Raw genomic sequence first — 144,179 nt, forward strand, 5'->3', positions numbered from 1 at the left:
CTTTAGAAAATTGGGTATTGGTATATAACATTACCTAGTGAAGTTAAAAGGTCTTTTAGCAGAATCCCAAAACATGGAGAGCATGTCGAGTCTAGCATGATGGCTAACAGGAAGAGTGTTTGTCTTTAGAGAAATGGACCTATGTCAATGAAACACCTAATATAAGCTAGGTTATTTATAAATGCCCTAATTTAACCTTCCCATGAGAAGAGGGAACAACATTCAGAGATTAGGTAATTTTTTGCAAGACTGCACACATTGTGACAGGGCCAGGGGATTTTTATATTTGCATTTTATTACGGCATTGTATATTTAAGAAATATTAACCACTTGAAGATAATAAATTACTTAAAATATTGTAAGGTACATAATTTTTCTACTATACTATGTCACTTCTAAGAAATTTATTTAACAAAAATGAAGTGTAGGTAACACAAAAAGCATTTACAAATGGATTTAAAATGTGTTTAAATACTTACATGTAAATATAGTTAGGCTTAATCAATATCTCTACTGTGAAATCTGATTATGAAGAGGACAGTGAGTAGAGGCTGAAGGAACTGATAATTAAATCTGGTCCCTCTGCTTAATTTTACTCTGAATCACATTTGTGTTGAAAATAGCCTCTTCGGATGCTTAGCAAATAGTAGTAATACTGTTTTATGTGGAACAGAGAGATGAAGCTAGGTTTCTAGTGGCATGTTAAAAATTCAAGCTAAATTCAAGGTAGAAGTAAATATAAGGAATAATTAGGTGTGCAATTTTTATGGGGTAAAAGGAAATCCTATCTTCTGCAGACTCAAAAGCATCGAATACTTCTAATAATAATAAATTTTTTTTACCTTTGCTTGGACACTTCCAGTGATGGAAAAATCATTAACTCCTAATGATTTCTGGAGCTTTTGAAAAATTATAAAGTGGTACTTTATTATCATAGATTGAAATTTGCCTTGCCATATCAGCCGTGTAATGGTCCTTATTCTGCGCTCTGGCTTTATGTAGGATAAAGATATTTTTAAGAATAAAGCCTTACAAATGACTCTACTTCAGAAATGAGAAGACAGCCATTATGTCCCTCCTAGGCCTTTTGTTATGCGCATCTTCCAGTTTCCTCAGTATTCTCTTTAGATATGACTTAGGAAGCTAAGGTTTTATCCTTAGTCCAAAATGCTGAGAAAAATAGGTAAGTCAAAGTTGGAAAGGATGCCCCACTTTAACATTCGAAAATCTTCTTTTCGATGATATCCAGTTTACAAACACTTCTAGGATAATGGATTTTGTTGTTCATTGACAATGTCATTGCAAATGTAGAGAGAATCTGGATTCCTAATAGTGACATACAAGTCAACTAATATTCAAATTTTAGATCTATATTATTTAGAGTGAACTGAAAAAAATTACACAAAACTTTAGATAAAAAAGGGAAATCTGGAAATAACTTTTTGAGCAGAGGAGTATCATGACTTGCATTTTTAAAAACTGAGATAAAATTCATGCAATAATGGGACAGCATGTTGTATTTGAAGAATATTAGCCACTTGAAAACAATAAATTACTTAAAACATTCAAAATAAAAACAAACATATCTTTCTGTTAAGAGGGGAAATAATTAACTCAAAGACAGCCCATTTTTCATGCACTGTTGCATATGGTAATTAAAACTCCATCTTAAAATAAATGTTCAGTATGTAACAGATTTAAAGGTAGCTTTGAAACATTCTGGCTGCCCCAAATCTTTATTTTTATACATAAGAAGATGAAACTATTTATATCATTCCCTCATGTAATGTTTTCTCATTCAGATGTATAATTTTGAAGAATAAAAGTTTAATTTAAAATAGTTTTCTCATAATAAATTAGTATCAAGAGGCCTGACTCTAAAAAGAATCAAGCAGACTCAGCAATTTGTGGACATCATACCACCCTTGAAATTTGAAGCATTTCTTCCAAAATGTTTGAAGAACTCATGCATTATCATCTAAATTATCTTCATTATGCACTAGGAAACAGTTTGGCCTGGAAGAAAAAGGCATTTAAGTTTTAATATTAAATTATGTGGTGAAAATGTCACTTAGGCCAAAAATAAATGCAAATTACAAAAACATTACATTTCAAGAAACACATACAAATTAGAGATGAGCTCTGATTCACAGTAAAGATTGGTTTTTCTCAGCTAGGGCCTTCAATTATTGTTTAAAGGAACTAACACTTTTGGTATAAAGCCAGTTTTATTTCGTCTTCTCTAAGAAAGATGTCAAAACATTTTTGTGGTATGTTACGGCCTTTCAGGCCTAGAAATGAAAACTAAGATGAATCTCAAAAAGAACAAAAAATTGGTTTTGCTATATAGAAGTTTAACTGAAGTATTTTAGCACATGTCAACTGGTTATCATATGCTTTTTGACTATGCAATAATTTGAATTTTCAAGATAGGAACTTATGACAATTATGACCTTGTGAATTTTGACATTTTCAAGAAGTCATTTAAATGAGAGAAAACTGTACAATAAACATGGAAATGACTAGCTGTTTAAAAATTACTGTAAATCTTGAATTCTTATGATAAAGAGACATGTCACTAAAATCTTGTCGCAGTATTTACACAACTGGTTGGATTTAAACTTTCAATTAATGCACATATAACTGATAAGCATCTAACTGCCATTACCAGTTTTTATGCATATTAACTGAAGAAGAAATCTAGATCAGCAGAAATATTACCCAATATAACTGAGATAAAAGCATTTTTGCTGTTTTATATTTATATATAAATATAAGGATTCAGCTTTCCTCCTGTTCTGCTAACAAATACTCCTATTGTAGTAACACGGTTTCTGCCCTAGAACATTGGATATTATAGGAAAAAGTAAATGAATGACCTCGATACACAGGGATTATCCCAAGATTTAATGGGACTTCATCAAAAAGATTTTATTCTACTTACTACTTGTACACAGGAGATTGCACATATGCAATGTATAATTTCAGGCTAAACATTTACATCAAAACTTAAAAACTGTCTTTTCCCTCTTTCAAATATGTAACTAAAATATACACTTAGGTCTGGTGAATACATACATACATATGATTACTATTTGTTGTGCTTTATTAATGTTTTACATTCCTGCTCCTAACATCAAAAGAAAACAACACTACAGGTAAGTTCAATAAAGTTGCCTTTTGTAATTTTTTTGATTTAAATTTCTTTCCAAAGATACGGCAGTGATTTTATCCATGATTCACAGAGTAGCACAGTCTTATGTACTTAAAGGTCAATGCTTTAAGTATATATCTTTTAGCTCTGATGACAGTCTCAAGACTGACTTCAAATCAAGAAAAGGGAATCAACACCTTAAAGAGCTGAAAAGAGGCCTGGAAGTAATCAAATTCAACTTTTTATTTAAAAAGGCAGTCCTGTCAATTAATTGTCAGTCTCTGCTTGCACATTGACTGAATCTTTACTTCATGAAGCAGCTAGTACTGTGTAGTGCCTTAATATAGAAAAAATGTTTCAACTACTCCCTATTGGTTTGAGACTTGCTCTGTTCCGATTCTTCCTGTATTTGCTGACAACCGTCATGCCTCCCCTTAGCTATTCCTTAGCTGTCTCTTCTCCAAGTCCTACATCTCAATTCTAAGATGCATGTTCTTTCCTCACATAATAGATACATTTTGTAATTGGTGGCTTGTCATAGTGTGAACTTTTTCTTAGTGGTACATAAAATGGTGTACCTTACCACAATTGATGGCAATTAGATTTGCTGTAATACAGTAATTATCTCACTTTAATACTTCTTCAGTGAGCCATAGGAACATTAAGACATTCAACTCCTTACCTTATGTACAGAACACTGTCCAGCCAGTCTTTCCTAGGTTATGTTCTATGAAGTTAAATCTAATGTCTTACAAAGCAACTTTTTTGAAAATCTTGAGTTACTTAAGACTGCACTGAAATCTTATTTGTCCTAATTCTGCTCTAGTGACAAGCATGAGCTTAATTGCTTTTCATTGACAGCTCTTGAATTTGATACTTGAAGACAGATACCATGTTTCCAAAATTTTATTTCTGTTGTTTTGTATATTTAAAATTTACTCTAAAATGGGAATACTAAAATCCACCTCACGATGCTATTCTTCAGACAAGACACAACAATGTATATAAAACCACAGCATTTGCTGGGCAGCTAGAAGGCATGATACATCTCTCTCCCCGTCTGCCTTTCCCAGGCATGGCAGCTTTTATAATACGGCATTAAAACAGAACATGACATTTCAGATGCATGATTACTTCCAATACAGTGGGCTTCCTATTTTTTTCTGAATGCTATACTTTTCTTAATGTGACTAAAGATTACATTCATACTTTTGGCAACAGGATCACAATTCTTATTGATCAATATATGAACCACCCAAATGTTATATTCCACCATCCTTTATTAACAACCAAAGTGCAAAACCAAGTCATTTTCTTGATTGAATGTATCCTATTTGATTCAACACACCAAACTACTGGGTTAGATTTAGGTCCTAATTTTGACCTTCAATGTGTTTATTTGCTTCATCTTCCAGATCTGTCATGTATTCATGGTATACTCTAAGTCACTGGTAATGCCAGTGGCAAGAAGACAGCCTTGTGACCTGCCATTAGGATACAGCTTTTACAAAGTAAAGACATCTCAATGCCTGGCTTAGCTCATTCTCCAAAAACTATCTTAGTGGAACCTAGTTAGTAGGTATTTCTAGATCTTCTTTATTAACTACATAGACAAACCATGGTTAACACTATACAGTCCTGTTTACACACACACACACACACACACACACACACACACACACACATTTAGGTTTTCAGCAACTTTTTGCAAAATTGAGCTATTAAATCTAAGTTAAATGAAATGAGTCCTCCTTTACAGCCATGCTCAGATGCCACATATTTTATGAGCAATGGATATAACAAAGTGGAAGATCTATGGCTTGTGAATAGAAGATGACTCATCAACTAGAGAGGCTGGAGAGTGGAAAAATTTGAAATATTTAAAATTTATTAAAAATGCTTAAAAAGATTCTTGTGAAAATGAATTTATAGCAAAACATAATTGAGTAAATTATCTCAAAGCCCAATGCTTTATACACTTTATTTTCAAACTGAAATACCAACTTTTATCAATCAACTAGTATTTATCAAGCACCTGCTATGTCCCAATTTCAATGTCAAAAAGAAACAGACTAGTTAAGTGGCTGGCTTTATATATACTTTAAGAATTTAGATCAACTTTCAGTTCTTAAAATGTATTATATCTAAAGAAAACTATTTGTGTAGTGAAGTCTCTGAAAATAGAGCTTTAGCATATAAATTATAGTACCACCCAAAGAATTATATATGAAACCAAATAAAGGATTTCCCTTTGAAATTAAATAGCTTTTATTCCCAGAAAGTCAATCATGGTTTAATCTAAAAAAATTTAACATAGTGTACACATCTATTTCACTAGCTATATAGAGGGAAATTAACAGAATTAAAGCTTTGAAAGAAAATGTGAAATATAATTGAGGGTTGTCAATCTCTGTACATGTATAACCACAAGTTATAAAATCAAGGACTATTATAATTGTGTTATATTTTAAAAGTTTAAAGTAGTGTTTTAAATATTTTAAATAGAGTGACTTGTATTTTGAAGTCCATAGCATGGTAATTTCTGATATTAACAAGTTCTAAAAAGCTGATTAACATGCAAGAGTTTCTTCATCTTGATGATTCAGGATAAAAAGAACTCACAAAAATGGAAAAGTGTGCATTTAAAACTCTGTATATGGTAGTTAACAAAAAAAGAGAAAAAAATTAAGAGCCAAGATAACAAACCACTTGATATGAGTTATCTTATTTTTCTGAGTTTGTTCATCAGTACCAGCCATGATCATGCTTCATCTGAGACTTCAATCTATATTGTTGTTTATATTTATTGGAATAAAGATCCACTTTCATTTCACACTTGTTTTTTGTGGTTAGGTAGGAAAAGTTACATTTTATTTTACAAAGTGAATTACTAGAAAAAAAATGTAATCTTTTTTTTAGAATGATTTCTATGATTTGATTCTGGTTTATGTCAAGTAAGGTATAGTGTTCTCTGAGGGTTTTTGCACAATAGATAAAATAATTACATAGTGCTATCTTTCCTACTGAGGAGATGCTTTGGTTTAATTCTGAAAGATAGGAAATGCTGGTTTTTTTAAAATGTCAGTTTCTCATATCTCAAAATGCATAGAAAAACATAAATTTTAAGCCACTTTATATTCCTGATACACAAGCACAGCAATGTCATAAATGCTTCATTTTCAAATGATCTGGTTAATGTCAACAGACTTTTACTCTTCATAGAAAAATAGGTTAAAAATGCATTGCCTTTTTTTCTACTCTCTAGTTCTGCTGTGGTAGCTTCAATCTTCAGATTTTTAAAATACAGGATTTGTATTAAGATGGGAAAAGAATCCGTCAATTTGTAAATATGAGATATCTAGGCTAGCAAGCTAAAGAAGTCTACCCATTCCCATCTTACGGCTTACCTTAATTTGCACATTACTTCTTAAAGATAAATCTCAAAGGTCTATCAAGAAATTTTTCCTAAATTTTTCACAGAAGTACTACGGTTGGGTTCGAAGAGTATTCAGGATGTTTTATTTCTAATGCTGCCACAATCCATTTAAAAAATATTTTCTCTGATTAATACTGTCTATGTTTTTAACCTGTGAGTGAAATGATTCACTATATTTCCATTATATTACTTGTTGGAAGCTAGAAAAGACATTTGAGTCACACCATTCAGTTTGATATTTGTAAAACTTCAGTAGTTTTCTGTATTTTTCATGTTAAAGAAGTAACTTCACAATTTCAAATTAAAGCCAACACTGCAGTGAGGAGAGCTTTTCTACTTTATTACAAAGAGAAGAAGCCTTTATGTGGTCAGAAAATACAAGATTGATCTTTTTTTCTCTTCCTATGAAACGCTGCTGTTCAAACAGCCAGAGTGAATTGTCTCAGTTCACTTCTTTAAGTCCCATCACATTCACTTGGGTATGGATGTCCTTGGCTGCTGAAAATCTGGCCCTTTTAGTGCACAAGGCGACAAAGTCCCCTGACCAGCAGTTCCAGAATGTCCCATTTTCATATATTGCATCCATGCACACCTCCTAAAAATGAGGTACAGCAGGGCAAACATTTTCCAAAATAGATGTCATATATATAATATATACACATTCGTACATACATACCTTTATTCATGTGATGTCCAAAAATTTAAAAAAAATGTACACATTTATTACAAAATTGTAACAAAGACTGGACAGTGTTTTGCTCATTCTGGAAAGATGAAGCTCAGTAATAACACAACCCTGGAAAACCATCCAGAGATTGTGGCAATATCTTTCTTCTAAACAGTCAGATATTCTTGCATTAAGCTTGGCGAAACTGCCTTTCAAAAACAGAAGGGGAAGTAAAATGAAGGAAGCAGACCTTGCTCATCTTTCCAAATGAAATACGAGAAGGATCTTCACATAAAAATGCACAAACATTTGTTATTTTATTACCAATAGTGCTACAATGAACAATGCAAATTTTGTGGTCTAATTGTGTTGAGTCTTTTGTAGGTTTTTCTTTTTACATTTTAGAAACTATATGGTAAACTTCTGTCAGTGTATTTGCTTGTCTTTACAGACTCAAGTCTGTCTGCTGGCAAAAAAGGAAATAAATGAAAAAAATTCAGACCCTGCTCAAACTAGAGAAAAACAAATTACAAATTTAGTTGTTGGGCAGCACATAATTAGTAAGGCAGGACCTCAAATGGTGACCCTTTGCTTAAGCCAATTGCCAGATCCTCAAGGAATTAAAACCAGGGTGCCTGAGCCACATCAGTTCTGCAGTTATGTTGAGTATTGTGCTGAGACAGCCATACCCCAAGAAAAGGGAAGTCTTTTTTTTTTTTAGAAGGCTTGCTGAGCAGGGTTGTAGTTGAAGGTGGATGGCAGGTGAGGCCGTTCTTCTAATTTGTCATATTCCAGATGGAACTCCTATAAAAACAAATTTGAGAATTTAGATGATATCTTTCCCTTTTCATCTCAAATTACTGTCAAAATATATTTTAATATACAAATAAAATACCCAATATATATGAATCAACATCAACACAAATATGCCAACTTTTTCCTCTACATAAACTACAGCTTGAAAAAAAATAATGTGCTGTAGTTTCTAACTGATGAGTACAAAAGTACAGATTTTCTGTGTGTAACTGAAGAGACTAATGAACATTTGACACTGAAATGTTGTGTATTGTTTTTAACTTAAAAAAAGAGAGGGCAATTACTGTATCTCTAAATCACTGGAAATTACAGGATATTTAAAATAAACCCTTCAATTAAGTATAAAAACCTAAAAATTTATTTTGTCTATGAAAAAAGTTTAGAAATAATTTTCCAATTTGTGGTTTATTATATTTACATTAAAAAAAAGCAAACACATAAAGTTATTCTAACCTTATTAAAATCTGGGGAAAGCAATGAACTTAAAACTCAGGCATCAACAGACTTGCCATTTCACAAACTGAAAACTCTGACTCAAAGGTAAATTGACTGCCACCTAAAACTACACAATAGTTCTACTGTAGCAACATTTGAAGACTAGAACTAGATAGCAGCTCATTTTAATCAAACTTTCAAAATGCTATATTAACTTCATGAGTCTTAAAATTTAAGAATGGTGAAATAATTTCTTCATGATACTTCCCACCTAAGATCAACAATAGAAATGCAGAATATAACGATGTATATTAGAAAAAAATGCAAACAACAAAAAATACCTCTGCAGGAAGCCCAAAAAGCAAGAGGCTCTAAAAGCCTCTTATCAATTCTATAATCTGAATTAGCACAAATTATTGCACAATCCAACTTAAAGAATTATGAAGCTTAATAGGCATTATATATTAAAGATTGAGCCAACAAGTGACATTAGCAAATGTGGTTAATATATTTTACCTTATCTGTCTGGTTTCAAACTGATTCCATGATGGATATTCCATTATTAAATTAAAATGAAAACCTATAGGCTATAATGGTGAAATTTTAAGATGGAATACCAAGTATTTAAAATTTAAAGATATTAAATTTAAACAAATTTAAAGATATTACAGACCTATCAGGCAGAGTTTATTGAAAGCCTAATATGTGACAAATTAGAGATACAGCTAATTTTATTCTAATCTTTGTAATAATTTTATAAAGCAGATATCATTATTTTCATTTTGTACCTGAAAAAAATGTGGCTTACAAGTAACCTGGCCAAGTCATATAGTGAGTGCAACACCTAGGATTAGGATCCAGACCCATATGACAAAAAAACCTGTGTCTTTTGTAGTGTAACACATCGTTTTTAATATTTTTAGTCCAAGATCCAAAACAGATTCATTTACTTCATTACATGGCAATCCAGAAATGCTGAAAAAATTCAGTCCCCTTCTCTCTTGGTATAAAGAAAAAGGAAAAAAAAACAAATCAGTCCCCTGACAAGTTTACAAAGAAGGTACACCATGGCGACTTTCACCTGAAAAGGTTGACTTCATGTGACTGGTACAGTAACTAAGGCACAGAGGTTATTTACTTATCAGTAAAAATTAGCAAACAGCAGAATCACCACCATAACCACAACATCCTGCCCTAATGCACTGTGTAGCCACTATTCTCCCTCTCCCCAGCCCTAGCTAGGAATTAAAGTAATTTTATTGCTTGGTTCAAGTTGAGTATCTGAATTTGTGAAGAAGAAAATATATTCTTATCATTCCTCTGAAATTAAAATGGGTATTTTTATTTTCAAAATGTGTAGTCACAGGGAAAAAAGTCTATTTGTAATTTTGACAAAATGAGAAGTTCCACTGAATAAGTTAACTAAAATTTTTCACATTGGTGAACTACATTGTATTACTAGGAATTCAAACTAGATTAACTTTATCAGTGTACATTTTTTCCCCTAGAAAAATATCAGTTTAAACCTAAGAAGCATAAATAACTTCGATAAAATTTTAAAAATCTTCACTCTATCAGAGATTTGGAAATTATATAGATCAAATTTTGCCTTCCATGTTTTTCAATCTTGTTTTCCACATATTTTTATTCTTTTAAAAATATATAAAGGTTGCTTTAATTTGATTACTGGTAACACCACTTACATGTTTATGTTATATATACACACATACTACATACATGCATATCCTTGTACATTCTGTAGAAGCAAGTCTCTTCTCTGTATACTACTAGCTACAACTTGGAATAGAGCTAAGCCCCTAGCGGGTATGTAATTAACATATGATAAATTAATAAACATAAGCTCTCTTTGTTTCAGGAACAGAACACTTAATTTTTCTAATATCAAATAATATATTAGAGAGGGTGTATTTATGTATTTGCTTGTAGCGGAAAAAAATGATTTCTAAATTACAACATAATGACTGCAAAGGCTAGAAAGAGTTCCAAATAATTTTTAGGCAACGTTTTAATACCTTAGTTCTTCTATTAATAAAATTAGGCTATGTATTCTCCAAAGGTTACTTGTTCAATTCAAGCAAAACTGAATGCAATGTTTTTATATAATCAAATAGTATCACAAAAAAACTGATGTAATCACAGATCTAGTTATGTACAGAAACATACACAATAGATATGTTTTCTCAAATTATCAAGAAATGTCAGCTTTCTCTTAACTACATGTTGAGTATCTCTTATATGAGGTCCCTGGGAATGAAAGTGTTTCAAATTTTGGAATATTTACATATATAAAATGAGATGGGGATGGGACCCAAGTCTAAACATGAAATTCACTTACGTTTTATATATACCTTATCCACATAGCCTAATGTAATTTTATTTGTGCATAAATAATGAGGTTTGTGTACACTGTACACTGAACCATCAGAAAGCAAAGGTGTCAGGTACAGAATTTTCTACTTGTGACACCACATTGGTGTTCACGAGTTACAGATTTTAAAGTATTCAGGTTTTAGATTTTTAAATTAGAATGCTCAATCTGTATAGTAAATCCATACTAACTTAAATTTTAGGAAGTAGCAAACTATCTTAAATACAGTTATTAGAAATAATCTTTGAAGTACATGTTACTAAAGTATAAAAGCTTACTAATATGTAACAGAGAAATTAATGAAAAATCACATTTACATCAGATTGTGACATAAAAAATCTTAACGGTTAGAAATCCTAATAGATCCATGAGGTCAAATTAGGCCAAAAAAATTCTTAAATTCTAAGTCTTTGAGAAAGCTACTGATAATAAGGCAGCCTCTATCACCTAAAAATTCACTGTGGAAGAAATTACTTTAAAAATTTTATGCATGAAGATTGTAAATACTATCTGAATCACTGGAAATTTAAAATTAGTTGAATATGAGTAATTCTAGCAAAAAGACACAGGACAACATGGCTTGCTAAGAAGGTATGAGTATCTAAAAGGAAAGAATAAGCAAAATATAATGTTAAATTTAAAAAAACTAGCGATAGGATCTGGTTTTGTCACCTAGGCTGTAGTATAGTGATGCAATCACAGATCACTGCAACCTGAACTCCTGGTCTCAAACAATCCTCCCACTTCAGCCTCCCAAGTAGCTAGGACTACAGGAGCACACCACCACACCTGGCTATGTTTCTCTCTCTCTCTCTTTTTTTTCTTTGGTAGAGACAGTCTTGCTATGTTGCCCAGGCTGGCCTTGAACTCCTGGTCTCAAGTGAGTGAACTCTTGGTCTAAAGTGGTTCAAGTGGCCTTGAACTCCTGCCTCATCCTCTCAAAGTGCTGGGATTATGGGCATAAGCCACAGTCTTTAACGTATATATTATTGATTTATAGGAAATTCTATAAATAAATAATGGATTGGATTCTAGAACTCAGGGTCACAAAATTTTTAGGAGGTAAGAAATACTTCTGGTTTAGATTATCTGATCCCATATTTAATATTACAATTATCTGAAAATAGTAAGTGGTTTCTGGGAAAAATGCTCATACAAAATATTATGAATGGACACATAATATTATGAAAGGACTCCAGGATTATGATGTAGACCAGTTCAGTACCTTTCAACAACACCATAACAATCAGCTATTATTTAAAATATTAAACTGTAGGCTTCTTACAATGAGTTGAGGTTATTTAAAATATGTTCTTTAATATATATTCTTTAACTGTGAACAGTAAGGCACACCCACTTTACAAATGGGGACTCAAGTTAACTTGGGACATGACATATTACTAGATTTTCTATAATTTAATGAAGGCTGTTAATAAACATACTTATGAACAGGTCCCAGATTTCTTAATTCCTAATCAATATTCTGGGAAAGCACTTAACAAACACATCCTTTAGAAATTTTTTTGAATAATTTATTCTGTGAATATAATGCAACTTCAAAGTTTTAAGTGCATGAATTTATATTTTAATATAACCAGGAGTGGGCTGCTTATTAATATCTTATTAATACCATCAATTCTGCCTATTTTCATTACTATGAAAATAATTTTAAAGCGTGTCAGTCAGTGCAAGGACCAACAAACTGTTATCTTGAAAGGGATCTGAGGGAGTAACTTAATGATGTTATCTCTCAAATTTTTCATGTCACAGTTAAAAAGTTTAAAGATAAAGACAAAAGCTTAATTGTAAATGAGATAGCTAAAACTGAGCTAAATTATGGTTTATATATATGTTAAATATGTAAATCCATATTTAGAAAGACACAATTTTCTTTAAAATGGCATTTACTTACTTGACTGAGGAATTGCTTTTGCTGGAAATTAAAGGGATCCTACATTAGTGTTTACATTGTTTCTGAATATTGAACTTTATGAGGAGAACTTAATCCTGGAAAGCTGATTTTCTCACCTAAGTTGATTTCCTCACACATAAATCTAACAAAAATTTAACTAAAATTATGTAGCTATTTATTGCAAATATCCACCCCTCTTTACATATGTAAGTTTGGAATAATTTACAATAATATTGAGCAAAAGTATTCAAATTGAATGGAGAAAACTTCAGTTATTTCCTAATAAAATTTTTTCTTCCTCCAAAGATTTTTTTTTTTGGTATCCTGTAGCATCACAGGTTCTTTAATTATGGACCAGGACCACTGTCATCACTGGTGTCACTTAGGAGCTTGTTAGAAATGCAATTTCTCAGGCCCCACCCACAGACTCACTAAATCATAAACAGAGGTATGGTCCAGAAATCTGTGTTTTAACATGTTTTTGAAGTAATTCTAATGCAAGCTATAGTTTGAGAACCAGTGACCTAACCTAATAAACAATCAGCTCTAATTTTTTTATCCTTGCAAAAATAGTAGTAAGCTATAATGATGACAATAAAAACAATAGCAGTAAACTACTACAACTACCACCATATATCAAATACCCAACAAGTGCCAAGTACCACAGTGTGTGTGTGTGTGTGTGTGTGTGTGTGTGTGTGTGAGAAATCTAATTTAATCTTCATAAAAAGTTAGAGGAAAATCTCATCTTGATTTTATAAAAGAAGAAACAGGCATGAAAAAGAAAATTGTAGAAGGTCAAAGCATAAATAACAGCAACAGGAATTAAATTCAAATCCATGATACAAAGGCTATAGCTTTTTACTATAGACTATACTATATATCTTAAAGAGCAGGTAACATATACAATGTCTCAGGTACTCTTTTTAATTAATGTGATTATTTAACTAAAGGTTAACTCATAAATATGCCTTTTGAAAACATGATATTCACATAAATTGGAACTGTTAAAATAACTCAAATACAAAATACTGTATGTGGACCTGGTCTGAGAAGTAATGACATTTATCATTGAGAAACAACTAAAAAAAATAAGATTTAATTTCTTATGTGGATCTTATTTTGGTGTTGTCTGTTAGGGGTCATCTGTTTTTATTTCCTTTTTTGAGTTTTACATGAAATCTTGGGATGTGTAATTTTTTGTGATAAATATCTGGTAAGTATTTTACCTTGTCTTCTCAAAATGTTTTACCTTTTTTAAAATTATTATTTTAGTAAAGCAGATTCAAAACTATAAACAAGGAAAAAAACAAATCAACAGCTAAAAAGCTGTCCAAATAACTAATTGTCAGAAACATTTTTCTTCTGTTTAAATTTATTTAAAAGAAATTTAACTCTTTAATTTTTAATCCTAAGGATCACTGATGGAAAATGTTTCAGAAAAATCACAAAGTTGTGAAATCGGGTAATGTGGGTTATATTCTCTACTAGGCAGACTAAATAAACACAAGGTACTAAAAACGTGAAGTTCACATTGACACTGATGAAATTTTTGCACATGGGACAGTTAAAAGGCTTTTAAGTAAGGAAAAGTTGCAAAACCAAAATAAAATAACATTTTTCCATAGCCTATTTCTCCCCAATATTTAGCAAATAGTCATAGAAATAGTCATGGTTTTGTAATTTTCTTTCTTAAAATGACTTGCAAATAAGCATTGAGATGTATTTCCTGCAATTAGCTTAAGTGTAAAAAGCCTGTTTATACACTGCTTTTAGGAAAATCTCATCCTTGCTTAGTTACAAAAATATAAAAATATATGACTGGGGTTGCAAGAAAATATCTTTATTTTACAATGCAGTAGACACAAAAAATATTTCAAACGTTACCAAGGCTTGTGTAAAATTACATAATTTCTTAACAAATCCAATAATGTAACTATCAGTGAAATGAACTGTTTTGGGACACCAAGAAGATGGAACGAAAGAATTGGCAAATAGAACTGGATGCAATGGTATGTATAAACAGATAAAAGAGGACATTTATTTTTTCAAGTCTAGATTTATACATTTGCACATGGAAAAAAATATACCTTAGCTACTTTCCTCCAGTTAAGACAGTCAAAGAAGTAATATGTTCCCCTCTCATAGGTATTGGTTTTCATTGTTGGCTCCATGCCGGGTGCCCTGGTAATCCATACTCGTTCTTCTTTGTGGTATCTCCAATCACGGTTAAAACTTCAATTTTTAAAAGAAAAGATAATTAACTTTTTCCTGTGGCTTACATCAAACAAGTCCTACATTTTATAAAGCTTTCCTCAGGAAAAAAAAAAATTACACATAAAATATACGAATATGAATGCTTCCTACTCATTTATAACTTATTAAAATACAACCCTATTGAAATATAGAAAAATTAATTCTTAACTTGTCCAGAAGGCACACTAATTATATATACATCTTTATTAACTAAAGAAACTTTTTACACAAACAAGGATTTTAAAAGTTTTATAAGCAATGTAATAAAAACACAGGCAGGCCAAATAAAGACACAATGTATCACAAAAACTTCACTAAGGTCCTTTCTTGTTCTTCTTAACATTCAAAAGAAATTGAGGTATCTCCAACTATTTGCATTATTTGATAAGGAACTAAGTACAAAGTCTAACTATGTAAATTCCACATAATTTTGTAAGTATCATGAAAATAGACTATTTTAAAAAATTATACTGAATATATTACTGTATTTTTTATTCAAATTTCATTGATTCTAAATTCTCAAAAGCTAAGAGGAAATCCATTACAATTCACACATGAATCAATGAGAATTTGCACTACTTGTAAACTGAGGAAGTAACATCCAGAAGAGGTCATGTCCCACAAAATAAACCTCCATGTAAAGAAATGCTTTCCTACCAACATAACGAGGTAGTTTTTAAGACATAAGTAAGATATAATAACAGAACTGCCAGTGATAGATGAATGAGTGACTGAATGAATTTCTTTACTAATAAACAATTAAAAGGAACAGGTAATAATCTCTATTCTCACAAAAATGAAGGGAAAACTCCTCTCAGTTGTGAAGCAAAACAATTCATTATCAACATAGTGACTTTTATACTTTGATCCAAAGCCATTTATACAAATGCTATTAGGAATGCTATCTGAGAAAAGGTCTCCCAATCATAAGGTCGTAATTACTAATAATATACTCTATAGTAAACATGTTAAAGAGTATTGTCTATTGACAACAAAATATGTTACCAATTGTACATCTGAGTAATGATAGAAAACTTATTTTTAGAGCATCAGGTAAATACAGATCTGCTCAGGGAAAAAGTATCAATGAGCCAGTTTCTTTACATTAATATTTGTTTAAATTGGCCAATAGGCTGCTGATAATGAAAATGTGGACCTTATTTAATCAGCACTTCAAAACATACAACAAATATGCACAGTGCCTTACCTATAAGTAATGTTTATAAAATGATGAAATTCAGTATCTATTAATATATATAGTCTTGAATTAGATCATATAATTCACATATTTACAAAAATTAGATTCACCAAATCCATGAGTTAAGTCAATTCTGTCTTGTTATAAATCTGGCATTCATTCATTAATTATTTTTAGAGAAAGGGTCTTGCACTGTCAGCCAGGCTAGAGTGCAATGGCATAATCATAGCTCACTGTAATCTCAAACTCCTGGGCTCAAGCAATCCTGTTGTAGCTTCCCAAGTAGCTAGGACTATGTAAGTGTGTGCCACCACACCTAGCTAATATTTTTCCTTATTTTTTGTAGAGATGTAGTATTGCTATACTGCCCAGGCTGTCCCTAACTTCTGGGCTCAAGTGATCTGTCCACCTCAGCCTCCCAAAGTGCTGGGATTACAAGTGTGAGCCACTGTACTCAGCTTCAGCATTAAGTTTGAAATTCTTTTTATGTATATAGATTATGAAGCTATGGTAAGATATAGTTTTAATCTAAATTAAGTTCACTTTCATAAATGTAAAAATAAATTTCTTGATGGAGAAATAGTTCCACTTAAAGATAGTCATCATCACTTAAAGAAAGATGTTTTCATAGTCAAGATCTACTATAATACAAAAGTGATTAAAATATCTTGAACATACAGCTCCACTGCAGCTAAAAGTTGTAATACGTCTCCTCCATTCATGTAATAGAGATAGAAGAGAAGGTCTTCACCATATCGGCCAAGTTTTATTGCAGCCAGCTGAAAAAGAAAAATAACTTATTCTGAAATATAAAACAAATCTGCAAATCCTAACATATAGTTGCTACTACTAAAGTATAAATGGAGAGATAAACAGAAACTCCCCACTTTGCAGAAGATAACAATTATTACATGATTATACAGATAGGCAGTTATGATTCTAAAAGAGAATTTCCTCATTTAAATGACTCAAGTCATTTAAACAATTATTTCTGGTGCATCTATTTGATATGCTGATTGGAAAAAAAGCTAATTAAAAACTTCCAAGCAAGATCAAATGTTAACTGTATCACTACAAGGATTTAATACCCAATGGGGCAACAATACTAACAATAACATTGTGCTCAGAGATCTAGGACTTGTATTCAAGTCCTGGTTTTATTACTCATTAATATGACCATGTCCTAGAATTTAACATTTATTAGCTATACTTGTCAAATGTGGACAATGACACCTATGAGGGTTATTAAGAAAATAAATGAAATGAGTGAAAGAACATGAAAACACCTTGTAGAGTGTCAAATATTATTAAAAATGTTAACTGAATCTATATCTGTGACAGTGATTGACAAGTCAGTTAGTTGTATGTTTTCAGCAAATCACAGATGGTGAATACAAAAATCACAGAGATGGCTTTTTAGTTTGTTTAAATAGATGCCTGAAACATGACTACTTTACATTTCTCTGCACAAGGTAGAAACATAACTGCCTACCAAACTAAAGCATAGGTGAGGCTCAATAGTCTGAAATTTTAACATCAAAATAAACCTTAAAAGTGTCCCAAAACAACATTTTTATCTTGTTATTTGATCCTATATCTAAATATTTATTTGGTTATTATACATTCTCTGAATGTAATTTTTCTTTCCATTAATGTTATCCCTATTCAGGCAGCAGCCCCAATGTGACAGATTCTCCTAAATTAGTATTTCTCAAATTGGCATAAGAAAAGGTCTGGAACACTTAGGTAATTGGAGTAAAAGAGCTCTATAGTGGAGGTGGGAGCAAATCACACAATCCACAAATAGAAAATAGGAGACCTCTCCTTACTTCTTGCCTCCCATCTACTCAAGTATTAAAAGACATTGAGAAAGGTATCCCTTTACTTGCCTGTCCACAACATCAACATCCACTTGACCACAGAACTGTAAGGCACACTCAGAATGCTGTCATACATATACACATACATATATATTTATATACAAATATATAACTAAAATATATTTCACTAAATTATGTTGTCTTCCAAGGCTAAAATTTAGATATCATTGTGCATTTTTTTGTAATAGAAACAAACTCTCAGTTCTTCTAAAGCAAAAAGTGCCACCATTTTTTTCTTAGATTGAAAAAAGAGATTAAGCTGTAATCTGTTGTTAACAATTACTTTAGAATTAGAATTTTAAGTAATTTAAAAAATGGAAATGAAAAACTACAGAGAAAAATCAAAGGTCATAAACAGTTTTTAAAGATACAGATCATCTCATTAAAATCACTGTATCTGTAATACTTGTAAAGAAAATCTTTTTACTGGTAAGGTCATAAAATAAGATTATCATAAGGAAATTTATCAAATGTTCCAAGCTAGCTTATTCCCATCAACTGCCGTTATGGTTGTAACCTGTTGTTAAATATAAGAATTTTCATTTTTTTTTTTAACCAGTCCTAACACTTGTCATTTAACAAGTTAACATGGACATATGAAAGCATATTCCTGAGGCCATTACTAATTATTTCAAAAACAGAATGCTGTTTGAACTGAAAAACGTGAAAAATAGATAAATTCATGCTGGCTGAGTAGAATAATAAACTACACTCACCTTATCCCTAATGTGAATGTTCGTTAAGTACTCAGATGGAACATGGAAGTCTAGATAATAAAATGAAAAAAGCCTTATTAACTGATTCTCAGTTGTAAATATGTTTTCAAAAGGTCTAAACACAAATAGACTCTCCTACCTATGTCTTGAGGTCGACAAGGTGAAGATGCCCAGGGTGATGCAAATTTGGGGTAGAGATTTCTGAATAAAGGGGAAAAGAAAACATTTTGAAATCCAAAGCAAAAATAAAAACAGATTTCTAATTTTAATTCAGGAAAATCAGGAAAAACAAAGAGTCCAAATGTAAAATGAGCATCTTTACTTCTAATTCCCTTACTTGGGTTTACTGACTTAGACAGAAGCAAATGGAGAAAGGGAGAAAGAGGAGAGAGGGGAGAGGAGAGGGTGGTGGTGGGGAGACAGGGAGGAAGGGAGGGAAGAGGAGGGAAGGAGGGAGGGAGGGGGAAGGGGAGGGGGAGGGGGAGAAAGAGAGAAAGAGAAATGATAGGACTCTTTCCCTCAGTATTCTTGCAATAGAGTATAAATAACACAACATATCACAATATACAAAACATATGATTAAATATTTTCTACTTTTACTTGACTTCAACTCAAGATGCTTTAAATTCTTCAATACCATGCCCCCAAATTAAATTACTTTCCCATTTATTTATGCAGCAAGAAAAACAAGGAGTATTGGCAAAAGTTTAAATTCATCAAATATTTACTGAGTGTCTATTACAAGCCTGGCACAGTTCTAGGTGCTTCATATACATTAGTGAACACAGATCACTGACAACATGAAACTTTCTGGTTGAGGATGATGGACTGGAGGGAGGCAGACAAAAACAATGAACAGAATAAATAAGTAAACAATGGCCTATGTTAGAGCAGAACTGGGAGGGGAGACTGGATGTATAATTATTAAATAGGGTGGGCAGGTAGGTTTCATTAAGCCGGATCTGAAGATTTAAAGGATATGAGGGAGAGAGTCATATTAATTATCTGGCAGAAGACTCTTCTAGTCAGAGGGAACTGCTAGAGCAACTAAGGAAGGGACGTGGCTAACATGTCTGAGGTACAACAAGGTGGCCAGTGAAGCTGGAATACAGTGAACAAAAGGAAAAGCTGTTGAGGTGGGGTTGGGGGACAGACAATAATCATGTAAGACCTTGTAGGCCTGTAAAAATTTGGGGTTTCTGGCCAGGTGCAGTGGCTCGCATCTGTAATTCCAGCACTTTGGGAGGCCAAGGCAGGCAGATCACTTGAGGTGAGGAGTTTGAGACCAGCCTGGCCAACATGGTGAAACCCCATCTCTAACAAAAATACAAAAATTAGCCGTGCGTGGTGGCGTACGCCTGTAATCCCAGCTACCCAGGAGGCTGAGGCAGGAGAATTGCTTGGACTTGGGAGGCAGAGGTTATAGTGATCCAAGATTGCACCATTGCACTACACCCTAGGCAACAAGAGTGAGAATTTGTCTCAAAAAAACAAAAAAAAAAGATTTGGGGATTTTAATCATAATGAAACCACAAACTCTTACTGGGTATTGAGCAGAGGAGTAAGTTATCAAAAAAGGATTGTCTTGGCTGCTATATGAAGAGACTGTATGGGAAGGGGTATAAGAATAATCAGGGACATCCAGTGACTGGCTAATGGAGTATTCAGGTAAGAGAGAATGATTCAAACAAGTGTGGTAGCAGTTAAAAGTAGTGAGCTAGCTTGGCGCAGTGGCTCACGCCTGTAATCCCAGCACTTTGGGAGGCCAAGGCCGGCAGATCATGAAGTCAAGAGATCGGGACCATCCTGGCCATGGTGAAACCGTCTCTACTAAAAATACAAAAATTAGCCGGGCATGGTGGCACGCACCTGTGGTGCCAGCTACTAGGGAGGCCGAGGCAGAAGAAGAGCTTGAACCCAGGAGGCGGAGGTTGCAATGAGCCGACATTGCGCCACTGCACTCCAGCCTGGCGACAGAGCAAGACTCCGTCTCAAAAAAAAAAAGTAGTCAGCTTTGATCAGATTCTTATATATTTTGGGAAAAGACTATTATGAGGTATAAAAGAAAGAGGAGTTAAGAATAATGTCAAGCTTCTGGAACTACAGAGTTACCACTGACAGATTGGAAAGGCTGTAGACAGAACAGGTTGGGACATGATCATTCAAGAAATATTTAATTGAGGCCGGGCGCGGTGGCTCAAGCCTGTAATCCCAGCACTTTGGGAGGCCGAGGCGGGTGGATCACGAGGTCAAGAGATCGAGACCATCCTGGTCAACATGGTGAAACCCCGTCTCTACTAATACAAAAAATTAGCTGGGCATGGTGGCGCGTGCCTGTAATCCCAGCTACTCAGGAGGCTGAGGCAGGAGAATTGCCTGAACCCAGGAGGCGGAGGTTGCGGTGAGCCGAGATCGCGCCATTGCACTCCAGCCTGGGTAACAAGAGCGAAACTCCGTCTCAAAAAAAAAAAAAAAAAAAGAAATATTTAATTGGCAATTGAATGTAGAAATCTCAAACTCAGAAGTATGGAATGGAAATCTATGTTTGGGATTCCTCAATATATATGGTATTTAAAAATATAAGACTAGAAAAGATCATCAAGGATGTAAATGTAGAGAAGAGGAATAACACAAAGACGGCAAGAAGAAAAGGAAAAGGTACCAGCAAAGGAAACTGAAAAAGACCAACCAGTGAGGATCAGGTAAGAATGGTGCTCTCAAATTCAAGTACAAGTGAGGATCAGGTAAGAATGGTGCTCTCAAATTCAAGTACAAGAATGTGTATCAAGGAGCAAGAGATCCTCCAAGTGACCACTGAATTTAATAGCATGGAAGCTATTTGGTAACCTTGATAAAAGTTGCTTTAATGAAGTGGCAGGGACAAAATCCTGACTGAAATGGGCTTACCAGAGAATGGAAGAAGACCACAATTGGGGAAATGGAGATGACTCTTTGAAAAGTTTTGCTTCAAAGAGAAATCAAGAAACAGGAAAGTAACTTACAGAGGAGGTTGGATCAAAGGAAGATTTTCTTTTAAGATGGGAGAAGAAACAGTGTTATTTCTATGTTGATGAAAATGACCCGACAGTGTGAAAATCTGTTAGAGTCATGTTCCTGAGTTTTCAACAGATGTTTTAAGTAGAACACATGGGTCAATTACGGTAATAGGGTGGAAAACAAGAATAACGTAGATGCAGATGGCTGTAGGTAGTTAGATTTGGTGGTTGGACTGTGCTAAATGTGCTCTTCTGATTGCTTCCATCTTTCTTAGTACAGTAAAAGTGAAAAGCAAGGTCATCATTTGATAGTAAGAACAAGGAGAAAAAGTATTAGGAGGTGCAGAAGTATACAATAGTTGCATAAGAGAGCAAAAGAGTAAATGGACTAAGGATGCAAGGTGTAATAACCCCTGGTATAATTAAGAGCCTACTTTTCACGTTCCTGGGCATGAATATAAAGAAAGACCAGGCAGTAACGTCATGTGTTTTTCTCTAGCAGGACTCCGTAACTACACAATGGGATACACACACCAGGAATGAAATAGGCATTAACAACCAGTATTGTAGATTTTGCCATCCAAGTATAACAACATGAGAAAATGCCAAAGTAGCTATGGGATATGTAAATGAATAACTATGACTGACCACAGAATTTCTTGGGTAAGAAGGGAGTTGATCACAGGGGAAGAGAGAGAGGGATATGGAAGAACAGTTAAAACACAGAAGAATTCACAGATTGAAGGTCCCAATGGAGTCAAATGATTATAAAAGTCACAGTACTAGAAGAAGAGAAATAGAAAATAGAAAGTGGAAGTTAGAAAGCACAAGAGGACAGATTTTAAAATTGAGAGATTACAGTTACTAATAATGACTAGGCCAAAAGGATAACTAAAGGAGTTGCTGAAGTATACTACAAGACAAAAATTTCTGGAGGAAAGAAATTCAAAGAGCTGAGATTTTAGGACACACACACACACACACACACACACACACACACACACACACATAAACTGCCAAATTAGAAAAGGAATACTGCAGAGTGACAGTGACCTAAGAGCTAATACGAGAGGGAATGACCCAGAGAATCAGCAGATTACAATGAGTAGCAGTAGGTGAGATAACTTGATGATACGATATTACAAACTGGAAGTCTGGGCCGGGCATGGTGGCTCACACCCGTAATCCCAGCACTTCGGGAGGCCAAGGCAGGCGGATCATGAAGTCAAGACATTGAGACCATCCTGGCCAACATGGTGAAACCCCGTCTCTACTAAAAATTAAAAAAAAATTAGCCGGGTGTGGTGGTGCGTGCCTATAGTCCCAGCTACTCTGGACGCTTGAGGCAGGAGAATTGCTTGAAACCAGAAAACCCAAGTTGCAGTGAGCCGGAATTGCACCACTGCACTCCAGCCTGGTGATAGAGTGTGACTCTGTCTCCAAAACAAAACAAAACAAAACAAAACTGGAAGTCAGAAGGGAGGTATTATATACAGACATGGAAATACGGAAAAAAACTTACTCAGGAGAATTCAGATTGAGGCCTAATGTTGTTAAGTCACTTCCTAATGCAAGATGTACCATTCCTGGGTCTGTCTCTGCTGCCCTGATAAACGTTAACAGGCCAATCATTCCAAATTGGTCCGTCACCATCCCTTGAGGAATGTTAGTAACCCGACCTAGGAAGGAAAAACATAGTTGCTTTTATTTTCGAGGAAAATTAAAAAAAATAAAGCATTCTATATCTCTGACATATTTCTAGAGTCCCACCATCAGGTAACACCTGGATCCCTTTTTTCTGCTGGTTATTATTTTGTGTTGTTGAACTTTTATCTCCAGGGAATTTAGGTCCATCTGTACTTGAAGTTGTCTTGCCAGATGTATTCAAATTCTAGCATGAAAAGAATTAAAAAATGACATTAAAATTTGTTAAGTATACAAATTCAAATTCATATATTAATACCTTGCTATTCATTCTTTATTACATTTAAATCCATAGTAAATTATTACCTGTTTTTCAAGTTCTATAGAAAATTGTTTCCATCATTGTTCCATAGTATACAAATAAATCCTATATCATCCACATTTGAGTATTTAAAGAAAAAGAAACCAAGGGAAAATGTTCTTATTTATCTCAGATCTTCAGTCACAGAAAAAAAAAAAATTCTATCTCCTTCTCAGGTCTTTATGCTTTGGGATACACTTGAAGTTATACTCCTCAATGCTTTCATGTAAAAGATAAACTAAATATAGTACATTACCTAAAATCACCAAAGCTACCTCCAAGATAAGTTAGAATATATAAGCTTTAAAACTTTACACTTATTTTAATTCTTACCAATCTTCTTTATCAATTATTTTAATAATATATAAACTCCCATCACACACACAGAAAAGCTATTTTCAGTGAAATGTGGAAGAAATAAACATATCTGTTAAGTCAGAAAGAAGAAGCTGAGTTCGTTGAATCAACACAGGTATAAAAATGTGTATAAATTCTTCAAGGAGAAAACTTACTCAAGAAAAACACAGCTCCTTAGAAGGCTATATTATCAAACTTCATGGGATCCAGCTGACAGGGACTACAATAAAAGTCTAAATTAACTCTGAGAAGTTCAACAGAAATTTGCAAACCTATATGAAATAGGAAAAAAATAGGCTATCTTCTAAGTTATAAAGCTTTTCCACATTCTTCAGAAGTTAGATTATTACAGATATCAAGATAAAACAGTTGTGTAATAGTATTTAGTAAGTAACTGTTAATATAAGAGAAATCTGAAGGGAAAAACTACATCACTCACATACACAATTCTCAGTTACTTACAGATTTACTGTCATCATTACTTGATGTTGGATCTTTATAGCTGGAGCCTGGTAATGCTGGAAAATCTTCATTGTGTATTGAGAAATCCTGGGATTGTTCATTTGCTGGTTTTGTTACCATTCCAACTATGTAATGAAAATAATCCGGAGAATTGCAATTGATATTTATGATATTTTGCTACAGATTATAAAGTTAACTTCCCTCATGTTAAGACACCAAAAGGTTTTTTTTTTTTTAAATGCTATGAAAGCATATTTCAAAAATTAGTATCCAGGGTAACAATGAAGAACTAAATTTTCATTTACTGATTAATAAGTCAACATACAAAATAATACAAGGGAAATCAATTGTAATCCTGTAAATCTAATGTCATACATAGGTGCTTAAAAATATAATTTGATATTGGAATAATTGTTAACAATTTTGGTTTAAAAGCTCATTTTATTTAAATATTTGACTAGATATTATAAATACCAAGTTAACTGTCAAATACAAATGAACAAAATAAAATTTACAAGAATATGTCAGTATTCTACTAGAAAGTGACTTACAGAGTGAGCAAATTGCAATCAATTATAAAACAACTCCATATTATTTCAGATTTTCTTGGACTCCATGTTATAGATGTAAAACATGCAAGAACTGGGAAATAATCCTCCCACTATACTTGGCATTAGTCAGGCCCTTATTGGAGAACAATATCCAGTTTTGGGCTCCACAATTCAAGAACGATATGGAGAAACTAGAGATGGTCCAAGGAGAGCAACGGGAATGATTAAAGGGATGAAAAAATGGACCTATGAGGAAAGGTTAAAAACATTAGAGTCTGAACTGAGAATCAAGTAGCTAGGTACTCAACTTCCAGGGCAGATCATTTTTTGTTATTTTGGAGACACTAATTTGGAAACTTTCGAATATAAACAATAAATTTTTCCCTTCTTCATATATTGTTATTTGTATTCCTATGTGAATGGCACAGAAATCATTCTTGGTTGAAAATGTGATCAAATATTAATTCTATCTTAGAATAACTGATAAACTGATTCTTCTAAATTCACTGTTTCGTTACAGGTCTCTATCAGGTTTTCCCAAATGAAAAAAATGTATGTGTTAAAAATAGTATAGCTACATTGCTGTCACAGAATTTTCATGTCTAAATTGTTATACTGTTATTGCATATGTTTCCCTCCTTTATTTCTGTTTATCCTTGATTAGCCAAATCTCTCATCTATTAGAGACGGCGAAAAGGGTGATGAAGAATATTAATGGAGACCAAGAGTTTGCATAAGCTATACATGACCCGTGAGAAATGGTTTTCAAAAGGGGCAATTTTTTTTCCCCAGAAGACGTCTATCAATGTCTGAAAATATTGTTGTCTGTCACAATAGGGGTTGTGGGGGGTGGAAACAGAGGGTGCTACTGGCATCTTGTAGGCTGAGGCCAGGAATGGTACTTAACATGTTATGTAAACACAATAGCCCCCCGACATCTACTCTCTACAAAGAATTACCTGGCCCAAATGTCAATAGTGTGGAGGCTGAGAAACCCTGGTTCAGAAAAACATCTTCAATGTACAGTCAGTCATTATTAATCACCAGGAATATATTCTTTTGAAAAATGTGTGATCAATTAACAAGAGAAAAGGCAGACCACAAAATAAATCACTTAAGGTAAACTAAGACAGGGATAACAGAAGAAAATAACTTCTGAATACCAATGAGGAGTTCCTCTTGGGTTTCTGTACAAAGTTTTCCCATTTAACTTTGCTACCATGGTATTCTGGGAAGAAAAATCACTTTTAATATATCAATTCTGAAAAAAATTACACTAACCTGATTAGAAAATGCAAACATATATGTGTACACATACAAGTATATGTATATGTACATGTAAATGCATGTGTGTGGACATACACAATGGAAACTTCCCACTGGCCATCATTAAAAGCTTAATTACCATAAGGAGCTCTTCCAGCCAAGGGGTTTATTAATGGAGTTGGGTTACCACTTCCTTCCCTTCTGTTTCGGTCTGCTAATGCTGGGAAATCTGAAAGGTCCAATCCTGTCACATTTTCACTTCCATCTAAATAATAAGAAAGAACATTGGTTATTGATTCTACAAATATTTTTTAAGAGATTATAAAAACCAACTATAATATAATTCAAAATGACTGTGCCTTCTTCCTATATAATGCACGGCACTGTACTAGGTGTATGTTGGTGCTCAAAAGACAGTTGCAGATTGAATTCATGTCAAAGAATTTCATGAAGAATTTAGCAAAGCAATATGCAATCAGCATAAGAAAAACCCCAAATCCTACAGATATAACAAAGAGAATAAAAAGCATGTATTTCCCCAGTGGAATATGGTAACCTAAAATTATAGCTTGTTAGCTAACAAGAGGGCAATTGTTACTGTGTAACTGGTCTTTTCATTATGCTCTGATGGAAGTTGTATCTAGAATGCATGAAGCTTCAGTTACACACAAATGGTAACAATGACAGTACCTCCTGCAAATGGCCAGAAAGATAGCTAAGGCATAGGCAGTGAAGCAGAAGCCCTGAGGACTTCCACTTGTACGTGATTGCTTTCATATATGAACGTGTGTGTTTTGAGGGTGGGGTACAAGTAGGGTGGCAGTAGGGTTCATTCTCATATACAGTAAATGGGTAGGAAATATAGAAATATGATACAAAGCCCAGAAGTTTATATTACCTATTACACAGTAGGCGCTCAATAAATATATACAAAATAAATAAAATGTATTTTAGTTCATTTTAATTAAAACAATCAGCTGGCTTCCTTTATAAATTAAAATTTAACCCAACTTGTCTACTTTGTCTATTTTAATCAGCTCAGTTTCTTAACATTTTAGTATTCTTATAACCTTGCATTCTTAATTTATGAAGAAAACTTTCTACCTTCTTTTTAGCCTGCACTATAGCTTTTCTTTAATTTTTGTTTCACCATTTTCAATTTATTTTGCCATTTCCCAATTAATTTTTAGTTTTCTCCAAATTTTACAATGGAAAGAATCTCAAACAGCAACTGTTATCTCAAGATTACTTCGCTGACAGAAAAACAACAGACACCATTAATCTATTAACATTCAAAGACAGGTGACAATTTCAAATTACAAGGGTAAAGGATAAATTATTCTTTCCTACTGTTTACAAAAACTGCAGTTTATAAATTTGTTTCTACAGTTTAAGAATTTTGAAAAAAAAACCACTTAATGACAAGAGAAGTAAAAAAATTATATCCTGTTTCTATATAATTTCTTAAATTCTTTGATTATAAATCAATTATACATTTTGAATATATATTAACTTTTAATACAAATCTTTAGGTCCTCCAAGATGGAATTTTCCTAGCATAAAATATGCTTAGTGAAAATAGAATTTAAAAAATAATTCTCAAGTCTTAAAGCACTGTTTAAAACCATAATGCAGAATATAAGATGGCACTGGCAGACATCTTTACCGTTACTTTGTGTCACATTTAGGAAAAAAACTGCAATTAAATTATGATATGCAGATGCAACCTGATTTCAAAGACTTTAAAGTATGAAGAAATGTACCTTTTAGAAACAATGGAATATAATATTTCATACTGTATCTTGAACACAAGCTACCATATACAAATGCTAAAATTTTATATACAAATCCTAAAATTTGGTTTATCAAAGCTTTTAATCTTCTGTGATTAATCTATGCTGCTGAGCATACATTAACATTTAGAAATTAAAAGCTCATAGCTACAAATGACATTTCCTTATTAAATCTTCTCTCGCCTGTACATACGCTCCATTTCAGTGAGCATTCTTTTACCTTCCACTTCCTTTATATTTAATTCTCTCCCAATAATGCTGTTCATTTTTTGCTCCTATGATCATAACATCCTTTATTTCCTTTGTCAGGAAAGGGTCTGTAGGGTGGAGAGGGTAAAACCTAAAGCAAAATAGCAACAAAGCTTCCTGTTCTCGTCTATCTGAAGCAGTTGATAAAAGAAATAAACCAAAAGACTGCAGGAATTGTTTTACTATCAAAACCAAAGTTGGTTTTCCACGTAACTAAATTTTATACATAAAACTGGACCAGTAATTCATAAAGGTTAAGTGCCAAAACTAGTATTATTAAAACTAAGAAAAAATACAAGTGATCCATACAGTTTTAAAGGTTCTCTTCAATCTGAATCTCTATAGCCAGAATGTCATACCACCCAACCTAGTCTAAGCTATAGTTCTCACAGTGGCAGGACTGAGGATAGTAAAAGCTTTGAAGCAAAAGATTTTGAGGTATAAATACGAACTAAGTTAATGTGCAGGCTCTCTCTAGGTGTTAAGGAAATAATCCTGATGTTATAACAGAAATCACTGTTATCATGCCAAGTAAAAATATATATATTTACATATCTCTCAACTATTCACTTTATTAAATCCTATTCCTATTTCTCACTGAATTAAAATCTACCATCTAACACAATAAAAAATCCTACAGTATTTAAAGACCAGTATGTTGAATTGCTTTATATTTCACAAATCTATCATATTTTTTGTAGGGTACTAGCTCCAGAATAAGCTTACCTGTTCCATTAAAAATGTTACTTGATAAGGAGTTATTCATTCCAAATGCCTGATTCCTGTTCATTCCAAATCCAGACATACTGGGTACATAGAAAATAGTTTTAGATATACAGTAAGAACACTAACTTTCAGATGAAGAAAAACAAAAATGTATATTTTTGGTCTCCTCATATAAAATAACAATGTTTCAAAACCAACACTAATATTATTTTTCTGAGTCTATTTTCTTTACTTGAAAACTTCTCTAAAGTCCTTCCGTGAACAAATGAGAACCAGAACATTTTAAGCAAATTAGTTAAAAAACAAAAACTCAAGAATTTATATATGAACCTTGAGAAAAACAGATTCAGAGCACCATTTTGTGTACTTGAAAAGCCAACTTACTGGATAGTTGAATTACCTAACCTGAAAAATATGCAGGTTAGTGTTAAGATTGTTCTTGCTAAATAGTTGTTTTTCTTCTTTACTGGTAAAGATTGAAACTGTTGCTTTTCATAATAGATCTTCTCTCATATAGTGTCCTTCTTTCCTAACTAGAATATAAAATCCTCATGGACAGAGGAGTTTATGTCATACTCCTTCCACGTCAAAGTCCTCTCTGTGTCCTCTGCCCTTTAGTGTTCAGGAAGACATAATAGATACTCAATAAATACGTAGTTAACCTGAATTGAATGGTGCTTTTTAAAATTGAATTCACTGTTCAAAAATACATCATTTTTATCTAAAGTTTACCTTTCATACACTTAAATGAAAACACAGTCTATGCTGTCCCAAATTTTGAATTTAACGCACAACTGTATTTTGCAAATAGTTACAAATGCCTGCCTTCCTTTTCTGTACAAGACTAAGCATGTGAAGAAAAAAAAAAACAAATAAGCTGAACTTAGAGCAAGGCCAAATAATTAAGAGTGTCAATAGGAATAGTTAATGTAGATTCTACAATGAAACCACATGTTTTTGATGTCAAATATTCTTCCAACAAAAGGCACTTAGTGTATCACCGTTATAAGCGGGGTTAATCTGTTTGAAGATGACAGGGTTTTTTGGGTTTTGACTAAATCTATAAAACTATAGCAAAACAATTTTTTGATAAAACACGCAGCTGACAAAACAACAAAACACTCTAGAGAAGAGCCAGAAAGTCAATGGAAATTTTTGTTTAATAGCATATTAGAATTGCTGATGCTATTACAGGTACCATGAAACATGGAATAAGTGCTCAGAGATGAAAACATTTTATAATAAATACAATTTGTCAATAGTAGAAATAAGCAGGGTTTTAGAGATCCATGTTACATTGACAATTTAAGCAAAGTATATTTTAGTAACAAACTGTGAAAAATATGGAAAGGTAAAAATTGATATATACATTCAATGCCCAGTATTATGAGAATGTACAAAGATATGATAAAGATAAAAGGTTAGAAAGTTATCAAGGAGATGAGAATTTTGATAACCTTTCACTTTGATAACCCTTCACCAATAACTTTAAATTTAAAAGAGCAATAAAATTATAAATATCTAAATAAAATAAAAAACTGGAGTTTATGGAATAAAGATTAAACAGTGAATGTGCTAAACCTATTTTAATTCAGATTTTACTAGACAGAAGAAAATGAATCAAATAGGTATGATGGTAACAACTAGATCAAGGTCATTTTTGTCCCTACATTTCTCCATTTAAAAATATATATGTATACATGTAGGCAATTAAGCTTAAATACTACTTTTGCAAGAAAGTCTTATATTTCAGACATAATTCTCACACAAACAGCTTGAAAAAATCCTAAAAAAAAATAAGTAACTCTTCTTATTTGCAAAGTATATGCAACAGACAGTGCAAAAAGAACTGAAAAAGTACAAAAACCCATCCTTTTGTTTTGAATCCCTAAACATCACACTGTTTTCAAATACGATATATGTGATCTTAAAAGTCTTTGGTTGGTAAGTCTCCAAAGCACAAAACCAAATCTTACTTAAGAAGGTATTCAAAGTATAACTGAAGCAAAGTAGTAATAGTCAAACACATCTCCAGTTCTATTCATAAGCCTAGAACTCTTACCACACAGGTAATCAACTCATTTTATAAAGAAAGAACATATCAACTAAACTTTGCCTGGTGGCAATCCAAGAACAATCCTTTTCTAACAACAACAACAACAAAAAGTTTTAATGTGCTTTCCAAAATCAAACTGATTTTCAAGAAAACGTTATCACTTTGTGATGGGTAATCTTTGGACATAAATGCATGATGAAACACACTTATTAGAGAGAAGCCACACCTCAAGAACAAAGTGAAAATATGAAAAGGCAAATCTGAGGATACTCAGAAAGACAATTATACACATTATCAATAAACATCTTACCTGTTCACAGTAAAAGGCTGTCGAGAAGGCTGCTGCTTTGGCATACATATTATGCTTGGCGAGCTTCTGTTGGGGCTACCTAACCCTGAACTGCTCATGCTATTTGTCCTGCTAGGAATTCCAATGCCCTGACCAACCTGGGAGTGGTTCATCATATTCCTAGGATTCATAGGCAAAATACCCCTGAAAAAGAAGTCCATTATACTAAATAAGCTCTCTATAATCACTCATTAAAATTCTCTAAAAATAATCAATTGGTCCTATCCTTAGAATCTCAAACATGCTTTCAAATTGCAGTTCTAATTTTTATTAATTCTTTAGTCATTCTAGCTCTTTGAAAAGAAAAATCAAAGTAAACAAACAAGAAAGGGCAAATTATAGTGCAACTGATATAAGGTGGTATGTAAGATGAGAGAACCACTGGTGTGACTATGACATAAAATATAAATGTATTTCACACACATATTTAGCATAATTTCATTTCAAAGGCATATCATTCTATCCTCTGCATACTAAATGCATAGTCTATGTCACTTGTTTTACTTTATGGTCATTAGAGCAATAGATGTGTGATGAGGCAGCAATGATCACAAATATCTGGTGAGGAATTTTAAATTGCACATATTCCTTTGAGGAAGATGGCTGCCTTTTGAAAAAGCTCCCCAGGAAGTGATTGACCCTTGATATCCACCCCACTGACAACCAGTATACAAGCTGTAGTATAAAAACCACGTGTACTATACTTAACAATTTGCACAGAAATAAAATGAACATAGGTATTTTCTTCCTCAGTGAAAGGCACTGAACCAGAAAATCAAATAATTAATTACCTTATTAAAAAATTAAAAGTTTGCTTACTCTACCAAGACACATTTTGGAAAATATTCTGGTCCATCAATAAATACCTGCTTGGAGATGGAGGCGTGTGAAGTGACATTGTTGGTACCCCTGTTGTTGGCGTGACGTGGCTCGGTAACTGAGTGCCTTGTGATAAGCTGCGATTTAACTGAGGGGTATTGTTGCTCATCCCCCTCATTGGAAGGCCTAGTGCACCTAATAAAAAAATTCAGAAGAAGGAAATTCATTGCCATCAGGAATGAAATTGTTATCCATCTTCTGGAGTTGGCAGTTTAAGACACTTTTAATGACCTAGCATAATACACAAATTCTAAATGGATATATTCGATTCATTCCAAATAAGCTCTGATTTTAACAAAAAATATGTTCTGGTCTGAAATTTAATATTATGAATAGATATTTCTTTCATATTCCTATATTTTTCATATTTTGATTTCATTATAAAGTATGTCAATGACTAACAAATAAGTTACAATATTAAGAATGGATATTATCTAAAATTTCTTAAAGGCCTATTTGCACATAGGCCTATTTACATTTTTATATAAAAGAGGCCATTATGAAATTTTGCAATCATGTGTTTTTATCTCTTTATTCATAACTGATGTATACAGAAAGATATTTAACCCCGCTTTGCTGAAGTAGCTTTAATTTTATATGATCCTTTAAAAACACATTTTAGAAAAAGCCACTTTACTATTTATACATATTTCTCAACATTACTATTTTTACAAACCCAACAAAATGCCAGCAACGGTTAAAAAAACTCAAACTGACATAGCTATAAAAGACAAAATTTTAAAACATTTAAAAAGATGTCAAAATATAATGGCTGTATTTATCTAGTACCCCTGGAGCCAGATTCAGGGATGGACTATACATTATAATAGGTTTATTTATTTTTTTTTAAAGACTACTGACAGTTTTACCATTCAGATACAAAACAAAACAAAAATAACCACTTTGGATAAACTTATTTTTAAAATGTGTATTTCCTTTTTATTCAGATCATAGGAAATACATTTAATAATCGACAATTATTATAAATAGCTAATGTTCTATAAGTTTATTTTTTCTCCTTTTATGCTTCAAAGTCAAGAAGTACAGCTATCACTTTTGCTGTCATATCTGTCTACGAATGCCTCCTTTCCTACATCTTCCTGACCCATGCTTTTTAGAGCTTTCTATTTCTAGTCTGCTTCATCAACCAAACTTATTCTGAACTGGAGATTAAATAAAATTGATACGATAGAGTGAGAGCTAATCAGCAAATAGACGACTTCAGTGCTAGGGATTTAAGGTGATTTTTATCTTTTGGCATAATAATGTTTCACCTTCTAACTTAGGGATAGCAGTGGTTAGCAAAGATCTCACTGATCGTTATCTTGAATTTGACAGCCTGTATCTCAGCTTGTAGCCTAACTGCCTCTCCACGGAATGAATCCAATCAATCTAATTCAATATAGCTAATATATTTTATATATATACTTTTCACTCAGCTTCCATGAAGACCCAAGCTTGGTTGTGCATTTCTGTAAGATACTTGAAGGGAACTGGCCTAGATTACATGTACACTGTTATGTATGTCTATAGTCGCTCTAAGTTTTGTGACTATGAGAATACCACTACCTGTAGCCACTTTCTCTGAATCTGGGACAAAATAATGCAGAATAAGAAATTAAAAATCAGCCTGCTTAAGATTTCTTCAGAAGAAATCGGTCTTTTCCCTCCCTAAAGCACACCATTTTTCTTTGAAGCTTTCTAGGTGTATTCATAATAAGCCACCAAGATGATACTTTTTACATTATTCATTCAACAAACATTTAATGAATGCCTAGTATATAACAAGCACTGTGCTAGCTGCTGGGAATAGAGCAGTGAACACAACAGAAAAGGCCCCTACCCTGAGGGAGCTTACATCCATCCTACTCCCTAAACATGCTGTACTGAAGTCAGCTCGAGCTGCAATTTTCCTCAGGAATGTGTTCCCCACAGTTATTGAACACCAAGATACATCATACAATTTTAGAGCTGGACGGGATCTTAAAGATCACCTAGTTCAATGTTCCCATTTTACAGACAGGTAAGGAACCTGAGCCTGATGAGTTAACTGAGTTCTCCATGGCAACACAAAGAACTAGGACTAGAATTTAGATCCCTTAGCTTCTAATGTTCTTTAATAGCAGCGCTACTGGAGCCCAACACAACTCTCTCAACTCTCGATTAGCACCCCTATGAGTCAATACTAATTGCAACACCTCTAATGTATTTCCCCCCTGCTTTCTTTTTCCCTTTTGAATATGTCTCCCTCAACCTTTTTGCTAATGTTCATGTCTTGCTCGCTTCCCTCCATTTTCCTTCTCTCTCATCTTCATACCTATCAGTTTTCTTTCTTCTTGTTTTCCTTTTCCTTTACTTTTTCACCCTCTCTATACATTCACCACCATAAACATACACTTTCTAAAAATCTAGTGCCCTTCTGGACACCTTTTAATAATTGTTAAGCCCTACAAAAGGCTCACTGAAATCTGACTTCTTCAAGTCTCCATATACATGTGTTATTCTATGCTGTATCATACAAATTTATAATTTCAGAAATATTTTAGAGATTGGAAGTTATCTGAACACTGGCAAAAAAAAAAAAAAACAAAACTGGAGAAGAAAACAAGAATGGTAAGGCTATTTGGTCAATTACGGATTGGCATCCTTGAACTATTTATATTGCTAAAACTGGACAGACACTGTATGGAATAAAGTAACTTACTTTCTATGTTTAATTTTAGTTTTCTAAAATTAATCTTCACAAAAACAGCTAATAAATTCAAAAAGTCTAAGTATCATTTTGTTGAAGTAGTATAAAAAGATCCAAAAAGAGTACATCAAATTGGATCATCAACCCCTGAATACTTAATAACTCAGTACTTTTTAATTTATTTTAAAAATTAAAACATAAAGAATTAATGGCACTGGATACGTAAATATAAAGATTTGTTTTTAGGAAACTAAATATACTAAGTCATCAACTTTGAGATGCTTGAGTCAAACTATCACAACTAAACAGGGTCAGGGAAAAAAATCGAATGTCTCATTCATATAATTAGAAACAATCACAAAAAGCATCTCTAAAATATTATGCCAAGAATAAAACATACAGCTGAAGAAAAGGAAAAAAAAAGAAAAATGGAAAGAACTCAAAGAGTTTTTCTTGGCATAAAAAAACTAAAACAGGTAAAAATGTAAATATGTATAAATGAGTTTGTGTATGAGCAGGTGACTGGGAGGACAGTAAAATTAAAATTTCTTGGGCATTTATCAACAAAGTAGATAATACTTCATCTCACTTCCTTCTTATAGTCATTTTATAAAGAAAGTTATCCCCTTTTTACAGACAAAGAATAAAAAAAATTTTTTTAAAGTTTAAAAGGTTATAATTCTGAGTCAAATTTATCTTTCAATCTAACAATTGATAGTAATGAATACAATATTAGGAAGACTATATCAACACATTCTAAATAGTTTCCTACCTCTTATCTGGCAGGGTGCTAAACAGTCAAATAAAACAAATTCTTTATTGATAATTTTTTCAGAAACACTTAAATATGATCTAAGAAATTATTCCATTATTTCCACTGCACAAACTGATTAAGAGCATATCCCTTCAACACTTACGGTAAAATATGTCATCCTTGATTAATCTTTTACTAGAGATAAACAATATTAATGTTATATGAAAAAATAAAATCATAGCAACCAAATCCCTGAACACTCATACTTAAATGAAATCCCCTAAAATCTTTATGGGGGCAGGAGAGAGTAGTCCTTAACTGATGTCTTAAAGTGTCCCCTTTTCCATCTGCAAAGTAGCCAGCTTCTTCTAGAAACTTATTGGCATGCCCACACTAAAAAGGACAGCAGTTCTAAATGGTGCTTTATCTCAATGGCTTCTTACCTTCAACTTGTCTTGCATTTACCTGGCTAATCATCTCTATAAAATTATTTCCTTATGCAATTTCCTTCATTAAATTCAAACGATTTTAGAATAGAAAAGACACCAGAGATTACTCAAGTAGGTTACAGATAAAGAACTCACACTAAGGCATTAAGTGACTTGTTCAAGATCACAAGTAATGAGGCATAAAGATAATGACGAAATTTCTTGACTCCTGTTTCAATGCCTTTTTGCAACCAATATCATTTTCCACTTTTTAATGGTAGTTAATAATGTATGCATCATTCAGGGAACTTTAATGTCTGGGTCTCCTTTCAATTGTGATTGTGATTTTGGGCAATCATGGCAGTGGCATTTTTAAAATTCCACAGGTGTATCTACGGGTGCAGTCAGGGTTGAGAACCACTGTTCTATAGTATTAAAATTCTGTCAAGACCCAAAGATGTTTTCTAACCTTAACTGAAATTTTACTGTTTACATACTACATATCTGATTTATAATCTTCTTTCTTCTTTCCCTATTCCTTTCCTCAAATCTGTCCTTTACTACTCATATCTATCTCCTTACTAAGAATACTTTCACTCCTCTTGTTCTAGAAATACAAAAGACTACTAAAAAATAAATAAATAAGTGCTATGACCAAGGTGTTTACATGCAGGAGATATCAAGTGTTTGAGTGCTTGTAGGAGGGACCACACTAACTCAGACTTAGGAACAGAGTGGGGTCTGGGACCAGAAAAAGTTTCCTGGAGGAGACAGAAGATAGTATATGAATTAAACCCGAAGTATGTGACTTAGCCAGGTATTTGGTGATGGCAGTTGTGGGGAGTCAAGTGGGTATAAATATTACAATAGTTCAGTCTGAGAGAATCACAAGATGTATGAAAATGAGGACAAGTTATATACCTGGAGGAAGAACAGGCTTTGCCTTCTCGATGCTAAGAAAGTACAAGAAAAGAAATATGGATGGAGCTAAGTGGCTTCAACACCTATGAGAAGTTGCTGCTGTGCTTGAATAAGCTGAGACTGGCTGGATCTTTAGAGGAGTGCCACAGAATCTTTATCTGTGGAACTGCTGTGTGGATCTCCCAAGTACACTCTACTTTTCCTCAATCTAAATTTCTGTTCTAAATTAGTGGCACTCATTCACAAAGGTTTGCAGGTCTGAAACCTTAGAAATCATTCTTGATCTCTTTCTTTCACTCCTACATCATCAAGTCCCATTAGCTCTATCTACAAATATCCCAAATCTGACCACTTCTCAACACCTCTAGTAGTCCAAGTCATCCTATTATTTTTTGCCTGGATTTCTGCAGTAGTAGTAACATTCTCTCTCTCTCTCCATAAAAACAGGAAATGTATTATTTGCCATATTCTTATTTGTATCTTGGAATAATACCTCATTCATTGTAGGCATCCAAAAAATACATAATTATTAGAATGAATAAATTCTATCACAATGTCTTAGTTCAATAGACTCTTGGCATCTGTGGATTTAACAATGGTAGTTTCTACCATGTACAATGGCTTTCTAGGGTCATGGCATTCAGGTTTAAAAGAAACTGATGTTTTCAGCTCATGTTTACATGGTTTCTCTTACAAAGTAATATAATACTGGCTCTACTACTTACTATTCTGTGTAACCTTGAGCAAATTCCTTAACCTCTACAGAGCTGTTGAGAAGGTTAAATGAGTTAATTCACATAAATACTTAAAATACCATCCGACATACAGTAAATACTCAATTCTCAATAAATATTAGCTGTGTGTGTGCGTGCGCGCGCGTGTGTGTGTGTGAGACGTAACTATGCAAAGAAAGCCAACAGGTGATACCAAAAGTGAAGATAAAATGAGATAGTCTAATGAAGTGATGGTTTTCACCAGAAAACAGATGTTTTATGAAGGAAAATATTATTCTATAGCTGTGTTCTTGAACTTGGAAGGTAGCAATGATTTGAGATAAATCTCTCAGAAATGTCAAGATTGTACTTATTGCTGAAATTAATGAACAGCCTAACAGGTTTCCCGCCCTGATAAAGTATGCTATTCCTAAATCTATCCCATGCTGTGGATGTTATTCCCATTGCTAAAACAACTTTACTCACAGTCTGTTCAATGCTAATCTCAAATATAATCTCATCAGAAAAGTCTTTTCTTGATCATTTTCCAAGATAGGTGATTACTCCTGCCTTTGACATACCCAAATAGTCTACAGGCGTACCATCCTGAATGTGCCCTATTTCAAATGAAATATCCAAATAACCCTGAACTTCTTACTCTACTATGTAGTAGAATCACTTGTGTACTTATCCTATTAGATTATATGAGACTGCACCTTGTTCATCATGCATTCAACATTTACTGAGTGCTTGTCATGTGCAGAGTACTGAGGATACAAAGGCAATGAAGACATGCAATAAATAATGCAGCAACACCATAGCAGTAGGTACACTATGCAGAGATGGCATAAATGAGGATGATCTCTTCTATCACACCACACATCTGCAGTATCTAGCATGGCACAACACGTACAGTAGGGACCCAGTAAGTATTTGTCAACTTTAATTCCTACTTTTTGAAGCTTTTCCATACCATTATAGCTTACTTTTTTGTTGTTGTTGTTGTTCTCCCTAAGGAGAATGGCATAGACAGATTTTGCTCCCTAAAAGTCTGTCTACACCATTCACCACATGGTATCTTTTAATCTATGTTAGCATCATAGGCTGTTATTTAATATTTCACATATAAACATAACCTATCTTCCACAACTATAAAACACATGTTCAAGAGAGCAAGAAAGCCCAAAGCACTCTGTACTTATTACCAAGCATTCAGTATCTTTTCAATGGTCCTACAATTTCCTAAAGCAACCAAAATGTCATATGCCTATTTACATAGCAGATAGCATCACTTCTGAACCACCCCACATGTGCTCTGATTCTCTATGAAGCAAGCAGACTTCACATAGGTGTTCTTAAAACAGGAGGCCAAAGAAATGTCTGTTGGAAGAATGAGACTATGTCATTGTTCTCAAGCTAGGAGTCCAGAGCGTAGAAAGATAGATTTAGTTCCTCTTCCAACTAGATGCCTGGGTTCTCTGGGAATTCAGATACAAATTTGTATAATGAATTCACCCAGATATTTAGCTAAGCCATGTGTCTGTAAGATAATATGCACATAGAAAGCACTATGTAGAAATGAGTTTCCTTTTTCTCCAATTTTGCAAGGCCCTAGATCCTGTTGGTAAGTAAGAAAAGGTAACTGCAACTATCAACGACTTAATTCCAATGCATTGACTATCCAGGAGAAGTTAATTCCTTGTTTCCTGTTCATTCTAATCTAGGAGACAGCTTCCGGGAGTTCATGGGTCTTTAAGCCTATAAGGTATACAGTAAGTCCTGACTTAATACCACTGATCATTCTTAGAAACCGTGATTTTAGGCAAAACAACAAGCAGCAGGTCCTTGAATAGTGTTGTTTCATTCAACATCATTCCATTGTAATGTTGATGAGAACAAAAAAAATTGGTTTTGTCATATGTAGTTTTGCTTCAAGTCGCAGTTTGAAAAACTTACAGTTAAGTGAGGACTTAACGTACCTAAAAGCTTATGCATACACTCAAAACAAATAGGAAACAGTATACAACTTGAATACAAGAGTATGTTCACTGGTTCCTATAGTTATCATTCCATGCACAGTATTCACATGAACTCTTGGATGAAAAGTTCCTTACGTATTTGGATACAATCACACTATACTAGAACCAAAGACCATGTAAGTCTCTGCTCCAGCATTTTCTGGCTACCTCATGGCGCTGCATAATCACTTCCACCCAAATCTAGGCAAATCTAAGTTTAAGCAGTTCTGTATCTATTCCAAGAGGAATTCCCTTTCTTGTTTAATCTTGGTGAGTCTTACTTCTAGAGAAGGTACTTTTCCTTTTGTATCTCTTCCACCCTTAACCTTTCTAACCACCAAGAACACACAACAGACAGCAGATCTCACACTTTAATGGCACAAATTACAATTTAACTTTGCCAACTGAATAGAGTTAATAGTGGGACTCAATGCACTTGGGAAACAAAAGAAATTTTAGTTACACCAATCTCAATGTGCAATTACCAATAAGTTGCTGTAAGAATAATATCTCTAATCTACACCCACCTACTAATTCCTTTTCTCTCCATCCTTCATCCAAGTCAGTCCCTTAAGTTTTACCATTCTGACTTAAATTAATAAAACCTTTAACCTCAAGCCCCACATGGTAGCTTGTGTTCTGCTGTCTTAAAAGGTGTTTGTTCAGACTATCTACCAGCCAAATGGCCTATTTGGCCTCTTGGGTCTTTTCTAATAGACGGAAATTGGCAACCCAGACTCTTTCTTTTTCCCACTAGCTATAGCTTCTAGATCTATATCTTGGAAAGAAATAATTACACCCTGAACTGAAACATTTCAGTTTCAGGTGATCTAAGGTTCAATTTTTCTGTACTCTATCTAACACATAAAATGTCATTTTAAAAGAGTAAGCCATACATTCAAAATGTTGCTTCAGCAATGTTATAGGAATATAGCTATTTAATACACTGAACTCCAATAGAAAATGTCTGCCATACCTGGCTTCTTTTGAAATGAATAAGTTCCTTAAAAATTCTTTTACTAATGAAAATAAATTTGCTCATGTATTAATCTTTGTATATCCCTAAAAACAAAAGCATAAATGTCTAGCATACCAATGATATAACTGTATTTCAAACCTTACCCATTCCATATCTAGCCCAGTTACAATTTCACATTTGTAGGTTAAAAAAATTAGACCAGAATTTTTAAAAGTACAGATAGCTGATTGTAACTATAATAATTGCCATTATCCTTTACAAAATAACCTTAGATTCTCAAATACAATTTTTCTCCAATCCATATCTACTTTCTGTTGTGATAAATGGTGGTCTTCCAAAAGATAAAATAAGTTCTTTGCAGCTGCTCTAAAAAAATAAAAGATAGCTTTAAAATAGCTAGATACTTCTATAGTAAGGGTTACCAGAAGGGTGAAAGCCATACTAAAACACAGGGCAACCAGAACAAACTACTAGCTAACAATAGTCCTTCAACAACTAGGATAAATATTTGTAGATAAACAACTTTTTTTTTTTTTTTTTTTTTTTTTTGAGACGGAGTTTCGCAATCTTGTTACCCAGGCTGGAGTGCAATGGCGCGATCTTGGCTCACCGCAACCTCTGCCTCCTGGGTTCAGGCAATTCTCCTGCCTCAGCCTCCTGATAAACAACATTTTTTAATGTGGTAAGCTTTGAAAATATGTTTCTTGGTTTCATTAGAGAAACTGTTAATGTAGAGTTAATAACTTTTATCTATGAATTCTATATTAACAAAATTGTGTTCCATAGCAAAAGAGAAAAGCCACAAAGGAGAGACAGAAAAAAGTAAATGGAAACCATGGTTGTATATAAAATAAGTTTCATCCTCCCACTTCAAATCAATTTGAAGAGTAAAGTGGTATGACAAACTATTCTGATACCTATCAAAACTTTGCTTTTCATTATACTGGGAGAGTTCCAAATCAAATTATTGATTTTTATTTGAAACTGGTTAAGATAGTCATCAGATGTCTTCTTCAGCTATTCAATTATCCTATAATGTTTGATGGAAATTTACACTTTTAATTCCCTTCTATTAACAGAGATGACATTAATGGAAATGGGAAATCAACAGATCTGACATTAACAGAGACGATAAAATCATTCTAATATGTAACAATTTGGAAAATTAATTTGAGAAAATATGAAGATATTTTATAGTTTAATTTTATAAAAATTTTATGTGATAATAGCTGACATTTATTGAGCACTTACTATGCACTAGGCTCTGTGCTAAGCGCTTTAAAAGTATTACAACACTTTAAAAAAACAGAAGCTTGCAAAATGGAAAAAGCATTGAACTGTGAGTCAAAAACCTAGTTTCTATATCCAGACTGAGCTAAAGCAAAAGAACATATATTTAAGAAATATTTGTGAAACAAAGAACATTTTACAAACCACTAAGTAATGAGCTTACTTAGTAAATAGGCACGCGTGCACGCACGCAGGCACGCGCACATGCACGCATGCACGCACACACGCACGCATACACACACACACACACACACACACAGAGTAGCCAACCAAATAAACCAAAAAAAGCTTTTAACTTCCTTTAATTAAAAATACAGAGAATATCTATTTTTAGTTTGTTTAGCAAATTCTTCTTCAAAAATACTGCAAAAAAGAAATAGATATAAAAGATGTTGAAATACATTTCAATCTATGCTGTATCCAAGTAATAGCAATCTTAGGATCAATAAGATCTGAAATTATGAGGTTTTGCTGTGTAAGTAAAATAAAATTCTGAAAATTAAACATCTTTCCTTTTAAATCATACAACAAACCCGCAAAGGAAGCACTGGTTGCTCTTTATTATGTAATTACTTATTTTTCTATTTAAATAAAGTATCCCAGAATAAATACAAAATTCTTACTTTGTTGCCCGTATAAACTTGCCCCAAACTGAGACAGCTGACCTGATGTAGATGGTGATGACAGCATCTAGAAACAAATTAATTATATTAGAGCATAAAGAAAACAGGTATTGCAATTATAGGCTACAAATCTGTAAATCATACCATCAAAGTGAAAATCTTAACTTGTTTTTCTCATTCTTCAGAAAAATGTAAAATAAACATTTTATAATAGATTCAGTGTTTCTTAAGAGAATATCACAATTGGATAAAACCAAACTGTGTGAATGAAATTAATTTTTAATACTGTAAGTTTTATAAAAGTCACACTAACTTGAACTATAGCAGCACTACTATTTCACTTAAGAAACTAAAATTATATAGACATGGTATATAATTTATATATTTGTTAATGATAGGAACTTCATGGCACTTGTACAATGCCTTTGAATTTACTTTATCAATGTTTGTTTCCTTGTAGATGTAAATTTGAAGATATATCACAGAACACACATTCATTTTATATATCCTCGTAGAAATGAATGTAGCAGTGCTATATACTCAAAGTAAATACTTAAGCTGAGTAAGTGAAAATATCTGTGTGTGTGCGTATTTGTCTATTTCCTGTCTTATATTAGACAGCATTCAAAACATCTTATATAAGACATAAGCCATGTCATAAAGGCGCTTACAATCTAGTGGGGAAAGAGAACAAATTATACAATTCATTGTATTTTAAAGTGTAGTGTGGTAAATGCTCTAAAGGAAACATGAAATGTCACTGGAGGAAATTAAGCTACACAAAGGTATCAGGAATACTTTTATAGAGTGGTAACATTTAGGTCCATACAATGAGGGGGTCTTCCTTTAAGAATATGCAGTTAAGTGTAATAAAATTTAATCATGTAATAAAAAAAACACCTGTACCCCCAAAACTACTGAAATTTTTAACGAATTTAACAAAAATAAAAAATTGAATAAAAAAAAATCTGTTATCCAGTTGTTAAGAAAAATAAAGGTTTGTAATATGATTAGAAAACATAAACAGTGGTGACAGGATAACTATGAAAGGAGATAACGTTCACCTCTATTAGGAGATGAAGCTCATCCCTGTTTGGGCATAGAAGAATGGGAAATAAATGTCATAGAAGAATGGCTACCACTATAGCAATAAAAAGAAAAATACTATTAAGCAAGAATGTGACAATCAAAATGGGCTTTGGGAAGATAATTCTAAGAGCAGAAATGGGATATGCTGAGATACTAAACAACAGCAGCAGAAGTAAGACTATACATGGAGGCATTCTGGTGGTAGAAGTAAGTTATTTTATGTCCTGTTGACTAGTTGGGGTGTAATAGGAAAAGGAGGTGAATGGAGACTCACAAAAGAGAGAACTATCAGAGGCTGCTCTGTGGGTTCCAGGGATGCAAAATCATGCTGACACTGACCACAGATAGAAAAATCAAGAAGTGAAACATGTATTTTTTTGTTTGTTTTTTTTCTGTTTTCTTACCCTGTCTTGCGGTGCTGAGAGGTGAAACACTTAAATGATAGAGGTTTTACAATATACATTTCATACTATTTTCATGTCAAAATTCTAAGTTGTTTTAATTATATAATTATACTAAAGTTCACAAAATTTTTTATACAACTGTAGTTTTAAACCAATGATAAACACTAGACACTCCTGAGGTAGGGCTGAGTTATACACCACTCTAAAATTAAAAAAAAAAAACAGTAATAAAACAGTAGTGATTTTTCTAAAAAAGCATCAAACCTTACAAATATTCCCTCTCAAATCCAGAGGATGTACAACCTAGACAATTAAACATTCTTATTTATTTTTTAATTGTACTTTAGGTTCTGGGGTACATGTGCAGATCATGCAGGATTGTTGCATAGGTACATACATGGCAAGGTGGTTTGCTGCCTCCATCCCCCCATCATCTATATCTGGCATTTCTCCCCATGTTATCCCTCCCTACCCCCGCTGTCCCTTCCCACTCCCCCAGCAACAGATCCCAGTGTGTGATGCTCCCCTCCCTGTGTCCATGTGTTCTCATTGTTCATAAACATTCTTTATCTATACAATTAAACTACATATTCTTTCTCGAGTATAACCCAACGGATCAAAAGATTCCTGATAAGCTCTTTCCTTAGGTACAACAGATTACTCTTACTGCATTAACTGGAAATATTTTGTAAGTATATTAGAAGTTCATTTGCAAATTTCAAGAACAAGAATATATAATAAAGCTTTAGTTGATGACAGAAGGTAAAAGGTTTATGGCACATGTATACCTATGTAACTAATTTGCACATTCTGCACATGTATCCCGGAACTCAAATTAAAAAAAAAAAATTAAAATTAAAAAAAATTAAGAATTAAAAAAAAAAAAGAAAGTATTATCCTTTTTCTTTTTTGAGACGGAGTCTCACTCTTTCGCCAGGATGGAGTGAGGTGGTGCGATCTCGGCTCACTGCAACCTCCGCCTCCCTGGTTCAAGCGATTCTCCTGCCTCAGCCTCCCAAGTAGCTAGGACTACAGGGGTGCGCCACTGCGCCCAGCTAATTTTTGTATTTGTAGTAGAGATGAGGCTTCACGATGTTGGCCAGGATGGTCTCAATCTCTTGACCTCATGATCCACCTGCCTCAGCCTACCAAAGTGCTGGAATTACAAACAACGACCACCGCGCCCAGCCGTTTTGTCCTTTTTAGTAAGTTTTCTTTTATGATTATGTAGTGGCCTTCTTTATTCCAAATAATGCTTGATTTACAATCTGGTTTTCCTAATATTAATACAAATCAACCATCAAAAATAAAAAAAGGAGGTAAAGGGTTTATATAAAATTCTTAAGAATCATGATTTTCTGTCATTATAAACTATAAATTAAAATGTATAGTTGTTTCTAAAGGCTGCAAATATAAGATGTTGTCCAACATAAATGCATGACTTAGAACAATCCATAATGTGAACACTGTCAAACGAAACACTTAAAACTTTTCTTCCTCAGGTATTTATGTTTACTGAAATAACTCCAGACAACACATATTTTAGTCTACTTTCTAACACTAATTATACATTCATGAGTTACAGGTATGCCTGGGTATCTGCCCTCTCAGAATGGCAGGAGGAAGTAAGTAAAGAGGGGAGGCAGAGCATGAAGGTAGAAGTAGCGGGTCCCTAGATCAATTACTTGAGACTGAGAGTAGTAGGGTGATTCACTCACCATAGTGTGTAATATTAAATATAATTTTCTCTATGTGCCACTACATGAAGTTGTTTAGTAAACACAGCTTTACAGGAATATAAAAGTAGTTTAATGTTAAATTTAAGTTTATAACCTTCAACACATTTATGTAAAATAAGCATCAGCTATACAGACATATGTTAAAATACTGCCTCAAAATGTGTCAAAAATGAAAATATCTTATTTATTATAAAGTATATCCCGAATAATTTGTACTTTTAAATTCTGAAGGCAATATTTCATGAAATAAACTAGTGCTAAAAATGGATTTAACACACAGTGAAGAAATGTAAATGTCACAGAAATGCTTTTTATGAGTATAGAAAATGCACAAGAAATATACTCTGACAACAGTAACTACTGTTAACAGAAAACAAAATTCATATCTTTTTAAATTCTGAAAATTAATAATATAAAGGTAAATTTCTTAGAAAAATATAAAACTTCAGATCAAGAAACACATTACAGTAGGGGATGCAGCATAAGTAGAAAGAGCCTAGCTTTGGAGTCAGAAATAATCTGGGTCTGAATCCTAGTCCTGCCACTTACCCGAACAGCCAATACTCGGTTTCTTTCCTATAAAATGAAAATAACTACCTTCCTCATAATGTTGAAGTGAAGGTTAAATGAAATAAGATATGGCATATAGTATGTGCTCAATAAATGGTAGCAGTAGCTGCTAATAATCTGATGTTCCCCTCACAGTTGCAGAACCCTCATTAACAGGAGTGAGAGCGGGCATTCAGACTCTGGAAAATTTATTAAATAATATCTTTAATTTAAACAATTTTTTGCCCAAGGGACTAAAGAAAGAAGTTTATCTTCACAAATTCCAGGTAAAATAAGATGTAGAACTTGCGTTCTTAAGAGTGGCAAAAGGTAGAAAAAAGATTAATAGAATGCTGAAAACAACAAGTTACAGTCTAAAATAATCAGGTCTTCCACATCTCTCAGAAATCTACAATACACACTGCAGTCAAACAACAAAAATAAAAACCAGGAAGCAAGAAGCAGAAAGAGTAATGTGGTTCTGGTTATTTCCCTAACCCACTACAAAGCTCCTTTATCATTTAACATACAGAATGTCAAAGGAATCCACAAATTACTGCAAGGAAATACAACAAAAAATTTTGTTAAATAAAACTTCCCTGACCACAACAGCAATTAAAAAAATGATATTTAAGTTTTAAAATATTATTTTAAAAATCATACTATAATATACTCTGAGTTATAACATAATTCCTAGCACTGTGTTATTATTCCAGGACAAAAACTACAAATGAATTATGACTTTTAACTGTATCATATCTACAAAGAGAAAGAGACAAAGTAAAAGGAAGAAAGCATATGCATGCACACACATAGAGTTCCAGATCCAGACAGAAGGTAAGGAACCTTTAAAATTGGATAACGGATGACTTAAAAAAAGAAACTAATGAAATCTAACAGACACAAAAAAAGAAAGAATATGAAAAGGTAATACATTAAAAAAAGAACAAAAGGGGAAAGGGGAAAGAGGCAAAAGGGAGGAGGCAGGCAGAAAAATAAAACAGTCATAAGTCACAGTACCTGCTATCTTACAAATCAGATAACTGACAATATGTGTTTACTAGGTATTTCAAATAATTTTCATTAAAATATTCTTACACTTACATAAGGAACATTTGGAAAATACTGTAATACTCAATGTAGTTAATTCCTTAGTATTAAACACTTGAGACTCAAATTTTTATTAAAAAAAAGTATGGCATTGTATTATATTGTCTGAACGTCAGGTTACAGCTGAAGTACAAATTTACGGAAAGACATGACTGACTCAAGGAATGTTTACATTTTAAAGGTTTTTAATATTCATTGCTAACCTGTTTTCTACAGTCTGTCTTAATTATACTTCTAAGCAGTCACTTCAGTGCCATCCTCACAAATACCGGCTATTCCATTGCTAACCTGTTTTCTACAGTCTGTCTTAATTATACTTCTAAGCAGTCACTTCAGTGCCCTCCTCACAAATACCGGCTATTCTCCCACTTAAAAAAAAAAAAAATCCTTCATGAGCCATGTACTATTGTTCCTATTTTACAGATGAGAAAACTGAGACACACAGAGATTGATATCCTAAGACACACAGCTACAAATCAGGTAGCTGAGATAAAAACTCAGTGGTAGGATTTCCAGGGCCTACATTCTGAATCACCAAAAACTAATAAAAGAGTTTTTACATGGCAGTTTATTATAAAAATAAATACACAAAGTACTCCATACGTCAGTAAAAACCAATATGAAAAATGCAATGAAAATGGCAACTGCAAAACCCTATTAAAAGGCATAAAGAACAAGATTAAAGAGAGAAATATCCTTCTGAAAAACCATCTATATTGATATTAATGTGCAACAATCAAAACCCATTTTTGTTTTTTTGTTTTTTTTTCTTAAAAAAAAAGGATGAGGAAGAGTCTCACCCAAGATATTAAAATGGTCTACAGAGCTATTGCAATTCAATTATGATGTAGTTCTGACACAGAATCAGTACAGTAAGCAGAACAAGAGTTCAGAAATAGGCCCCAGAATGTATGAGACACCAGTACGTAGAATAAAGGGATATTTTAATTAGCCATAAATGAATGATCTAACCCAGGGGTGGGCAAATTATTGCCTACAGAACGAATCCAACACACTGCCTATTTTTGTAAGGTACATAAACTAAGAGCAGATTTTACATTACAGATGGTTATATAAAGACCTATTACACATAATAGGTTTTGGTTTTATGTATATCCTTGATTTTGTTTCTTGGTCGACAAAGCATAAAATAGTTACTATCTGGTTCTTTAAGGGACAGTTTTCTGGCCCATGATTTAAAGTATAAATGGTGTTGGGGCAAGTGGATAACCTTGTAGGAAAAAAACGTATTTGGAACCCTACCATTGACAGGTCAAACCAAAACACATTTCCAATGGACATAAATTATAGGTGAAGAACAAAACATAAAAATACTATAAGAAAGTAATTGAGAAATGTCTTCCTAAGTATGACCTCAAAAACAGAAGCCATTTAAAAGTAAGACTGATGGATCACATTTAATAAAAATGATAAATATATGTAAACTACAAATACTATGAAGTAAATTAAAGGTGAAAAACCGGGAAAATATTTGTAACGAATGACAAGAGGTTATTATCCTCAATATATGGAGAATGCAAACAAGACTTAAGATACCAAAAGGCACAAAAAAGGTACACAAAAGAAGAACTACAAATGACCAACAACTATGTGGAAAAGACACATCACACTGCGTATGTGTGTGTGAAATTAACAATGTTATACTATATGTACATGAAAACAATAAGCTTGTCTATTAGCAAAGACTTGCTGGTATTCTTATTCGCATGGAGAGTGGTGATTAGAGTAAAAACTGGTAAAAACTCTTTGATGGAAAATACGCCTGTCTGACACACTTCAAGTGTATTTTCAAAAATTTGTATAATTTCCCTGTGCTATTTCGTGATTTTAAAAAACAGCAACAGCAGCCAATTTATGACATAGCTAATATATTATTACTCCCCTTTTTTACAGAAAAGGAAATTGAAACTTGGAAAAGTTGTTGCTCACAGGCAAAATCAGGATCCAAACAGACATTTGTATTGCTTTGAAGTCCAAGTTCTTAATTCCTATGCCATATGATGTTCTTAATTATGTTTTTTTAAAAAACATGTTGTGGCACAAACTATTCTGTTACTTCTGTGACAACTAACTAGATTAGAATGGTGGCAAACACATGTGAGTATGTAAGTATATATATTAATTCTGATTTCAAAATTTAGACAAATAGTATTTCTACTTTTGAGAAGACATATATCTCTTTGTCATTCGTTCTCTTTATATACTTTATTTTAGATTTCAGTCTGAGAACTTCCTATCTTCCTAATTAGAATAAATGCATTTCATCAGTAATAAGTATTTTATTAACATTTTCCAAGCAAAGTTAACTTTCATTATATAATTATACCAACACGCAAAAGTTGTAGTTTTTTGTTTTGGCAGCGATACTACCAAAAATACATCCCAAATTCTTTATTTACAAGGTCAACACTTAAAATAGAAACCTAAGTAAAGAATAATTCAATTTTAAGTTACACTACATAGCACATAGCTAAAAGGGCAGAAAGATAACAGAATATTACATGACATTATTCCATAAGCTATTAAATTACACACTAATTCAACAAAGCCACAAAAGACATTAGTTGAAAAAAGCCCAACAATGCCATTAATTGTTTCCAAAATGACACAAAAACATCAAAATAAAAATAAAAAATAAAAATACTAAAACAGAAAAACAAAAGTCCTAAATAAAACCTAGTAGGTTAAGCCAATTTGGGAAATTTTGCAAAGACAAAGGAAGTGATTTACTAATGATCAAAGAAAAATGAGGGCATTTATTACATATCCTAGAACTTTATAAATGCTTCAAACATCAGTAAAAATCTCATTAGGTTAATAACTAGAGTAGATTGTTTTATACATAAGGAGATTAGGCATAGAAAGTTTATAAAGATGTGAAAGGTAAAAGTTGGGCAGATGTACAAAGTATAAGAAGGCACCTGATGTGACTACAGTGTATAGTGTTTAATTTAAAGTAGCTTAATAGAATTTTAATAATTATATTCATTTGAAAATAGTTTATAAATTTGCTAATTGTGACTTGGTCGCATTCTAAATCCTTTTATCCCAAATGAAATTATTGAACTATTAGCCTTCCAAAGCATTAAATTCGTATCTCTATATCATCCATCACATTTTGAATACAGTTCTTCCAAGTTTTTCCTATTGTATGATCCCTACGGCTGAACGGAGGACAAATACACCTGAGGTCTAGAATTACAGCTAGATGACACAGTAAGCATAAAGTTTTATTGTAGCTTGCCATTAGATCTTCAAGTCTGCATGAATCTGCTTTCTATTCTATATCTGCATTTCTTTTAATATCAAACAAGTTATTTCCCATATTGAACAAACAAAATATCAATGATCTAGAAGTTATACCATGTTTACTCCATGTCTTTGAGTACTTCTACCAAAGTATTACTGTAACCCAATTTGAGAATCACGGGATATTTATTTTCCCCATTAGAATATAAGTTCATTGTCTTTATATCCCAAGGGACTAGCACTGTGCCTAAAACACAGTCACCCAACCAGACTATTCTGCACTTGATATGCTGTTTTTCAGGAACCCAGACACAGACTTACACTGCTGAAAAAATACAATGTAACTGATTAACTTACATCTTTTTCTGACCGATGTGGAAACATAGAAGACTGGTTGTAGTACATGTTTTCGTCATGGTAGTCACTGTCGACCCCCTCTACAAACTTCTTTCTTGAAGCACCAAACATGCTGTTTGTCACCTAAACAAAAATATTACTTTTATCAAGAGTACTATTTTGGAAAATGTTCAGTTTTACCTTACTCCTATGTGGAAAATAGAACATGAAGGGAACACTGCTAAGATACAGAAATTGATCAACTAACGGCTAATGGGGCATGTGATAAAGTTATAAATCTGATTATAACAATAAAGTGTTAGATGTTTATTTCCAGGCCCTAAAAGTAGGAGAATCACATAAAGCCTATCTTAATAATTCCACTTCCTTTTAAAAAACTAAGTATCACTCTTCAAAAATGGCCATCCCAAATATAATTTTCCCATACACAGATTTTTAAAAAATTAAGTTTAGGTTTAATTTTTCAAAATCTTTACATGTATCTTCCATATTTGTGTATTTGTCATCACCTTATTTTCTCAGTTATCTGTTTTCCCAAGCATTCATCTTTCCTTACAATTTAAGTTTACTGAAATACACCATTTTTTTGAATCAGTGTACAGTGGCATACTAAAATTTTATCTCAAGCAAGTACCCACGCACATAACAGGAGCACAATTTTTCATTGATCATACTGGTGTAAAGTTATATTTCAATGATACAACCTGCTTATTCGTTTGCTTTTCCAGTCTTTATAACATCCAATACTAGCAATTTTGAGTCCACATCAACATAAATTGCTGTCCCTTGTTATCTGGTGGTGAAATGGTTCCAGGATCTCTTCCCTCATTCGTGAATAAAGAAAAATCCACGGATGCTCAATTTTCTCACATAAAATGATATACTATTTGCATATAACCTACACACATTCTTTCATATACTTTATCTCTAGATTACTTATGACATCAAATACAATGTAAATGCTATATAAATAATCATCATATTGTTCAGGAAATAATTACAATAATTACAAGAAAAAACAGTCTGTACATGTTTAGTACAGACACAACCATCCAATACTTTTCCCCAAATATTTTCAGTCTGTGGCTGGTTGACCCACAGACGTAGAACCCGTGGGTAGGAATGGCCAACTGTAATTATTGAAATCTGTTCTAATTTTTATTTGTAATTATTTTAAAAATGTGACCTCTATAAAATTACCAAAACTATTAACTGACTAAAGTTATTTAAGGTCAATGTGCCTTTCTCCTAACAGTACTTTGAAAATCAAAGTAAAGCAAATGTCAGTGAGAGGAGAGACTGTAAAGACTTGAATCCAAGGTGACTGTCTTTTCACAAGTACATTTTTGGAGAAAACTCATCTCAAATTTGGTATCTGTCTTGTACATTCATTATGACTAAGAATATTTTCTCCCATTGTAAATAAGTGAACAATTTCCATGTCTCATTTCAAAAAATGCTATGGTCACTATTATATATCAGTAGACATGATTAACTATGTTGCAGACTTTAAAGGCCAAGCTTTATGTGTGGCTCTGTTGAAAGCACCCATGCTGTTTAAGTTTTGTTATACATTTTAAGTTCCCTGTTAAATACATAAGAAACTTAACTATTTGACTTTCCTAATGAGGTCTAAAAACCTATTCAGTCAGGTATAAATAAAGTCTAAAGAAAGCCTAACTATTACTTTGCTATATGGTTTTCAGTGAGTAATCGCTTGAGGTGTGAAATATTCAAAGATATTTTTTAAGGGTCTAAGAATTTATTAGAACATAGGTACTTAATCATTTTTGGGAAGCAGACCCCTGGCGAATCTCAGAATGTTATTCTGTAACTCTAAAGGCTATTTCAGGATCCCACATGCCTATCCACCAGCTCCCTAACTAGTCCTTATTAGGGAGAAAATAATGTTTTTTAGTGAGTAATTTCAAAAAGGAAACAGTGGCAAAAAAGTCAATTTATAGCTTGCAAATTAAGATTCAATACACATAAGATTTTAGAAGGTTTTTTTGTGAAAGTTAAAGATACATTTAATTATCTTTACATAACTTTCTCTACTAAGCTCTAATTCTAAGAATAAACATGGAAAACGCACAAAAGTACATAATTCAATAAAGTTTCAGGTGAATACCAAGGCATCTCTCATCAAATTTTATACACATAAATAAGCTCAAATGGATACAAAGTAAACTCTTCTTTTGACAATGTTTGTATAATACTTATCAAGATCAATTATAGACTCCTAGAATTCTAATTGTATAGAATTAAAACTTTTATGCTTACTACCTTGTAAAAAGATTTGGTTTGAAGGCAAAAGAAAATGAAGAAATGTTCCCTTTCCATCAATACCAGATTGTCTCGAGAGTCTCTCTCTCTCTCTCTCTCTCTCTCTCTCTCTCTCTCTCTTTCTCTGTGTGTGTGTGTGTGTGTGTGTGAAAGAAAACATGGCACATTTCATTTGTTTTGTGTGCTTCAACACAGAATTACGTATCAGTGACAATACTAATTATTCTTACATGACTTCAGCAAATAATTTAAAAAAAAAACCAACACCACAAAAACAGAGTTGTGGGGGAGGGAAGGAGGGAGAGAGAGAGAAATGAGAGTGTTTTACTCTCCCCCACGAATGGAAGCTCCCATCCAGAGATGGGTGCTGGGATGAGACAAAGAATTCTAATCCATGACAAAATCACAAGATAAAAAGACAACACAAGTTTTTCATAAAGCTAGATTTACTTAATTTTAAAGTGCCTATCCTTTATTCTTCTACATAGAATGATGGAACAGGGTAGAAGTATTTTAAAATAATCAGGGAGGGTAAAACTGGGATGAAAACAAGCAGAGAAGTAACTAACCAGGCAAATGCCTGAAGGAAAAGCATTCAGTTCAGAGGGTCAGTAAGCCCCTCACTGGTGTGGCTCAAGCAGCATCAACTTAGTGGCGAAGGGTAGGAACTGATATCAGAGAGACTGTTGGGGCTAGACTATATAGTACCTTGTAAGCCTGAGAGAATCTGGATTTTATTGTTAGATGGGAAATCCTGAGAGAGGATTTAGGGGAAGCTTAAGAGTAACTTAATTTGGCCTATTTTTAAAAAAAATGACCTACCTACTCCATGAGGAATGGGCTAAAGAGGGTATAAAAATGGAAGCAGGAAAATGCATTAGGAGGCCAGGGATAGATAATGATGGCCTAATAGGTGGTGAGAAGCAGTTGGATAAAAGATATACTCTGAGGAAGAACTAGTATGAATGGATAGACGGATAGATGACATGAAAGGGTTAAACTATATACATCTTTCTCCTGGAAGAGAAGTTAGGGTATATAAAAATCAATTTCTATAAATTTCAAAGAGGATATGTCAACATTACATTGAAATTACTAGTTATAACGTATGCTAAAAAGTCAATCTGTTAAACAAAAATTTTTAAAAACGACAGTCATGTGCTGCATAATGACATTTCAGTCAATGATGGACCATACATACAACTGTGGTCCCATAAGATTATAAGCAAGCTGAAAAATTCCTATTGCCTAGTGATGTCTTGATAGACTTAAGCAAATATATGAGTATGTATCTTAGTTTTTAACAAAACAAAAACATTTAAAAAGTAAAAAAAATAAAAAATTTCAAACAAAAACCTGAGTATGAATATAAAGGAAGAAAATATTTTGTATGGCTGTACATCTTTAAGTCAAATGTTAAGAGCCTAAAAGATTTCAAAAAATTAAAAATGTTATAAAGTAAAAATGTTACAGTAAGCTAAGATTTATTATTCAAGAATGAAAATTTTTAAATAAATTTAGTGTAGCCTAAGTGTACAGTGCTTCTGATGACCACAGTAGTATACTGTAATGTCCTAGGCCTTCACATTCACATACCACTTACTCACTGAATTACCCAGAACAACTTCCTTTTCCATAAGTGCCACTTACGATAAATGCCCTATGTAGGTGTAAGCTTTTTTAAAAAAGCGTTCTATATCTTATTTTTACTGTACCCTTGCTGTGTTTAGGTATGTTTAGATACACAAACACCAATGGGTTACAAGGACCTACAGAATTCATATAGTAATATGCTGTACAGGTTTGCTGCCTAGGAGCAAGAGGCTGTATCATCCAGGTTTGTGTAAGTAAGGTCCGTGTGGTTCATAAAACAAAATTGCCTGATGCATTTCACAGAATGTACTCCCATTTTTAAGTGACATACGGCTACAGTTTAAAATTGAATCAGACTTCATCTTAAATTAGATATATGGCATTAGAACCTTTGGTGTGTACAATTTGTCAGGTTTTTTTAAGTAAACAAGTCAAGGGCTTGTATCTACTTTGTTAAGTGACCACCTTTTTGCTTGACCCTCACATCAGACTTTTTAAGAACAAGAAGCATCACAAATTGAAATTTTACCAAGAAAGAATATGTGTATGTAGCAAAAGCAATGTTTCTTAAACCTTTTTTGAACACGGACCTAAAACATTTAATCAAGACATTTAATCTTTCCTTTGATTTCATAAGAACTAAGCAGCATATTCTAAAAAGTACACAGAAGTCAGGCATGGTGGCTCACATCTGGAATCCCAGTACTTTGGGAGGCTGAGGCAGGTGGATCACTTGAGGTCAGGAGCTCAAGACCAGCCTGGCCAACATGGTGAAACCCTGTCTCTACTAAAAATTAAAAAAAAAAAAAAAAAAAATTAGCCAAGCATTGTGGTATGAACCTATAATCCCAGCTACTTAGGAGGCTGAGGTGGAAGAATTGCTTGAACCCAAGGAGGTGAAGGTTGCAGTGAGCCAAGATCATCCTGCGACTGCACTCCATGCTGGCCAACCCCGTGAGACTCTGTCTTTAAAACAAAACAAAACAAAATAAAATAAAATAAAAACAGAGATAAGTAAGCTAATCCTTTTTACCAAACCGAATCCCAAAAAGAACCGAACTTGGAATATAACAGAGAAAGAATTAAACTGGAAGACGTAATGGAGGCATTTAGGTTGGCTGAATTTTCTCAGTATATTCCTCCTTCATTATTTAGTTTGGACTAGCTATGAATTCCTAAGGAATGACATTCTCAACATTTAAGTACAGTATTTTAAAGCCAAATGTAGTAAATGAGAATAATCACAGAAATTTACAAAAAAACCTCAAACTTCAGATAATCTAACCAACAACTTCAGAGAAGACGAGTAAAGTGGTCCCTGACTCAGGCAAGATGAGTGGCAATTAGGGAACCGACGAAATAAGAGACAAAGCCTGGAGTTACATAGAGATACAGATCAAGATTCCTGAGATAATCACTTAAACATGACTTTGCAGCACCAATTATCTTAGAACCCAACATAAACCTTATGTTTCTGCTTCATTTTGGCTATTCACAGTTGTTACTGTTCATGGTAATCTCTGAAAAATGTCACTTTAACTCTGAAAAATGTTGTCTGTAACCTTTGTAATCTTCAACAATTAAAATTTAAGCTGATCAAACCAACCCTATATATTTATTGAAATTATTTATATCATTAATATCTTTTCATCTCTACTGTCATTTCTTATTATGGTTTGGCTCTCTGTCTGCACCCAAATCTCACCTTGAATTGAAATAATCACCATGTGTTGTGGGGGGAACCGGGGGGAGGTGACTGAATCATGGGGGCAGGTTTTTCCTGTGCTATTCTTGTGATAGTGAATAAGTCTCATGAGATCTGATGGTTTTATACAGAGGAGTTGCCCTGCATACGTTCACTCTTGCCTGCTGCCATATAAGATGTGACTATGTTACAAGGCTACAGTAATCAAAACAGCATGGTACTGGTACCAAAACAGAGATATAGACCAATGGAATACAACAGAGGCCTTGGAGGCCACACTACACATCTACAACCATCTGATTTTTGATAAACCTCACAAAAACAAGCAATGGGGAAAGGTTGTCTGTTTAATAAATGGTGTTGGGAAAACTGGCTAGCCATGTGCAGAAAGCAGAAACTAGACCTCTTCCTGACACCTTACACTAAAATTAACTCCAGATGGATTAAATACTTAAACATAAGACCTAACACCATAAAAACCCTAGAAGAAAACCTAGGCAAAACCATTCAGGACATAGGCATAGGCAAGGACTTCATGACTAAAACACCGAAAGCATTGGAAATAAAAGCCAAAATAGACAAATGGGACCTAATCAAACTCCACAGCTTCTGCACAGCAAAAGAAACAATCATTAGAGTGAACCAGCAAACAACAAAATGGGAAACATTTTTTGCAATCTACCCATCTGACAAAGGGCTAATATCCAAAATCTACAAAGAACTAAAACAGATATACAAGAAAAAAACACACAAGCCCATTCAAAAGTGGGCAAAGGATAGAACAGACACTTTACAAAAGAAGACATACATGAGGCCAACAAACATATGAAAAAATGTTCATCATCACTGGTCATTAGAGAAATGCAAATCAAAACTACATTGAGATACCATCTCACGCCAGTTAGAATGGCAATCATTAAAAAATCTGGAGACAACAGATGCTGGAGAGGATGTAGAGAAATAGGAACACTTTTACACTGTTGGTGGGAGTGTAAATTAGTTCAACCATTGTGGAAGACAGTGTGGCGATTACTCAAGGACCTAGAAATAGAAATTCCATTTGACCCAGCAATCTCATTACTGGATATATATTCAAAGGATTATAAATCGTTCTTTTATAAGAACACATGCAAATGAATGTTCACTGCAGCACAGTTTACAATAGCAAAGACCTGGAACCAACCCAAATGCCCATCGATGATAGACTGGACAAGGAAAATGTGGCACATATACACCATGGAATACTATGCAGCCATAAAAAAAGGTAAGTTCATGTCCTTTGTAGGGACATGGATGAACCTGGAAACCATTATTCTCAGCAAACTGACACAAGAACAGAAAATCAAACACAGCATGTTCTCACTAACAGGCGGGTGTTGAACAATGAGAACACATGGATACAGGGAGGGGAGCATCACACACTGGGGTCTGTTGGGGGGAACCAGGGAAGGGATAATGGGGGGTGGGGAGTTGGGGACGGATGACATGGGGAGAAGTGTCAGATACAGGTGATGGGGAGGAAGGCAGCAAATCACATTGCCATGTATGTACCTATGCAACAATTTGCATGTTCTTCACATGTACCCCCAAACCTAAAACACAATGTGTGTGTGTGTGTGTGTGTGTGTGTATAAAATAAATAAACAAATAAAAAAGATGTGACTTTGCTCCTCATTCACCTTCTGCCACGATTGTGAGCCCTCCCCAGCCATGTGGAACTGAGTCAACTAAACCTCTTTCCTTTATAAATTACCCAGTCTTGGGTATGTCTTTATTAGCAGCATGAGAACAGACTAATACACAACAACAAGCTACTCCAATAACCTCCAAACAGGTCTTTATTAATGTATTCTTCCCCTCAATTCTACTCTCCCACATCAAAGTTATTTTTTAAAGTAAAAATTTCTTATCTTCATGGACTTGTTGATAAAAATTCCTCAACAGCACTCCCAAATCAATAAGGCTTATAAGACCTTTTGTAACCTCTGACCTCTCTCTGTAAGTCCCCTGACACCACCAAACTCTTGCCACACCTTCAGTTACTCAGAACACAAGTTGCTTTCCATGTTAGGGCTGTTGAGTATGCTGATACGCTACTTAAAATGCCCTTTCTCCCATTCTTTGAAACTTTCACACTAAGTTAGGACTCTTGTTTATACAGTCACTGAAAACACTTTATCATAACTACAACTATAAAATAACAAATTGTTATTACTGGCCACTTACTATGTGCCAGGCAATATTCTAAATGCTTTAAAATTTATTTATGTAAATATCAAGATAATGCTATAAAGTAAGAACAATTAACTATCCCTATTTTGTAGTTAAGGCCAGAGAAGTTAGGTAACTTGCCCAAGGTTATGTAACTGATAAATGCAGAGATGGGTTTTGAACCCAGACAATTTGCTAGAGTTCCCCCTTTTAACAATGATAATACATTGACTCTCAAACATACAACTAATAATGTGTGTTTTATTCTTGAACTTGTAAAGGGAAAAGCAGTAAGGGGCAAATAAAAAGCCAGTTGGAGGAGGAAGGTCCTTATGTTGTGAACAATGGTAAGTAGGGTATACCACAATTTGAATATTTATGTGTGTCAAAAAGATCACTTTAGCACAAGAACAAGAATGGACTGACTATAGACATGTGAAATAAAAGCCAGTCTCTGTAAGACTAATCACATGTATTTTACGGAAAGTTGCATTAAGTTGAGAATGAAGTTATGCTTAAAATAAATACTATTATACCAACTAAAAATTATTATCTGCCAGCAGCTCGTGCCTGTAATCCCAGCACTTTGGGAGGCTAAGGTGAGTGGATCACCTGAGGACAGGCATTTGAGACTAGCCTGGCCAACATGGCGAAACCCCATCTCCACTAAATCACAAATTTAGAAACCTCACATCTACTAAATACAAAAATTAGCTGAGTGTGGTGGTGCACACCTGTAGTCTCACCTTCTTGGAGGCTGAGACAGGAGAATCGCTTGAACCTGAGAGGCGAAGGTTGCAGTGAGCCAGGATCACGCCACTTCACTCCAGCCTGTGCGACAGAGGCTGGAGTGAAGGTGTCTCAAAAAATAAAAAATCCAAGTTCCCATGGGTTTTCTACAAAGTACTAACTAAGTCAGTACTTTGGTTTCCATGTTCCCAAAGTACTAACATTTTTAGGTACTTAAGTATAGAACACAATTTTACCCTTCAAGGAATTAGGATAATAATAACTAAACTCTTAATTTCATTTTAACAGTTGGTTCTAATGTAGACATTATAGCACTACATATGTAGAACACATATAGAACTTCTGTTAAAAACCAATCCCTAGTAGTAACTTTTTATTGTAGATTCTCTAATATGCAGAGGAGTTTTACTGCTAGTATGTTGATACAGGTGTCACATAATAAAATCATTGTCTCATTTACTGCTTCACACTGAGTACCAAATTTTCACTCCAGGCTACAAGAGTTTGTACTCAGCTTGCATTATACAAGATGAAAAGTGCTAACTGAAAGTTATACAGTACCTGAGAAGGGGGAAAAAGTGTTCCTTTCTCAGGCACTGTTTTCCTAATGGAGATTTGAGTAATTTACAATTTGAATTCTTAATTTTTCTCCCAATTCCACATTCAGTGTCAACAAACACTTAATGTACAAATATGCACAAGTTCTTGTCTATAAAATTGGCAGAAACTTAATAAAAATCACAGTCAAATGCCATTAACACTTATCTGCCTTATATCAAGGTTAGTCAATCAACATCTGAAAACAATGATGAGGAGTCCTAATACCTGAAGATAATCTAGTGTTTTTATAATTGCTCTTTAGATGGAAAACATGATAGCTAAAAATCTCAAAGATTGCCCAAATTCTATGGAAGCAGAATATTTGTATATCAAATACTATATTGTTACAACCTGGAAATATTTGTTAACAAAGATTATTTTTGTTTTAGTATTATTTTTTGCAATAGGATTTTAAACTGCTTATCCTGCTTCGCAACTATTATAATTCTAATTTTATTTAATTCTTGAAAAAAAAGGTGGCGGGAGCTTAATTAAAAGGCATCTACACTGTACAAAACAATTCTAGCTTCTCAAAGAACAAAGACATTAATACCTGAAAATCTTTACCAAAAAAACTCTCTCTTCATGTCAGAAACAAATTTAAGTCTTCCTAGTTGTAGAATACTATGGTTTCATATTTTTAACATGATATATGTATAATGAAAAGTTCATGAATCTGCTTAGGATGGATCTAAAAAAAGTGAATATTTAGATAAATTTTAAAGTTTAGAATTACAAATCATCAAATCAATAGCATGGAAATAAATAAAAGCAACTCATTTCATAGCTTTAGCCAATGCAGAATGCCCATAAATAAGCAATAAAAGCCTTAATGGATACCAAAGATAGTTAACATGTAGAAACACACACACAAAAATCTATGACTGATTGGAAACAGGCTTTAGGAGAAAACTAGGGACCTATACAAACATTTCCACAATCATTATTTTGGAGAGTAGATAAATATCCTAGCAGAGTCCTTTCCAAGGTTTATAGAAATATTTAGCATATTTCTGTGTATTTGGTGGTGGTGGCGGGGCTCATCCAATAAAACAACATGGCCTATATCTAAGAGAAAGATGGGGAGGAAGGGTGTGTGTGTGTGCGCGCGCATGTGTGTTGGTGAGGGGAAGGGAGAATGAAAAACACATCACTCTTTCCTAATCCAAAAACCAAAATCTGGTGTCTGAAGCTGCTGTATTCAGATAATATTCCCAAAAGCCATGTACGTTATCCCTTAATATACACCCCCAAGGTCTACAAATTCTCTAGAGGGTGTTACCAAAATACGACAAATGCCTCCACAAGTTTGACTCTGATCCAGGGAGAATATGTTCTTCATGCTTCAACATGAACAAACAGATTTTGTGGTTTTTTAGAACCTTAAAATGTGCTGCACCAATATGCTTTAGATAGATTCACATTTGAATTATCAATGAACAAGCTTTAAAAGGTAAGTGCATCATCCTAAAACCAAAATTCTAATTATTCAAAAAGTGCTAATTCACAGGAAAAAAGTCCACATAAACCAAACTAAAGAACTAAATATAATTAGTATCTCTTCAGTAAGAAGTTAGAGTCAAGAACTCACACAATGGAGCCTAAAATTAAAGTAGTACTTTATCCTTAAATATTAGGATGTAAAAACTATAAAACAGAAATGGAAGGACACATAACAGTAGAAAATCTCTACATTGAGAATACAAAACAGACCCTCTTGCATAAAGAAAATATTCTAATGAGAATATTTTAAACAAATCCTTAAAAGAGGGTGGGCAAAGATGGGTCTAATAAAGAGGCAATTAGGAAGGGAATATAAATATATATTGAAAAAAATGGGATCTACTTTGCTGAGGGAGATGTGCTTTTATAGAGTTCCCAGTAATCTAAAAAAAAACTCATGAAGAAAGGGGAGATAAACTGCTGGGAAGTCGGTATTTTGAAGACCTGTTTTAAGACCTGAAATGCCAAATACACTAGTGCCCCAATCTCTTTTTAAGCCTCAAATACTTTCTCTGAAGAAATTTAGCAACATGGGCCATCTTAAGAGTCTGCTTTTTTGGGGTTTAATGTGAATGTCTTGTATGTGCAAAAATCTATTAATCAGATGAATATAAATTACATGGGATAGATATAGGAGAACTAAAGATACAAGTTTTGGAGACTTTCTGAGAAGAGGCTCAAAAGGAAGTCAGGTAGTGAAGACCCAGAGCTACATCACTACAAAATTAAATCTGTAATATTTAGATCATGATTTTATGTGCAAGGCAGACAAGGGGAAAATGCCAGGAGTGTTGGCATCTCTCTCTCCTCTCTCTCTCTCACACACACACACATGCACGCACATGCACACAGGACACAGGATCTGATCAATTAATTCATTTGTTCAACAAATACTTGCTGAATTATATACCAGATATCATACCTTCACTGCTTCTATACTTATTTTTGTTAACTTCAAACCTAGAAATTGGTAGAAATGTTCTAGTCCTCCTGTCAAGACTTCAAAGAAAAAGATGTTTAAAGTTTCCGTTCCTGTAAAAATTAAAACATAGCTACCTGCCTAATACCTCAGGAAAAAACAGCACGTCTAAAGCTAGTGGAAGAAAACTAAAACTTGCCTCCTTCTGAGACCAAGTTACATATGGCAAAGTTATAGTATATGGACTTATGCCTTCCCCAACTTTATTTTTAGCTTCTTTTTTGAACATGGGTTTTCATGGGTTTTCTGGACCTGCTATATACACTGTGGAAATATAAAGTTTTAAAAAATTTCAGAAACTTCTTTTGCATTATAATATTAATAGTTTATTGAGTTTAAGGTTTTTTCCTATTTCACATCTAATAAGAATTAAAATTATTTCTTCAACACTATATTTTTATTTAATAATTTGAGTTTTATGAGAAAAATAATTCATAAGAAACATATTTCTAAACTAACAAAATGACTCATTGATAAAATGGCCCAACATCCACCCTCAAAATACTGATGACAGTACTATTTTCCCCCAGCTTTCCCCACCACATACTTACCTGTGCAACTTCTTTCAACATTTGCTACTCTGGGGATTGGAAAGCTCAGAGCTGGAGGCTGAAGTGAAGAAGGAAAGGTTGGAGGGTGAACCATGGCACCAGCCCCACACTAGGCACTCCCCTGAGATATTACAACAGGGTTGACACCACAGCTCTGAAGTTCAAACTCCAGCAAACAATAAGAAAGGAGTCCAACCAGAACATGAGAAACGATGGGATTCTTCTGCTCTTTGAAAAATAAGGAAATCATGCTATAAAGATCTGAATGTCCAGTTTCAACATTATAACTCCCTGTCCACCTCTTCATTATTCCCCAAATCCAGAATTATCTTTCAGACTAATTCAAAGTACTAACTTAAAAAAAAAGCAGTGCTCATTATAAACTTGCACACTTTCCCAGAAAATGCAAAGACAGAGCTTACCCAGCCATCATGAAAACATGTAAGACAGCATGTTCAAATAATTTGTGCCTATCCGCTTCTTGTCCACTCTCTTGCTCTCTCGAGTACTCAGCATTAAATCTAAGGCTCTCATACACATTAATACCATCAACAAGCAGAATTAAAGTTCTACTATATGGATGTACTTCAAATTCCTAAAGGTGGACCAATGAACCTTTAAAAACTAAACATAACTGATATAAGTTCATTCCTTGGGAAAAGTGAATTTCTTAACTGTTCCAGGCTGATAAAAACAAATAAGGACCCCTCCGTTAGAAAAACCTGAGATTTCAATCAAACGAGATGATAAAGAGAAAAATTTTAAGATTTTAAAACAAAACAATCTGAATAAAGGATTTAAATAAGATATGAAATCTATTTACTTTTACAAAAATGTGACTCCTTACTTGAAAATATAAAAAGTGAGTTATTATTCAGAGAAAAAATAGACTCTTATAAATACTAAAATAAAAAATACAGAAGCTTAAGACATTCATCTATTCAATAGCATAAACAGATTATTATTGAAGGTGACAAATTATTTTAAAACCTTTACATTTTAAAAATATAAAGAGGTATCAGAATTCTACTTTATGTTACAGAAACTAATTAAAAATCAAAAGTATTCCTTTAGCAAAGGAAGATATGATCTTTAAAATGCTTCTAAACATCTCACCATGTACACTAATTCAATAATCATTGAGTGAGCATCTACTGCACACAGTGCTATGATGTTAAATAATACATTTTACAATGTTATATACTTTATCCTCTTGGTTCAGAATAAAAAAAATCAGAAATCAAAGGGAATAGAAGTGAAACACATTTACAATGGACTCCTGCACCATTACCAAGGCCTCCAAGGCCTTCATGATCGTACTTTGTTCTCTCTCATCTCCTCTGTTAGCATTCTTCCCTCACTTCATGTACTCCTGCCATACTGGCCTCCTTGCTGTTCCTCAAACACATCGGACATACTCCTGTCTCCAGGCCCTTGTATTTCTTATCCTCCAGGTATGCTCTTCCTCTAGACATCCAGATGGCTTCCTACTTCACCTACTTCAGGTATGGAGTCATCTCAGTAAGGAATTCCTTGTCTATTTAAAATTACAATACTTTGTCCTCCAATCCCTTATATGTAATTTTACATTTCCTTAGTCTTCTCCGATCTGAGACTTAAACCAGTCTTTCCTCATCTTTCACAATATTGATGTTATATCATACACATTGCAGAATGTCCCACAATTTGGGTTTGTCAGATGTTTTCTCATAATTAGGCTGAAGTTATGCATTCTAAAGGCCACATCACCAGAGTTAATGTAGTCTTCTCAAGTGCCTCATATGAGACGCATATATTCCAATATGAGTGCATATGATGTTAATATGTCTTACTACAGGTGAAGTTAACCTTGATCATGGTTAAAGTGGTACATCTCCAAGTTTTCTCCACTGTAAACTACTAGTTTTCTCTTCTTAAATAAGAAATTTTTTGGAGAATTACTGTGAGAACATACAAATACCTCTCTGTCATTACATTTCTGTCCACACATTGTAGCATTCACCCATGAATATTGCTTGCAGTACCCATACTGTGGTGTTTTAATAGTAATTTTCTATTTTCCTTCTCTATTTAATGGAAATGCTTTAACAAAGCAAACCAATCATCTTTTAAGGATTTCATGCTTAACTACCAACACAGTGTCAAAGACTTTACATAAATCGACCCAAGTGATTCAGGTAGAAGGTGAAGACTATGGCTCAAACTAAAGGCTCTTCACTCTGCCAAGGACGTTTGTTTTAGCTTTATCACAGTCCCTTTAAGTGCCTTGGTAGAAAAGAATAGGTGAAAAATTTGTGCCCTTAGCATTTCTGGCCCTAATAAGGGTCTTTTCTATTTCTGTGAAAACATCTTCTATTTTCATTAGCACATTTATGATGTTCTTTAATTTACTGATTCAGATAAAACAACACAGAGATAATATACTATTTTATGCTTTACAAGACAGATTTTTTAAAGTGAGAAATGTCAATTAGTAAAATTTTTACTTCACAGCTGAGGAAATGAATGACCACTCTATCTATGGGCCTACTGGATTCTAGGGAATCTTAAGGGAATCAGGAACTTCAAGGGAAACAGTTCAACTTTTGCTTTAAGTTAAATTCAATTAGCGCTACGACAATTCTAGATAAGAACTGGAATTCATTTACTGACCAGTACTGTTTTACATTTCTTTCTAAACAAACTTAAGCGCTGAGAAAAGGTCTGAGATTTGTTTATACTGCACACCATTTAGTATTTTAAACAGCAGAAAGACAGCATTCAAATGCTGTCTGAATACTGACACAAAAACTTCTTCTCTTTATCAGGAATGGTTTTCATTCATCTTCTCAACCAAAATACAATTTTTAAAAATGAAATAAGGGTGCAGTAGCTCCAATACCTATAATCCCAGTATCTTGAGAGGCTGAGGAGGGAGGATCATTTGAAACCAGGAATTTAAGACAAGCCTGGACAACATAGTGAGACCTTGTCTAAAAATTTAATATGAAAAAATTTTTAAAAAATGAAACCTTAAAGACTTTCACTTCCAACCAAGATAGAGTAGTGGTAGTATTAGTTGTGGCAGTAACCCACCTAAAACAACTTGAAAATGGACAGAATATATTAAACAATGGATTTTAGACAGAGGATATCAGGCCGTGCAGGAGAATAATCCTTGAGACAAGAGAAACAATCAATGAGGACACAACAACTACCCTTGCTTATAAGCCTGAAAAACTTTTCAATCTGCAGTAAGGGAGAGGGATTCCAGGTTGGTGGAGCTCAGCAATCTTTGTGAATTGAGGAAGTAGAGGAGAGAGTCTGGGTAATTAAAGGCAGCCAGAATGAATAGACTAGGGTACTAGATGAGAGAGAGTGGCACAGAGAAAGAGCTCTGGAGATGTGCAGAGGGTCCCTCTGAATCTTCGGCTAAGTACTGACTATCACATGCATGTAAAAAAACTACCAGAACTTAAAAGAAAAAAAGAAGAAAAGGAGCCACCTGAAATAAAAAGAGAAAACAATCCCCAGGGCTCAGACAGGGCTGGGTAACATTTATGTTCTTACTACCCAGAGTAGAAAAACATAATTCACATAATTTAAAAAAGAACTGCTTAAGTAGTTGGAGGAAAATTAACCCTAAACTAAAGGTTACTCTGGTTCTGTTAAACAAGACCTTAAAAAAAAAGGGACGTCTCAAAAGGATCAAATGGCTTCTGTTATAAGTAACTTAACTGCAACCACGAGAAATCTAAAGAATATTAACAGAAATAAAAATATTACATAGCACTCAACAATATAAAGTTTCCAAAGATTGGCATCCAAGCAAAAATCACTAGCCATGCAAAGAAGCAGTAAAAGAGAACAGATAATGGGGAAGAAAAAAAAAAAACACTGAACAGAAAGTTTCTATTAGTAAAAATGAGTAACAGAATTAGTAGATAATGATACTCAAAGAGTTATAATTACATTTTATAGGTAAAAGAAGTCAGAGTAATTGGCATCCTGAAGAAAAGATTAGCAAACTTAAAAACACAGAAATAAAAATGATCCTAACTAAAACATGGTAAGGAAAAAAAAGAAAAAAAAATGAACAAAGCATCAGTAAGCTATGGGACAACTCCAGGCAATGCAATATACATCTAATTGGAGTCCCCAAAGGACAGTGAAGACAGAAAATAAATTCAAATAAATAATGGATGAAAAAAATTCCTAAATTTGTATAAACATACAAATTCAAGAAGCTCAACAAATTCCAAGCATAAGACTCATGAAAAAAATTAAACCAACATAGACCATAATCCAGCTTTGTAAAATAAGTAACAAATATAAAAATCTTAGTATTAGCCAGAGAGAAAAAGGTACATTATATACAAAAGACTAAAGATAAGAATGACAGTAGACTTTTTTAGAAGAAGATAGTGAAGCACCTTTTAAACAATTCTAAAAGCAAAAAACCTATCAACTTTGAAATTCACACTCAGTGAAAATTTATTTGAAAATAAAGGTGAAATAAAGACTTTTCAAACAAACCTAAAAGAATTCATCACTACCAGAAAAAAAAAATTTAATCCTTCAGGTAGAAGAAAAATAATATGAAAAAACAAGAGAAGGAAGAAAAAAGGGAAGAGAAGTGAGCAAGAAAATAAAGAAAGCAGGGCAAGGGAGGGAATAAAAAAAGGAAAGGGAGAGAAGAAAGGGATAACAAGTAAAAAGAGAAAGGAAAAGATGGGAAGAAAGGAACCAACAAACCTATTCAATTATGCATAAAAGGCAAAAATAACATTACCACCACCCCTAAAATTCCCATGAACAATGAGAAAATATAACAGAAGTCTAAGCAGAAAACGTTTCCCTTAGGAAGATTTCAAGTTGAGATCTAAAGAATTAAAATAGATGTTGTTTGGTAGTGCAACAGACTACTAAGAACCCAAAATGCTCCACTCAATAACAACTAAAATTGCTCCATAAAATACTAACTTAACCAATCAACAAAACTTACTACATGCCAGACATTATTCTCAGGTGAGGATATAGCAATGAACAAAGCAAACACTAACAGAGGTTACATTTTTAAGTGTACAGCTGAACCTGGAAGGGAGAAAGGGAAATTCAGCACCCTTAAACAAGAGTAAAAGCTAGAATTCCAGAGAAGGCACAAGCCTGTATCTCCAAATGAGAAGCCATTTAAAAAATCTTTTTATAAATTAGGTACCTTAAAAGGCTACACCATAACTGTAATAATTCCTTTGCAAAGAGGACAGCAAAAAATCTTGCTGTTCCTGGTATTTATGGTAAGCAAAAAATGAAGGAATGCTCTTAAAATTTGTAGCCACAAATGAGCATGAATTCACATTACCTGTGTGGACTACGACCTCAAGTTAATATTTTGTTATTGGTTCTGGATTAATAGTACCTTAGACGCTTAGCAAAAACAAGTGAAAATCACCTTGGGAGAAATGTCCCCTTCTACTTAGTCCTCAAAGAATTCCCAGAGTTCTAAGAAACATGAAATGATAGCTTAATACACACACAAGGCACAGTAAATGAGAACCAGCAGAAACAAAAACATTAGTATAATCTGTGCCAATTTCCAATTGTTGGATTTATCACATGCTAAACACAAAAATGAATAAAATAATTAAAAAAATAAGATATATTGGAATCTAGATCTAAACAAAGGGATAAATGATTATATGGATACATAAGATATACATAATAAGATTAACAAACGATCTAATGGAGAGAAAGCAATACACCTCCCAATTTGGTTAATATGCATTTTGTTCAAACACATAAACAAATAATTGTATATATGGGCCACATTCTTGAACCAAAATGGAATTACATGAGAAATCAGCAACAAAAAGATAACTAGACAAACCTGGTAAGTTAATTACCTGGAAAATTAAAAAATAAGATTAAAGAACAGTGTAACAAACCCTAAGAAGTGAAAAAAGGCATTAAAGAGCACTGATGAATAAAAAACAAAATTAAATTTTAGAAATAAATTAAAAAGGCTATAATTTGACTCCTAGTAAAATTGACAAATCACTAGTTAAGTCTGACCAAATAAGGGGAAAAGGCACACAGTAAACAACCTTAAGAAGAAAAAAGATGCTACAGAGGAAAAAATTATATAAGGTAGCATTATGAACAGTTTCTTTACCCTGATAAAGTATATCAATCTATTTTTAAAATCCTGTATCAAACATTATTTAATGACAATAACTTCAAAATTGGTGACAATTTCAAAACTGTCATTTCCAAATGATGTGTTTACTTATATGAACCCCCCAAAAGTCTACAGATAAATTATAAAAATTAACGAGTTTAGCAACTTTGATACAAAAATGTATTTTAAAAGTCAACTATATTTCAATGACACCTAAAACTAAAAATATTTTTTAAAATTTACAACTAAGAGAAGCAACAAAAGTACTTAGTCATAAATCAGACTGAAGTCCCTGATGAAAAAAATAGAAAACTTTGAGAGAAAATACATTAAGAACTCAATATATAAATTCAGGGTTAGGAAGAATACCAGAAACTTATCAATTTTTCTCCAAAGAAAATTAAAGTCAATGCAGTTCCACTTAAAAACTCAATACTTTTTTGTCATTGTTGGAGGACAGCATTTTCATGAACATTCTAAATTTGTCATAGAGCAAAAGGCCAAGTCAAGACTCTTATGAAGAAAAAGTCTGACAGACAAACATAAAGATTTAACACAAAGCTTTAGTATTTAAGAAAACATGGTATTGGTACAGGCATAAAGACATCTAAGTAACAGAGGCATAAAGAACCCATGCATATAAAGAAACTTTTAGTTGAGAAGGGTAGAACAAATTTGTGCACAATGCAAATATGATAATTTAGGTGCAGGGAAAAGGAGTGTACTCCTAACACAATGTACAAAAATCAATTTCAGGTAGATTAAATATGGAAGACGAAACAAAAAATCTTTTTTAAAAGGCTATGAGGAATAAATATATCTCAAACACAATCTCAATAGATGGCAAAAAATTTTAATTATGAAATTATCAAATGTCAGATGAAGATAAGGACTGCTGATGGGGCTCAAAATTGGTATAAACACTCCCAAACATATTTCTAGAAGACCTCTTATGAATTTAATCTTCCCGAATTTTTAGAATACTGCTTTGTTGCCGGGCGCCGTGGCTCACGCCTGTAATCCCAGCACTTTGGGAGGCTGAAGTGGGTGGATCACGAGGTCAAGAGATCGAGACCATCCCGGTCAACATGGTGAAACCCCGTCTTTACTAAATAATATAAAAAATGAGCTGGGCACGGTGGCACGTGCCTGTAATCCCAGCTACTCAGGAGGCTGAGGCAGGAGAATTGCCTGAACCCAGGAGGCGGAGGTTGCGGTGAGCCGAGATCGCGCCATTGCACTCCAGCCTGGGCAACAAGAGCGAAACTCCGTCTCAAAAAAAAAAAAAAAAAAAAGAATACTGCTTTGTTCAGATAAACTTCTCTAACTTCATAAAGTTCTATTATTTTCTTTGAGATGGAGTCTTGCTCTGTCGCCAGGCTGGGGGTACAGTGGTGCAATCTCGGCTCACTGCAACCTCCACCTTCTGGGTTCAAGCAATTTTTCTGCCTCAGCCTCTTGAGTAGCTGGGACCACAGGCGCATGCCACCACGCCCAGCTAATTTTTGTATTTTTAGTAGAGACGGGGTTTCACCATGTTGGCCAGGACGGTCTCGATAACTTGATCTCGTGATCCGCCTGCCTCGGCCTCTCAAAGTGCTGGGATTACAGGGTGAGCCACCACACCTGGCCTCTCTTCTGTTATTTTCAGGTAGTGTTTGAAAATATGATGGCTCATTTACTGAGATTTCCTGGTTCTGCTCCCCTCTCCCATGTTTCTGTTGTCCCCTTCCTGCTCAATTTTAATTCCTCTCCTCAGTGGAATCCTAGAAGGACACACTGGTGGGTCACTCTCAGGAGGTCACAGAGCTAAGCTGCTCCAATCACTTTAGCCTTACCCTGGATCCCTTACACTCACCTTATGAAGTAGACGAAATCTATCCCAATTTCAAACTGGCTAATTGTACTTACCAGTGAATATCTGTTGACTACTCTGGGTACTTCTACTGGGGGGTCTATCAGACATCCCAATGTGTCTCTTTTTTATGCATAAAAACTGGTAACTGTTAAGTCTTTTTCTTAGTTCTCACCTGCTTATATTTTTGGGTTCATGGGGACACTCTGTCAACAAGTTTGTTATAAATGTTTTCACGAGTTTTAGTTTTGCCGTCTAGCTGATTCGATTTTTATATAGAAATTCAGAAAGATTACAAAAAAACAAAACAAAAACTAACCTGCCACCATCAGTGCTATTATCCTAGACTCCAAGCAAGACCTAAGGTTATATGTTAAAAGATAACTTTGCTTGCGTCTGTATTTTCTCTGATTCACAGAAATATCTGCATTAATGTTTTATTTTTTGATTTAATGAGTACACATTTCATATTTGTAAGACAAACCTCTTAAACATAAAGTATTTTTCTGAAAGAGAACACTTCGTATTTCATATGTAAAGTCTAGGGCATAAGTTGCCAAAAGGAAGACCAGAGAGAACACACAGGGGTGCCACTAGATATTTTATATCTTCTTAGGAAATACAGCACTATCTATTGGATAATCATGTGAATGCTTTGGACCTAATTACTTACTTAGCAGAGTTTCTTTTGGCCCAACGGCACTATGAAAAAATTACCAATTCACTAAGGGTGCTATAAACCAGTGTCTTGGTGAAACTTATCTTTTTGGAAAACAAATGTCACCTTATTTGACCATTTCGGATGTTAATAAAAGAAGTATCAGAATGTATAATGAATTCAAAAAAAGATTAACACTTAGCATCACACATAGCAATGAGCCAACCAATGAGGAACTTGGGAATTCATTAAACTTGATTTGACTGGTTGGCCTGAGAAAGAGGACAAAGAAGCCAAAAATGCCAAAAACAAAAGGTCAAATTTTATTTTAAAAAATTTAGATTAGGCCAGGCACAGTGGCTCATGCCTGTAATCCCAAAACTTTGGGGAGGTTAAGGTAGGCAGATCACCTGAGGTCAGAAGTTCGAGAATGTTGTGGCCAAAATGGTGAAATCCTGTCTCTACCAAAAAATAGAAAAATTAGCTGGATGTAGTGGTGCACATAGGTAGTTATAACTACTTGGGAGGCTGAGACACAAAAATTGCTTGAATCCGGGTGGCAGACGTTGCAGTGAGTGGAGATGATGCCACTGCACTCGAGCCTGCGCGACACAGTGAGACCCTGTCTCAAAAAAAAAAAAATTAGATGATGCAGTCAAAATGATTTCAGCTGCTGATCACAAGATCATGATATGAACAGAACTTTCACAATCAAAAACGAAATTAAAACAGCTTAAATAAACCCCGGCCTGGTTCTCGGGCTATTCCTTCATGGAAAAAAAAAAAAAAAAAAAAATTAAATTATAAGAGCAATTTCATCTTAAGCAGCTGTATAAATGCAAGTAAAGGGCACATAAAAAGTAGTTCATGTGAGTATTTTCTACCCCTTTACTTTATCTCTGGCTAGTGATAACATGTCACAGCCACCTGGTTTCAAGACTTTCAAGAGCAAAGAAGAGAAAATTGAACCAAGTCATTGGATTCAGGCTTTTTTTTTTTTAACTCATTCTTTCATTAGATCACTCTTATTCATCTTCACCCAAAACCAAGCAGCAATAACTGAAAACTCTATTTTTCTTCTCTGGGCACCAGATCTGACAAATCTTCAATTGTTAAGTATTAATTTAATAAAATTCTATCTATCAATCCATCAATTGATTGACCAGTTGACCAACTGACTGACAGGGTCTCGCTCTGACACACAGTCTGGAGTGCAGTGGTATGACGACAGCTCACTGCTTCCTCAAACTCTGGGGCTCAAGCCATTTCCCACCTCAGCCTCTCCAGTAGCTAGGACTACAGGTGCATTATCACTACACGCAGCTATTATTTTACTTTACTAAGTGTTTTTTACATTCGTTATGTATCTTTAACATACCACATATCATAGATTCTAAGATGCTCTGGTGCTGGTACTGTTTGTCACAACTGTGACTCTAAGTCATCATCATCAGCTATAAGATGCATCCTGACTTCAGAGAGATAAAAATGTTAAATAATGTGCTACTTATATACACTTAAATGCTTACTTACAATTTTATTGCAGTATAAAAGAAAAATTATGATCTGTATACAGTACATACTAAATGGAAATATACTTACTGATTCATTTGTTTCTGTTTATATTAAGTAGCTTGTATTTTAAATACTTTGTATTATGCAGAAATCCTTGGTGAATTGTAAAGTAGGTGCTGAGTGCTTTAGCTAATTCTAGGAAATTGTTTAGGGTCTTGAGTGGGTGGAAATTCATTGTGATTCTTCCTAATAAATAAAATAAAATAAGGGGTACCACTTTCCAAAAAATTGCCACATATACATAAAAAAGATGTATCTCAATATATTGAAACATATATGTAATAAAATTATAAAAATATAAAAAATGAAACAAAATAAAAACTACTGATTACTTCTGGGGCAGAGGGCAGAGGAAAGAATGGGAAACAGAAACAACTCCATTAAGTACAACACAGAAAAATCCACATTTGTTAAAAACAAAGACAATGAATCACATCTACACTATATAGTCACGAGGAAAGATCTGAAAAGGTACACAACAACCTGTTAAGAGTAAAGCTGTCAAAGCAAACTTTCACATTGTATTTTATACTCCATATTTTTCTTCAACGTTTTTGTAATGAGCATTTGTGATTTTTAAAGTTAATAAAAAGGAAGTAAGATAGTTAATGTTGGGGAAGGAAATGGCAATACAATCACTGTTAAAGTTCTCTGACATACTATATTCCACAAAAATACAATGATTTAGACTATGAGTCATTCTTCAGAAACATATGGACTAGGATGCATTACATCCAGTTTGTAGCTAATCAGTTGAATTAGCTAGCATATGATGTGACCAATGACCTCATACTGCAAAGTCCATTCAAAGTAACAACTAAAAATCTTGCAAATACCTCTATTTTCTCATACCACTTACACTGGTATGTTACCCAGTACACTTTCCATTTCTTCCTTTCCCTTCTTTCACTCTTTTGTTTAATTTTATTGGAACAACATGCATTGAACACCTATCTTCATACCAGGCAACACGCTAGGTATTGGTAGTACCAAAATAAATAGATACAGTCCCAGTTTTCAAGAAGCTTATTAGATACAGCAGTACTATCTAATACGATTTTTTGCAATGTTGGAAATGTTCTGTATTTGCACTGTTTGGTATAGTAGCCATTAGCAGCCTGTAGCCACTGAGCATTTGAAATGTAGCTAATGTGACCAACGAACTTTTATTTAACTTAAATGAGTTTAAACTTAGATGAGTTTAAATTTAAATAGCTAATTGTGACTAGTGCCTATGGCATTGGACAACACAAGTCTACAGGAAGACAAGGACAAATAAACACAACTACAATGTATTATGGTAAACACTAAACTAGAAGGAGAAAGGCTATGACAGAAAGGGAAAGGACAATTGAGCCCACCATAGGGCTCCAGTATCTGGAAAAACTGATACTTAATTCTTCAATCACATGAAGAAAGGTGAGGCATTACATAAAAATAACCAAAATAAGTAAACCCTCTGGGTGTAAAACTGCATGGTAGGGAGATTAAAAGCAGTTTTGTATTACTAAATGGGAAAATCTACTACAAAGAGTAACAGGAGAGATACTGGAAAGGTAAATGTATGTAAGGAGGCCAGAATGTGAAAAGACTACACGTAATATTTAGAAGCTTGAATACACAAAAAAGGGAAAGCCATTGATTAGTTAAACTGGTAATTAAGAGGTTTACATTTGTGCATGTTCATCGGTAGGGTAAGTCAGCCTAAATTAGAGGAAGATAAGAAAATGCTTAGAAAATCTGAAGTTGCATTTCCTTGAAAAAAGCTTGACAATCCAAAAATGAATCATGAGCCAGATAAATTTTTTTTATCTGAAATAATATGCCCGTCTATCTCTGCAAATAAACTTCAATTACTATATTCGAATTCCAAATACCTCACTGGGCTTAAATTTATCTTAAGAAAGTAAACACACAAAGCACATACCACCATAAAAATCAATACTTCAAACCATGCCCATTTAGAAGTCACTATCTTTAGCACAGAGCTGAGGGAAGGCACCTTCCTAAACTAAATTCCTAAGGCTTTAATCAGGTCTGTAAGGAGATGACACCTGGAAAAATGTTACAAAAATTCTTGTTAAACTCTGGAATAGTAGCCTATTAACAAGATGTTCAAATAAATATAAAACATTAAGTGCCCCCCCAAAAGCAAAAGCCTTCAAGAATAAATGAAAATGGTTATAAGCTTAGACACAAAGAAATTCTACTTTATCCATGAAAAATAAATTTCCTCCAAAATAGAATTTTTAAAAATCCAAAATAATTTTGATCAATTCAGAACATTTAAGTCCTCTCTTCTAGCTATTTTGAAATATACAATACCTTGTTAACTACAGTCACTCTACTCTGCTATGGAAAATTAGAATTTATCCCTCTCTGTCCCTTTTCTCTTTGTTTTTACTTAGTGATGCTAAATGCATATTGAAGTATCCTCAGAAACAGCTGTTTAAATCTAGATTGTAAAATTATTTTATTTTAAAATCCTGCTCTGAGAAGTGCACGTATATAGAAAGAGAATTTTCTGTTTGGTATGATGACGACTACAGTAAGAATATAAAAACTCTTAGTACTACCAGTACAAATACAAATGGTACTTTAGTGATGAACATTCCTTTGAATTTCCCATACATTCTTTTATACACATTCTATACATGTAACAAAATACCACATATACCTCATAAATATGTACAATTACATATCAATTAATGAAGAGAGAAAAGGGAAAATATTTTGAGGCAGCAAAACCCTAACCAAAAATGTGTTTTCTAGGTATGCTCAAAAACCCGGATTATTTATAAATAATGTGACTGGAACAATGGAGTACTTTTAGTGTAGAATGAGCAAGAATAAGCAAATCTCTTCATGTACAAAACATAATTCTGCTTTCTTTCTTAAGTATAAATTTTGGAATTCTACATTAATATGGTTCCATGAAACAAATTAACTATAGTGTGTAACCACATAAAAATTCTACATTCACACTTTACAAATTGGATTATGAGCACTGAAAAGCCACATTAACACAGAAACACAAAATTCTTAAAATAATTTGGTAGAACCTACCAAAAGATGCAGAAGTCCAAGTGTGACCAATTAAAATCTTATAAGTCAAGGTAATTGGAAGTGGTTGGGAGGCAGGAGCCACTGACCAACATAGCCTGCTAATTATTTGTACCTGAGTACTTGAGTACAAATAATTAGCAGGCTATATTGGTCAAGTCTATGAGGACAGCTCAGAAGAAAGGTTACAGAGAAAACTGATTTAGCATAGCCTCAGTTTTTTTCTGGCTTATTAAAATCATAAAGATCTGGCAAGAAATTTTAGATACCAAGTTAGGAGAAACTCTAGAAAGGTTAAATATGACATTATTTTTAATTAGGAACAGTGCCTACACCAGAACCCAGATCTTATAATCAAAGGCTCTCTGTTGTACTATACACCAAAAAGACTTAATTTACAATTTGCTCCACCGCACACTTTTCCAATTTGAGGGAAGAAAAGATTACTGGGCTAAAACAAATGGTTAGCAGATAAACAGTTAGTTAACCAAAGCTGCTACTATCACACCAGTTGCCTTTGAAACCTAGAGGAAATTAACCGATGAGCAAAAGGGAGTGTGGGAGGTTGGGAGGTTGGACGCGTATCTATGCAAGAAGCCTAAAAGTTTATTTCTACTCAAGCTTTAAAGTATTCTGTATTCTGGATCACTAAATAAATAAAAAATATTTCGTTTAAAAAGTTAAATTCAAATACGTTTGTCTTCTTTAAGTCACTGCTTAATAGCACAATCTTTAAAATTCAACTTCTTTTTGAAGCTCAGAAATAGAAATGTTGTATTTCAACTATTCTTTCAGCATTCCTACACAATGATTAAGGAATGGATATTATTAACCACCTTATTTAATGAGAAAACAAGAATCCAGCATTTTAAGGACAGCAAACTATTAACAAATTCAGTACAATTTGGGTCTCTGAGCACCCTAGGTTTCTCATTTCTATTTTTTCTATACTCTATTCAATTTTGTCTACATTTCTGTATATATACTTTGTTATCCAAAACACAGCACAAGACTTCAGGTTTAGTCTTCCAGGAATAATACACATAAATGCAATCAATGCTTTTGATTTTACCAGCTCTTAATCCAGCCATGAAATCATAAATTGCTTATCATATAATCTAAGTTTTGACAAATATCTCAGAAAACCTGATTTGACACTAAAGTAGTATGTATTATGAATATGCTTTATTTTGAAAAGTGTTCCCAACTATTTCAACTATCAAATGCAGTACATAATTTAAAATTATAAACCCAAATTTTCAAATTGAAGTATATCCAATTTGCTGGTTCCAATTACATATAACACATTTAAACAGTTTCAATGTAGCTATAAGACTAATAGAGAAAAAAAGAAAAAAGACTGGTCTTACCTGGTAGTTTCTTTTCTCAGATAATGTATGTCCATCAGTCCTCACCATAGAGTCGTGTCCTTTCCTCACAGTACCGGAGGCAATCAAATAGAACTGTCACTCAAGGGTCGTGTCACAGGAAGGACCGCCCACCAGTTCTCCCTCTAGAGTGGAATTATCCAAAAGCCATCAAAATTACTAACATGTAAATATATCAACAGCAGCAAAAATATTCAATATGATACACAGAAAACAAAAAAAACAAAAAGTAATTGTTCTATACTCTAACCAGTCTTCCTCTTAACCATTTTCCTGGGCTAGATTGGCAGACATACTTTATTTGCAACAGAAATTATTAAATATGAAAAATTCTTCCTTCCCACTTCTACTTTCTTCAATTAAGACTGTCTGCCAGACATCACATACAAGGGAGAAATTTACAGTGAATAAAAATAAAGTGGACAAAAAAGTTTACCCCTTCCACAAGTGACACATTTTTTCTTTCACATGAATCTTCTGCAGTTATCTCAAAAATATAAAATTCAGATTCAATCATTTAACCACAAATCCTTCCCCTCCAAATGTTTAGATGGTGATACATAGAAATATAAGTTATTCACACAGCTTCTGATTCATTCTGTGCAGGTTTATTCCCATGCAACAAAATGGAAATGCAACATATATTCTTAACATGATTAAGAGACGCAAACCTAACTCAATATTCAATTAAACTTTACTCCAAAAAGAAGAGCAAAAAATGTTAACTTCATTGATGCTTTTGTCTTTCAGTCCTCCAATTTCATGCATACTCCAATAGAAAATTCCATTTTTTACACTGGGGAAAAAATAACGGGGCTCATTTCTTAAACTGCAGAGAGAGAAATTTAAGTCCAAAATGACTAGTTGCTATGCACCCGAGGTACCACCTCCCACCCCCGACCAAAAAAAAAAAACCACTGAAGCTGAGGAGACAGTCACAAGAAATACTATCTTTAAAATGAATATTGAAAATGAGAGTTCAAATATTCAAAAGTGGGTCTACAAAGAATTTGTAAGTATACATTTTTGTAAGTATACATTTTCAATACAGGTATCTCTTACCTAAATTTTGTTAAACATTGCCCCTAGGAAGTAGTATGTATACCTACTGAACTAATAATCTCGCTAGCCACTAAAGATTATATTCAAATTCAGAGCAATTATTTAATGTCAACAAACATTTTGTGAGGAGATAACATCTAATCTATAATTTGTAAGGAGAGTGAATCAGTATTATTAAAACCAACAAACACACATGTACACACATATATGGAGTACCTCTAAAAAGCAAACTTTTTACACGGGCAGAACATGTTTTTCTTTTAAAAAAATAAAAAAATTAGTATTACTAAATTTAAGTTTTAAAAAGAACTTACAAGACAAAAACCTATCTTCCGGCTCCTCTTTTATGTTTTATCACAAAGGTAGCGGGAGCTGTATTTTTATTTGTGTGATTACCTTACAGTGTACATTTAGCTGAAATACTTCAAGATGTCAGGCTCTGTGACAAACCTGTAATTATTCATTACCAAATTTGTAAGTACCTTTGGAATTAAGTATTTCTCTTTCAAAAATAACACACAGGAGTAAAGTTTTTAAAGCATACTTACTGCTATAAATGTAATCTTTATCATTTAGCAAGCAATGAGGTTATTCATAAGGAAAAGTTACCAAGTGAATTGGATATTCAGGAATAGTTAAATGATGTGCATTTGGCTCCAGCTCAAATTTTCATGATTATCACAAAAAGAGAGCTAGATTATTTTATTATGCATCCCCTAAATATTAACCCTGTTTCAATATTAGTGTTGTATAATATTAAATTTTAAAGTACTACTTGCCTTATTACATTAATACATACATGGTGACTCTGAATTTAGTGGATAATAACGCAAAATTTCAGTTCAGTACTTACAGAATAAAATGTTTTCCTTCTTACATAATATTTAGGGTCTATGAATTACCTTCCAATTATATTAATTTCAGCAAAAGAATGTCAGAAATCTATAATCACATAAGGTAATTTTCAATACCCTAATGCTGTATACATCTTTAACACAACCTAATTATACACAAAAGATAATAAGGACTGAATTTTATATGCTAAGTAATACCATAACAATACATATTCATATTTAATCTGTAAAAACTTACCAGATAAAAGTTCACTTTAAAGAATTATGGATTTTTGTATAAAGGCAAAATCTATTTATTATTTGTTTGTTTGTCCTTCTGGGGATAACTGGAAATATTTCATGGCCTGGAATTTCAATCCATAGCCACTATAGACTCTAATCAATATGGGAGCTAATATTCTATACTGAACTAAGAATCATTATCTCCTTTTAATAAACAAAAGAGAAAAATGACTTAAGGCACTATATTTTCTTCCAAATAAACATGAAAAGTTAACATTTGTCACCACTATCTTCATTGTATTATATTAAATAAAAATATTCAGTGATAAATTGTTGATAATCTTCATATTGGAAATGAAAAGATGTACAATAAGTCAAAGACAGACACAGTATGTGAAAAGGAACAAGCACGAGAGACAGCATGCACTCTAGGCGCCAAAATTTATTAAGGTTTATACACTGTTTTCCCACTAAGTCTGACAAATATTCAAGAATTCAGAAAAGACAAATATTTGCAAAACTACAATGAAATTTTCTATAAGGCAAGGATGTCTTTCAAGATGAAAAAAGAGGCTATGTTTACCTTTCTACCTTAAATAACCAGAAAATTACATAAAATATATGAAACAAAGGTTTCCAGACATCAGACAACAATCGTCTCAGGACAGAGATCATCAAGAAAAAGGAACAAATATAGTGCACCCAGCTAGCTCACTGCCTGTAGAGTTTTGAGGCTGAAGCACAAGGAGGGGAAACTGGAACTAATTTTTTTATTTGATGAGAACTATAAACAGATCCAAATTCAACAACCTCGAAAGAGAATAACAACAAAAAAACCACATGATCATAACATTTCAGAGTAAAATTGCTGTAAAACGGCAATAAACAAGAATCTTGCTGCAGGGGGAAAAATACAGAGGAACAAAGGTAGGAATGACATCAGACTTCTCATCAGAAACAATGCAAATCAGGAGAGTGGTTCCATATATGTAAATTATAGAAAAGAAAAAGAAAACTATCAACAAAGAATTCTAAGCCCAGCTAAAATATCTTTCAAAAATGAAGATTAAGTACAGCCATATTAGAAGAAAGTCAGGCAGTTTCTTATAAAGGTAAACACAAGCTTACCATACAACTCAGCAACTACGCCTCTCACTATTTACCACTATGGATTGAAAACAGGTTCACACCAAAACCAGTACATGTATGAATAAGTACTTCATTCCAGTGAAGATGTGATGTCCTTTAGTAGGTGAATGGATAAACAGATTATCTACACAACAGAATAGTATCAACAACAAAAAGGAACAAGCTGTTAATTCATGCAAGATGGATGAATCTTAAGTGCATTTTTGCTACAGGAAAGAAACCAGACCCCAAAGGCCACACGCTGAACAATTCCATTAATAGGACATTATGGAAAACGCAAAATCACAAAGACAAAAAATAGATCAATTACTTCTCTCTGGCCCTAGTTTCCTAAGCTGTAAAATAAAATGACTTAGATGAATCTTTAAAAATGCATGTAGATTAACTTTTCCTTTATTTAAACTTTTTAACAAACTTTTCCCATGAGTTTTCCCCTCATTCCACTTCATTACTTAACAGTATTTAAACAATGCCTAAATATTTTGGAGGGTAAAAATATTATCTAAAATATCTGTAATCTGGTAGTCATTACTACACTCAAAGTTAAAACATGAATTTGGTCAGGTTAAGACAGCTCAACCAGCTGAACAGGCTTTTTTTTTTTTTTTTTTAAACAAAAGACATTATATTCTAGGGTGGCTATTAATTAGGACAAACTATAAGACGTGACCAATTTCACTGGAGCTCAATAATATGTGCAGTAAATGCATTTAGCTACTATCTTTAAAATCAAGATTCCTCAAATTCTAGAACTATATCAAGCAATGTTTTCTTAATAGGTAGACTGCAGTCACAAAAATATTTCCTTGCCCTTAAGAACTAACTTTTTGTTTTATCACATGGATGTTTTAAAAATTGTGAGTTGATAGGCAAATGAAATAAAAATAAATAAAACTCAAGAATTTCAGTGAAATAAAAATAAAACTCAGGAATATCATACTTGGTCTGGGAAAACTGCCATATTAACTTAAAAACAATATCTCTGAGTATTTAGTAATATAGGTTTCACAAATCTGCAATTAACATGTAAAATGAAAAGTTGCCTATATCTACAAAGAAAAACAAATACAACTTAACAATATTCTATTGAAATAAATTTGCTCTCTGGATGTCATAATTTAATGTTTTGTAACAATGTTGTATGTGTCTTCCATTTTCTATAGTGGTACTACCTTTAATACAACTGTATAGTTTTCTTATCCATACTCCAAGGAGGATTCTAGGCATCTGATACACAGAATTTACTGTAAGTAGAAAATCAGGTCTATCTAAAATGCCCACCATCTCAAGACACAGAAATTTTCTTCTACTGAGGCTTAAAAGTCTTAAATGAAGTGAATAACATAAAGGAATCCTACTGAACTTAAACAACAGAAGTTCAAAAATTTCTGAACCATAGGTTTGAAAATTAAAAGCTCTTCATTTGATTTGAGCTTAAATAAAATTTGGGTCTGAAATACAGACACTAGGGGTTCTTTCTAGTCTTCTTGCTGCCTGAAATGTACATATATTTACACAAGTTGCTTAGCTTCTGTGAAAATTAATTTCCTCATATTGTAAATGAAAATAATGTATCTGCATGGTCTAGTTCATGGTTTAGAGAAAAAGCAGCCAGTGAGGGAGATGAAAACCAACGAGAGTATGGCAGACATCCTAAAAGTTAACTGAAATAAGTGGTTCAAAGAAAAATGTAATAAACTGTTTCAAAATGCTGCTGATTTAAAAAAAAATGAGAAACAATCTTTGGATTTAGCAGCATGGAGATCACCTATCTGGTAATCTTCACAAGAATAATTTTGGTTAAACAGTAGAAATAAATGCATTAACTAGACTGGATTCACAAGAGAACAGGAAGAGAGAAACTGGAGACAAAGTACAGACATCATTTTCAAGATGTTTTGCCATAAAAGTGAAAACTGGGAATAGCTGAAAAAAATATAGCATTGAGAAAAGTTTTTTTTTTTTAATGACAGGAAAAATTATGCACAGAGGGAAATGCTGATGATACAAGATGGAGAGAGAGAAATTACTGGAGTGATGACTTTGAGCAGATGTGGATGGCATTAATAAGAAAGAGTGACCTTAGATAGGCACAAAGATATATCATCAATAGGAACATAAAAAAGTAAGGTAGTAAATAGGAATAGATTCAGGCAGGCCATAGTAATACAAGCTATGGAAGTTCTCATTCAGTTGCTTCTGTTTTCTTAGTAAAATAAGAAATGAGGTTGTCAGGTGAGCATTAAGAATATGGGAGGAAATGTTACAGGTCTGAGGAGGGAGGAAAAGGTCTTCTAAGAAAGGGAGAGTGAAGGGATTAGAGGAACGACAGTAGGTAGAATTGCCAACTAGCACTAAGGACCCATGAGAGGTTGGTGTTCTCCAGTCACACACAATTACAGAGATACAGGAACAGTATAGGTAGAAGTAGACTTTAACCAAAACTCGTCAGTATTAAGAAGCATGAGAGAAACAAGGGAACTAAGAGTATAAGCAATATAGTGATTATTTATGATAGGTAAGAAAAGGTATCTCAGTAAGTACTAGCCATATTGCCTTTTTTCGTGTTTCTCAAACACATCCAGTCAGTTCTCAATTTAGGGCCTTTACATTTGCTACTCCTTTTCAGTGATCTTACCCCAAATCTCCAAATGTCAAACTGATTCTTGACATTAACACGTCTGCTTGACTATCTCTTTTCAGAAAGGCCTTCAATGAACACCCAACTGTCTGAATTTTGATCTCATTTGTTTTCTGTCTGAGTTCCTTAAGCAGAAGAATCTTGTCTATTAAGCTTATCACTGTTATCACAATTACCTACAATAAGTGACACATAACAGATAGATTTTTTTTTCCAGTAGTGGCTATAAGCAAGTAACAGATAGATTTTACTGAAGAAATGAACCACACAAAAAAATACCAAATCCTTCACTAACTTTAATTTTATGAAAACATCATTTTCCTTACAAGGACTGCAGCAGAAGCATCTTGTCTAGTTCAAAAAAGACTAGCAACCAAAAGGTTAATTTTAAAAGTTGGTTCCTGCCAAATCAAATACTTTTAAAACATAAATGTACATTTATTTCCCTTTGATAGTGTGATGTAGAACAAGCTTTTTCTTTGAGTGTAGGATTAGTAATTAACTTTTCACATTATCTTTTTTTGTATAATGCACATCTATAATGCATCAGATGTCCAGTTTCAATTCTGTTTAAAGTTGAACAAGACCTTAAAGACAATGAAATAGCAAAATCTCTCTGAAATTTTACAAATATTTTCCAGTTTTTAAACAGTTGTCTCACCACAGCAAACACTCCTGGTTGACCCTCTAAAAGTTCTTCTATCTGAGACCACCACAGTTGTCCAAATATTAAAACTTTCCCACATTGGTTCAAGGGTAAATGCTGGTTGGGCAAGGTGGCTCCTGCCTGTAATCCCAGCAGGCTAGGAGGCCAAGGCAGGTGGATCACTTGAGGCCAGGAGTTCAAGACCAGCCTGGCCAACATGGCAAGACCCCATCTCTATTAAAAATACAAAAATTAGCCAGGCATGGTGGGGCAGGGGGCACCTGTAATCCCAGCTGCTCAGGCAGGAGAATCGCTTGAACCCAGAGGCAGAGGCTGCAGTGGGCCAAGATGGTGCCACTACACTCCAGCCTGGGCGACAGAGATCCTGTCTCAAAAAAAAAAAAAAAAAAAAAGACGACTCATTTATGAAAGGGCATTTGAACCAATACTGGCTAGTGAGACATAAGGGAAAAACTGATGGTAGGATTTTAGGAAAGGAGGAAAAAACAGTCCCTCTTTCCCCAATAGGTGTTGTTTTATCATAATAGCACAATTAGAGCACTATATCCAGCTTATAACCATAAAGAAAGTTAGCCTGTGGACAAGCTGACACTCACAATAGCAGAACAAATAGAAAGAATCTAACCCTGGTATTAATTATTAAACCACTGCATTAACTAACCATACAAAAGCTTCCATTCCTCCAGATAAGTGAGAAAATAGTTTTCCATACTGTTTAGTCACTTGAACCAAAAGCTTCCTAAACTTCTGGGCTTATCCACACTTAATCCTTTAGCAATCTATAAAGAACTTTATATAATGTCCTTCCAAAGCATTTACCATGCTTTTCCTTAAAACAACAGTTCTGTTTTTCTATGCTCCTATTTTATTCGCTTAGATCAAATTTAAAGTAAAAATTACGTTAACACTGGCATAAAAACGGATTCTTGTTAGGCATATAACTAACCTGGTGTAGAAAAGGGTACAAGGGTAAACCAAGTAGTTTACTAGGCTTAGAATACTCAGGACTATAAGAATCTAAAATAATGGTTTGTTTAAAAGAGCAGGTCAGTTAAATGTAGGTTTAAGAAATGTAGGTTTAAAAATATGTTACAAACATATTTTTGTATACATTGTCTTTATGTAACACATGGACATGAGGAGGAGGAAGGCAGCTAAAAAGCCCTATAAAAACTTAAGACTTACATTTCTAGGAAAGACATTAAAATTAGAGTAAACCTAGACTCAAAGAAGGAGTATGAGTCTACTCTAAGACAGTGGTACCATACTATTAGTATAATGAACTTTTACCTCAGTATATGTTGTTTCACTGCTAATGAATTGAGAGTATTTGAAAAACTGTGCAATTCAAAATTTTCAGGCAGTGCAGACAAAGGTATTGTTTGCTTTATTTATCTAAACACCAAGTTCCACCTTATCATGTGTTATACTAAGGATAACTATAGCAGCTTGTCATTTATAGGGGATATAATATTCCTTATTAAGAAATACTAAGTAACTAAACAAATTATTTCACAAAGAAATTTACCAGATTTTGAAACTAGTATTAAATAATAAAATGGTCAAAAATCATTGATATTAATAATCAGAGACTCTTCCAACTTCCTTCCAAAAATACTGAGCCCTACTATATGCCATGTAGTAAATAACTCTGTGTTTGCCAATTGTTCTCTACGGATTTATAAAGCACTAATTACAATTAACACAAGGTCACAAATGGAATTAATATTCAAACCTTTATTAGCAATACTTTTTCACTAAGGAATGTATTTCATATGTGTTACACATAACTTATGTTCACCTAATATATAGTAGGCACTAAGCTAAATGTCTCCTGGGCTGGAAAAGACAGAATTCTTAACCAGGTTCTATAATCTTCAGTCTTTTGACTGAATGCAAAGGGTACGTGAACTTGGCTGGGGTAAAAAAGTTAGATCTTTATTTTACAAACCTCTAAATGAAAATTAGGATTTCCTCAATTTAAAATGTGGCTAACAAGCCATAGAGGTACTAGAGGCACTTATGATGATTTTTGTTATCACTAGAAGCCATAGATATTCTCATATCACTTTAGTTGCTTCAAATCTCAAATTATCATTTATACTCATTACAAGTCTAAAAGTTATTAATACCATATACCACTAGACTTCGTGTTGATATGCCTGTCACTGAATTTGTTTAGTCAATATTTTTATAACAGTACTCCAATATTACTAGTGCCCTCATAAGCATATGTATTTAATTTTGCACATGTAAAACACTATTGAGAAGGGGTCCACATTCTTCATCAGAGAGCCAAAAAGGTTCATGGAACAAAAAATATTAACAACCTCTGGATGAGAATATCACAGCATAAACAAGGTTGCTCGCAGACATTAACTTAGCACAGTACTGTAAAGCGTCAAAAAAAAAAAAAGCCTCAGAGCAAAATTAATTCAGTTGAAACACCCTGTTTCAGAGATACATTGTGGTCTGATAGTCATAACCTTGTTCAAGGTCTCACACATACAGCTCATTAGTGACAGAGAGAGAGAAAACAGAATCCAGAATTTCTGATTCACAACCCAAGGCTAAATCAACTTTGATGTGACTTGGCTATAAGAAAGCAAGACAGGGCAAAGACACTGAAAATACATGCCCAAAAGTCATTAGGGAAAGACATAAATTATACAGGAAAAAAAGCTAGTTTGAAAAAGAAAATGATGGGTGAGATGTTAAAGCATTTTGAAAATATATGTTGCAGCATAAAATGCCAACTCAAATGTTTAAAAAGACTAGTCTGAAAACAAATAGGTATGATTCTTTTTGCATACTGGACATATATAAATATTCCAAATGCCATTAAAAATTATTGTTTCTGCCACATTTCTTGAAACATGGACTTATTATTTTGTTTTCCCACTACGTAGAAATAGGGGTACAGTAAAAATTTTACTTCTGGCTGGGTGTGGTGGCTCACCCAACACTTTGAGAGGCAAAGGTAGGAAAATCACTTGAGCCCACGAGTTTGAGATCGGCCCAGGCAACAAAGCAAGACCCAGTCACTACAAAAAAAAAAAAAAAAAAAAAAAAATTTTAAATAAGCTGAGTGTGGTGGCACACGCACCCTGTAGTCCCAGCTACTGGCGAGGCAAAGGTGGGAGGATCACTTGAGCCCAGGAGTTCAAGGCTGCAGTGAGCTCTGACTGCACCACTGCACTTCAGCCTGGGCAAAAGAGCAAGATCCTGTCTCAGAAAATAATAAATAAATAAAACTTCCCTCCTAATCCTTTGATAAGAAAAACAACCGCATAGGCACAATAGTAAATATCAAATGGCAGTGGGTATCAATGTTAAAGAGACAAGAGAAAGTAGCAGACTATGGCAAACCAGAAGGTCCACGGACCATCTAAAGAAGGTACTTGCTGCTACTCTAGCTAATTGCTACCATGAAAACTGTCCACCCAGAATTCTATATGGATCAAAAGCATCCTTCAAAAATGAAGGTGAAATAAAAATGCTTTCAAATGAAAGAAACTAAGAGAATTCGTTGCTAGCAGACCTGCTATAAAGAAAGGAAGATTCTTTGGACAAAATGAAAATAATACCAGTAGAAAACTTAGAATTTTATGAATGAAAGGGGAAAAAATGGAAAATATATGTGTACACATGATAGACTTGCAGTTAGCAAACTTTTTTTTATAAAGGTAGTAAATACTTTGTAAAGGGCCAGATAGAACATATTTCAAGTTTCGTGAACCTAACAGTCTCCATTGTAACGAATCAATTCTGCATTATAATGCAAAAGCAGCCAGAGACAATATATAACAAGTGTGGCTGTATTCCAATTAAACTTTATTTACAAAAAGCAGATGTCAGGCTAGACTTGGCCTGCAGCCATAGTTTACAATCCCTGTGATAGACTATTCTCTTCCTCTTAAATCCTTTAAAATATCCATGATAGTTTAAAGCAAGTGATGTCACTGTGTGAAGAGTATCTGAAGTATACAAATGTAATACATATGACAACTACAACATAAAAGGGGATGAGTAAAGGGAACTACATGCTGAAAAGGTTTCCACATTCCACTTGAAGTGATATAAGCGCAGTGGATGAGTTGTGTAGTCAAAAAAGATGTGTTCAAGACTTAACCCCCAGGACCTCTGAATTTCACCTTATTTGGCAACAGAGTCATTGCCAATCTCACCAAATTAACAGGAAGTCATACTGGATTTACGAAGGCCCTAAATCCAATGACTTGTGTCTTCAGAAAAGAAAGGAATGGTTTACATATAGAAACACAGAAAAGCAGTGGGAAGAGAAAGAAAATCATGTGAAAACAGAGACAGAGACTGGAGTGATGCAGGTATAAGCCAAGGAACGTAAAGATCGCTGGGAACCACCAAAACTAAAAGGAAGGATTCTTCCCTACACTCTTCAAAGGGTTCATGGCCCTGATGATACACGTTCAGATTTGGGGCTTCCAACCTCCAGAACCATGAGAGAATACATTTCTGGTATTTTAAGCCACAGAGTTTGTGGCAATTTACTATAGGAGCCCTAGGAAACTAACATAATAAATTCTGAAAAATTAAGAATGTGCATTGTAATCCCTAATCTCTAAAAAACTACACAAAGAAATGTACTAAAAAACTCAACAAATGAAATGCAATATTAAAAGTAGTCACATAATCCAAAAGATGATAGGAAAGAAGAATCAATCACATGAATGAAAAAGCAAATGGAACAAATAGAAAATTTTAAAAAGCAAATGGTTCACCTAAATTCACATAAATCAATAATTACATTAGATGTAGATAGTACAAAAGAATGAGACTGTCAAAATGGTTTTTTAAAAAAAAAAGATCATATGCTGTCTACAGGAAACACACTTTAAACAGAACAAGTAAACAGGTGAAAAAAGATATACCATGCAAAAAGTAAACAAAGAGAAGCTGGAGTGGCTACCTTAATATCAGAATAAGTACACTTCAGAGCAATAAAAAATATTACCAGGGCTAAAATATGTATATTAAATAATGATTAAGAGGCCAATTCACCAGGAATAACACCCCTTAAATGTGCATGCACTTACAACAGAGCTTCAAGTTAAAAATACCAAAAACTGATCAGCTAAAAGGAGAAACTGACAGTTCCAGCACTACATTTGGAAATTTCAATACTCCTTTCAGTAATTATAAAGCAAGTAAACAAAAGTCAGAAAGGATACAGAAAAACAGAACACCATCATTAACCAACTGGATCTAATTGACACTTATAGACTACAACATCACAACAGTAGATACAAATTCCTAAAAGGGGAAAATGAAACATTCATCAAATTAGTCGCATCTTCTTAAAAGAACTGAATTCGTACAAATGATGTTCTCTGACTATAAGTAATTACACTAGAAATTGACATGAGAAACTGGAAAATACCTCCAAATACATAAAAATTAAACTGTGCATATCTAAGTAATCCACGGTCATAGAGGTATTAAAAGTGAAATTTAGAAATATTTTGAACTGATTGAAAATAAAATAAAACATACAATTTATAGGATGTAGCTAAATCAGTACTCAAGGGGAAATTTATAAGTACTCAAGTGCTTATCTTTGAAAAGATCTCAAGTCAATCATCTAAGCTTATACCTCAAAAACCCTTAAAAAAGGCACAAAACAAACCAAAAGTAAACTAACATAATAATAAAGATGAGAGGAAAAAACACAGAAACTGAAAAAAACTAAAGAAAACAGAAAATCTAATTTTTAATAGGAAAATCACCAAAACTGCTGCACCTCTAAGGCAGACTGGCAAAGAAAAAAGTCAGAACTACCAATATCAGGAATAACAGAGAAAATACAGAACCCATAGGTATTAAAAGGATAACAATGCCAGAACAACTCTATAAAAATTAATTTGGCAACTTAGATGAAGTGCACCTACTACTCAAAAACGTCAAACTACTAAAACTTACTCAGAAAAAAACCCAGAAAACCTGAAAAGTCTTAATACCTACATAAAAAAATGAATTCACAGTTGAAAAGAAAGAAAGAAAGAAAAAAACCCTCCAGGTCAGGTAGTTCTACTAGTGAACTCTACCAAAATATTTAAAGAAGAAATAATACCAAATTGACATAATGTTTTCCAGAAAATAGGACACAAAATACTTAAGTCATTTTCGAGGCATTACTGGCACCAAAACTAAAAACAAGACAATAACAAACAAACAAAAAATTAAAGACCAATATTCCTCATAAACATAAAGGCAAAAATTCTCAACAAAATACTAGCAAATCAAATTCAATAAAATACCCAAAGATCTCTGAGCAAGTATGGTTTATCCAGAGAAAATAAGACTGACTCAATTGTTAAAATTCAATCAATAATTGGAGAAAATTACTTGAAAAGAAAAAAACAAAACAAAACAAAAAAACTCAGTGCTCTGGGAGTGTTCCAAGGGAATACAGCAAATGAAAAGCTATTTTATTTTAAATGATCTACTAAATCTCAATAAAAACAGCAAGAATCTAGAGTACCTGAACCACACTGGCCCTTTCTTCTTTCTGCCAGCTAAGCATAATGAAACTTCTACTCCTGGCAAATGGAGTCAAGAAGACAGGGCTCTCTGTCACTGCCTAGCTTCCAGTCAAGGGTTTAGAGTATCTCTCCAGGACAGATAGGCCAACAGAATTTCTTATACTCAACTCCCTCACTTTCTGCCACCAGCCTCAAAAGATAGGCAGAAGCTCTACCCTAAATATGAATAGAATGTTTAGGCCTAGAATACTGGGGGCCCATTTGCCTTCAACCCATCTCACTCATAAGACAGAGGTTACACACAGGGATAGGCAAGCCAAAAAGACTAGAGGCTACCACTCTGCCCAGTGGTGGCTAAGAGATTCTGCTGCAGAGAAGCAGTAGACCTAAGAGCAGAGAACTCTAAGAGCCTCCCAAAAAGAAAAAACTATTTGGAACAGAGTGTAGAGAAGTTCAAGCCTAAGGGTACCCTAAAAAATATGGAGATTCGGCAGTAAGTAACTAAAAGGAAGCCTACTGGTAGCTCTAAGACAAGAACAAGTTAAACACAGGCCAGCTAGTCTACCAAAGAGAACTGGGAAGAGAGACAGCTAGGAAGAGATTTCCTGGGTTCAAAACAAACACTGAAGATTAGGCTAAAAACTGCATCCACAAAGGGGCCAAAATTTAATTTGCTCTGACTGTAAAGCAACGTATGCTCCAGAGAACTGTTAATAACAAAAGAACAGTCACCAGCAGTTAATAAAGGCTATCACGTCTGGGTGTGACACCAACAGAAGCAGAGATTTTAACAGCTATATATAAGTGAAAGAGACAATTGGAAACAACTCTACTAAAATCACTGTCATCCCAGGATAACTGTGCCCATGTCCAAGGCTGTACCCTCTCATGTGTGACATTAGGCACACTGCAAGAAATATAAAACTTCATTGAAATAGCCCAGCCAAGGCATTAAACAAGCAAACAATAACCACAAGGAGAGGAAGTGTCCAGAGACGCTGCAATGTCCAGCCTCCTGTATGCAAATTATGACATGCAAATAAACAGAATTAATTCATACACAGGGTAAAAAAGCAGTTAACAGAAACTGCCTGTATAAGAGCCAACATGTTATGTTAGACTTAATAAAGACCTCAAAGCAGTTATTAAAAATATGTTCAATAATTTAAGGAAACTACGATCAAAGAAGTAAAGAAAGGTATGATGACAATGTCTTATCTTTAAAAAAGAGATAAAAAAAGATATTATGTAGCTGACAAGTAAAATGACTGAACTGAAAAAGTCACAAGAGGGACTCGACTGTGTATCTGAACAAGGAGAACAAGGAGAATGCAAATTTGATGACAGACTGATAGGGTTATGCAATTCAGAGAAAAATTAATAAGGAAATGTGAACAAAGCATCAGGAAAAAATGTGTAGGACACTATTAAGTGAATCAACATATGTGTAACAGGAATATGAAGAAAAGAGAAAGAGAAAGGAACAGAAAAATACTTCAGGAAATAATGGCCAAAAACCTCTGAAATTGAAGAAAAACACTAGTCTATATACATCCAAGAAGCTCAATTAACACCAAGTAGGGAAAGCAAAGGGATTCATGCCCAGAAACATCATAGTACAAAATGTTGGATGCCAATGACAAAGAGAGACTCTTGAAAGCAGAAAGTGCCTTGTCACAACTAACTTCTCATCAGAAATAATGGTAGCCAGAAAGATGTGGGAAGACATATTCAAAATGATGAAAGAAAAAACCGTCAATAAGGAATTCGAGACCAGCCCAGCCAACATGGTGAAACTCTGTCTCTACTAAAATTACAAAACTTAGCCGGGCATGGTGGCAGGCACCTGTAATCCCAGCTACTCCAGAGGCTGGGGCAGGAGAATTGCTTGAAGCTGGGAGGTGGAGGTTGCAGTGAGCCAAGATCACACCACTGCACTCCAGCCTGGGTGACAGAGCAAGACTCTGTCACAAAAAAAAAAAAAAAAAAAAAAAAAAGAACAGAACTCTATGAGTGAGATTTCTGTATCTAGCTGGAATTAAGTTAGGACAAACCCAAAGTAGCTTCTAATAAGGTAAGATGTGTACAGTAAGCAGTAGGGCAGTCACAAAAAAAAAAAAAAAAGAAGAAGAAGAAATAATATGGTGAAAATGTCATTAAAGGAATTAAATTAAAATGTTATACTACAAGAAAGTCATCTAACATGAAAGACAGCAGTAAAGAAAGACTAGAAGAACAAAAAAGACATGAAACATAGAAAATGAAACAAAATGTCAGACATATATTCAACTATATAATTAACAACATTAAATATAAATGATTAAATAATCCAACAGAAAGGCAGAGACTGACAAACTACAAAAAAAAAAAAAAAATCCAACAATCTACTATAGGAAATACACTTTAAAAATGCAAATGTAACATCAGACAAAATAAACTTTTAAAAACTATTAAAGATGAAGAGAAAAAAAGTAGTATGATAAATGGGCCAATCATCAGAGAAATATATCAATTATAAACACATGAACCTAACAAGAGAGCCCCAAAATAAATGAAGCAAAACCTTATAGAACTGAAGAAAGAAACACCCAATTCAACAACAGTAGTTGGGAGACTTTAATACCCCATTTCAATAATGGATGCAACAACTAGATATAAAATCAGTCAACAGGAGACTTGAAAATATAAAACTAGATCTAACAGACATCTGTTCTCTAAGATGCTGGGTCATAAACAAGCCTTAATAAATTTAAAAGGACTGAAATAATACAAAGTATGTTCTCTAGTCACAATGGAATGAAATTAGAAATAATGACAAAATAAAATCTGTGAAGTTCACAAGTACACAGAAAATAACACTCTTCTAAATAAGCAGTGGATAAAAGAAAAAAAGTCACAAGTCAAACTAGAAAATACTCTGGGAGAAATAAATTAAAAAATACAAGATACCAAAACTTATATGATATACTGAAAGCAGTGCTTGCAGGGAAATTTACAGCTGTAAATGCCTACATTTTTAAAAAAGATCTCAAACCAACAGCCTAATCTTCCACCTTAAAAAACTAGAAAAAGGACCAGGTGAGGTGGATCACACCTGTAACCATCTAGTCCTCTGGGAGGACTAGATGGGTGGATCTCCTGAGATCAGGAGTTTGAGACCACCCTGGCCAATATGGTAAAATCCAGTCTCTACTAAAAATACAAAAATTAGCTGGGCATGGTGGTGCACGCCTGTGGTCCCAGCCACCTGGAGGCTGAGGCAGGAGAATCACTTGAACTTGGGAGGCGGAGGTTACAGTGAGCTGAGATTGTGGCACTGCACTCCAGGCTGGGCAACAGAGAGAGACTCAACTCAAAAAGAAATCTAGAAAAAGATAAGTAAACTAAACCAAAAGACAACAATAAAAATAATAAAGATGAGAGCCAATATAAGTGAACTAGAGAACAGAAAAATGAGAAATACTTTTTAAAGTTTATTATCTAAAAAGATAAACAGATTGACAAACTTTGAGCTAAACTGACCAAGAAAAGAAAAAAAAAAAGAAAAAGAAAACGCAAAGTACTAAGAACAGGAATAAAACAGAGTACATTATTACCAATTTTGTAGGGTAGGCACAGCAAGGATTGAAGGAATAATGAGAGCTGAATACTAACAAATTAAATAACTAAAGGAAAGGGACAAATTCTTACAAAGTCACCGACTCCCCAAGTTGACTTAGGATGAAACAGACAATCCGAATAGACCTATAACAAGTGAAGAGACTGTATTAGTAATTTAAAAACTTCCCATAAAAAAAAAAAAATCTCAAGTCCAGACAGCTTCACTGGTGAATTGTACCAATTATAAGAAAAATTGTTATCAATTCTTCACAAACTCTTCCAACAGAGAGAAGAGTTTTGGAACCTGGAACATTTCCTAACTCATTTTACAACACCATTATTATCCAGATAACATCATCAAAGAAATCTGAAGAAATGAAAACTACAGACTTATATATCTTATGAAAATAGACACGAAAATCCCCAACAAATACTAGAAAACAAAATACAGCAAAATAGGGATTATACAACATGACCAGTTGGATTTACCCCAGAAATTCTAAAACTGTTCAACATCTAAAAACAAAACAGTGTAATACAACATATTAGAAGAAACAACCACATGATCATCTCAAAAGATGCACCAAAAAAAGCATCTGAAAAACATCTAACAGCCCTTTATAATAAAAGCACTCACAAACTAGAAATAGAAGGGAACATCCTCAAACTGATAAAAGGTATCCATGGGAAAAAAAGAGAAGGAAAAAAAAAACCACAGGTAATATACTTAATAGTGAAAGTCTAAACGCTTTCCTTATAAGATCAGGGATAATACAAGGTTGTCCACTAAACAGAACTGTCATTTCTATTCAACATGGTACTGAAGATTCTAGCCATCAAATTAGGCAAAAAAATTAAAATAGAATGTATCCAGACTGGAAAAGAAGAAGTGAAACTACCTCTAACTGCAGATTACATGATCTCATATATAAGAAAATCCTAAAGCAGCCACTAAAATGAAGCAAAAACTGACAAAGAGAGAAATATCAATAACAGTAGTTGGGAGACTTTAATACTCCATGTCAATAATGAATGCAACAACTAGATACAAGGTAAGCTAACCGGAGACTTGAAAATATAAAACAGATTACATAGCAGTTCAATACTTGTTAAGATTTTATTAATAGATATGTTTTACAAAAATTAAGTAAAGTTGAACAAGGTTGCAGGGTACAAAATCAATACGCAAAAATTAATTGCATTTCCATACAAAAACAATGAACAACCCAAAAATGAAATTAAGAAAATTTTTCTTAATTTCGTTTCTGAAGCATCCAAGAGAATAAAATACTTGAGTAAGTTTAACAAAAGAAATACAAAACATACCATAAAAACTACATAACATTCTTAAAAGAAAATTAAAGTCGGCCAGGCGTAGTGGCTTACGCTTGTAATTCCGGAACTCTGGAAGGCCAAGGCAGGCAGATCACAAGGTCAGGAGATTGAGACCATTCTGGCCAACATGGTGAAACCCTGTCTCTACTAAAAATACAAAAATTATCTGGGTGTAGTGGCACATGCCTGTAGTCCCAGGTACTCAGGAGGCTGAGGCAGGAGAATCCCTTGAACCTAGGAGGCGGAGGTTGCAGTGAGCTGGGATCACACCACTGCACTCCAGCCTGGGCAACAGGGCAAGACTCCATCTCAAAGAAAAAAAATTCTATTCAGGTTCTCAATTGATAAAAAAATAATAATAATTAATTAAATAACTATATAAATAGACATCCCAAATTCATAGATAAGAAGGCTTAAGATGGTAATACTCCCCAAACTGACCTGTTTCAACACAATTCTATCAAAATTCCACATGGCTTCTTTGGAGAAATTAGCAAGCTAATTCTAAAATTCATATGGAAATTCATGGAGCACATACTCGAAAAAGAAGAACAGAGTTAGAGGATTCTCAAAAATTCCTGTTTTCAAAATTGCAGACTGTAATCAAGGCATACTGGCATAAGGATAAACTTATCAATCAATGAAACAGAATGGAGAGTCCAGAAATGAAGCTTCACATATACAGTCAGTCATTTTAGAGAAGAGTACTAAGATAAATGAACAGAGAAACAGTCTTTTTGACAAATACTGAGTTCTAAATCATGCACATTTTTCACATAATCTATACATAAATTTAAGTCTAGCAACATACAAAATCTAGGAGAGGTTTTAGCATCCTCATAATAAAGAAAAGCAGCAAAACTGTGGGGGAAGAGGATATTTATTATCATTCAATAAACATGTTTCAGGTACCAGTTAGAAAAGCACTAGCCAATAAAACAATATCCAACAGAAGTGAACAACTGATACACGTAAAAGTCATAAAATTATGCTGAGCAAAAAGACCACACAAAACAATGTGGTACCTACAAATCCATTTGTTCAAACCTCTAGATAAAAATCTCAAATATACTGACAGAAAGCAGATCTGTGGTTGCCTGGGCCATCACTGGGGTCTGTCTGGAATCAGTGAACTTCAGGGGTGATGGGAATGTTCTGTATCTGAATGATGGTGATAGTTAAACGGGTGTAAAAATTTGTGAAAACTCATCTAAAGAGAACATTTAAATAGGTGCCTTGTATTATATGTAAACTTCCTTGACAAAGTTGATTTAAAAATAAGAATGGTATTAGTTCCTGTGGATATTAAAAAATAATGAGCCCTGCATGAAAACTCACCCTAGATCCACACAAAAACTAGGCCCAGTCTGAATTTCACTGTAAAAGTGAAAGTCTCTGGAAGTATGCTTGAACAAGAACAGTACAATGAAAAAATCAGGAGGTTCTGAAGTCAAAGACCTGACTTCGGATCTTAATTACCAGCTTACATGACCTTGAAGAAGTTAATTACCAGTTATATGGTAGAACCTTATTTTCTTAACTGTAAAATGGGGGGAAAAATCAACTAACCTCGTGTAACAACTGTGAAGAAACTTTTTCACTGTAAGTTTATCCAGTTTAAACTTCTTGGAGATCAACTTTGATATGGTACTTCTGTATGTTAACCCTGTCTCATATTTTTGTGATATTATTTACTTTTTTACCCCAGGAAGTATGAAATAATGCTTGGGAAGGGACCAGAGACAGGGCTGTAACATATTACTCTTATTTTGTCTTTATTCTTACTAGTAAGAATGAAAAACATAAACAGAAAACATGTGAAAATAGAAGTGAATATAAAAGAATTCCTCTTCAGAAAAGTAAAAAAATATGTTTTTTAAATTATCAGTTTATAACTTTGAAATTTACAACTTTTTCTTGACACAATCATACTCAGTATCAGTGACAGTAAATTATAAAGCACGCAATTAACACAGAGCTGGAGAAGAATGTAAACTGGCAAAGCTTTGCTATAAGAAAAAAAGCAACTGAATATTAAAAGTTTTGGAAGATAACCTTCCATACATCCAACATATTTATATTTGTTAGGCCCTGTATGAGGTTTCAAATATACATTAATGAACAATACTGAACTTGTCCCTACTCACGATCTAATAGTGGTGGAATGAAAGACAGAATTTTTTAGCATAATAGCTAATTACAATACATGCTAGGGGAGAAGAGTCTACTTAAGACAAGGGTATTGGGGAAAGACGCTCTGAGAGTATCCTGTATACTATCAGCTGTGCTAAATGCTATACATATATTGTCATTTACTCCTTCTAACCCCTGAGGTAAGTATCACTATGATACCTATTCTTACAGAGAGAATACTAAGGCTTGAAAAGTAATTTGACTAAGGACACAGCAACTGGATAAGCATTGGAGCCGCTTACCTCCAAAATTCACATACTCTGAAATGACTGTACTTATAGATACAAATTTCTTCTAAAGAAATAAATGTACAAACAAATCAGGTACAAGAATGTTCATCACAGTGCTATTTATAAAAGTTAAAAAGTCAAAAATAAAATGTTCAATCATAAACAATCACTAAATCAGTTATGCTTTGGCCATTAAGAATCCTGTTTTGGATAAATATATGGCACTGGAAAATGCTTTTGGTGTCAGGTTTTTTTTTGTTTTCAATACAGGCTACAAATTAGCAAGTATACTTCAATTTCTTCATCACAAAAATGCAAACTTTCATGGATGTCCCTTGAGTGGCTTTTCCCCCCTCTTTATTACACTTTCCTGCATTTACACATCCCTCTATATTACCTTAATAATCAGAAAAATGAGAGACTGTAGAGCTTACAAACACACACATACAAAGGAAACAACGAAGTTTGCCTCAGTTAACAACAATTCTCTAGGTTGTAGGCTTGGAACTGGTTTTTATTTTCTTCTTTCACTAATTTATCTTTTCCACCTTTTCTATAATAAGCATATGCTATTACTACTTTTTTACCACAAGTCTCCTTCAGGAGAATCTTACAATTTATTCACTTCATGTAAGAATTTAAAAACAAATAAATAACAGTATTACTTCCTTGGTATTCTGTAATAATATATATCAATATACAACAATCCAAAATTACAAAACAGGTAAGTTATAAAGAAATTGTTTCCATTGCAAAAGAATCTTCCCTTTAAAAAAATTTACCTCTGAATTCCAAGTTGAAGTTCCCAAAGTATATAAAAACTTTGCAAATCATTAATTTGAATCACATGTTCAAAAGCAAAGGAACTTAAATATTCCTTTTCTGAGCCAATTGATAAATCAGAAACTATTTTGAAATAGTGTTAAGTAACAGAAAAGCAAAACTATATCTGCCACATCTTGACATTTCAGCATGTACATTTTTTGTTCAAGGTTAGCATATACAATTAAAAATAAAAGCCTTTTAATCATATAGTTTAGGATATAAACTATTCTGAGGAATGAATTCCCAAATTCCTTTTAGTTAATTCCAGTGAATTAAGCAAAGACTCTTGGATATTGAAAACTTTTCTAAAGTATGGTAATAATCTTTCAAGAATAGTAAACATAACAGAGTTAACTGAATATCTGATGCATGAGTATATTGCTGTGCCTGACAATCATTATTAAAAGTATCAAAATTATAAAGGGTCATATCTTGACCAGAACCTGTAGATCTTCTAGAAGTTCATGTTTTATATTACAAATAAAAGTCTTATAAATAAATAAGTTCTAAACATGAGTTTTTTAAAATGGAGGAGCAAACTGAGGATTTAGGATAGCTGTATTCCAGTTTCTAGAGTTTTAGTATGTTTTTAGAAGAAAAAAGTACTTTGCTTGCAAGTGGCTTTATTACAGTACAAGATTAAATAATCAGCAGACCTAACAAATACTTAACGTCAGTAACTAGATTTTACAAGGATGGCAGTAAAAGCAATGCCTTTTCCTACAATGCACAACAATCATTTTCCAAATTCATAAATTCACTTTCTTTACTTTGCTACTGCAGCTAGTTAGTACTATTCTGCTTGCCTTATATGGTATTTACTTTTAATGCTTCAAAAGGCTCAGTACCCAAGAGATCTTACAGATTTAAGGAAGAAAGAACAGTATAAGTTATTCATACACATTATATGCACAAGAATACACAAGCTTCAAACTACTGCACTGACATTCTCAATGCTCTAATTATAAATTACAAATGAATTTCAAAAACAAGACACGATGTCCAAAAAAAACAGACACGATGTCCACGCTTGGCTAACAATGACAAACAAAAAGGACACAAATACAGTTACAAAAATGGGAATAGCCCAAAGATTATGATTATCTTTTACCCTAATGAAACAGGAGTTAAGATGAAGTAAATTTCCTGCTATAAATACACACAGAAAGCATGAGGACTTCAGCATGCAAAAATATTCAATTAACTGGCCTGCTATGATGAACACAGCAGAATCATTTTTTACCACTCCCACAATCTCTCCAAACTCCCCTCTGCTAAAGTTCAATAAACCAGTTTTTTTTTTTTTTTTTATTGTTTTGTTTTTTGAGAGGGAGTCTTGCTCTGTCACCCAGGCTGGTGCAGAAGTGGCATGATCTCGACTCACTGCAACCTCCACCTCTGGGGTTCAAGTGATTCTCCTGCCTCAGCCTCCCAAATAGCTGGAATTAGAGACACGTGTCACCATACCCAGCTAATTTTTTGTAGTTTTAGTAGAGACAGGGTTTCTCCATGTTGGCCAGGCTGGTCTTCCTAACCTCAAGTGATCCACCCACCTCGGTCTCCCAAAGTGCTGGGATTACAGGGGTGAGCTACTGTAACTGGGCTAATAAGCCAGATATTTATTTAAATAAAAATGCATAAAGGGGCCGGGCGCGGTGGCTAAAGCCTGTAATCCCAGCACTTTGGGAGGCCAAGGCGGGTGGATCACGAGGTCAAGAGATCGAGACCATCCTGGTCAACATGGTGAAACCCTGTCTCTACTAATACAAAAAAAATTAGCTGGGCATGGTGGGGCGTGCCTGTAATCCCAGCTACTCAGGAGGCTGAGAATTGCCTGAACCCAGGAGGCGGAGGTTGCAGTGAGCTGAGATTGCGCCATTGCACTCCAGCTTGGGTAACGAGCGAAACTCCGTCTCAAAAAAAAAAAAAAAAAAAAAAAAGAAATGCATAAAGGGGGGCAAAGCACCCAAATGCAGCAGCATCACAAGATAAAAATAAATGAATCATTCAATCAATCACACAACTTAAAAAACCACAGTAGTCATCCCCTTATCCGCGGTTTCTTCTCTGGTTTCAGTTATTCATGGTGAACCACAGTCCAAATATTACACGGAAAATTCCAGAAATAATTCATGCATTTTAAATTGAGCATCATTCTGAGGAGTGTGATGAAATTTTGTGCCATCCCGCTCCATCCTACCTGTGACATGATATCCTTGCTACATATGCTACCCACCCCTTAGTCACATTAGTAACTATCTTGGTTATCAGACTGACAGATCACAAGAAGTACAAGTACGGTACAAGAGGTGTTTTGAGAGATCACATTCACTTTTTTACAGTATATAATCATTCTATTGTATTATTAGCTATTGTTGTTCATCTCTTTTTGTACCTAATTTACAAGTTTAACTTTATCATGGGTATGTATGTATGGGAGGGGAATAGTGCATATAGGATTCATTGCTATCTGTGGTTTCAGGCATTCACTGGGTTCTTAGAACATATTTCCACTTGAATTAATGGGAGACTACTATACTGGTTTCATTACAATAACTAATAATCAGGAATAATTATCATGATACTTTCACATGCTCTATAAACACTTTTGCTTTCATTATCTCAGTTGTCATCAGCAACACTGGGAGGTATAAATTATTAAACAGCTGAGGTTCTTCAATACTAATTGATTTGTCCAGGCTCACACAGCTAATAAATTCATAGAGCCCAGACTGGTACCTATCTTCTGAATCCAAGTGTAAAAGTCTTTGCAAAGTAATATATTACCTCTTCATTAAAGATGAACACGTACTCAACGATACATTTCCCCACTTTCAAAAAATAAATGATAGGTGCTAAGTGTTTCCTCTGAACTTCCAAGATTTTTGCAGTATTTGTTCTACATAAAGGAAAAGGCATGGGAACCAACACCAATAAATACCGACTGTCAGCAGTTTTACAGGATATTTAAACCCACTAAATACACTTAAAAGAAGATTTTATGCATTTTAAGGAAGAAACCACGCATAGAGGAAAAAACTGCTACAGGTAACTAACTCTGTATTACTCAGGTTGTAAAAAGTAGACACTGGTCTGTCTGAATCCTAACCCATAAGATTTATTCCACTTAACAATTACTAAATGCCTACTATGTGCCCTGTGCTTTGTCAAGTGCTGCAAATAGAGCAATGTGAAGATTTACTTATGTTACTCAAAACAATACACATCTTACTTCACAGAAGGTCATCTAAACAAAATGCCTTGTAGGAATAACATGTTTAGACTTTAAGAGCAAGACTGCATGCTTGTTTACATTTACAAATCTGATACAAAAAAAGAGTAGAGTGCACTCTATGAAATAAATTGTGGCTAATTCTTGTATGCCTCAGAAGCTCCTTTTTTTTTTTTTTTTTTTTTTTTGAGATGGAGTCTTGCTCTGTCACCCAGGCTGGAGTACAGTGGCTCGATCTTGGCTCACTGCAACCTCCGCCTCCCGAGCTCAAGCAATTCTCCTGCCTCAGCTTCCCGAGTAACTGTGATTACGTCCAGCCAATTTTTGTATTTTTAGTAGAGACGAGGTTTTACCATGTTATCCAGGCTGGTCTTGAATTCTCGAATCCTCGGGTGATCCACCCACCTCAGTACCCCAAAGTGCTGGGATTACAGGCATGAGCCACTGCGCCCGGCCAGAAGCTCCTCTTTAACCTAACAAGTCCCACTCCAAAATGAAAACAAAAAACCCACAAAAACCTTTAATCTGTACATCAATCCTACTGGGTAAGTACTGTTATTACCTACATTTTTCTTTTTATCCATATTTTTCGAATGAGAAAACTGAAGTAAAGGGAGGATAAGTCACATAGCTAATTGAAAACAGTAGAATGGTGATTCCATTTCAGGCTGATTAGCTCCAGACATTATGAACATCATGTAAAATTCCAGCATAATATAACTCTCCTTAACAGCAGACAGATCAGCTCCATTTTACTCAGTCAAAAGTGAACTAAATAGATAATTAGGCAACGTGGGCAGCTCTAAATCACCATAGTTGAACCATTAACTTCTGCTATGATAAAACAGTATATAATGCATACAATAAAAGCAATAGCTTAGGCCAGTAATCCCAGCACTTTGGGAAGATGAAGCAGGCGGATGGCTTGAGCACAGTAGCTCAAGACCACCCTGTGCAAATGGAGGAACCCTGCCTCTACAAAAGATACAACAATTAGCTGAGCATGGTGGTGCAGGCCTGTAGTCCCAGCTACACAGGAGGCTCAGGTGGGAGGTTTGATTATAGCCCAGGAGGTCAGGACTGCAGTGCACCGTGATCATGCTACTTACTGCATTCCAGTCTGGGTGACAAAGCAAGACCTGTCTCAAAACAAAAACAAAAATAAAAATAAAACAAAGTAACAATTTGCTGAAACTACATTCTCAGAGAAGCAATTCTTTTTATTTAAAAACATTCATTTAGGATTTGTTTTTGCGTGTCAGAATTAACAAATGATGCTAGCAAACTAATATAAGCAAGTGCTATGTGTAGTATTTCAGTAACACACAAACACATATCATAGCATTGTAAAATAAGCATTTCTAGTAATATAACATAAATATCAGCTCCTACATAGTGATTTTATCACTGATTTAGATTTTCTTGGTATTATTCCAGTTTATCCAAGTAATGTTAAATCTCATACCTACACATTAAATCAGATGGTAGTACTCAAACTTTGCCCCAAAACTTATGAAACAAATTACATCCCAGTAATAGAAAAACCCTGAACAGTAGGCATTCCTTTATAGGTATGACAAACAAGTTCTCTAAAAGAAACAAACTACAGAGTTTCAAAGTCATACTTTTCTTAACAAATAAAAATCCTGCTTATATGAATAGAAAGTACTCACTTTGCTTAATGGAAACTTTCAAAAATGTCACAAATATACTACACCATTAAGCTTATAATTTTAATTATAAATCGACTGTGGAATCTAAACTTTTCCCTGAAGCACAAATCTGTTTATCAATCTCACTGGCTTCTGTTGTTACTTTTATTCCCCCCAAAGGTTAATGGTTCCCTCATCATGTAAAAGATAAGACCTCTCATACTGTGGCTACTTCATTCCCTCAACTAACTTCTCCTATGAGGTCCCAAAATTCCATCAAGAGCTATGGAGGATTACCAGCACCATTCTCCAAATCCAGCATATTTTCCTAGAATTTGTACGTTTACAATACTGATTCCCTACCTTACCCCACCTAGTTAACTCCAAATCACCCTTCCGAACCCAGTTCACGTATCACCTCCTTGAAGCCAACTCATTAACTCCCTGAAACAAGGTTACTACACTCTAGAATGTTTTACAGTACGACAAAAATTTAACTTGAGGAATTATGCAGTACAACTATAATAGTGCACAGCAAAAGGTAACATTTATTGGACCGTACAAGGAAATCTAATTAAATATGAAAATCACTACTAATTAATTTCTAAGAAAAGTATAGGTTTTATTATTTTACATAAACACAGGAATTAAGGAAAGTTTTCAGTTTGCTTATCTATGTAATTTTCCAGTACTCCAGACAGACCACCCTCCAACCCAGACCACCCCCCAACCCCCGCAATTCATCTGATGTAGAAAACAATTTCAAGGAACCTTAATAAAAAATAATCCCTCTTCCCTATTATTTTTAATCAATTGCTGTACCTTCATCCCCCTTTATTTTTTCATAACAGTTACTACTACCTCAAATTATGTTTGTTTATTTGTTTACTGTCTGTCTCCTCCTCCAGTATGTTAGGTTAATGAAGATGGAGACTTGTCTTGATCACTATCATATATCCAACACCTATAACAACGTCAAGCAGAAATTAAATAGTGAAATTACTAAAAGATTTACTTGCAAACATCTAGAGTGCTAACTAACATATAACCAGCAGAGCCTAAACTTTAAATTTAATTTAATAAACAATTTCTATCCAAATACTACTGAAAAACAGCTAAATTCTATGAATTTTACAATGTGCGGGGAATAGAAAAAGCCTTAACTTTTAAAATACACAGAATTTTACTGTTGCAAGTGACTTTGGTGATCAAGCATAGGGGTTTTCAAACTATGCTCTGAAACACCTTAGTGTTTCATTAATTTGTGCTTCACAAATTCATTTAAGCATTGGATTACAATCTTTTTACACACATATATCCATTTTAAGATGAGTGATATATACATATAAGTGCATTGTATACCAAACTTAAACACTTTGAAGGCAATCTCAGCTGTCAGGTTTTGCTGCAGACCTCAAATAAAGTTGAGTGTAACATAAATATACCTAGAATTTCTTATAAGCAAGCATAGATTAGAAAGGTTATGGCTCCAATTTTTTTTTTCTAATTTCAGGCCAGAAATGCTAAGTCCCATAAAAACTACACCCCTAAAGCATTACTTTGTGCAGCAATCTTTTCAGCATATGCTCACCTTAGAATAATGGTGCAATAATATGTAAAATGTGGCATCAATGATTTATTACCTATTCTCATTATAATATAGTATTCTCACTTCTAAGTTTTTAATGTTTCTCAATGAATGGTCATAATTTTTAAAAATATGAGCAGCTGTTGGACACTGCCAGAAAGTCAAGCTTGAAACAAAAATTTCCTACTGTTGCTTCTCTTTCAAACTTCTATATCAATTTGATTAAATATCCAGGATCTGCAAGATGATCAGATACAAATGAAAACAAATCTTCCATTAATACCTATTTGATTTAATAAATCAGGATTTTCTCTATAAAGTAGCACTAAAATAAAAGGAAAAGAAACTAGACTCTGAGTCCAGTCTGAAGATGAGAATGGGCTTCATAATTCCCAACTTCTAATTTTCATATTGACCAAAAAAATTTGATCTTTTTATAAACATATTAAGTTTTAAACTTATTTTAAATAATATATACATAATTAATATAATGTATATAAAAGTCCTCTCTGCAAGCTGTAAAACATTTTAAAAATACTAAGTAGCAAAGCCAAAAGTAGTCAGGTGCTTGGAATGACATAGTAAACTTAATATTATTATTTTACTGACCTATGAATGATTCTTACAAGCAGAAAACTAAATATGAAATTTGTATGCGGGATAAGCATAATTTACAATGCAGAAAGTAACACAAAAGCACATTCTTGACAGATGTGACACAAAACCAAATGTTCCTCTCCCAAACACACTGTGTTACATAATCAGTCATTACATTTTGTCCAGATGCTAATACAAACTAGACTTGTTTCAACATCTGAATATACAAACGGAAAAGTAGTATATCAATATGCTTGAAAAACAAGCAACTCAACTCACAGTTACCTAAATTGCCAGGACATATAATTTTCTCTCTCATTTTATCATTCCTTGGCATAGTAAAAACTCACTAAGTGTGCATTTTCATCTACTCACATATAAGGAAAGACATTATCCATTCAGAAAAGGCAGAGAAAGGATTGGTGTCCTGAGTATGGGATCAAATTCCCTCTCAAAAAATATACGCTATCTTTAGTAGCTCTTAGTCTTTAAAAAGTCTCTAGAACATATAGAGGCAATTAAGACATAATATTCCTAAAATCATTAGCAACATTAGCGTATCTACTAAAATATAATTCTGGGAGTCATCTATCCTATTCTGATTTCTACATCTCTAAAATTGGCACAAAATTGGCTCAAAATCTCTTAAACCTTTAAAGGCCAGACGTTTCTCAAAATTACAGTTTCAGATTTCAGAAAAATAAAATAGTATATGTATCATACGTGATGTAACACCTGCCAATGGCAACACCTGCAATTAAACATGTGAATATTTCCATATGGAAATGTGGGAAAATTAGATTAAGAAAATCAGATTCACAGGTATAATTCCAGTTGATATTTTCTCACCTCACTTATTCTAAAAAAAAGAAAAACACAAATGATCAACTTTCGGAGCTTTTTAAGTTTTGGACCTCCAATAAGATTTTTCATAAGGACAACAATAGTATTCAACTACAGAAATCCTGCTTTCTACTGATGGGCCAAGCATTAAGAGGAAAACGGTGAGAAAAACAAAATCTAACTTCAGAAAACCCAAATCTAATAGGAACTCACGGGTAAGTACTGGTAAACATGTTACCTTGTAAAGACAACTACAAAATACCTACTTCAAATAATGGCCATAACCATACAAAATACAGTGAGAAATACAGACCTAAACATCCTGCCAGAAGCAAAACAGGATATTAACCACTCTATTATTAACATCCTTCCCTTAATTCCATACTAACTCTACACACAGTTCTCTAAGAAGCTAGTTATCTATTTTTCCATCTGTAATTAAGAAGTAAAACTGTAAGAAAGGATTCAAGGAAGTGAAGGAATACAGATTGCCATTCTCCCCACCACTTTTCCAATCTGTTGCTTCAGATCTGTCCAATGTGAAACAGCACTCTAACAGCACTGTCAAATGACAATCTGGCAAGAGTTCAGTTTAATAGATACATATGGAGGATATACTAGGTATTATGCACTATAGAAAGCATTAGAAATGTAAACATAAACAAGGCAAAGCCCTACCTCTCAGGTGCTCACAGTCCAGATGGACACTGAATTACAATACAGTATGACATTCTATAATAGACTATAATAGCAGTTTGAAGAATAAAAAGCAATACAGCAGAAGGATTTGGGGAGTCAGGAAAGATTTATGAAGAAAGTGATACCAAAGAGGAGTATGGAAGAAGTTCATCAAACAACAGAGAAGTGACAGATAACTAAAATAAGCACACACAACCCCCACACATGCATCCAATAACATACACATAAATAAAAATAAGGAAAAATTTTCAGGGTTAAGTGGCAAATAGGTCCAAAATAGCTAACTATATCTAAGTGGACTTAGATCCTGAGTCTAAGCATATATAAAACATTAAAGTGCCCAGAAAAGGAAAAATTCCCTTTTTTTCTAAATAATTCACTTTTTTTGCATTTCCGTATTATATGTCATGAGCTCTTGACAAAAAGCAAATAAACTGTTTCATTACTTTATAATGCAGCACACCCCCAAGTGATATACCAACAGATACCAACAGATTTGCATGTGTATTTCAGAGAACAAGCTGTGAGAAAACACAGTATGAATTCTATTTCCAGGGCATTCCTAACAGTATAGGCAAAGTAAATAAATGAACAAACCACATCAGCATGATTTGTCACAAGAGTTGAATTCCAAAATAGAAATCAAAGGATGTCAAACAGAAAAACTAAAGAAATAAAACCCTAATTTTCATTCCACTTCAAGGCAAACTTTCTACAATGACATAAATATCAATTTTAGTATAGCTCTTTTCAAAATATCTAGTGTAAGTCACAGTGAAATTCAATCCCTTCAAGTATCATAGGTAGACACTACTCTTAGGAAGAACAGTAACCTATATCATCAAGCAGAATAAGTTCTACCATAGCACTAGATCCCTTAATTAACACTACGTAATTCCACTCAAACATTACAGTACAAGTCATATTAACTTTGCCCATGAACTCCCCTATCTGGTACCTTAGATCTTTTGCCTCTTTGTGTTACAAAATCTACTACAGATCCAGGTAACAAATAACATAAATGTTTGGTAGTATCTTTTCCTGAGATCTCAGGAAAAGATGTCACTATTTGCATAAATTGTCCTCAAATGCCTATTCAAGCATGCATATGGTATTGTTAGTTTGCCTTCAAATATGTGATCCTAACAGAATGAACTTTCTACAGTTACAAATTTTAACTAAAAAACAGCTATTTAATACTGCTTTTAAAGAGCAAGAAAATAAATCGTGAACTAAATTCTTTTCACTAGTCTGTTAATGCTTACTCATTATTTCAAATATACATGTGAGGCATATATTTTCTTTATATTATCAGAAAATCTTATGAATTAAGTCTGTCACTAGAAAAGATAAAACTACAACTTATACAAGTTGCAAACAATTCTGTAATGGTCTTTCAAAATATAGGTACTTTTAATAGTAATGTCTAATAAAGGAATACAAATGAGAATTGGGTAAGAAGCACTTCTAATAATATCTATTCATACACCTGAAATTTTTATTTACTTTTGAACAAAGAATTTTCAGGTTATAATAACCATAAAGCGTCTCTGAAAAATCAGAAAGTTAAACATCCAAAGTTATAAAGCAAAACAAAGGTAATTAGTTCTTGTAGGGAGGTATACAGGAAGTTGTATCATTCTGAGTTGTTTTGATTTTGTTTTTTTGTCCAGCATAAGATAAGCCACATTCTGAGTTTTATCTTCAAGATCAGGTACTTCTCCGACAAAAGGGATATAAATCACTAACGCACATGCATTTTGCCCTCATTTTTTCCACCATATAAATTAAAGTATTATAGAAACTGAAAAATTGTATAGGCTGTACTTGTTGCTTGGTTAAACAAACAGGCAATTCTCATTCCTTTAGATCAGATTAGGTTACAGATATCTCTCTACACTGTATACTTAGAAAAGGATTCCTGCCCACAAATGTTTACATTAAATTATTTGTATTGATGAAGCACTAATCAAGATGCAAAAAAGTTTAGTAGAGTTTCTCACTTCCTCTCTAAAACACAAAATATTCACAAAAATTATTACAATTCAAGCTCTCAAAATACGAGAGAAAAGTACCTTTTTTTTTTTTTACAATTAAATAAGGATCTTACAAAGTCAAGAAATAAGTGAGTAGAGTGGAAAGTGTTTTGTCTTTAAGTGTATTTTGTGTTTTTCTTTAGATTTAATATTACAAAAGAACTACAATCTAAACAAATTCAACATACAGAGCTTACTAACTATCTTGGTCCATTATAAAACATTTCAATGAACTAGGATATAGACACTTAACCATTTCAGTCCACTATGATTCTTAGTTAACCCTTTCAATCTGCGATAGTTACCTTACAAAATTGTAAGAGATGTATTCATTGACGTTTGGAAAGAACTGTTGTCAATTATACCAAGCATTCCCAAACTCAACATAAAGCTTGTATATAGATGGATACTTTAAAATTTCTATCTCATCCCCCACCCCATACTTCATCCTCTCCACTTATATTGCTTCAAAAGGCAAATCAAGAATTACACTTATGATTCTGAGCTCTAAAAATTCCTATTAGCAAGCATGACACAAACTGTGTTCAGTTTTGAACCTTAAATTCAAGCATGGCCTCCCTCGTTAACTGACTACTTTTTTTACCATTCTGCCAAGAATCTAAGAGTTCAAATCAGTGTGCTTAATCATGAGGAACTGCTGAAATGATTTTAAAAGGAGTGGGATTCTCTGACCAAGAGTTTTATGAAAATGAAACAAAATATGTTGCACTCAGTCTTCCGGGTGTTGAAAAGTGAAGATGTCTCCAAGGAGTCGAAGGAAATTGATGTTTAGGTTCCTTCTGAGAGGGTGGTACCCTTATGTAAGACTTTTGTGGTGGTAATACCGTACGCCTGAAATAAATACAAAGTCTAAAACCTTGGAAATACTTTGTATAAAAAAAAACTACAATTCGCTTTTGCTAAGGACCACAGTTACCAAGAGTTATCAGCTTTCTCCCGGACAGACAACAGTGCCTCAATTAACAACTACAAAGGCCTCTTTTAACCCAACTCTTTTCTTCTGTTAAACTTTTAAGCGAGACCTACAACAGCAAAAGGTGGAGAGGCCCCTGCGGAAGTAGAAACCTCGGGCTTGCAACTTCACAGACAGAAGCGTCTGTGGTTCCTCCGCCGCCCCAGGACCATCCGGACCCAGTCTACGACACTACGGAAGCTTCACCTTCCCGGTGCGGTGGCAAAGGCAGCATCGCAGTTGTATTCCTTCTCCCTCCACCATGCACAGCCTTCGGTATCCCAGGGCCTCCAGGCTCCAGACACCCGTTAGCCAGTCCAGTGTCCCCCATCTGACACTTAAACATACACTAACAGAAATACACATAATTGGCAGATGATATACGTGTATTGAGAGAATGTAAAGAACCGGAGACAGCACCAGCTGCTGGGAAGGCGGCAGAGCCGTCTAAAGGGGGCTCGAGCTCCTCGGCCACGGCCACTGCCGCCTTCTCTCCTTCCCCAGGAAGCAGCGCGGCGGCAGAGGTTCCTCGCGCTGGCGGGAGCCTGCGGGAGTGGAGTCTGGGAAAGCCCCGCCACTCGCGGATGGGACCGGGCCTAGGATCTGAAGCTGCTGCTGCTGCAGCGGCCCGAGTACAGCGACGCTTTACGTCCCGTCCACCACCACCCCCATACACACCCCCTCCCTCCCTCCCTCCCTCCACTGCCGCCACCCCCCCTCCCCGCCCGCTCCGCTCTCCCTCTCTCGATTGGAGCCGAGACAAAAGCAATGGGAAGCGGCGGGCCAGGACGCTACCGGCGGACCCCGGGCGCGACCGGACCGGCCCCGGGACATTCCCCAGCCTTGCGGGGGCCCCGAATCCGCTGCCCCCGCCGCGCGCCCCGCTGCCAGACTTCCGAAAATTTACCAAAAACTCACCGCATGAATTTTCTTGTCCCGCGGATCCAAGATGGCGACGTATCCACCGCGGAGGCTGCTGGGAGCAAGACCTTTACCCTCTGACCGCCGCCGTGACCCCCGTAGCTCCGGCTTCCCTCCAGGCGGCGGCGGGAGGTGGGAGCGGCGATTGCAAAGCTGACAGCGATGGGATGGGTAGGCCGCTTCCAGCGCGCTTGTAACAAGGTGAGAAGAGGCGCTTCACTCCTCTGCCACCCTCACTGCTGCTCCGTCTTGTCTCCCACCGATTCACAGGGAGGTTCGCTGCTCCACTGCAGCCGTTACCGAGAGCGGGGCTTTTGCGGCCCCTTCTGTTTGACTGGGGCCAGGTTGCTTCGCACAGAGCTCTGGCCCTGGGTCCGAGGGGAACCGCGGGGTCCAGGGGCGATGAATGGTGAGGTAGCGTTGGTCTGCCCTCCCCGGGGACGCTGAGCGTGTTCGTGTTTGTGTTTGTGTTTGTGTTGGACACCCCGCCCCCGCACGTCCGTCGCCTCACTCCTCCCCTCTTTACTCCCGCCACCTAGAGCGAATCTGACCGCGTCCCTGTTTCCCCGCTCAGCTCCCGCAACCTCCGGAGAGTGTGCGCGTACTTCAAGGACCGGCAGCACGTCACCGTCACCTCCTGAGTAGTGAGTTCCCCTCTGATGAAACCACTGGTGTATTTACTCATCATTCCCACCTTTTTTTATTGAACCTGATAGGAGGAAGTACATAATGGAGAGCAGGTTTTTAAAGCACTGTCCTGTGAACTTGCTCTAGCCAAATTAGGTTTATAGCACTTTCTCTGGCTCTCATTCCCCCCAGTCCCCACATAAACCTAAGTGACCATCTTGGGCATCCGCAAGACCGTTTGAAATTATTGTGACTTGGGTGGAAACTTAAAGGAGTGAAATATCTGCCTTCCAGAAAAATCGTTGTCGTTCAAAGTAAAATTAAACTTGTTTTCGTTGCAATAATTCCCCTTTATTCCTTTGTATGTCTGTAAGCTTTTCACCTTTTTTGGTAATTACTAGACATTTTGGACTTAAAAAGAGCCTCTGCGTGTGTGTTTTGGAATTGTGTAGTTTCATGTGATAATTATTCCTTTCTATTTGAGTAATTAATGTAAAGTCGTTAATTTGAAATAAAATTTCTACTTTCCTTGATTGTTTCTTTTAAAAAGTCACCTTTTCCTCACAAAAGAATCACTGTAATCCAATTTAAATTTATCATTGAATGTCAAAAGCAAGAAATAGCAAGAAACACAAGCATACTGTAAAACCGTCATGTTTTTGAAGGTAAGGTGTTTTGACATATCAGCAGACATTGTGTGGATTTATTTCAACTCCTAATGGTGCTGGTGTAGATATAAAATGTTATGCTTGGTTATTCATTTCATCAAACATTCTACTTCACTGTTTTTTTCACTTCAGGAAAATTCGAGGAGGAACAACACATTTGTGTCCTTTCCTTCCTTTCTCCCTGTCTTCCCCAAATAGTTCCTTCCTCCTCCTGCTTCCTCTTCCTCACATGTTAACATCTACAAACATAAGATGGTGTGTTAGAAGATTGGATACGCTTCTATGGAATGACTTCCAGAGGGTATAAGCCTGATTTGAGAGTTTTATTACCTTGAGTATTTTACTGGAATAGATAGAACAACATCCATAATTAATGTCTGAGTTAGGAGAAAATACACTGATAACTATTACTTCAGTATTTCATACTGAGCACTATTTGTTTGGGATGAATTCACTTTAAGCCATGTTGAAGAACAAGCCTTTAATTGTCCCATTATTTGTGCCAAATCTATTATAAATTTGTTAAAATTTGTTTAATACCTCCCTTAGAGGGTATTCTAGGTATTTAATGAGCTAGGGTTTGTTAAAGGCTTATATTTATGACTTTCTAGTAAGAACTCAATAAATGGTATATTTTTTAAATTGTCCTGTTGCATCAAAAACTTCATCTTTGTTGGTAATGTTAATCAAGTTTGCCCATTTGGTAGTTTGGTTTTCTTTTAACTACACTTTGATAGATTTTCTTACTTTTACCTGAAAAGTAGTCCACACTAATAGGTCATATGTCTTTTCAAAATAGGCATTATGTTAAATTCTCTGTACACTTTATGTAAAAATTACAGACTTTGAGGAAAAGAATTACCTATTAAGGGAAGAATGAGTTTCTGTATAACTCGTAGAAGAAGGAGGCCACCCATTTTTAGGAAAGTATGGGTAGTACTGAAAATTTTGTCATGGCAAGGGTTAAAAAGGACAGGCTTCTCTAATGTCTCTAAAACATTTGAATCCCCTTTGTTCACTCTCTAAATCTGTTGCTCCTTTAGTATTCCTGATTTTGATAAATAGTACCACCATTCATTTACTTGCTTAGACATAAAACTTGGAATTTTCTGTGATTCTTCACACATCAAACAGTAGCATCCATTCTTCCTCACAATTATATTCTGAATTAAGCTACTTATCACCTCCACTGCTGCAACCTTTGAGAGCCACCATTGTCTCTTGCTGGACCACAGCAATATCCATGGTAGCTGCCTTCACTTTCTCTCTGTACTCTCATGAAAATTTTCCCATTCAAACCATTCTCTGAATACCAACCAAAGTGATCTTTTAAAAAAATGTTATTAGGTTATGTCACTCACTCCCTTGTTTAAAACCCTCCAATAGTGGCCAGGCGTGGTGGCTTGCGCCTGTAATCCCAGCACTTTGGGAGCCGGAGATGGGTGGATCACGAGGTCAGGAGATCGAGATCATCCTGGCCAACATGGTGAAACACCGTTTCTACTAAAAATACAAAAAAAAATTAGCTGGGTATAGTGGTGCACACCTGTAGTCCCAACTACTCAGGAGGCTGAGGCAGGAGAATCTATTGAATCTGGGAGGTGGAGGTTGCAGTGAGCATTGAACTTCAGCCTGGTGACAGAGTGAGACTCCGTCTCAAAAAAAAAAAAAAAAAAAAAAAAGCTCTCCAATAGCTTCCTTATGCACGCAGAATGAAATCTAAATTCCTTATCATGGCCTTCAAGACTGCACAATCTGGCTCTTGCTCACTTCTCCAACTTCCCGGGAAGCAGCACGGGAAGTTGTTCTCACCCTTCTGACTGGCCTCCTTTCTGTCGTGTACTGAGCTCTTTCTAGTCTGTAGCAGAGCCTGGTAGTTGTCCCCCTAAAATTTCTCCATTTTATTCATAGTAATAGACGTGGATACCATGAACAAAGACTATATTTTCCAGCCTTCCTTGTAGCCACGTAATAGGGCTGGGCTGATGGGATATAAGCAATATATCTTGTGACACACTTGTAAAAACATCCTTAAGAGATAGTTGGTGTATACCTTCAATGATGCTTTTCCTTTATCCTCTACCCTGGAATACAGATGTGATGGCTTGGAGCTCTAGCTGCCAGTTTGTGTCTCATGCAAGTTCTCTCATTCTAGAGATGGCAAAACTAAGCTGGTGGAAACCAGGATCCCTGAGGACTTTGTAGATCAGAGCACCATGCCAGCCCTGCACTTGTAAATGTCTATCTTATTAAAGCCATTATTTTTGGGTCTCTTGTTCTCAACTGAACTTCATCTTACCTGATACTGTGCCTCAGGGCCTTTGCACTTGCTTTCTTTGTTTCTTCTGTTTCTGCCTGGGATGTGGTTTTTCTGTCTTGTATGTGGCTGACTCATTCTCATCCTTCAGGTTAACCCAAATATTTCTGACAGCCCTTCCCTGGCCATCCTATCTAAAATAGCTCCCTTTCCCATTTAGTCTCCATCAGTCACATGACCCTCCATTTTCTTAATAGCATTTATAATTTATTATCTTTTTTCTTTTTTTGAGATGGAGTCTTGCTCTATTGCCAGACTGGAGCGCTGTGGTGCAATCTCAGCTCACTGCAACCTTTACCTCCCAGGTTCAAGCGATTCCCCTGCCTCAGCTTCCTGAGTAGCTGAGACTACAGGCGCGTACCACCATGCCCAGCTAATTTTGTGTTTTTTAGTAGAGACGGGGTTTCACCATGTTAGCCAGGATGGTCTCCATCCCCTGACCTCGTGATCTGCCTGCCTTGGCCTCCCAAAGTGCTGAGATTGCAGGCATGAGCCACTGCACTTGGCTATCTTTTTTATTCATTGTTTATTTTCTGTCTCCCTTCACCCTATAAAAATATAAACTATGCCTTTTTGTTCACTGCTTTATCCTTCATACATGATGGGCATTAGTTAAGTGCTGTTAAATTAGTAAATGAAATAAACAAAATTCTTATCCAAGATTAGCTAGACTTTTTTTATAATAAATGAGTAAATGTCAAAAGATTTCCTTAACACAAAATTTGTAAAATCCAATCTAGGAAACAGGAAAAATGGTGCTAAACTAATAGGATATTCCTAACCTCCAACTTAATAATGAAGATGTGTACCTTTTTCTGGGAAATCTGTAAGGCTATTACAAAAAAAAAAAAGCTTAATTGGTGAAGTAGACTGGCAAATTAAAAAAGAGCACTGCGATATATCCAGGGCAAAAAATCACACTAAAAGGACTCTGATTTATAACTTACTAGACCTCAGTTTCTTCATCTGAAATGCATGTAAGAATCTTAAGCTTTGAGTGGTAATATTATAAAAGTTTAAAGCTTAATTGTAAGGCCAACTTACAAGTAACAAAACATGTTAAACATTAATTTAGTCTTCAGGCATTATTTTAACAAGTGATTATTTCTTGATAATACTGGCAAGGGTTCAGAGAAACAGGGCTGCTTATATTGCTGAGAGTATATGTTGGCAGCACTTTTCTAGAGTACAGTTTGGCTAATCTATCAAAGGCCTTGAGCATGTGCATTTGACCCAGCAGTTCTTTCAGACGTGTCATAAGCAGGCTGGGTGCAGTGGGGAAGGCCAAGGCGGGAGGATCACCTGAGGCCAGGAGTTTGAGACCAGCCTGGCCAACGTGGTGAAACCCCATCTCTACTAAATACAAAAAAAAAAAAAAAAAAAATAGCTGGGTGCAGTGGTGCACACCTGTAGTCTCAGCTACTTAGGAGGCTGAGGCAAGAGAATCGCTTGAATCTGGAAGGCGGAGGTTGCAGTGAGCCAAGATGGTGCCACTGCACTCCAAACTGGGCGACAGAGCAAGACTCCGTCTAAAACGAAACAAATGGCTAGGCACGGCATGGTGGCTCACACCTCTAATGCCAGCACTTTGGAAGTCTGGGGTGGCGGGGTAGATCACCTGAGGGCAAGAGTTCAAGACCAGCCTAGCCAAAATGGCAAGACCCTGTCTCTACTAAAAATAAAAAATTAGCTGGGCCTGCTGGCAGGTACCTGTAGTTCCAGGTATTTGGGAGGCTGAGGCAGGAGAATCACTTGAACCCAGGAGGCACAGAGGTTGTAGTGAGCTGAGATTGTGCCACTCCACTCAAGCCTAGGTGACAGGTGAGACTCCATCTCAAAAAAAAAAAATGTATTATAAGCAAATAAGGATGTCTTTAAGAAGTTAATTGCAAGAGTATTCTTTACTGCATCATTTATTAGGAGATTGGTTAACTAAGCAACATCCATATGGTGAACAGTATTCAGCCATTTAAAATGATGTGGAGGAAATTTTATTGACATGATACAGTGTTAAGAACAAAGAAAAAGTTTTAAAATACAAATGTTGTATAATTTGTAAGTCTTACAAAGATCATCTAACAACATGCACGATGTGTTAAGTCAACCTTGCAAAAGTAACTATCTTTTCATTATTTTTATCTCAGCTACTGTTAATTATAGGAGCATTTTATATTGACTGAGGATCTTTATTAAAATTTCTCTTTGCCGGGCGCGGTGGCTCATGCCTGTAATCCCAGCACTTTGGGAGGCCGAGGCGGGTGGATCAGGAGGTCAAGAGATCGAGACCATCCTGGTCAACATGGTGAAACCCCGTCTCTACTAAAAATACAAAAAATTAGCTGGGCATAGTGGTGCGTGCCTGTAATCCCAGCTACTCAGGAGGCTGAGGCAGGAGAATTGCCTGAACCCAGGAGGCGGAGGTTGCGGTGAGCTGAGATCGCACCATTGCACTCCAGCCTGGGTAACAAGAACGAAACTCCATCTCAAAAAAAAAAACTTCTCTTCAGCCTTTTGTGAAATCTTGTTATGATGACTATAGTGACACTATATCAAACATATAACCAGAATGTTTATGTTCAAATATTTCAAGCAATATTTGATGCTTGAAATACCAAAGTGACAATGAAAATGAAAGAAATCTGGATAGCTCCTTAGAGTTATTTAATTGTATTTCAGATATGAACATAAAGTATGTTTTTAATATTACCACTTTTGAGAATAACAGAATAAATGCCTACTCATCTTAATAAGATGTTCTGACTCAGTATTCATTTGCCATTCATTATTCAAATATACCTGAATCTCAGTTATGTGTCAGGCACTATGTTTTGTCTCTAAGAGACAGGAAAAACCAAACTTTTTCCCTGTTCTCGCATACTACTCAATACAATAATACTTCTGTAACAAGATGGGATGGGGTAGTGGCCCCTTCCCATCCCCGCCCACACCAAACCGTCAGTTCTTTAGCAGACATCAACTGGGTGTCAGTTCTATTCAGTTCTGACACACTCTACCTGGAGGCAACATCAGATCCCACAGATTGAGGGCTCAGTTCCGCAAGACTGCCTCCCATCACTTCAAGTGCCAGCCGCAAGTAGTAGGTTGTCACCTATATTACTGACCAAGCTATAAATCGGGATTCCCGTGACTCCTTCCTCAGGTTCAACTAGTTCATTAGAGTGGCTCACAGAAGTCAGAGAAACACTTTACTTGCATTTACCCATTTATTATAAAGGATATTACAAAGGAAACGTGAACAGCTGGATGGAAGAGAAATCTGCACACCTCCCATACCTTGCCCTATCCATAGGTAGGGAGAAGAGGTGTGGCAATTCCATGCCCTCTCCAAGCAGGCCAGCTTCCAGGAACCTCCAAGTGTTCAGCTATCTGGAAGCTCTCTGAACCATGCCTGTCCTTTTGGGTTTTTATGGATACTTCATTATGTAGGCATGATTGGTTACATTATTGGTCACTAGTGAGCAAATAACCTTTAGCCCCTTCTCCTCTCCCTGGAGGTGAGGAGTCAGCTGAAAATTCTAATTCCCTAATCACATGGTTAGCTTCCCCGGCAACCAGCCCCCATCCTGAGGCTATCCAAGAGCCCATCAAGAGTCACCTCATGAGAACAAAAGATTCTCCTATCATCCAGGAGATTCCAAGGGGTTTAGGAACTCTGTGTCAGGAACCAAGGGTCAAAGACTGAATAGAACAAAAGCTTGTCCTAGTGCCCCTATCTAGAAGAGTTTTAGGACCTCTGTGCTAGGAAACAGATGAAAACTGAAAAATACAGAAGATAGATCGATATATAATCGTATTGTAGCCATATTACCTTTTCATTTAGTTCTCAAGAAAACTATGTGATGTCGGTATAATAGTATAATTTTTTTCATTTTCTTGTATGCTACATGTATGTAGCAGATATCATTTAAACTTGTGAACCACATTTTCCCAATATATTTTTGGGGTTTTTAAAAAATATATATTTCTTTGAATATCCTTCTCCATATATTGAATTTCTATTACTCATCACCTTTGGAATTGATCACGGCAGTATTAAAGCCACTTCATATTCTGAACTGAACATTAAAGATGCTTTTACCCCTCCAGTGCTTTCCTGGGTCACTATCATCTATAAAAATAGGTAGCCTAAAAGGAGAAGCCAAATAAATGAGATAACCAGTGAAAAGAATATAAGATCCTTGGAATCTAAAACGTGGCTGTAACCAGTCAGCATAAGAAAACCTCTAACAACAGCAATTAGAGATGAGTCAATATTGGCCTGAAAATAATTATAGTTACCACTTAGTTTAGCATCTGCTGAATGGCAAGCACCATAATTACATGATTTCACTCAATCTGTATAACATTTCTATGAGATAGGTGATATTTGCATTTTACAGATGAAGAAATGGAGTTGGAGGTTGCCATGAGCTGAAACCGCGCCATTGCACTCCAGCCTCGGCAACAAGAGCGAAACTTCATCTTAGAAAAAAAAAAAAGTAACTCTGACATAGTTTGGCCACAGGATATATTTTTAAATGTTACACATTAATCGAATGAATAAATACGGAGAACCTAGGTAGATGATGAAAATTCTGATTCAACTAACTATTGAGTTCCTATTATGCACCAGCCTCACAGATTATATTATATTCTTGGGAGAGGGCCTTTTGGTTGTAAGTGATTATACACTACTGTTTCTCAATCTGGAGTACTATAGGAGTACCTTTCATGAATTTTTGTGGATACTCAACGTGATAAACTATTTTTCTTATAAAATTACCCTAATGTGTACAAATATAAAACCAGGAGTAAACTTAGGTTTTTAGCTCTATTTTATCTATAAACTAGAAAAAATTAGGAATGAAATAAAACTAAAATATTTTAAGTTAACTACATTAATGAAAAGTTTTTTGCTGAGCCTAAATCATCATTGGAAATATAGCACAGTGTATTTGAGTTTGAGATACTTAAGTTGCTATGTAATAACTCAATTTTCCTAACAGTTTTCTCTGATAACTTTTTGAAACCTTTGTTCCAGAAGCAAGCAATTATAATATTTGACCTTTACCTGGCATAAATGGATCATTAATTTACTTATTCTTTACTGTAGTCCAGGGCAATTTTAAGTTATATAGTCTGGCTTCAACTCCATTATAAGCAAACAAAAACATGGGCATTCAAGTCAAAGTATTTATTTATATAATGGTGTTTTTTTAATCCAAAACAGAGTCATGTTAATTTTTAGATTACTTTTGAAATAAAAGTACAAAACTAAAGATTTTTTGTGAGAACTCACAAATACTAAAGAATGTGTTAGTGGGCCATCAGAGATTTAAGAAGCAAGGTTATGAGCATAAGGGTTTTGAATAGCTAAGATCTGGAATTTTATCTAACTGAAACACATGCAAGCTTGAGTGCCCTTGGGAAAAAATGCAATATTTTAAAAATTACTTCTGCAAACCTCAGTTTTGCTGCCTAAAAATTGTGCATAGAAATATGACTAATGCCTTTCAGGATTTCGTAAAAATTTTATCAGATGACATAAGCAAATGCTTAGCATAGTATATGGAATGAACCAACCACTTAATAAATAGTTACAATCATGATGGTGATGACGATAATAGCTTTACATGGAAAACCACATGTAATCTAAGAATTTTAAATAAAAAGAATAATTACTAATGAGGCATCTGAAAGGGAAAATGCAAGAAAATAATAGACTGTGTAGATAGCCATTTAAAAAACAACAACAAATATAAATGTACTAGCTAGTTGTATTAAATACTTTCTGTTTAAGAACTGAAAAATAAATCAGGTAAGGTAGGGAGGTAAAACATATCCCTAAATGAATGTCAACTAGTAATCCTGTTTTATTTTGCTGCCATAAAATTATTTTTAAATCGCTTTAAAAAATAAACATGTTAACTGATCTTGAGTTTATGTGATGGCATCCCTTTCACAATTACTAAGAGGGTTTTAAAAGACTCGTCACTTTTTAAAGACATTGTTTAGTAGGAGATAGTTACCAAATCTTTACAATTGTTCTTAAACTTTTTTTTTTCTGATACAGAGTCTCGTTCTGTTGCCCAGGTGGGAGTGCAGTAGCACAATCTCAGCTCACTGCAACCTCCACCTCTCCGGTGCAAGTGATTCTCCTGCCTCAGCCTCCCAAGTAGCTGGGACTACAGGTGCATGCCACCACGCCCAGCTAATGTTTGTATTTTTAGTAGAGACAGGGTTTTACTGTGTTAGCCAGGATGGTCTCCATCTCTTGACCTCATGATCCACCCGCCTCAGCCTCCCAAAGTGTTGGGATTACAGGCATGAGCCAGCACACCGGCCCAACCTTACATTTTTAATATGATGCCCAACTCTAAAGTAGTTAGAATCGTTAGTCATAATTAGATTTTTTAAAACACTGCCTAATATAGAAGTAAACACTGTATTTTATAAAACACTACTTCATCAGTAAGAGTAAGATTAGTTTTCTGTTAGCTTTTAGGTTATAAAAGTTGCTACAGCCGCCATGACTTGGGTGAAGAGATCTGGAGGAATATTATCCCCAAACCTCTTCTTTTCTTGTAATGAAGCAGCCTGCAATTAGGAAACAACTCTTCATAAACATAACCCATATAAGTGAGCATATAACAGTTAAATGGCAAAATCCAAAGAAACAGCCAATTGATCTTTTACAAATGCAGCAGCTGCCACTGAGGAAACAGGTGATAATGTAGCACAAAAAAATATAAAACACAAGAATTCTAAATACTTAGGAAGACCTTTTTGAAAGCCTTATCCTGGAAACTAATCTCTTCCTGCTAAAAACCAGGGAATCTTGGAATCTTACTAAAAACAAAAAACACCTTATGATAGTAGCAGAGGGAAGACAAAATCTGTTTTGAATGAACCAACAACAACAGACATGTTTATTATACTTTTTTTAATTTATAAGAAAAAAATATTTAATTGGATCACAGTTCTGCAGGCTATACAGGAAGCATGCACCAGAATCTGCCTGGCTTTTGATGAGGGCTTCAGGAAGCTTACAATCATGGTGGAAGGTCAAGGGTGAGCAGGCATCTCAACATGGCAGAGCAAGAGAGAGCTATTAAACTTCTTTAATTAAGTTAAAGAATTGGCATAACTTTGCCTAGTTTATTATATAAACAAAAATTACAAAAAGGGAATGAAGGAGAGGGGGAAAGGAAAGGGGAAAGGAAAAAGGAACAAGGAAAGGAAAAGAAAAAGGAAAGGAAATCCTTAGTGAATTAGTTTCATAAGATACTGGCAGGTATTCTGTTAAAAAGGAAAAGATTTCATTGTAATGCTCTGAATTAAGAGGTTTCATTATTGTCAGATTTTTTTTTTTTTTTTTTTGAGACGGTCTCACTCTGTCACCCAGCGTAGAGTACAGTGTGGTACAATCAGAGCTCACTGCAGCCTCCAACTCCAGGGTTCAAGTGATCCTCCTACCTCAGCCTTCAGAGTAGATGGGACTACAGGCATGCACCAGCACATCCAGCTAACTTTAAAAATCGTTTTTGTAGTGACAGGGTCTCACTATGGTGCCCAGGCTAGTCTCAAACTCCTGGGTTCAAGAGATCCTCCCACCTTGACCTTCCAAAGTACTGGAATTACAGGTGTGAGCCACTGTGCCCAGCCTGTTCGTATGTTAATGTGTTAATATATGTGTACCTAAGTAACTTAGTTCTTTTTTATTGAAGATTTTAATTAGTATCTCATAAAACCACAAGCTATCTAACTACATTTAATGAAGATACTGTACTTTAAAGGCTGAATTCTGAATACCTAAGTAACTTAGTTCTTTTTTATTGAAGATTTTAATTAATATCTCATAAAACCATGAGCTATCTAACTACATTTGATGAAGATACTGTACTTTAAAGGCTGAATTCCTGTACATAGGGATTGAGAATTCCCTACCACAACTTTGTTGTGAGAAACTGATACAAGGCCAGGTATGGTTGCTCACGCCTGTAATCCCAGCACTTTGGGAGGCCTAGGCAGGAGGATCACTTGAGTACAGGAGTTTGAGTCCAGCCTGGGCAGTCTAGTGAAACCTCCTCTAAAAAAGGGGGCTTGACACAGGATATAAATTTGATATCACAGATGTTTTTAACAGGACCAAATAAGATATTTATCTCACCCTTTTAGGATTGAGGTTTTTGCCAGTACATTAGGCAAGGACTGGCTAACACTTAATATCATAATAGGTACAGCAGAATATTTTTTATTGATGCATTTATAATATAATATTGATTGGGAGTTTTCCCATTGCCCCATGATTATAATTATGTCCCAAAACTGAGAATAAAATGCATAAATACTTCACATTCTAAGTTAAAATAACTTTGAATAATCCCATAGTATTAGCCAAGTAGTGTCACAACCATAACTGTCACCACCACTACTACCTCACCACCACCACCACTCCTACTCACCCATCATTAAAGAAATGGTAGGCCTGAGAGAAAATAAAGAGGCCCCTTGGAGAATCAGTTTGTGGACAGGATTCTTCCCAGTATGTAATTGGAGTCGGGGTTGCCTGAAGAGAATCACATCTAAAGATTGGCATTACCAAAATAAGAAGAAACATATTTCTTTTCTCTGTTGGATATTTGCTTGGCCCGAGGACTTGCTGAGTTCCTGGAGCTATATGAGTAGAGGAAAGAGAATTTGCAAGAGATGATAGACTAAGAGAGGCCAAGACAGCAGGAAAGTGGCCTTCGTGCGCATCATTCAGTAGTTCAAGAATAATGGAGATGCTCATGGGTGGTATGAACACCAGGGAAAGTAGGTGAGCTTCAGCCATTTTGTCACTATGCAGGCTGGCCTCAGCAAGAGGGAATCTCTGCATCAAGAGAAATTAAAGAGGTTCAGTAAACTGGATCCAGATGACCAACATCAGGAAACTACATAATGGAACGCCCCTGCACGCTCCCTCAAAGAAGCCTCATTATTGATCCAGCTTTTTGATACTGTCACACAGAGGTCATCAAAATCCAGTTAATGAGGATTGCATCCTCATCCAGTAAGGTTAAGAAAATAATCGCCCCTTTTTCTGTACTTGGGCTGGGGAGAGGGTGGGGGAGAAAAGCGAAAAGAGCTTTGAGTTGAGCTGGAGATTGAAGCTTTAAAGTTAACAACATGATTTCTTTTCTTTTTTTTTTTTAAGAGACGGGGTTTCTCCGTGTTGGTCAGGATGGTCTCAAACTCCTGATCTCAGGTGATCTGCCCATCTCGGCCTCCCAAAATGCTGGGATTACAGACGTGAGCCACTGCGCCCAGGCCAACAACATGATTTTTTAATATTATATTGTGAGTAACAAAAATAAATAAGATCAGACTCAAAAAAAAATATTAAATTGTGATTGTTCTACTACCTTTAAATAACTGAAAAATCAGAGAATCTATATAGGATATCTAGGATATCATTAAAGGAGCCATTCCTCTTTTTTCTATTTGCCTGTGGGTAACAATATCAGGATTGAATGACAGAGCTGCCTGTCTTTGTAATGGGTAGCAAATGCAAAAAGGAGCAGGATTTTTTAGTAAACCAGACAAATACTTAATAACATGTATGCTTACATTATATAGTTCATTTCAAAATGTACTTTCGGTCTTTCTTTATCAACTTCTCTGGGGAACTTCATAAAGTTGTGCAATCGAAAACATCCTGGGAAGAATTTTAAAGGCATATCTACAATTAACAGTTTTGGTGAAGATTCTCATTTTCAGACAGAACAGACTAGGTAAGCAACATTCTTTGCAAAATGCTATTCTTAAAAATTTTGCTCCTTTTTGCATTTTCCACCCATTAGAGAGACAGGCACCTATGTCATTCAATCCAGATATTGTCACTCAGTCTTAGATTTTAAACAGAAAACTGGGATTAAAGAGTAACTGAATCTGAATTACTGCTTTACTTTTAGCATTGGCCTTGCTGAAGTTTTAAAACCAAACAGAATTTCACAGAATTTTAGATCAGTACCTTCACTACTAATCAAGTAAATGAATATAATTTCACCCAGAAAAAAAGCATAGAGTAAATCTAAAACTTGTATTTAATATGATATAAGATTTAATCTTCCAGGTGAATATTGAATTTCATTGATATTTGGTGCAATAACATCTAGTATATACTTAGTCAAACCTTTTAACCATCTCACTCTATACAGTGTGAAGCATGAAAAACTGTTTTTCATTTGTTTGCTTTATTGGTGAGGGAATAATACAAGTGATTGCTTTTCAACTTCAGATCTGGATACAAACAATTGGATCCTTCTTTTATATGAAGGACAACATGAGTGCATGCAAATTCCCAGTACATTCATGCTGACAAGTATTTACTATGTACCAGGCACTCATCCAAACACAGGCAAAGTAGAGCAGTAAGGAAGGCAGATAAGGTTCCTCTTTTCATGGAGGAGATAAACAATAAACAATAAATATTCAACATAATTGCAGTAATTAGAACTATCAAGGAAAATAAGCAAGATAAAAGCTAGAGAATGACAAGGGGATAGTGTGCTCTTTTAGATAAAGTGTTCAGTGAAGATATCTCGGAGCAGGTAACACAAGCAAAAGATCTGCAGGAAACGAGGTTGCCTCAAGTGCATGTTGATGTATATGTAATTTAAATGTCAGGCTGTGAATTTAATATTCCTAAGGACAATATTTTTTGTTTATTCTGAAAACCCCTATCCAAGAAATACAATTAATTAACTTGCCTTTATAAAAAGTAGCATATTGTTATGTACAATTATATCTTCATAAAATCTGAATGTTGCTTCTGGTCTTACTTGTTTCATTTTTATTCAACAGATCTTTATTGAGTAATTGTTGTACTTTGAGGCTTTATTCTAGGTTTTTGCTATATACTATTGAATAAAATAATTATTCCTGGCCACCTGGAGATTGCATTCTAGCAGGAAAATACAGACAATAAGCAATAAACACAATAAGCAAATTATATACTATGTTAGAAGGTGATTTATGCTGTAGTGGGATAGGTAGACCAGAGAAAGGAAGATAATAATTACTTGGAGAAGAACAGGTTCCATTAGTAAGTAGGCTAGCCGGGTGGGCCTCAATTAGATTAGACCTGAGCAAACAACAGGAACCTGAGGGAGTTAGCCAAGTGCCTGTCTGAGAGAATAGCTCTCCTTGACTCATACATACATACACACATACCCTTTTTCCTCTGAAAAAGTTACTATCTTTTTTCAACTCTTATTATTTTAGCTTATAAAAGATAGAGTAGCTATGATATACCATCATTGTATATAATTTACTTGAATACATGACTTGGTTATCTTTTATTTACATAGCCACTAGTATAGACACACACGCACACACACACACATATACATATATATGACATACATATACATGCATATGACATATATATGATTTTAAATTTTTATCATCTGAAAGTATGAAGAAATACCTTTTTTTTTTAATTGAGACAGAGTCTTGCTCTGTTGCCCAGGCTGGAGTGCTGTGGCATGATCTCAGCTCACTGCAACCTTCATCACCCAGGTTCAAGTGATTCTCCTGACTCAACCTCCCCTTGTAGCTGGAATTACAGGCGTGCACCACCATGCCCAGCTAATTTTTTGTATTTTTAGTAGAGACGGGGGTTTCACCATATTGGCCAGGCTGCTTTTGAACTCCTGACCTCAAATGATCCATTTACCTCAGTTTCCCAAAGTGCTGGGATTACATGCAGGAGCCACCACACCCAGACAAGAACTACCATGTTTAAAGGCATTGAAAACTAACTTATGATTAAAAAACATATATTTTTATATATAGGCATGTGTAGGTCACACAACAGATATACTTTATGCTTTCTAGTTAAAAGGTAATGGTGTTCTTGAAGACATGTTAGAAATCCAAAATAACAATTTTTTTTTTTTTTCAAAATAACAGTTTAAGATAAGTTGGAAGACATGGTAGATTACTCACTGTATGCTATAAATTGAGTGCAGAACTAACAAGTATGATAGGTTGATATGAGTGGTTAGAAAAATGGACTTTGATTAGTTTATTAAGTAAAATTAGAGTAATTTCAATTCTTTTATTTTATTTTTGCTTCATTCCATCTGTCTTCCAGATATTGCTGAGTTTATTATAAAAGTGTTTAAAGTTAACGTTATTAATCTACATATTTTTATTATTCTGCAGAGTTAAGTAAAATCTTCTAATCTCTATGTTCTTAAAGCATGACTTTTAAAAAAAGTAACCACATAATTACAACCAGGCATCTAAGTATAGTAGCTGTATTTCCTTTCCATTTTCAAATTGTGTTCTGTTTTAATTTTTGAATCAATGTTAAATAACAGGTAACTTTTCATAACTTTAGATACAATATATTTTACTAAAAAGATCATAAATGTTCCATAAACTTACACACTTTTTATACTTCTTTTTTTATACTTCTTTTACTAACCTGGAACTAATAGGTTTGATTTGCTTTAAAAAAAATAATAATTTTTTTTCTTCATAAAACCCTTCCTTTCAAATCCTATCTACAGTGTCTCCTTCCCTCTTCTGAATTTACTTTCTGTGCTACATATATGACACTTATTAGGTTGATGCAAAAGGAATTGTGGTTTTTGTAATTACTTTTAATGGCATATACTAATAGTATATGTGTTATCTTGTGTCTGTTTTAGCTTCAAAAATAGACATTTTCCAAGGACAGAGATCCAGTTCTTGTCAGTTAACGTAATGATTGCTTCCCAAAGCAGTTGTTCCACTACACTTGTAAAGCTCAAAGTTATGCTTTATCTAGATATCTACCTATCTATGTATCTATATCTAAATATAGATATTTATAGTATAGTATACAAAATTATGCTATACTCAAATTGAAGTCTATTTATAATGGAGAGAGTTTATTTAGTCTACCTCCCCAAGATAGAGAAAAAGAGTTGGGCTTTCCACCATCCCTCCGCTGTCTGTAGTCGTTAAGGTTCTATTACTTGAAAAGTTGTATAGCCAAAGTGGCAATCACCAACTTGTAAATATAAAAAATCATTGGACTTAGGTCTTATTTTCTGTGTGAATGGCGTCATAGTTTCAGTAGAACATTCTTTTGGCCTCAGTAATTAAAAAAAATATATGCCTTACTAAGAGAACCCTAGTGTTATGCCAAGTAATTGCTTCATTGGCCTGATCATTAATAATCATTAGACAAAGAATTAGGAAAAACAGCCATTTCACATTTGTCAGACAAGCTTATGACTTTAAAACCTAGAAAGTATGGCAACTAAATTGCAGTATGCTTAATCGAGCTTATTCAGTTTACATATTCTTATAATGTGGAAAGTAGAATTTGACCAAGAACCTTTCAACTCAATCTATTATAACAAATTTAATTGTTCTTCTCTCCTTAAAAACTTTATGACAGTTAAGAAAGCTAAACAAAAGTTTTCTAAAATTTCTGTGGATGAGATTGATAAATAGGCATGATGATTTTCACTGTGACAGTTTGTTGTAAAACAAATTAAAAATACAGAAGTTATGTTTCACCCTTCCTAAATTACTCCCTTGGACTTTACAAGTTACTGTAGCCCTTCAGAACCTGGATCGCTGAATGAAATCCCTTTTCACACTATCTTCTCTCTAGCAATCTACTGTTTAACAGATGGAGATACCTCAGTTAGCAAAACAGACCCTAATCTTTGCCTCAGAGGGCTTAAACCCTAGAGAGAGTGAGACAGGCAATAGAAAAACAATTATAAATAAAATTTTGGTATGTTAGATGTGGTTAGGTACTACAGGAGAAAGATAAAGCAACGAAGGAATATAAGGAGTCTAGGTAGGGGTGGGAGTGTGGAGGATTATAATACCAAATCCAGTGAAAGGAAAGTCTGAAAAGACAACTACATAGAAACCTGGAGGAAGAAGAGTACAAGCCATTGAATATCCAGGGAAGAGCATTTCACGCAAAGGGAACTGCACATGCCAAGCCTTGGTATGTTCAAGGTCCAGCATGAAGACCAGTGAGGCTGGAAAGTAGTGTGCAAGTGGAAGCTCACTAGGAGGCGAAGTAAAAGGGGTAATGGGGTGAGAGTAGAAGGAGTCCAGTGAAAAGAAGTACAGAGTCCCGGTCATATAGGTCACTGTAAGCTATTTTCGTAACTTTGATTTTTACTCTAAGTGAAATAACAAGCCTTTGGAGGACTTGACATAGAGAAGTGACATGATCTGTTTTATTGAGAAGATCTAACAGAAGTGGGGCAAGAAGCAGAAGCAGAAGCAGGAGGAAGGCCAGGTAGGATGCTATAACAATATTCCAAGTAAAAGGAGATAATGACTTGGAACAGAGCAATAACAGAGGTGGTGGTGAGAAGCAATCAGCTTCTGAATGTAGAATAAAAAACACTTAAATCCATTTAGCTTATCATTAATTGAAGTACTGTTTTCATAATTATTTGTGATGTATACTTTCATAGCAAAATGTTTGAAAAATATAGGTAGATGAAAAGTCAAAGTAAAAATCACTCAACATTTGATGGATAGTCTTTCACTTCTTCTAAATATATGTGTTTATGTATCTTGTATTTATTCAAATGTGCTCATACAAAAATCATTTTGTTACCCCATTATATATATTTATGTTATGATAATTTCCTATTTATTTAAATATTTTCCCACACCATCAGTATTAGTGGCTGAATAATACAGTTCAGATACAACATAAGTTAGCCATTGTATAGATAGAACAATTTATCCAGTCCTCATTGTTGGCCATTTATACACTTTCCAGTTTAACTCTATTAGAAATACCACTAAAATGAACATCTGCATTGCGTTATCTTTGAAAATATAGTCACTATATTACTTAGGAATCTCTGCCTATTTAAATTTTTTTCATTGTATTTATTTTTTCATTGTGTTTATTTTTAATCAAAGAATAACTTTTTTCTTTTTATTGTTTCAGTAGTTTTTGTGGAATAGGTGGTATTTGGTTACATGGATAAGTTTTTTGGAATACTACTCAGCTATAAAAAGGAACAAAATAATGGAATTCGCAGCAACCTGAATGGAGTTGGAGACCATTATTCTAAGTGAAGTAACTCAGTGAGAACAAACATCGTATGTTCTCACTTATAAGTGGTAGCTCTTATAAGTGGGAGCTAAGCTATGAGGACACAAAGGCATAAGAATAATACAGTGGACTTTGGGAACTAGTGAGGAAGGGTGGGGGGCGGTGAGAAGTAAAAGACTACACACTGGGTATAGTATACATGGGTTTTTTTTCCAGCTATAACCATAGAAAGAGAAGATTATATTAGATGCATATTGATAGATTTTAAAGGGTGCCAAAAATATTTGAATATGACCTGTTTATAAATTGCTACTGATGACTGAATAAACATTCATGTATTTTGGAATTTGTTTTCTATTTCTGATAGACATAGTTATTACTAGGAACAGATGACCAAGTGCAAGAACTGTCACTATTTTAACATTCTTCATCAGCTATGGCCATGTTGGATTTCTGGCAACTGAGTATTCACATCCATCTGTTTATAGGACATTATGCCTACTCGTGAGGTTTATGCCCATTTCAAAAAGTCATGTGTAACCTGAGATCGGAAATATATATTCCTCGAGGTATAAATAATCTACTATTTGAACTTTTTGAATTATGATTTTAGAAAGAACTTTAGCCACTTATCGATTTAACTTTCAATTAGGCATATATGGAAAGCAACATTATCAGCAAAAGTTTAACTTTACTAAATATTAAATAGAATAATAGACTTCTTCAATATGAGAAAGTTGAAATTAGGAAAATGCCATAGGATATCCTTGAAAAATATTTTGAAGCCAACATTTATTTCATACCTGCTGTGTGTGAGGTGCTTTTATATAATTTGTGCATATAATTATAATAATCCTGTGAAATAGATATTATCCTTACTTTGCAAACAAAGAAACTAAGAGAAGTTATTTACTTACTTAGTATCACAATTAGGAAGTGACCAAGATAATTTCAAGCTCAGATCTTTCTAACTTCAAATCCCATGCTCTTTTAACCATACTATGCTGCTTAAGCGGTTGGAATCCAAGAATTAGAGTAAATTGACACATCTATCTTGTTGATTGTAAGCAGTTATAGTAATTAAAATGTGAAATTAAAAAAAAAAAACCAACCACCAATCAAATGATTGCTTTACTTTTAAAACACTGAATAGTCCAAGATAAGTGTAAGGATATAAATTAGCTCTCATTATCAGGAGGACAACACCAAATAGTAATTAATTGTTTTAACTGTAAGAGACTATCTACTTAGACAAAATATTTAAGAGAAGAAAATCTGATGTTTGATTGTTGTCTGATTAGTGATTTTTCAAAGTTAAAAAAAAAAGTTATTTTTCCCCACAGAAAGCTACATAAAACAAGTGAAAATGATTGAAGTTGGGGTACAAGTGAAAGATGGGAGTTGTAACTCTGTTTGCTCCCTACCCAGTTCCCTCCTTTAATTCTCCATGTAACCTCTGAAGGAAAATTTACAAATCTCATAACTCAGAATGTCATTTAAAAGCCCGTGTTGTGGCTGGAACACTTGGTTGATTGGCTTACTTTTTAAATAATCAACTGATTTATTTTGGTTATCTACTGATGACACAAAAAATATGTGATTTGAAAGTGGGGGAACAGTTCCTGAGGCAATGACTCACTTTTTATGTTATACTGAATTATCTTTATTTCTCCCAGCCAGAATCAATAAATTTATTCTATCAGATAATTTTTGAACTTCAACTAAATGCCAGGCACTATACTGATTCCTACCTTCAAGAAGTCTAGAATATGTCTGGGAGAGACAGATAATAAAGAAATGAAAAAAAAAATCAGTTTAGTCTATAAAGAAAATCTGTATTTCTTTTTTTTTTTTTTTTTAGACAGAGTCTCTCATTGTCACTTAGGCTGGAGTGCAATGGCACGATCTTGACTCACTGCCACCTCTGCCTCCTGGGTTCAAGCAATTCTCCTGTCTCAGCCTCCCTAGTAGCTGGGATTACAGGTGCCTGCCACTACACCCAGCTAATTTTTGTATTTTTAGTAGAGATGGAGTTTCACCATGTTAGTCAGGCTGGTCTCAAACTCCTGACCTCAGGTGGTCTGCCCACCTTGGCCTCCCAACATGCTGGGATTATAGGCGTGAGCCATTTTGCCTGGCTGAAAAATCTGTATTTTAATAAACAATACTTATGGTATGTTAGAGAACTACTTTATTTTGGTCTTTTTGGCAAAAGTTACTCACATTGGATTGAATAATGTTTCCTCAAAATTCATGTTCACTCAGAACCTCATAATTTGGCTTTATTAGAAGTAAGGTCTTTGCCAATATAATTAAGAGGAGGTCATACTGAGTTAGGATTGGCCCTAATCCAATTATTGGTGTCCTTATAAAAAGAGAAATGGAGACAAAGACACACAAGGAGAATGCTGTATGAAAATGAAGGCAGACTGGAGTGATGCATCTACAAGCCAAGGAATACCAAAAATTGCCAGCAACTACTAGAAGCTAGAAGAGACAAGGAAGGATTTTCTAGAGCCTTTGGAGAGCATGATTCTGCCACGTCTTTATTTCGGATTTCTAGCCTCCAGAACTGTGAGAGAGTAAGTTTCCATTGTTTTAAGCCACCCAGTTTGTATTAGGACAGTTAGGAAGGCTTCTTGAACTACCTGACTTTTAAACAGAGACATAAATGATGACACTGTCCTGGCCAAGATAAAGATATCACTGGGAATCAAACTCACTGGTGTTAGTCCATCTCAGTGGCAACTGTTCCTCTGATATTTTAAATAATTCTAAAACAAAGTCATTATTTTTCTTCACACTCATACACTCACAAAGTTCTTCTTTGTAAAAACTATATGAAGCAGGCATTAATATTCAAACTTACTATATAGAGGCTAAGGAACTTGGACAGAGTCACAGACCTAGTAAGTAGCAGAGCCTAGGTTCAAACTCAGGTACTAGCTTCAAGAACCTCTAATTTAAACATTGGGTTATACTGACTCTATTCTCAACCTTATGCACCATGCTTTCATTCTTCCCACAAGCTTCCAAGGTGCCCTTTTTGTGATATCCTATGTAATCCAGTCTCAGATGTGGAATTTAGCTTTTCTTTTTTGTCTCCTACTTTTCCTCCTTCCCTTTATAATGTTAGTAGTACAGATTGCTAACTGTATTGAGCACTAAGTGTGCCAGTCTCTTAATTAAAGCAACAACCACATGAGGTATATACTATTATCATCCTCATATTCCAGATGGTATTTCTATGGCTTAGAGAGGTTAAGTGACATGTGTGGGATCATAATACTAATAAATGGCAGACCCTGGGTTGGTCAGATCTGTCTGACTTCAAAGCTTGCACTTGTAAAAAATTTCTATGTAAAACCAAGGTATAACTTACATGATTTTAAGTGTACAACTCCTAAATATTTAGTATGATGAATTCTGACATATTATATACCTGTGTAATTATCATCACCCCAGAACATTCCCAAATGGAACAGCTCCTTAATCATCCTCTCTAACAGTAGATAATCCCCCAGAGATAAACAACATTGTATTATCTGTCAACATGGATTTTGTTTGTGAACTTTCTAGAAGTAGACCCATACAGTATATTTTCTTCGATGTCTCATTTCTTTCCAGAGTTCTTATTTTTAATGACTATGTTATACTTTGTCCAACAAAATTACCAAGTCTTCTGTTCTATTTTCCTAGGCTTTTGCTAAATAACCTATGTTGATGATGTAATATGCTAATTCTCGCTAAAATACTAGTGGGCGAAAATGGTTTCAGTTACTTTTTTGGGGGATAACTTATTAGTATTATAATTGACCTTAAGCTGAGAAGAAGGACTATTATGAAAATTCTAAGTAGACTCTGAGAGACTTTTAGGCAAAAGGGGCCTAGCTAATTTAGTTTTATATGATTTGTTAACTTTAGGAAAGATGCTTATAATGAATGCACAGAAGGAAAGCAAAAAGTGAAAAAAAAAAGGGGAAACAAAGTATGTAAATACTTCTGGGCAAAGAAAGGCTGTATAAGTTTTATGGTATTGAGTTAGGGGAGTGTCCTAGTCCATTTGCCCTGCTATAACAAAATACCTGACACTTGGTAATTTATAAACAATAGAAATTTATTTCTCACAGTTCTAGAGGCTGAGGTCACAGATCAAGGCACCATCACTGGTAAAGGCCCATTTCTCATAGATGGTGCCATCTAGGTGTCCTTACATGGTGGAAGGGCAAAAGGGGAACAAAGGTTTTTCCCTCACATGGCAAAAGAGCAGAAAGGCAAGAAAGTGCTCCCTTCAACCTTGACCCCTTTTATAAGGGTGCTAATCCCATTCATGAGGTCAGAGCCCTCGTGGCTTAATAATCTCCCTCTTAATACTATTGCACTGGGGATTGAGTTTCAACAGGAATTTTGGAGGGGACACAATATTCAAATCATAGCACTGGTACACTAACTGTGGACCTTTAAAATTTATTTCTAAAATGTAAATGCTGTATCTATAACTGAAATTGAAATACCACAGAAGAAATCTTAGATATATAAAAAGAAATGTTAATGTCATATAGAAAAATGAACATTGAAGTCGTCAAAAGTTTTGGATTCTAGTCGCTGCTCTGCAGCTTACCAGCTAATTACCTCACTTAAATCATTTAATCTTTCTGAGTCAACTTCAATATATGCATAAAAACATTTACCCTGTCTGACAGGATTGGTGTGAAGATTAAATATGAAATAAGCTAATTTATATTAATGTGCTTTATAAAGTCTCATATATGAAGCTTTATATATATACATATCAACTATCATAAAACAATTAATATATTAGATATATTAAAAATTGAATACTCTAACCACATGATGCAATAGAAAGTCTTAATGACATTGTTTTTGAAGAACTTCAAGATTGTCAGAACTCTGAATGGATTTGGAAAAATACAACAGCAATTTTCTTTCCCATTTCCCTTTGGTTTTTTTATATTTCACCTCTTCTCAGTTATAAATTTTGTTGGAAAAGAAGACATAATTTTTTTACTTTTACCCTTTTCCTTAGAATTTCTTGCATGTCACATATGAAATTGCCTAGGGATTCTTCTGTAACAAGAATTATCTAATTGCCAAGTATGAGTGTGAAGAATTTATTAGAAGGAAAAATGTGAAAGACTTCTTACTGATAATCACTTATTAATTTATAGCCAATTTAAAAAAATGGTGTGGGGTGGGAGGCGCTGTGTAGTAATATGTACAGCTTTACTTTGGACTGCCATCTACTGGTAAATTAACTCAAACAATGTCTGACAAACAAAACAATTATGTTCAAAGATTAATATTCAATGAACTTGTTGAAGAATGACATCAGCAAAATGGTGGAACAGAAGTTCCTAGTACTCATTTCCTCATAGAAACATCAATTTAAACAACTATCAACACTAAAAAAATACCTTCACAAGAACTAAGAAATTCAAGTGAGGGATTATAACACCTGGATGTAGCATGAAAATAAGAAAAGATGTACTGAAGACGATAGGAAAGACAGTTTTACATTACCTGTGTGCTATGGTTTGAATGTGTTCCCTCCAAACTTCAGGTGTTGAAATTTAATGGCCAATGTGATGGTATTAAGAGATGGGGCCTTTAAGAGGTCATGAGGGCTCCTTCCCTCAGGATTAAGGCCTTTATAAAAGAGGCTTTGTGCAGTATATACCTCTTTGCCTTTTCACCTTTTGACATGTGAAGACCTAGTATTACTCCCCTCCAGAGGATGCAGCAATAAGGTGCCAGCTTGGAAGCAAAGAACATCCCTCACCAAACAACTAAACCTACCAGGAACTTATCTTGGACTTCTTAGCCTCCAGAATGATGAGAAAATAAACTTGCTATTTATAAATTATCCAATCTCTCAGGTATTTTATTATAGCAACACAAAACAGATTAAAGACACCATGTCACTTTTTTCACAAGCCTGGACAACACATCATGCAGAGAAATACCCTTCATGTCGGAAAAGCAGTGTGGCACGAGCTCTCACCTTCACTTCAGACCCTGGCAAGCAGGCCTACTCCAGTAAGCCCAGACTCCAGGACTACCCCAGCACCAGCAATCTCCAGGCCAACTGTCCCAGTCTCCAGACCAGCTCATGTGACACAGGCTTCAGGCACAACCTAGATCCAGGCTTGCCCTTGCAGCCTTAGGTTCTAGGCCAGCCCCTTGGACACAAGTTCCAAAGGTAAACACAAGTCCTCCAAATGTAAACAACATTCTGTTATCTCTCACCATAGATTAACTTTGTTAATTTTTGAATTTCCTAGAAGTGGAATCATATAGTATATTCTCTTTGGTGTCTGATTTCTTTCCAGAGTCCTTATTTTTGATGACCATGTTATACTTTGTCCAACAGAACTACCAAGCCTTCTGTCCTATTTTCCTAGGCTTTTGCTAAGTAACCTATATTGATGATGTAATAGGTTAATTCTTGCTAAAATATTCGTGGGTGAAATGTCCTACCACTGCACCAACCCAGCCCTTGCAGACTTGGGCTCCAGCTGTATCCTAGCACCAGGACAGTCCCCATGATCCCAGGCTCCAGACTGCCCCTGTGGCCCTATGCTCCAGAATGTCTAGATTCTAGGTCCACCCCAGTAGACTTTGATACTAGGCCAGCCCCCAAAGACCCAAGCTCCAGGCTGGACCCCATCAACCCAAGACCAAAGCCTGCCCCCATGGACTCAGCCTTCAGGCCCACTACCAGGGACCCAGGTGCCAGGCCACCTCATTGAACCCCAGTGCCAGCTCCTATAAACTCAAGACCAGGCCCGTCTCCATGGACCCAGGCACCAGGCCTCCCATAGCAACAGGTTTTTCCTCACTGGACTCAGGCTTTAGGCTAGACTGTAGACACAGGCTTCAGCCTACCTATGCATGCCTACCCATGCAAACCCAATCTCTAGGCCCAACCCAGTGGAGTCCAGCACCACGCTGGCCTCTGTGGACCCAAGATCCAGGCCTAACCTATAGATTCGGGTTCAAGGCCTGCTCAACTAGACCCATTAGCCAGGTTCATCTAAGTGAACATAGGCACCAGACTAACCTGCCTGAATGTTCCAACAGCAAGTTGCAAGCAGACCCCACTAAATGGTTCACCAAGAATCTCTGGATAGTCTGACTGGTAAAGGACTTTCCTTGCCAAAGCCAGTCTGTAAAGGTGGGAAAAGGTGCTTGCTCCTTTTTAAAAATTGTATTGTGTTTTATTTTTTAGATACAGAGTCTCACTATGTTGTCCAGGCTGAAGTGTAGTGGCTATTCACAGGCACAGTCATAGCACACTGCTGCCCCAAACTCCTGGACTCAAGTGATCCTCCTGCCTTAGCCTCCTGAGTAGCTGGGACTTCCGTGCTTGGTTAAGAGGTTCCTACTTCTTCAAATAGACAAACACCAATACAACACTAGGCCACAAGGATTACAAATAATAAAGGAAATATGACACCACAAAATAAATCACATAAAGCACCAGTAACCAACCCTACAGAAATAGAGATCTGCAAACTGCCTGACAAATAACTGAAAATAATTGTCTTCAAGAAACTTAGTAAGCTCCAAGAGAACACAGCTAGACAACTAAACAATATCAGGAACAAAATATGTAAACAAATGAGTTCAACAAAGAGATAAAAGGCATTTAAAAATTCTGGAGCTGAAGAATGCAATGCTCGAACTGAAAAATTCCATAGAGAGATTTAACAGCAGATTTGCTCAGTCAGAAGAAAGAAGAAAATGAGATTGAAAACAAGTCACTTGAAATTAAAGCAGAGGAAAAAGAATGATAAAAGAGTGAAGAAAGCCTATGAGACTTAGGAAACACCATCATTTAAAATAATACTTGCATGTAGGTGTTCTGGAAGGAGTAGGAAAAAAAGGAGGGAGAAAGCTTATTTTAAGAAATAATAGCAGAAAACTTTCCAAATCTGGAGAGGGAAATGAATGTCCAGATTCACAAGGCCCAATGAACCTCAAATATTTTAAATACAATGAGATCTACCCCAAGATACCTTATAGTCAAATTCTCAAAAGTCAAAGACAAAGAGATTATTATGAAAGCAAGAAGGAAAGATACTTGTCACATGCAATGGAACCCACATAAGATGGTCAGTGAATTTCTCACCAGAAGCCTTACAGATCTTGAGAGAGTGGAATGATATATTTAAAGTGCTAAAATAAAAAACCCCTGAAAACCAAGAATACTACCCCTGGTAAATCTTTCCTTCAGAAATGAAGGAGCGATAAAAACTTTCTCAGACAAAAGTTATGGGAGTTCATCACCACTAGACACGCCTTACAAAAACTTTAAAGGGAGTTCAAACTGAAACAAAATGACACTAACTTTCTAGAGGCCGAAGCTGTGAAAAATAAAAAAACCAAAATGACACTAATAACATAAAAACATGGAAATATAGAACTGTAAAGGTAAGAATACAGTCAAATACAGAATAATACTAATGATGGTAATTATAGTGCATAAATAACTCTAGTATAAAAGTTAAAAGTCATGAATATTACAAATAAATATAGCAACAATAACTTGTTAGTGGATACATACTATATAAAACATGCAAATTGTGACACCAAGAACATAAAATATGAGAGAAGGAGAAGTTAAAAGTGTCGAGTTTTGTATGTGGTTGAAGTTAAGTTGTTATTAGATCAAAATAGACTGTTATAAGATGTTTTATGTAAGCCTTATGGTAACCACACATAAGAAAAGTCTGTAGTAAATACACAAAAGATAAACAAGACAAAATCAAAGCACACCACTACAAAAACAAATCATTAAATCACAAAAGAAGTCAGCAAGAGAGAAAGAAAGGAACAAAGGGACTACAAAATAGGTTAAAATGATTAACAAAATGGCAATAATAAGTTCTTCCTATCAATAATTAATTGTAAGTGAATTCAATTCTTCAACTATAGAGTGGCTGAATGGATAAAAGAAAAACAAGATTCAATTATATGCTACCTGCAAGAGACTCACTTAAGCTTTAGAGACACACATAGGCTGAAAGTAAAGGAATCGAAAAAGATATTCCATGGAAATGGTAACCAAGGTTGAATAGCAGTGGTTATACTTACATAAGACAAAATATACTTTAAGTCAAAAACTTTCACAAGGACAAGGAAGCTAATTATATAATAATAAAGAGATCAATTTATCAAAAGGATATACCAATTATGAATACTATGTACCCAACATTGGTGTACCTACATATTTAGCAAATATTAACAACTGAACAGAGAAATAGAAAGCAATATGATAGTAGAGCACTTCAATACCTCACTTTCAAAAATGGATAGATTTAGAGCATCCAGACAGAAAACTGGTAAGGAAACAGTGGACTTGAAATACAGTATAATATAAACAAATGGATCTAAGAGACACATACAGGACATTCCATTCAACAGCAGCAATACACATTCTTTTTAAGTGCACATGAAGTATTCTCAAGGATAGATCATATGTTAAGCTATAAAACAAGTCTTAACAAATTTTAAAAGATTGAAATAATTATCACATATCTTTTTCAACCACAATGTTATGAAATGCTATAAAGTTATGAAATCAACAACAGGAAGAAATTAGAAAATACACAAATATATGTGAATTAGACAACATACACTAAAATAACCAATAGGTCAAAGAAGTATTCAAAAGAAATAAAAGGCCAGGGACCTGTAATCCCAGCACTTTGGGAGGCCAAGGCGGGTGAATCACCTGAAGTCAGGAGTTTGAGACCAGCCTGGTCAACATGCTGAAATCCCATCTCTACTAAAAATACAAAAATTAGCCAGGCATGGAGGCAGGCATCTGTAATCCCAGCTACTCAGGAGGCTGAGGCAGGAGGATTGCCTGAACCTGGGAGACAAAGGTTGCAGTGAGCCGAGATTGTGCCAACCACACTCCAGCCTGGGCAACAAGAGTGAAACTCCATCTCAAAAAACAAAAGAGAGGAAGAAATGAAAAATACCTTGAGACACATGAAAACAAAAGTACAACATAACAAAACTTACTGGACGCAACAAAAGCAGTCCTAAGAGGGAGGTTTATAACAATAAACACCTACTTAAGAAAGATCTCAAATAAACAACCTATCTTTATATCTGAAGGAACTAGAAAAAGAAGAGTGAATTAAGGCCAAAGTTAGCAAAAGGAAAGAAATAATACAAATCCAAACAGAAATCAGTAAAACAGAGACTAAAAATAATACAAAGATCAAGGAAACTAAGAGTTGAGGTTTTGAAAATATAAGCAAAATTGACAAACTTCAGGTAGGCTAATAAAAGAAAAAGAGAGGACTCAAAATATTAAATTATAAATGAAAAAAAAAAAGCCAGGTACAGTGTTGTGCAGCTGTAATCCCATCTACTCAGGAGGCTGGGGTGGGAGATCTCTTGAACCCAGGAGTTTTAGTCCAGTCTGAACAATGTAGTGAGACCCTGTCTCAAAGCCAACAATTATAAGTGGAAGAGGAGACATTATAACTGATATTACTGAAATATGAGGGATAAGAGACAACTATGAAAATTATATGCCAACAATTGGATTAACTTAGAATAAACAGATACATTTCTAGAAATATATAATTTATCAAGGCTGAATCATGAAAACATAGAAAATCTGAACAGACAAATGATAAGCAAGAAGATTGAATCAATACTCAAAAACCTCCCAAAAGGAAAAACTCAGGACCTGATGGCTTTATTGGTGAATTCTACCCAACACTTAAAAAAAATTAATGCCAATTGTTTTCAAACCCTTAAAAATTCAAGAGGAGGGACCACTTACATCACAAGGGCAGCATTACCCTGACACTAAAGCCAAATGGTTGGACACTCTAAGAAAGGAAATTATAACCCAATATCCCTGATGAACATAGATGCAAAAATCCTTAACAAAATACTAGCAAATTGAATTCAATTATACATTAAAAGGATCATACACCACAATCAATTTGGATTTATCTCTGGGCTGTTCAACACATGCAAATCAATGAATGTGATACACCACAATAACCAAATAAAGGACAATCATATGTTCAGTTCAATAGATGCAAAATAAAAAAGCTGACAAAATTTAATATCCATTGATGATTAAAAATTCTCAACACATTAGCTATAGAAGGAATGTGCCTGAACATAAATAAGGCCATACATCACAAGCTTAGAGCCAGTATCATATTCTATGGTGGAAAGCTAAAAGCTTTTCCTTTAAGATGAGGAACAAGGCAAGAAAACCCACTCTTGTCACTTCTGTTAAACATACTACTGGAAGTCCTAGCTAGAGCAATTAGGCAAGAAAAAGAAATAAAAAAATTCAAATTGGAAAGGAAGAAGTAAAACAGTCTCTGTTTAGAGATGACATGATCTTGTACGTAGAAAACCCTAAAGACTTTACCAAAGAACTGTTACAGCTAATAAACGGATTCAGTAAGCTGCATGATACAAAATCAACATACAAAAATAAGTTGTATTTCTATACACTAGCAGTGAACTATCTGAAAATTCACAATAACAAAAAATACTTCAAATACATTTAACCAGGGAAGCAAAAGATTTGTATACTGAAAACTCTCACATGTTGATGAAAGAAATTGAAAAAGATACAGATAAATGGAAAGATAGTCTATGTTCATGGATTGGAAGAATTAATAACATTAAAATGTCTATACTACTACTATAAACCTAAAGATTCAATGCAATCACTCTCAAAATTTTCATGGCATTTTTTACAGAGAGAAAAGCTATCCTAAAATTTATGTCACCATAAAAGATGACAAATAGCCAAAGCAATCTTGAGCAAAAACAAAGCTGGAGGCATCATACTACCTAATTTCAAAATATACTACAAAACTATAATAATCAAAACAGCATAGTTCAGGAATAAAAACACATAGGCCAATTGTATAGAATAGAGATCTTAGGAATAAATCCAAGAACTTATAGTCAATTGATCTTTGACAAAGATGCCAAGAAAACACAGCAGGGGAAAAACAGTCTCTTTAATCAGTAGTGGTATGGAAACCGTATATTTACATGTAGAAAAATGAATTTGGACTCATTTCATTTCATATGCAAAAATCAAGTCAAAATGGATTTTTTTTTTTTTTTGAGATGGAGTCTCCCTCTGTCACCCAGCTGATCTCAGCTCACTGCAACCTTCACTTCCTGGGTTCAGGCGATTCTCCTGCCTCAGTCTCCCAAGGAGGAGTTGGGACTACAAGTGCTGGCCACCATGCTTGGCTAATTTTTTTGTATTTTTAGTAGAGACGGGGTTTCACCATACTGGCCAGGCTGGTCTCGAACTCCTGACCTTATGATCCCCCCACCTCAGCCTCCCAAAGTGCCGGGATTATAGGCAAGAGCCACGACACCTGGCCATCAAAATGGATTAAAGCTTAAATGTAAGACCTGAAACTGTAAAAATATTGGAAGAAAACATGGGGGAAAAATTCTTGGTATTGGTTTTGGTACTGATTTTTTTGACATGACACCAAAAGTACAAGCAACAAAAGCAAAAATAGCCAAAATAGGGTTATATTAAACCAGAAATCTTTGGAATATCAAAAGAAACAATAGGGTGAACAGAAAATCTATGGAATAGAAAATATTTCCAAACTATATCTCAAATAAAGCATTACTATCTGAATCATATAAGGAATTCAAATCAATAGCAAGAAAGCAAATAACAATTAAAGAACAGTGAAAGGACCTGAACAGACATTTCTCAAAAGAAGACATGCAAATGAGCCGGGCTTGGTGGCTCATGCTTGTAATTTCAGCACTTTGGGAGGCCGAGGTGGGCGGATCACAAGGTCAGGAAATCGAAACCGTCCTGGCTAACACCATGAAATCTCGTCTCTACTAAAAATACAAAAATTAGCTGGGCATGATGGCATGGGCCTGCGCCTGTAACCCCAGCTACTCCAGAGGCTGAGGCAGGAGAATCGCTTGAACGCAGGAGGCGGAGGTTGCAGTGAAGCTGAGATGGCGCCATTACACTGCAGCCTGGGCGACAAAGTGAAACTCTGTCTCAAAAAAAGAAAGAAAGAGGGAAGGAAGAAGAAAGACAAATGCCTAGTGGGTATATGAAAAAATTGTGAACACCACTAATTATCAGGGAAATGCAAATTAAAACCACAATGAGGACAGTCGCAGTGGCTCAGTCTGGGAGGCTGAGGCAGATGGATCACTTGAGGGCAGGATTTGGAGACCAGCCTGGCAAACAAGGTGAAATCCTAACTC

At 34.6% G+C, this 144,179-nt stretch overlaps 1 protein-coding gene across 3 annotated transcripts; it reads right to left on the reverse strand.

Annotated features, from left to right (window-relative positions):
- Positions 1-6,909: 6,909 nt before the first annotated feature.
- Positions 6,910-112,287, reverse strand: CNOT2 (CCR4-NOT transcription complex subunit 2). 3 transcript variants are annotated; one of them, XM_012441304.2, is made up of 16 exons: positions 112,196-112,287; positions 78,341-78,483; positions 51,485-51,607; positions 42,967-43,033; positions 32,536-32,683; positions 31,631-31,813; positions 29,265-29,344; positions 26,636-26,761; positions 24,680-24,804; positions 23,626-23,746; positions 23,378-23,534; positions 18,999-19,060; positions 18,860-18,909; positions 16,942-17,042; positions 14,900-15,044; positions 6,910-8,061 (listed from the first exon to the last, which is right to left on the reverse strand). In XM_012441304.2, exons 2-16 carry the CDS (start codon positions 78,386-78,388, stop codon positions 7,975-7,977), a joined length of 1,623 nt encoding a protein of 540 aa, XP_012296727.1. In that variant the 5' UTR covers positions 78,389-78,483; positions 112,196-112,287; the 3' UTR covers positions 6,910-7,974. The 3 variants fall into 3 exon arrangements, with proteins under 3 accessions (XP_012296727.1, XP_012296728.1, XP_064233063.1); XM_012441305.3 differs by lacking the exon at positions 112,196-112,287 and adding an exon at positions 111,485-111,926; XM_064376993.1 differs by lacking the exons at positions 42,967-43,033; positions 78,341-78,483; positions 112,196-112,287 and having other exon boundaries at positions 7,256-8,061; positions 51,485-51,574.
- Between the last annotated feature and the right edge of the window lie 31,892 nt (positions 112,288-144,179).

The sequence above is a fragment of the Aotus nancymaae genome, unplaced genomic scaffold, assembly GCF_030222135.1.
Source record: "Aotus nancymaae isolate 86718 unplaced genomic scaffold, 86718_ANA_hifiasm-v0.15.2.pri h1tg000016l, whole genome shotgun sequence".
NCBI classification, from domain to species: domain Eukaryota; kingdom Metazoa; phylum Chordata; class Mammalia; order Primates; family Aotidae; genus Aotus; species Aotus nancymaae.

What these genes read in the sequence shown, in the direction of transcription:
- CNOT2 (XM_012441304.2), bottom strand. Translation starts at nt 78,388, where the DNA reads ATGGTGAGGACTGATGGACATACATTATCTGAGAAAAGAAACTACCAG. An exon ending in CTCAATCTGAATTCTCCTGA is followed by an intron (nt 19,061 to 23,377) that starts GTAAGTTTTTTT and finishes CCCTTTATTCAG; the next exon opens with AAATCTCTACCCCAAATTTG. An exon ending in TTGTCGACCTCAAGACATAG is followed by an intron (nt 18,910 to 18,998) that starts GTAGGAGAGTCT and finishes TTTATTATCTAG; the next exon opens with ACTTCCATGTTCCATCTGAG.